The following is a 144,179-nucleotide window of genomic DNA, read 5'->3' as shown; positions in this document are numbered from 1 at the left end:
TGGCGTCGTGTAACGCAGCAATAGCAACGTGCTATAGGCATTTCATTCCTCGTAATAGATTCTCCTGCTTCGCTCACTCGTCTGCCCAAACACTAACGCTCACTCTCTAGCGCCCAACTGCACTGTTAAAACTACAGGTTGCATTCGGCACCTTTCAGGGGTGAAACGCTTGTTCACCAGCGGCACCTAATACGGAGCCGAATTGCACCTCTAACTAGGGTGAAAAACAGGCACCTTTTAAAAAACAGGCAGCCGGGGTGAAAGGAATGAACCTTCGGAGAGAGAAATGGCACCCTTACTGTAGATCCTCCCCCCCCCTCCCCCGTATTGTGTGCGTTTTTGAATACAGTTGTGTATTTTTCTTTTTTTAATAGTTTTGTTTTGATTCATGATAGTCTACGTTTTGCACACTTTTCACATTGCATGAATTCAGTACTGGAAATGATTAAAACTTGTAATTACAGCATTTGACCATATTTCAGAGTTTTCAACATAGTTAAGAAGTGCTCATTGCTTTAATTCATCTGATCGTTCTCTATATCAGTGTTTCTCAACTTCTTTTGACCCACGGGTCGGTAAAAACAAATGAAAAACATTGCGGACCTGTGAAATTTTTATCCTTTTCTTAAAAATAAATAAAATAAATAATAATAATTATAATAACTCTCGGGGCGGTAAAAAACTTGTGAAAGAATTCTGCGTACTGTTGTTTTTTTTTTTTTTTACAAAGTAATATTAAAAATGAATAAAACAATAAATATCTACAGACTTTGTTTGGTATCAAAGAGTTGTCACAAATATATTTAAAGTTAAAGACGAGTAATTATATGAATAATCATAGTTAAGTTAATGATCATTTGTGAGAAATTACCGCACCGAAAGTAAAGTGTAGATGTACTTATGGAATTATTTACATGAACAGCCAAAAATATTTTGGGATATTAAAGTTACGGAAAAACAAAATCGTTTTTCAAACGTTCAAAATTTCAATCAAAATAACAATAAAATAAAATGGGCATAAAATTTTTCGAAAGTGAAAAATTTAAAGAAATTCCTAACATTATCGAATAACCGCTAACAGGAAATGATTCAAACACTTGAACGAAAAAGCAAAAGAAAAAGATAGACGGAGAGAGATTTCTTTTTTATTTTTTGCGCTCGCTACACGAAGCACAAGAATCATTTTTATTTAGGTTTTCACTTGTTGATTATTGAAAATATCATTGCGGTTACTATTTCGGTGATTAAATGTTGCTTATCGAGTACTCAAGAAAATAATGATAGATACATTTAGTAGCGTTTTGAATGATGGAATTTTCACGACAGTAACGGTAACCTGAAAATAAACAACTAACGGTACTACGGTATCGTAACGGACTAACGGTAACTGAAAAGCATTAAACGTACTTTTAACTATGTTTGAAAGCCCTAAAAGCTACAAAGTGATCAAAAGCTGTACTTACTTGTTATTTTAAAGAATTATCCTACAAAAGTTGAGATTTAATCCAATAGTGAACTTCATTCAATGTGAAAGACGTAGAAGCCACGCGTTGTGCAATCTATCATTCGTCCGCCATATTGAAGTGGTTGAATGGTGAATGTATGCCGGAAGCGCATGCGCCAGCAAGTCATTTAGCGATTGCTTGCTGTTTTGGCACCCCTGTCTACGACTGTCTGCTACTTTCGCACCTCTGCTTTACTTCCTGGCCAGTATGGCACCCTTGGTCACCATGCTTTCACCTTAGGGGGAATATATTCACTCGTATGGAACCTCTGGTTATAACAGTGTGGGGATACTAACAACATTACATTTCTCTCGTTCTGCAGCAAGCAACACTCTCAGCAACGACATCTTCAGCAACAAGCACAACTTCAGTCAGAAAGCCTATCTGCGGCTCCCCATCTGGATAGAAATATCGCTTTCTCGCTTCCCCGCTCCATCACTTAAGGGAGAGTAATGTACTGTCTGTGTTTCGCGAGAAAAGCTCCCACCGTTAAGTCTGAGCCCGTCTACGGCCATAGAAACGAACTTCGTTCATTTTCTGCGAGGGTTTTTTGCCGCCATTTCGCTACTCGTTCTCTCGCCTTTGTGCAGTCGTACGGGTTTTTTCAACATAAAACTTCCCTTGGGAAAATGAGACACGCCTCGTTGTTATAGCAACAGACAGGCCAAGACATTTCGGCGGGGGCTTTTCTCGTGACGGTCGTACAGTAGCTTACGCTCAGAGAACACAACTTTGCCCCTGAGCCTCGAGGTCCTTTTGGCTCAGCGGTTTAAGTACCGGGTTACGATTACAAAGGTCCCTGGATCTAACCCCGCCGTGGACACGCTTCGCTGACTTTGCGTCCACACCCATACGATACAATCTTATTCCAGCTAAATTCATTACTTCTTTCGAGTATCTACTGATTTATTATGACGTTTTTAGACAAGTATTTTTAATTTGGTAAGGTAAATAATATTTCCCCCGGATAATGAAATACTCCGCTTAACCAGATGTTTTCTGTTGGAATCAGACGGTATTCGTTTAAGAGGGGCCGACATACTAGTTCATTTGTTTATTCATTCGTTTACGGTTTCATTCCTTATTCATTTGTTCGTTTATTTATTCATGAATTTGATGAAAAATATTTTTATTGATCAAATTAAAAATAGTTCATTAGAAAGATATTTTATTTTCATTTTTACCCCTCATGGGCCATTCCACTGTCACGTGAGGGACAAAAATACGCTTAAATTTCATCAACATTTCGTCATATCTCTTAATATTTTAATGAAACAGGGGTAAGCAATTTCTTTTCATCTTTACATTTGATACAAAGATAATTCTGACACAATTGTATTTTTATTAAACAATTTTGTTATTTAAAATAAAATTTATTTGCATGCGTCACGCGCGGGACATCCAAAGTCAACCTCTGGTAACTTGCTTATGAATAAGCTAACATTTTTGCTCCATTAATACAGTAATGGCGAAACGAAATTGTAAATTTTGAAAGCTATGGTTTCAACGTAAAGGACACATATCTCATTAGTTTAGAAATAATTAAACAATTGAAAAAAAATGTGTTTTTGCCCATTCCATTGAAAATGGTCTTTTGTCCGCATGTAACAGTTCCTATGTTTTATAAAAAAGAAATAATTTTTGAAGAAGGTTTTTGCTCAAGAAGTCACACATGGGTTTGTGATTTCTTAACAACAAAATTTTGTTCATCATCCTTTTAAATTATTATTTTTTATGAAATATATGAAGCGTCACGTGCAAGGACAAAATTACCGTTTTCCGTGAAATGGCCTTCATGCGTACGGCAACGTGAAAATTTTCCAGTTTTTTAATTTACAAATTTACTGCCAAAACTAAAAAATATTTCAATGAAAGTTTAAATAAAAAGTACAATATTCTATGTTTATGTGCTGTACTTTCCAAAAGAAATTTCCAATTGGTTCATTTTGAAAAAAGTAAATTATCATAACTACTTCACTTTCCCCTACATTCCCCTACTTTTCTAAATTAATAAATTATGACCTTTATAATAAAGTTAAAAGTTTAACACTGCAGTTTTTAGATAGAACTTTATTAGTTTGCATGCTGCTGTTTCTTTAAAAACATGCATTACTTTAAGAAAAAAAAAATAATAATAATGAATATGCTTAATCTAATTCTCCTTTTTTTTTTCTCCTAACAGACACATATTAATGCAATGAGGTGAAACTTCAAGTTTTATTAAATTTGTATGGTCTGAAATTTTTTAAGTGTATACAACAAGCAGTAAATGCATAAAAGTTGCTGATTAAGCTATCCGTAGAGAAACAGTTATTTAGACAATTTTTTAGTCTGGTAAAAAAAGCTTTTCGAAGCGAAAAAACAAAACATTATGCTGAACTGTTAAAGAATCTTAATGATTTAATTTTTACATCAAAACAATTTCAAGGAAAAAACTAATCCAGAGTTTGAAATTAAAAAAAAGACTTCGGAACTTAATTTATAAAATTATATTTCGTCCTTTCCTTGAGATGAAAAAAACATCTTAAATGGTTTTTGCGGTGAAATGACAATTCTTTTGACACAAATTTTTGCATTTGAAAACCGTTTCTCTTGTTATTAGTTTGAACTGCCGGAACTCATTGTAAAAATGTCTGGTAATTTCAAATGTCAAAACAACGAATCTACAGGGTGACAAGAAATAACTTAGTCACACATAATACACCATAACTTTAATGCTAATGAAACTATTACTACCAAACTTCAAAATAAATATGAATATATTATTTCGTCTAATATATTTACAAATTTTCAAAGTGGCTACCTTTACTATTAATACAGAGCTTTAAACGTGTCACAAAATTTACGGCTCTGGGCAGCACCTCACTTACTGATATTTTATCCTATGACTTGCATAATTATTTCTTGAGTTTTATGAGGTTTAGCACACACCCTTGTCTCAACCACACTCTAAGCACACATATGATTTTAAACCCTTGTTAACCACTATATTTTCCCCCAAAAGGTGTTATTGACGGCGAATGTAAAGTGGTGTAAGTCACAAAACGCTGCGTTTCATATCTCGGTTAATATTGGTAGCACGGATGTCAAACTTCTTGTATTGGAATTATTTTTCGATGGGGATTATTTCCCTAAATGTAAGAAGGGGACCTAAGGCCTGTATAAAAATTTAAATTTTGTATTTTTCGACTCATTTTTATTTTTGCTGCTAACTTTCAACATCTTAACTCGGCATCTGATTTTGAACATTTTTGTAATTGGAAGTATGCATCTAGGACTAACGGTTGCGAAAATAGAGGTCTTTGCAGGTTAAAACGGAACACTCTGTGTAAAGTAGTTCTGTTAAAAGTTTTTTTATTTTGCTAAAAACATGTACGTGATGGGATGCAATTGAATGGGTCTGACACATTGATATACAGGTAGTTATCAAAATAATGGAAACACTCTGTGACAAGCGTGTTGGGAATCGCTACTCTGCCATAAATGTTCTGTTGATAAAGATGCCTTCGACTCTAATCACTCACACTGGTGAATCCAGATGGTGATTGAGTTCTCTGGTCATCTTTGATGATATTTTTCCCTTTTTAGACATTACAATCCTCTTCAATACCGTCGGTTTCTTTCACTAAGCTTCTCTTTCCGTCCACTATTTTGCTTTGCCGAGCTTGTCTTACCTCCCTGCGTGTATGCTGTCATGACTTTAGAGAAATACCAAAAAAAAAAAAAAATTGAGATGTTTCAGTTACACTTGCTTCATCTAGACGCGCTCCAACAATTTGACCTCTTTTAAAATTTGAGAGGTCCGATATTTCACGTGCTTGAAAAAATCCAAGACGTCTAGAACTTCAGTTAATCCACCATATACTACTAGAATATGTACATTGCTATTTATAAATGAAAACCAGATATCTAGTTTTATTCTTTTTACTTACGAAGCACTCTCAAAAATGTCACTTTATTCACAGGTGTTTCCATTATTTTGATAACTACCTGTATATACCGGTGTCCACGTGGATGAGGTTGTGTTCTCTAACGACTGACTTGTTGCAGGTTGAGCATTTTTGAACTGATGAAGATGCTTCATTGTTGCCTTGAAATTGCTATCAATTGTATTCACTTGATAGTTTATTCAGGGGTTCCCCCTAAAAGCATGGACGCACCCCCTTAATATCGAGATGACACCCCAAAAGCAAGAGCCCTCCCTCAAAAATAAAAAAATACCCCTCAAAAAACCTCCTAAAAATTTTAATGGCGCAGTCTGCGCCATATCCCATTCCCCCAGATGGGCACCCCTGGCTTTAGTTACTTTGGTTTTCTACTTCAATAATATTTTAGCATAAAGCTTAATTGATCGTTTTTCATTTAAGTGTTGAGCTACCTTTTCAATCTTATTCATCTGGAAATTCTTTCCGTGTTGCTTCTTAAATGGCTTAGAGGAAATTAATCAAGTTTCGTGATAATTCTCTGCAGTCGAAGTCGGCTGACATACTTTCTCAATTTTCAAAGTTGTTCACTTAAAGTTTGATCAGCCAAAATTCCGTAACAGATAAGGATATAAAGCAAGTAAACGAATAATTATGTTCAATCTTCACTCTAGTGATGTGAATTAAAACTAAATACTACAAGAGAAAGTGCAGTTGAGCTGGAACTTTAGGATAGGGGAGGGGGTGGGGGCAATGATAAATTTTCTGGGCTTATCACCCTCTTTGCATGTGACGTGACCTTTCCCCTCGCACCGACCTCCCAGTGCTGTAGTTGTGACAGAAAATCAGAGGAGACTTTCCTGGGGGATTTGGGGGGGGGGGGGCACCCCACAAGAAAAAGTCGTTTGAAACCAATTTACATTTTAATTACTTTTAAAATAAACGAGCTGATGTGTGCATCACATGCATTCCTTTTACGCCAATTTAATAATAACGCTTTGGAGTAAACAAGAAAACACTAAATATTTTCACAATGAGTTTTTTTCGAACCGAAGCAAAAAAGCGTTTTACACAGATTTATTTCTCCATTATTGGCAATTTTAATGTGATTCAGTGGTTAACTCTTTAAATATCACCAAAACTGGCTAAATTAAAACTAGATTTAAAAATTTTTAAAAAATAATAAAAAAAATTCGTCAACTTTTTCGCTAAGTTGGCGACAAAACACGACGGATAAAATATTGGCGATATATCGCCAAGTGTTTGACAAATAGACACGTTTAGTGGTGACGTCAGGGGTTGCCAGAAACTCGGGGAAGTTTCCAATCATGCCGTTGCTATGCGCGTTGCTAAGGAAGAAACAGCATAGGATCTTCGTACGAATAGGGTTAGAGCGATGTTTAATTGATGGTTTCTTGCCAATTAAATGCTTACATAATTTTTTTTAGTGGTTTCAAGTTACATATAAGCCACCTGTAGACATCATTTGACGAATATCGATAGTTTTTACATGTGAATCGGGTTAAAATTCGGCAAAACATAGACTTATGTGGAATACAAGTGTGTTTTCTAGAGTTATACACTCTTCTTATTATTTCTTTTTCTTTGGGTGGAGGGAACAGCTCCGCCATTTGAGAGGGTCTGGAAAGACATTGCCCCCCTCCCCCGCTTTCGGAAAATTGCTGTATTTCTATAAATTTTGCGCAATTTTTTGTCTTTCGATGCATAATGCATTTACTGTATATGATTTATCCCCCCCCCCCCTTTGCAGAAAAATTTGAAATGAGAATATTTTTTTTTTTTTTTTTTGAATCCTGTTTAAAGTTTTCTAAGAATTTGATTATAATTATTTTCTTCGGGCGGGATTTTTTTTTAATGGTATAAGTAATTTTTTGTTTGGGGAAGGAGAATTTTTCACTTTTCTCGATTGTGATGCTTGTTTGCATTGAAATTATTTTTTTTTTTTTTTCGAATGGGAGGGGGGATGTTAGGTTACATTGTCATTATTCTAATGCGAGTTTGATTGGGATATTTTAGTTTAAAAGTTTTTCTTCTGCGAGAACACACACGTAATTTAAGTTAAACTCCAATTGAGCTCTATTCCGAATAGGAATAAAAACTAGCTTGAAGAAATTGATAAAATTCCCATTGAACCTAGAAAAAAACTAATATGTATATCCTTGTCCCCCCCCCCCCCCCCAAAGAGCAATTACTTAAAATTACGCGCAGCAAGAAGAAATATCCCCTCTCCCCCGAAGAAAAAAAAAGAATTTAATTGAACTATGCACTGCAAATAGTAGAACAAACTGAAATTTTCAATGTATATTTATGTATATTGATACAAAAAATATGTATAACAAGTAGAGTAAAGTAAAAATCCCCCGCCTCGGAATACAAAAAAAAAAAAAAAAGATTAAAATACTCGTGACAATTTGAAGAAAACACGCAATTCTCCCTTTCCCCCAAAGAGCCCGAAGGAATGGAGTTTCATTAAAATATGCATTATTACTGGAACAAATGCAGAAAAATTCTCCCCCCCCCCCCCTCCAGGTATCGCTGATTAGGCTGACATGGTCTCTCGTCTTCTAAAGAAAAGAATGCATACAATTCAATTAAAACTACTCCTCTTCCTAAAAAAAATAATAATAATTAAATGTCGCTCTAAACTTTAAAAGAAAAATCTCACCCCCCCCCCCCCCCCAAGTCATGATATTTCAAATTTCCTAGAAGGGTACGTGCAAAAAGGAAAAAGTCAATGTACGAGTATGTTGCGTCGAAAAACAGCAAAAATTACGCCAAATTTATAGAAATACAGTTATTTTCCAAAAGACATGAGAGGGGCAATACCTCTCCTGACCCTATCAAATGTCGGACCTGTCCCCCTCTCCCCCAACGAAAAAGAAATAACAATAAGAAGAGTGTATAACTCTAGAAAACACACTTGTATTCCACATAATTCTATGTTTTGCCGAATTTTAACCCGATTCACATGTAAAAATTATCGATACTCGTCAACTGATGTCTACAGGTGGCTTATATGTAACTTGAAACCACTAAAAAAATTATTTAGACCATTTAATTGCCAAAAAACTATCAATTAAACATCGCTCTAACCCTACTCCTACGAAGATCCTATGCTGATTCTCCCTTAGCAACGCGCATAGCAATGGCATGATTGGAAACTTCCCCGTGTTTCTGGCAACCCCTGACGTCACACTAAACGTGTCTATTATAACAGCACTTGAGTAAGAGTATTGAAATTAACAATGATTTCCCCCAAAAAGGTGTAAAAGACCCCCTTAGGAACATCCGAATGCAACCAAAAAGGAAGGTGCACAAAAATATCCCACTAGGAGTCTACGTACCAAATTTCAACTTTCTAGAACATACTGATTTTGACTTATGCAAGATACATACGCACATACACACATACATACGGACGTCATGAGAAAACTCGTTGTAATTAACTCGGGGATAGTCAAAATGGATATTTCGGGTGTCTGTACGTTACTAGGCATATATCCACGTATGGTCGGGTCAAAACAAAACTCAGCATTTGTTCGGGGGTGAGCAAAATGGAAATTAAGGCCGATTTTTGAGTGAAAATATTTTCGCGAATACAATACTTCCTTTTTTGTAAAAGGAATTAAAAACCGAATATTTCGGAAAACGGATATTTTTATTTCTGAAATAGGTGATTATTCAAGATAAAAATTATAAAATCTTTATTTTCATCTTAATTTCGAAGTTTGCTATTCTTTTTTCTGTTTTTGGCAAAAGATAATGAATATATTTTTTTAATAAATGATTAATTAATATTATAATAATTAAATATTATCCAGTTGAAATTAATTTCTTTTGCGAATTGTATTGATACATCTAAATTCAAGCTGCTAGAATAGTTTTCTGTTCTTCATTTGCTCAAAATAATGATGGGGAAAATTTAAAATTTATCAATCACATTTTTTTTAAATAAAAATCCTTTAAAAATCTGGAAAAAAAAATTATACTTTTTCTTTATTATGATCTTATTAAGAGAAAAATAGAGGGAACTCACTTCAACTATGCTACATTCCTCAAAATAGGGGCCAAATATTCATACAAAATTAAACTTAGTAATAAAGACAACAACAATTTTCATATTAAGTTCTATTGTTTGCTATTTCTAATTCTCTAATTTAGTAAAGTATTTACCTAATTTTAGAAATTGGTGCTGAATTTATCTAAGTCAGAAATTTGAAACAACTTCATGTACCTATTCGAGTAACACTAAAATTTAAAAATATGCTCAAAAAATCTCTTTTTGAATGATTCGCCTAAACAAGAAAAACGAGCTGATGTGTGCATTACATGACTTCCTTTTACTCCAATTAAATGTCCTTTTCTCATTATTGGCAGTTTTAATATGATTCAATAGTTTACTCTCTAAATATCACCAACAGTGGTCAAATTGAAACCAGATTTAAAATAAAAATCGCCGAATTTGTCGCCAAGTTGGTGACAAAACTTGGCGACCAAAAGACTGGCGATATATCGCCAAGTGTTCGCCGAATTATAACACCACTTGAGTTTACACCGAAATTAACAATGATTTCCCCCCAAAAAGGGGCAAAGTGGAGCATCCGAATGCAACCAAAAAGGAAGGTGCACAACTAGACCCCACTAGGAGTCCACGTACCAAATTTTAACTTTCTAGGACCTTCCATTCTTGAGTTATGCGACATACATACACACATACGCACATACATTACATGCAGACGTCAGGAGAAAACTCGTTGTAATTAACTCGGGGATCGTCAAAATGGATATTTCGGGTGTCTCTACGTTCCTAGACACATATCCACGTGTGGTCGGGTTGAAAAAAAAACTCAACATTCATTTGGGGTTTAGCAAAATGGAAATTAAGGCCGATTTTTGGGTGAAAATTTTTTTGCGAATACAATACTTGATTTTTTGTAAAAGGAAGTAAAAATTAAATAATTAGATTTTCTCTACTGCTAGATTTTTTAATTATCATTTGCCAAATTCAGTTTTTTTTAATCATAATCTTTATTTATAACTAATGTATTGAAAATCAATGCTATTCTTCTGGATATATGCGTACAGGAGAGTAACTTTTTTTTTTTTTTTTTTTTGCGCTTGGAGAATGACTGAGCCAGGAGAATGACATTTTCTACCCCAGGAGAGTGACATTTTCCTTACAACTTCCCTGTTACGTATTCCCAGGAGTATAATTAGGCAAAGAATTATTTTTCTGTTCTAACCTCTTAATTTAACTACACACTATGAGTAGAAAAAAAATTCTTATACTTAAAATTTAAAAATATATTATACTTAAAAATTCTTATACTTATGTTGTCCAGGAGAATGACAGCAAAAATGTTACGTATTCCATTTTTGAACTTCAAAATTTTAATGAGAACAGCAGAGAAATCAGAAAAACAAAATACACAAGGAATCAAGTAAAATGGTGATAATAAAGTTTTGTAGTACAGCAGAATAAAAATTTCTTTTTTTTAATCTATAATAATTAAACTCATTCCTAGGTCAGGAAAATAACATGAAAATCTGAGGACAAACTTTAAAATGAGGTACCTTGATTATTTAAATTATTAAATTTCTTTCAAGAATGTTATATTACAGTTTAAAGTATAGGGTACTGGGGCACGTTTACGCCGTGACTTTTTTCAAAACGGATTATAATAGGAGAGCCAACAATCATAACAGATTGATGCGGCTTCCTAGCAAATATTCTCGCAAGTTTTTGAGTATCAGTCGAGCTTTGGTCTAGCATGCAGAAAGAATAATCTGTTTTTTACCAAGTTGAGTAACTATTGTGTTGAACGTTTTAAAGCTTATTGTGAAAAAACGACACTTAAAGAACAAATATAAAAATTAGCAGAATTTTATCCTTTTTTGAGAAGTGTATTTGTGTGAACTGACATGTTATTAAATATTTTTGCACGTTAAAAATAATTCCAAAGTTGGCGACGGGGCAAGTTTACGCGTTGACGTCGGAGCACCTTTACGCATATTCTTACTGTATCTTACTTAAACGTGCCCCTAATACTTTTTTCGCTTCAAACTGTCGCAAACCTTTTGAGTATTTTCCGGCTATTTAGTTTTGAAAATTATAATTTAATTTTTAATTAAGTTACAAATTCGTATCTTATAGTACTGCTACTATATACAGTGCTGTCTTCTTGCCCCTTTAGTTTTAACTTTATACACTACTAGCAGTACCCGCACAGCGATGCCAGTGCTAAAAATTTAATGGAGGTCCGTTGAGTTAAAAAAATTGACACACCCTCCCTCTCTGATGTGAAATGATCATTTTTCTTTGTATAAAATGCTTACTCACCTTTTCAAAAGAAAAAAAACCTATTTAAGTTTCTTTGGAATTTAAAACTTTTCGTCAAATGATTAAATTAGATTTACATTTGCTTTAAAACTCTATTTAGCGAGTTAAGCGGTTTTTACTGCAATATAAAATAGTTCGCCAAATGAACAAAAAAAAAGACATCAAATTATATCTTTCAAATGTAAAAATAATTCCATAACTCTATTGTTTATCGCCCAACTTGCCCAGCAACCACTCTATCATAATCCATCCGCCTAACGGAAAAAGAAAAAAACATGCCATGGACCATTCAAAAATCATTGTCAGAAAAAAAAATGTCGTACATTTCATTCGGATAAAAACAGATCAAAAGTTTATTTTATTTCAAAACAAATCGTCAAAACAATGAATTTCATTAACGGTTGTCTTAATACAATAATCCTAAACTGAACTGCTCAGCGCCTAACGCGTCAAGCGACCACGCTACCGGAACCCAGTCCTTTTGCGAGTGAAGCGGATGTTTTTTCTTTGGCAATAATAAATGTTTCGCCAAACAAACAAAAAGGTATATGATCAAATTAACAGTAGCTTTCAAATCTTTATATATTAAGAGCTGCGTTTCCCAGCTTTTCCCGGTCTTCCTTGAGAATAAAAATTGTGTCGAGTGACATATATTCAGCAATCAGGTTTAAATAAAAGAAAAAAAAAACAGCATGCAAAGTAACCCTTCCAAACATTGACGACAGATGTTAAAATACTTTTAAGAAATTAAAATACGAAAGATAGATTTTGAAAGCGTAACCATGGAAACATGAAATAAAATAAGTTTAACATATTAAATGCAAACTGAGGAAATAATGGATTCAAAAAGCGTAACCGTGGAAACGTGAAAATAAAAGTTGACAACCTGAATCAAAATGACAGATTTCGAAATTGATTTAAAAACGCTTGTAACTTTTTTTTCCTTTGAAGATAGAAGTTAATTTTTGCGACCATAGTTCGAGAGAGATCTGGAGTAAAAAATCTCGCTTTTCCAATGCTGTCAAAAAGAAAACTGTGGGACAATTCCTTCACTTTTTATTGATATATTTAATGAAGAAATTAGTGCCTAAATTTCAGATAAGCCTAAAAAAGTTCAAGCTAAAAACCCAAATTACTCCCGTTGTAATGAAGTTAGAGCATCGAAACAAATTGCTTAGAACGCGAAAAATTCTACCCTTTTTAACGATATACAATATTAATATGTGCAAATAATTTTTCACCCCTTTAATAGCCATTAATAAGCAATTTACGTGAAATTTGGGCCTAAATTGGAATAAAAAAAGAACTATTTATTGGATAAGATAAATAAATACCTTTGTGCTGAATAGTAAAGTCAGACCACGTTGTTTGGTCTGACGTATTTATTTTTTTTTTGAATGTTTTTCGAATTATAGCCTATGTTACTCAGTGAGAAGGCATCTTTCATATTATGAAAGAATTTTTCAAATAGGTGCAGTGGTTCCGGAGATTACCTCGAACATATAAACACACAAAAATTCTTCCTCTCTCTTTATAATATTAGTATAGATAGATTTAATCTGTAATAAATTTGCTAATAAATTTTAGCGATAAGACATTATGTTCAAAACAATAGAACCACGTTAGGTGTCAAAATAAATATACGTAAACGACTTGAACACAAAAATAATTTTTTAACGATTAAAAACACAAACTGAGCAACCCCTGAATATACCAATTTTGACTCCATTAACTGCTTTATAAAACCACAATGTCTAAAATTTCCTAAGTTAAAACATAAAAATTGGAAAATTCATTCAAAAAAATCCACGTAAATGTGCCCCGGTCTATCCTACATAATTTAATATTATAAATTGAATTTGTAGAATGCTGATATAAATTTTTTAAATAATTTACGTAAATTTGAGAAACTGAAGGGGACACGCCAGGAGAGCGACTTTCTGATTATTCAAAAATTTTTGTACGAAAATGTAAATGAGTTAATGTTATAATAAGAATGGAGTAATGTAGGAAAAACTATTTCCAGCTGTTAAAAAAAAAATCTAGGTCAAACAAATTTCGTGTCAGGCTCCTGGAACATAATATTGTTAGGATTTTGGAGAATCGCACAGATGTCTACATTCACAATACCGGTTAATTAATAGCAGTAAAACACAAACTCGAAGTGCTGAGAGCAGCAGAAAATGTCGTCCAATTTTTTGTAACGTTGACACACTATGCATGGTCTTACGTGGTGGCATAAGTTTAACTACAACTTAACAATATGGTGTCGATTCATCAATCAATTGATGTGGCAAAAAAGCATTATAAAAAAGAAAACACTCAAAATATAAAAAAAAAACGTAAAGAGTAAAAATTAATCTTCTTCAAGTTGACGTACATAACAGTTTCTCCTTTCCCATGGAAAGAGAATAAAGCAAAAATCGAATCAAAAAATGAGTATGTCAAATGGTTAGTGGCATCTAATCCATCATTCGTTAAAAGAAAACATTATAAAGAGCGCCGGAAAACTTCATTAATCTCTTTTTTTGTTTATTTTAATTTTACTTGAATATATTGTTATGATATGTAACAATAGCAAGCTCCTCCACAAAGAAAGCAAAAAAAAAAAAAAAAAGCGCATAGATTGATTAAAACGCAATATTTCTTAAGGTAAATTAATACTTTTGTACACAAAAGTTAAAATAAGAAGTAACAACGCAAAAAAAGCACAAATTGCAGACTATAGCAGACACGTGTTTTATTGCTATCTAAGACACGCTATTGTCGGATATCTTTTCATCCATGAGCTCCTTACTATTGCATTGAAAAGGGGGTTCCCTGTAACGCCGAAACACGTGTCTGCAGCAATCTGCAATTTGCGCTTTTTGATGTTGTTATTTCTTATTTTGCATAATTCTTTTTCTTTTTTTTAAATTTTATCCATTTTTCTTTTTCTTAGTTGGTGACGTAATCAGAGGTGCTAAGGAAAAATCTGAAGTTTAGTATATGTATGAGATCCAATAAATAGCTGTTGCATTCAGTGCATATGTTATATTTATTTTTTAAGTCTTCAAATTTGATCTGAATTACCCGGACACCCGAATCAACGAAGACCGGATAAACGAAATTCTGCTCTATGTAAAATGAATTGCATCTACTAACAAGTCATGCATAAATAAGTAGAGATGAAAGATATCAACTAAATTATAAATTATGTACACGAGTTTATTTTCTTGCTTTTTTTTTTTACAAACGAAAGAAACTTGATAAAATTGATACTTTAAAACAAAAGTCAATGACATCGTTTTTTAGTAAAGGTCTCTCATCTTTTAATTACAAGGAAAACTTATTAGTGGTATCAAATATTTTTTAAATCGTTGAATACCAAATAATGAATTAAAAGTGAATCCACCTTTATCTACCAGTTTTTTGTCAATCTCAGCTTCAATGAGCTGACATCTGCCTCCAGCTCGGTTATTCACTATTCCTGACTAAAGAGTTCTAATAAGAACGAAACTGCAATCTCTGGATGTGATTTCCGAGCAGTTGGTGTATTGCATATGAATTGTTTATTCATATTTTGCCGATAGAGGTAAAAAAAAAAACTCTTTGAAATGATGCTTTACTTATGAAGTTTTATGAATTATGGAGAAAGTTATAGCGTACCCACCCACAAAAGAAATGTTTTTATGCGGTTGATAGGAACCACATAAAAAAAATCGCATAAAAAAATTGTTCGAAACTTCACGAGTAGGTATAAAATATTGTTTTTGCGAAACAGTAAAAAAAAATTTTTTTAATGCGGTGGATAGGGACCGCATAAAAAAAGTCTCAGAAAATAACCCAAAAAGTTATCTCTTAACGAAATCAAAATAAACTAAGTGATTATAACTCTGCCGACTCCCGAAAAATTTCCCGAATAAGGAAATTTTTGAGAGGTCACAGTGACTTCCCATCGGGATGCCCCTGTCGTCACTTGAAGATACTACCTCGCACTCGTTTTATAAATAATTTCCGCTCGTTTTATAAATGATTTTCATAAGTACCGCACCAAAAAAAAAAAAAACACACACAAAAAAAACCGCACTAAAACAGATTTGGGTGTAGAGTGAAATCCCGTTACAACGAATACTATTAGAACGAAATATCTGTTCTAAAGCAATAAATTTGGCCCTCATTGAATTGCCATTACATTACTAGGATTCCATTACAACGAATAAAATTTGCTGTCCTTTGAAGCTCGTTTTAACGAGATATCATGTATATGATTATTATTAACAGCAAAACGTATTATCAGTGACTTAATTGCGACTAAATTAAGAAAATATCACCTTTCATTTACTAAATTTAGGGGAAATTTTACAGAACTAAGCCCAGAAATAACATGTAGTCTAATTATATTTCGGAAATTCCGAATATTTATCTTGATGATTCAACATTAATAAATATTTAATCCTTTGTCATCCTACTGAAATTGAAATTTATTCGTGATCACGATCAGTTTATCCGTTATGTAATACAGCCCGATATATGGCATTAAGTAGGATTAACTAAAGATTTAAGATATTGGGAACTCTTTAGTTTTCGGCGAATTTAATGTACGGGATGAAAAGATTTTAGAGCGTAGGTTTAAGATTCAATTTTACGTGCATTTTATGATCGTTTCAGTTTGGGCTATGTGTATCATTTTACACAAATTCGAGACATTTATTTGAAGCTGAATAACATATACATGATATGACGATTTAAAATGTATTTTGAATCTTTCGAACAAAATGTAACTATTTGTGTCCATAAATGATATTAATGTCAGGGAAAAGCTATAAAATAAATGGGGAATTTGCAAACACGTCTTGTTCGTTTGTTCCTTTTTACGTTTTTCTTTGGCTGCAGTGGTCTTTAGTTCCTTGTCATTGAAAATTTAAAAACAATAAAAAAGTGTTCGAAACTTATTAGGGCTGGAAAGTTATATTTCTTATTTTTTTCAAACAAATACTTTTTTTTTTTTGGAATCAATGCTTTGTCATCAACAGCCTTTAGTCATCTAGTGAGCAAATTTCCATTCCCGTACAGACAAAACCAATAGATTTTTGGAGCAAAATATCTGGAAATGGCAGCTTGGTTACAAGCCAAATATTAAAATTTTGTCTCATAGGAAGTGTTGTAGCGATTGGAAGAAACAAAAATTAGATGGTACGATTTGTGGCGAGAATATTTCCACTATTATCAGCAGAAAAGGAGGTATCTTGAAAGATGATAATGCAAAACCACACTGCTCAAGGCGAACCCTTAAAAAATTAATGAACTGCGGTGGGCTGCTTTACCCACTCTCATAACATTGCAAAATCTGATTTCCCTTAACTCCGTTCTATATGGAAGAAAATACCATCCAAATATACCCTATACTAATCCAAAGTACCATCTAAAGATATTTTGCTCAAGGACTGCTTAATTTCTATCTATGCGGGATTGAACATTTGTGCATTTTACGGCAAAACGTTGTTGATAACGAGTGTATATTAAATCCTTGATTTGAAATAAAAACTCTCAAAAATTTATTTATTTGAAAAAAATGACATTACTTTCCGGTCCTTCTAATAGTTTTAGGACAAAGAAAAGAAAATGTGTTCGGAAAGAAATAAAATTGCTTATAGCTTTTTGGGGGGCATCAGTTCCTTCTATTCCGCTTATGATTGGTGGACACCGAGTCACATGATCCATTGACATTACGTGAAGAATGATATTCAAATACAAATACAAAAGTGTCGACCAGCAACAGGCTCTGGGCCCAGCTAGACTGGTCCTACTCAATTTACAATCCCCAGTGAAGATCAATGGCCCTCTTAAAACTATCTACTCCCTTGCTCATTACCACCTCTTCCGGTAAACTGTTCCAAGGTTCCTCTACCCTGCTAAAATAATATTTTTTCCTAACATCTATGTTAGCCTGAGATTTAAATAGCTTAAAACAATGACCCCTTGTCCTGTTTTCAGTGCGAAACTTCAGCCCCGTAACATCTTTCATTTTAATAAATTTAAACAACTGAATCATGTCCCCTCGGTCTCTTCTTTGCTCAAGACTGTACATTTTTAGCCTTCTAAGCCTGGAATCATAGTCTAAGTGAGAAAGTCCATTTATTAGCCTTGTAGCTCGCCTTTGAACCCTTTCCAATGCATTAATGTCTTTCTTAAGATAAGGAGACCAAAACTGAACAGCATACTCCAAATGAGGTCTTACCAAAATTTTATATAAGGGCAGAAGAACTTCTTTAGATCTGAAATCAATCGCCCCCTCCTTGAATACTTTCTGGATCTGTCCTTGATGAAAAGAGAGGAAATAACTGTGATTCAAATATTGAATGAAATCGTTTAGTTAGTACACAAGTAAAGAGCGGGGAAGGAGTGGAGTAGAGGGCAATTTCTTCCGAATTGTTTTTTTTTTTTTTTTGTAATTAAAACCATTTTCTTAAAATGGTTTTTCAAAATTCCTTTGTCTTTATTTGAGAAAAAAATTAAATACTTTAATTCATGAATAATATTCAAAATTTTATTCATAATTGCATACTCAAAACAAGTTATGAGATCTTTAAAATAACAATTTATGCAAAATATAATTTCGTTAAAAACTGGTTCAGTAGTTAGTAACCAAAACAAAACTTATGCTTCATTCAAACCACTTTCTCCTCTCATTATTTGCAGCCAATTTCGAAAGCGAGTTCTAAATGAATAATTCCTTTCTAAACGTTTTAGTTTAGAAAGAAGCCACAAATTTCTTCTATCTCCCTTGTTTCGTTTCAAAATACAATTACTTAAAAGATCTATTCAAGGTAGAAACTCTATGCAGAAGTCAAAGAATTTATAGTAAACAGAACGTACAAAAGACGGAAACTAATTTTATTTACTGACTATTATACAGCCTGGAACTTTCTCTTGGGAAAAATAATCCTTTTACATTTTAAAGTCTGAAAGACAACGAAGAGAACAGTAGTAATTTCTACCTAAATCAATGGCGGGAATGGACTCTGACGTAGGTCTGACGCAAACACGTGGGAATCAGTAAAACAAAATGTATATTTCTGTAACAATTCGACTTGTTTCACTGCCATTCTTTTGTTTCTACTTTTGTTTTTGGATTTAGATGTCTTTAGAGATCTGAAGAGTTGGAGCACATTTCTTACTTTGAATATGCTTCTTTTCTTGATTTTTCGAGGCAAAACATCGTTTCACATACTATTTAATGTAATTTTATTTGGGTGAAATGTATTGTAAAATGTTCATAATATCTTTCGGGCAAGCGATATTTTTTAGTACTCTACCTGTAAATTGAACATTTACATTTCCATGTGGGTGTGTGTGTGTACATTTCAAAATTGTAAGCTCAATGTTCAATTGATATTTTTTGATTGATTGCAAAGATTTTTGTTTTCATTAACGGAAACAGTGTTTTTATAAATACAACAAAAGAGTTACAACAGATTCTAGAAGGATAATCGTTGTGTTTAGTACACGAAATCATGGTATTGCAAATAACTAAAATGTTGTGTACGAAACGCAACACTCCCAAGTTCTATATAAATATATATGTTATTATATGTCCCAGAAATTGCCTTTTTTTTGGGGGGGGGGTATCAATCTCCAAACTTGTACATAAATTACCATAATAGGATTGGTAATATGCATTAAAACCAAGCTCTCACGACTCCAACAACATGTCCCCCCCCCCCCTCCTTTAAGGAGATAAAAATTATATTTAGCACTCAAAACCATGTTGTGCACAAATCTGTTTGCAATATTGCACTGAACTAATTACATAATTTAATGATTCTGAAGTAGCTGTATAGAAGTTATTTTTCAAGTTCTTGAATGTATTCTTCGAGAGTTTTAATAACTCATGCAATATTACTAATGGTAGAAATTTCATGGTGTTGAGAAGCAAAAAAGAGGAAGTTTTTAAACATTCAAAAATTTCATTTTTCTGCATTAAAGTTGCACTACTTTTATAAAAATTAGATAATACAGTTATTTTGCACCCCATTTTTGACGTAGCTTTGAGATACCCTTAATGGCGGAGTAACTAAAGGACAGGCTAATAATTCCTAAAAATGGATTTAATAATTATTATTCCTTAATTTTGGACAAATTTACAATAGTTTTGGTGTGTTTTTGCCATTTTATACTGAAAAATATGATAAAGCCATCACAATATGCACAGTTTATATGGCACAGTGTAAAATAGGGAAACTGTGGTTTAAACTACCCCTGAATGTCAGTGCTCACCATGACTGTGGAGTCGGAGTCGTTCAAAGGCATACCGACTCCGAGTATCTTTTTTTGCTTTAACTTTCACTGACTATCCTTGCATTTTTTTTTAAAAAAACTGACTACTAATTAATTTGATTACATGTACAAAGGCTTAAAGAAAATAACTGTCATTTTGACAACCAGCTGGTTTGATTGTTATCGAACTTTCTGTAACAGCTTTTTACCTACGCCTTCTCCCAGTTTGCTTATTTTCTAGCTTTATTGAACAGAAAGCAACTGTCAACAAACAGTTTTGTTGCCTAACATTTTGTAAGAAATCACTTCCAAATAATAGTAATATTTTTTACCTCCATCTCAGTTATGAAATAGTAAAAGGAATGTATGTATCGCTTGAGCAAGTCAGGAAACTTCTGAGGGTGCTTGGTAAATTCAAATAAGTGTTGGCACGAAAATTCAAATCCAAAAGATCCAATAAAATATAAATGTTTTTTGAGCAATCACGATTGCTTATTGTTCTCACTTGACTGTTTTGATGTGCTATCATTTTATTTTCTCGACAGCACCCTCTGCACCACCACCGTTGACCGGCCGGCCGCCTCACGATGCTGCTCCTCTAGCGAAAACCGTCTCCAGGCTGCGTCACTTACTTGCCTACACTTTTACCTACGCACAAACATACACACACGCATACATTCTGACACACAAACACATACACACAACTACCCACACATGCCTACACACACATAAACAAACCGCCCACACACAAACAAACAAACATACACCCCCTCCCCCCCACACACACGCCTACATACACACACTCGTGATTGTGAAAAACATAATTTGAATTCAAAATGTCAAATTTCAAAAAAAGAAATTTTTTAATCTCTAGGAAAGCTTGGTTATCACTGAAAAGTACAAAATAAAATTAGTACGTGATTTATTGGTTACAACACTCCGATAATTGTAGTTAATCCATTAAAATTAAAATTAAAAATTGAGCCAAGAAATGTAGGGATAGTAAAAGCTATTTGTACAAAGCTGCATACCGCCACATGTTGTCTAAAATTTACTACAGACGTACATGTACCCGACCTCTCTCCGCAATATAGTGCAATATTTTTGTTGAAATTTTTAAGATGAAATTTAAGATTTATTGGGGAAAGTTTTCAGAATTAAGTATTTCAATTTTTATAAACACTGAAATTGTTGAGGTGTCATTCATCAGATGGGTGTCACCTGGGGGGGAGGGACAGCCCCCTCTCAAGAAGAGTTTTTTGATTTCGCAAAAAAGTTTTTTTTTTCTCTCAAAACTCTTTTTCTCACTCTTCTCCGTGCTTTCAAAACTTGAAACAAATGGATTTGATCAACATGTATTGATAAACATTACAGGGGAGCTAATTAATCCTTTTAAGTTTTGTTTTAATGGTATTTTTAAGCAATCTCACTTTAAAAATCGCAACTATTGAATAATTTGATTTTCAAACGTTGTATGCATCTTAAGTTTACAATAAAATACAACGCGAAAATTTCATAAAAGGAATTGATATTTCAGTCTCTGTTTTGGGGTTTTTCCCCCTTTCCATTAGACGGGGGGGGGGGATTTGAAAAAAAAATAAAGCCGGAATCGGACGTTTCAAATTCCTGGAGTCGGAATCGACCAATTTTCTTCCGACTCCGCAGCCCCCTGGTGCTAACATCCTCCCCATATATATAATAGCCAAATCATCTCGCGCCATAGCATGCCTGACGCCATTATTTCATTGTTGAAGCAGCAAAAACTCAGTAAGTTATTCATATTTGATAATATTTTTTGTCAATATCTGACATGCAGGGAAATGCTTTATTTTGACAAGGCAAAACTGGATCCGATAACTTATTTGTTTTACTGGCAAGACTCATTTTAGGAGAATGAGGAAACGAAAAAACGTTAATAATTACCGCTATCTACTAGAGTTAGGGGTTAATCCACTGGAGTTAGAGTTAAAATTTCAACCATCAAAATAACACCAAACAGGCAATTACTTCCTTCAAATGTAGAAGTAATTTTCACCCGTTATATCTTGACTGGCGAGTTTCTAGTAGGAAAAATATTTCTTTTTCGTCGACAATGAAGTTATCTATCCACAGAAACCACGACAGATTAAATCTAGTGTAAAAAGAAATGTGTCTGCTGTCGCATCGAAAGTACAATCCCCGATACGTTCTTATCCTACCTTTTATCTCCCAAGAGGATAATGCTTGTCATCATGCATCGTTGGGCATTTCCGGAAGATTTAATTAAGACGCGAAAGTATCTGATGCTTGTTAAAAGATACCAAAAAATTATTTTCTACCCCAAATGTGTCACACTTTGAAGACTAAATTAAGAGATAAGATGATTTAATTCGAAATCACTTCAGTTGAGAAATTTAAAACCTTAATTCGCATTTCCAACAATCCGTTAAACTCTCTCTCTCTCTCTAAATATTTCTTCTGAAGTAAAAAATAATGAACAAGAAGGACCACGGGACTTATGTTTCATCTAAGTTCAAAGTGTGTTTTATAAATTATGGAATACAATCAATTTATCAATTGAAGCAGTGAGAAGCAAAGGGATGTAAGTGGACATTTTCAAGTTTTGAGTAAAACGCGTTTGAAGATAAAGGCCTAGGTAGACTTTCATTGAAAAGTTTTTCTTAATCATGCTGTATAACAAAACCTACCAGGGCTACTTGTACTATCTTTTGCCCCAAGACAGAGGAGAGGTTCACCTACCAGTTGCACTGGTTATCTCCAATTTTCTTATTTTGCCTCCTACATCCCTTTGCTTCTTACTCCCTCAATTATATTCGTCATGTTATTTAGACATCAGAATCTAAATATTAGCAAAAAAAAAAACAATTTATTATTATTTTTAAATGTTTTATACAGGGTGTCTATAAATGATGGACCCGATTTTAAAAAATCATATTTTCAAAAGTTCTCGACGGATTAAAATATTTACTCCGTAAAATTAAGGAGAAAAGTACCAAGTTTTTTTTTTTTTGTTTTTTTTTTTTTTTTTTGTTACCAACAAAACGATGCCAAAACGCTCCCAGAATTGAAATAACCCATTTCTGCAGCATTACAAACCATTAACAGAGACATGTTGGAAAATGTGTGGAATGAACTAGATTATCGAATGGACGTATGCCGTGTGACAAGAGGGTCCCATATCGAACATTTATAAGCTAAAAAAACTTGGTACTTTTCTCTTTAATTTTACGCATTAATTATTTTATTCCGTCGAGAACTTTTGAAAATACGATTTTTTAAAATCGGATCCATCATTTATACACTGTAAAAAAAATTCGGAAACGTTTCTGAGTATATCGTGCAGCTGCGGTTCATGAAATTTTCAAAAACGTTTCTGAGTGTTTCGGAATTCTCTTTCTGTAATATCCGGAAACGTGTCTGAGTATTTCGGAATCCTCTTTCTGTAATGTCCAGCAGAAACGTGTCTGAGTATTTCGGAATCCTCTTTCTATAATTTCCAGAAATGTTTCTGAGTATTTTGGAATCCTCTTTCTGTAATTTTCAGAAACGTTTCTGAGTATTTCGGAATCCTCTTTCCGTAATTTCCAGAAATGTTTCTGAGTATTCTGTGCAGCTGTGGTTCATGAAAGTTTCGAAAACGTTTCCGAGTATTTCGGAATTCTCCAAACAATTTTCAAAAACGTTTCCGAGAATTTCGGAATCTTTTTTCCGTGATTTTTTCTAAAAAAATAATTCTTTACTATAGTATTGCATGCCATATCAGTTTCAATTCTTTCATATCTAAGAGCAATGAAACAAGCAATTTCAGACTCATTCGTGGATTTTTTTTTCTGAATTTCTAATGACAAATAGCATGGTTAACAGCATAACATATGCACAGTTATAAATTTTTAAAAATTTATGAAATAATATAGTAGTTTCATTCATAATCACAAAATCGTCGGGGGAGGGAAGGGGAGTACTTTCTCAAAAGTGGGATTGTTTGTTAAACAATATTAAACTTCAGTTTTTCTCTCAATACTTTCAAGACAAAATTATCAACATATTGTATTTTTAATGCAGAACTTAAAAACATATCTTGTATCAAACATGATAGCTTTTATTTTCGGATAAAATTTAACAGAACTTACCTACACTTTGCGTTCCGAAATTCGTTCACGTCAAGTCAATTTCTTTGACGAACAAAGTGTACCGAAAAGTACCAACAGAGAAATTGATGAATTTAAATATGACAACAAAGTCCCCCTGCTGGAACCATTCGGGTTTATTCTTCTGTTCTTGCCCTTTTCCAGTTTATCACAAATATAGATACTTAATCAAAATAGGTTACTGATTTTATTTTTAGAGTGTGTGCAAAATGCATTATATATTTTATTTATTAAAACATTGAACTCTATTACATGATTATTCCATTTCATATATACGAGAGTCCCCCCCCCCACACCACAAGAGTGATGGTGCACCCATAAAATGATATAAAGCGCCCCCCACCTTAAAAAAAGCAACCCCTTGAAAATGTCAATGGCACAGTCTCTCACCATCATTGAGCTATAACACTAAGAGGAGAGAGAACTTCCCATTCTTCTACACTGAGGCTCACGGTCTGAATTTCGAGCGAGTTTGGCAAAACCAATTGTATTATAAAACATCTTGTTTAATGGCAAAAGACCGCTTCTTTTGCCACAACGATTTGAACATATTAAGGATTTGAAAAATGCACGGCAAAAGGCTTTACATGATAAAACTTGAGTTTAAATGATAAAAGTGCGATTCTTTTGCCATACTCGCTTGGGCAAAAAACGGACCGATTAGTTCGCTCTCCTCTTTTAGTATTAAGCTCAATGCTCACCATATGTGCATTGCATATTAATAACATAGTATTTAATAGTATTTAAAAACTGATCACTTTTAAAACGATGACATGAAATAATATTACTTTTTATTTCAGCATGTAAATGCAGCTGTTCCATTTTTGCCACTGACTCATTCCTCCTGACTGTCCTACGTTAAACTAGTATATCCACGAAGGAAATGTTATTTTCGGAACTAATGTCAAGGAATTTTTTTATTGTTAACCACATTTAACAAAATGAATAAGCAGATGAATTAATTTCATAACTATGTTCTTCCTAATAGATAACATGGTCATTTTCTAATGGTATAAATATTTTTAAATGAATGAATAAATTATAATAAAAAAAGAAATTATACCGGCATTTTTTGTGAAGCATATTACAATACTAGAAAATATTTGCATTACCATATTTCTAATGAATTAAACGATTTTTTTTTCTTTTTGAACCAAAATGTATGTGCATCCAAGTATTTCGAAATAACTTTTCTGTGATTGCTTCTCAAATATAAATCTTACTTCTTTTGCGTAATTAATCAGTTTCAGTTGGTTACAACAAATAGTACACCGCGCGCATAGGTATGTAGGATAACTTTAAATTAATTCGATAAACCCAAAAACAGTTACAATTGGAGCCTCATCAAATGCAAATCAACAAAAATATAAATGTATATAACAACATGTTTTAAAATATTCATTAATACTTACAAGTGAACATGAGCGGAAGAAAATCTAAGTACCTCCATTACAACTGAATAAGTAATCCAAAGGGTTTCGTTTCATTAAGTATAAACACGGGTGTTGAAACTATTCACGCTTGAACACACAATATATATCTAATTATGGTCGCATTGGTAATTGTAAAGAAGCAAATGGTTATTAACTAACTTAATAGCTGCGTACATCGTCTAAAAAATCAAGGGCAGTCCAAAATGCAAAGGCGTAAAATTAGTTTCGACACATTTTACTACTCTCTAGACATGAAATAACAAGCAATCCAATGCTAAACAGTTGCTGACTGCAGCAACCATAGATAAGAAAAAAAGAAGTTCTCGTTATTTCCGACTCATTGGCGCCTGTGTTGGAAGGATGAAATAGGTTTCGAAGCCTTGCGTCATCACTTCCGCTTCTAGATATCTTGAAATAACAAAAAGCTTTCTGAATATTGAGGAGTTCGCTATTGGATGAAGGATTCCTACTATTTCGGAAACGTTTCCTATATATCCAGAAACGTTTCCGAAATTTGTTACAGTGTAGACACCCTGTACTTTTTTAGAAAATCGCAAATGAAATGCATCGATTAAAAGCATCAAACTCATATTGTGGTACTTCTACTTTTATTCAAGACTAGTGGTACCCGCACAGCTTTGCCCGAAGTAGAAACTTAAAAGATCTTTTGTTTCGCCTGCATATATTTACAAATAATGTATGGTGCACTTCTCGCCAATTGGCTTGCCCATGTTACGGTTGCAAGTTATGATAACTTGGTAATTTACTCGTACATCTTATGATATTTTTGCTCGGGAAAATGTTCTTAAAATTGGAATAGAAAAAAAATCGAACTTTCGAGAAATCGCTACGAGGTGCACACCCCCCATGCTAAAAACTAACTTTGTGCCAAATTTCATGAAAATCGGCCGTACGGTCTAGGCGCTATGCACGTCACAGACATCCTGAAAGAGAGACTAAGCTTTATTATTAGTAAAGATTACTTTTTAATTGAAGATCAAATGTAAGTTCTAAATGTTATTAATTATCGAAATATTTCTGAGTTGAATAGTACATTGGAAAGTTGTTGTAGTATTAGAGGTTCGAATCGATAATATTGGTACATCAAACCAAAAACATACATATTTCGATTCATCGATGTTTTTCAAAATTATATTTCTTACGTTTTTGAATATATTTTAGTTTTACATTTAACTTCTAGTAAGTATTTTACTGGATAAGTAAATTCATTTGGCGCTGCCTTTGTGAATTACGTTCTGTAACTAAGATTTCGGAATTGTTAGTGAAAAGAGTGAAAAGAGAATTGTTAGGTGCAACATTGATAATAAAACATTTCGAAACATCGATTATAAAAAGTAACATACCGACATTGTCGATACATCGACACCAAAACATCGATGTTTTAAAACATCAAAGTTCTGAAGCTTCGAACTTTTTAAGTTAACTAAAACAGATGCTTTTATTGGAGAAATGAAATCACATCCGAAATTTACTAATTCATAAGATTTTTGAGCTGGCTAAGCATAGTCAATGTCAGCAAAAAGTTATTTTCTCTATATATTAAAAAAGAGCAACGAAGAAAAAATTTTGCTGGCAGACCTGCGTCCAGGAGACCCCATAGCACCTCCAGACTTGAAGATTTGTACAGAATTACTACAACCCACGGGGGGAGGTGGCACCTGGGGTTTTGTTATTTAAAATTTCAATTTTTTTCTTTTAAGCTAAAATGTCACGTAAATTGCCTATTAAAGAAGTGAAAGATTTCCCGCGCAGTTCAACGTTCTATGTCGTTCGAAAGAGATGATTTTTCTACATCAAATAAAGCTTGTTTCCCATTTTCTCAATTTTTTGAACAGCTGATATTAAAGGTTTCTATTTCGGCGAAAAATCTTAGGATCAACCCAAGTCAAGCCTGGAGCTAAAGAGCAAAATACATTGCTAGAAACCACGAATTTTAAAGCGACTTTTCACTCATACGAAACGGCTATTTTGCAGTGCTCAGGAAGGGTATCTTGGAACAAGGGGAAAAGATGGCTCTTCAAAGCAGTTTTTTTTTATAATCAATATTTCGGTTATGCACATTCCTATTAAGTTATTTTTGTCTTCGGGTGGGAGCAGGATCGTGTTCTAATTTTGAGCACTTTACTTAAATTCTATTTTCTATGAGAGGGAGAGGGGGATTTTCCTTTTGTTCGAAAAGGAATTCGCCACGCTGTGGTTAATCGGATCAATAGACGATTTAAATCTTTGCGAATCAAATAATATTGCGAAGCAATCTTCGAAGTTGGTGAGTGTTGACGAGCAGGGGACGGAGCCCCCTAGTATTAATTAAATAAAACAATGAATTAAGTAACTGATGCATTGATTAATTATTTTTTAAAAATGAAAATTAAAAACATGCAATTTAGCTATTTTTTATCAAATTCGTTTTCCGCAGACACCTTATAGTTTGAACTTCGTTAAGTTTATCGAAAGTGTTTGTTTTCTTTTTTTTATCTTTTTCAAGCAAAAGCTATTAATTTAACAACATTAAAAATCAGAATAAAATAACACTCTTGCTTTTCAATCATAGTATTAACTGTACTTCTGGTTTTGTTTATATTTTTTTCATCACATAATTACAATCGTTTTGAATCTCAAATTTTAAATCTGGCACTCTGTTCTCTGTTTTTAAAGAAGCTAAGATGTTTTTTTTTTCTGAACAATCACGAACTGCTTATTGTTTTCATTTGACTGTTTTGGCGTCCTTTGATTTTATCCCCCCCCCTCGCCTCTGTCTGCAGCACCATCGTACACCGGCTCCTCCTGATGCTGCTCCTCTAGCAAAAACCGTCTCTAGGTGGCGTCCATATCCTACACACACGCATACATACATACATACACACACGCATGCCTACACACTGTCGCATACATACACACACAAACGCCTATACACACGCGCGCGGGCATACACATACACAAACACGCTCGTATGCACACACTCACACAAGGATGCCTACACACGCGCGCGCGTGCATTTACACAAACACAAACGCGCTCGTACGTACACAACACACATACGCCTTCACAAAGGCACACACACCTACACTGACATAAACACGTCTGCACAAAGACACACACGCCTACATACACACACGGTCGTGATTGCGAAAAACATAATTTGAATTTAAAATGGCAAAAATTCAATTTATATATATATATATATATGTATATATATATATATATATATATATATATATATATATATATATATATATATATATATATATATAATTTTTTCTTTGTTTTTGATTGCAACAAAATTGGTCCAAACCTGTGGTCATGAAACTATAGTGGGAAGAAGATGGATATAATCAAATGGGACCAGGGGCGGATCTAGAGGGGGGCCATGACCCCTCCCAAAGTCTTGTGATAGTAGGAATTTTTTTAAGAGGAAAAAAAAGAAAAAAATATTATGAGAAGATAACAGAATTTAGCACATGTATTTTACTGAAAAAGAAGTATAGGCTTTAATTGGGAGATAAATTTTATCCGTATCCTCAAAACAAAACTTTTATTTCCAAAATTTTTCTCCATCTTTTACATCATTTCTTGATTTCAACTACAGACACTTAAACGATCTCTAAATGCTGCGGTTCTCAGAGTATACCTATTGTTCACAAGACCAAAGAGAACCTAAATTTTCGTTTTTATGACTTTAATTTCGAAACTAGGAAGAAAACCCCCTTTTCCCATGCCCTTTCACAAATGCCTTGATATGTAGCAAAAAATTTCATTTTAAGTTAGTTCATTTTTTTATTTGGAAAAAATGTCAACGGAAACTAGCTTATCCAAACCTTATCACTTAACTTGCTTAAAAGCAACTTAAATGAATTTTTAGGGACTTCAATTACAAACGAGTTTTGATAGGACCCCCTCCCTCCCTAGTTTATATCGTGATAATAACTTTAAAAGGAGGTTTTTTGGAGGAGCTCACGAATCGTCCATCCCTTTCTAAAATATGTATAAATATAGTTAAAAACCGAATTTTTAGAGCCTCAAAAACAAAATATTTCCAGGAAGGAAGGATTCTAAGCACCTTCACACTTCCTTTAATACAAGCAAACATTACCTAAAGGTGCATTTTTTGGCTGGATAGCTGAAGAGCTAGAAGATCACCCCTCCTCTTCTAACTTCTCAATGTATAATGACAGAATATTTTGGTTTTTAAGCTTTATTTTCAAAAAGTTTTTTGGGGCCAACGCCCGAAACCTGACCTTTCTCCGTACATCATCAAAAATAGACAAAATGCGTTTTTAGTTTAATAATTTTCAAAAATTACTCGGAAATTGAAATTTTGAAACATTTTCGAGGGAGATTCCTAAATCCACCTCCTCACCTAATGTCTCGATACCCCGAAAATTGAGTTTTTAAAACTTCATTTTAATAAAATTTCTGGGGAGTTATCAGGGCCAAATTTCCCAATAGGCAGAGTAGGCAGCTGTCTAGGGCGGCAAACTTTTCAGGTGCGGCAAATTTGCTAATGTAAAACACATTTTTTGAATTAAATTTTTATTCTTGAAAGTAAAATATTAGCATTCTTTCATTTTCAACAGAGACAATTTTATCTTGTAATTTAATAATGATTACTTTCACACATTTTATGAAAGTCAAATGTTTTTCAATCATGGTATTTGCTGAATCGTCAGCAAAATTTGTCGAATAAAATTTTTTTTGGGAGATCACTGTGATCATTTCATCGGGGCGCCTCAGAATGTGAAACGCCATCTATCTCTTCATAAGTTTGACAGTTTGAATCTGGGGAACATTTTTTTACGTTTTTTTGAGTCAAGGATATTTTGCTTCTTTTAGAGGGGGGGGGGGAGGGGCGGCAGATTTCAAATTTGCCTAGGGGTGGCATGGAGCTAAATTCGACCCTGGGGAGTTTGTTCAAAAATTTCGGATGGCCCCTCCCAAAACAAGCGGCTGGATCCGCCACTGAATAGGACTAAGATTAAAAGCATATCTGCCGTGGGCAGTTAAGTGGCAGTATCTGCAGAAATTAGTCCTGGAGCTATTTGGAAAAAAAAAAACGGTATTTGGATTCAACACTTAAATAGAGAAACGTTGTAACTAGGCGTTTTTTCTTTTTCTTTCCCGAGTTTTTTTTTTTTTTTTTTTTTCTTCAGCCGAAACCAAAAAAAATCAAGCTTGTACAGAAACCTAACGTGCATCAGATGACACAAATGCAAAAAAAAAAAAAAAAAAAAAAGAAAGAAAGAAAGAAAGAAACATTTGCAGTTACAGTTCTTTAAATGCGCACGGCAGATGACATAAGTGCGAAGAATTTTCATTTTTTGTGGACCTGGAAATACATTCCATTTATTTGGTTGAATACATATTTCTCAGTAAGCTATGATAAACATACGATACGCAATGAAAAATAAATAATGAGAATTAAATTAGAAATACAGACATTTATGTCCACCAAATATTGCTGGGCAATGCGTTTTTGTATTTTTTAATTTTTTTATTTATTTTTTTTATTTTATTTTATTTATTTTTTTATTTTACTTATTTACTTTATTTATTTTTAATTTTTGAAAAAGCATTAAAATAAAATATAAAGCACAAAGTGCATTGAAAAATCAAAGGGTTTCGATACATGCTAGAAAATTCAAATTAAAAAAACTAATCTTTTATTAAATTCTAACCCTGCAAAACAAAATTAAAATTTAATTACTCCGATATATTACTTCAACTTCTCAGCAAATAAAAATTTCGCTACATTGAACTTTCTAGTGTTGCCATCTATCGATAGAAAAAGAAACTATCCATCATTTAACTTATTTTTCTCAAAGTGGTCCGCATGATTCCCCAGGGGTCCACGACGGTTACCAAAGGGTCCATGTCAACGAAAGAAAAAAAAATTGGGGGTGCATGAGATATAAATAAGAGTCCGCGATCCTGGATCCTATTTTAGTGAGTTGTCAATATGGGCCAAAGTGCACCAAAAACAGAAATAATGCGGAATTTATTAAGAATAGAAAATTTTAACTGAGAAAAAAGACATCTGCCAAAACAAGCCTCACTGTTTTATTTAAAGGTTGATTCAAACGTTTTTATTTTATTTTATTTATTTATTTAATTATTTTTTCCAGATTAGAAGCCAAATATTAGAGCTATTGTCAAGCATCAAGGATCAAATTCACCGTTGCCAATAAAAACACTTTTTCCTCGTATACATAACTATGTAGTAGTTCCGTAGTAGATTTGAATTTTGTGCTGTTTTCATTTATAAAAATGTTTCAGTACTTTTTTTAAACTCCTATCGATTTTTTTTCTTTTTTTTTTTCCCCACTCCTATCGAACTATCTCTTTACCAGCTATCAAAAATTTGAAGTTGATTCTTTAAAAATGTAATATCAAGAGAAAAAATTTTCAGTGTCACCTTCATTATTTCGGGTAAATTTCTAATTTGTCTCGTGTCAAGTCCCATACATTTTGCATTAATCTGATGATTTAAGCAAGCAGAACTTTACCTTTCTGATTCACTCTGGAACCTTCGAATAAAAATATTACACCCTAGGTAGAGGGTAGATAATGGGTCCCCGAAAACCTTAAAAATCATCCAAGGTATCCTGGATTCTCGGAACAAAACAGTTTCAGAACCTCTGATATGAACTACGATTTGAAAAAATGTAAATTTTTCGTCTATAATCTCCAGAATTTTATAAAATTCCAAGTCTGAAACGGAGATTGGAATAAAATTAAAGGGATTTATTAGATAAATAATTGTTAACTTTGTGTTTTCATTTTAAAGCACAAAAATAACTTGTATTGAATAAAAACACAAAAAAATGTATATGACTGCGAAAGAAAAAGCTGCAAATGAACGGGAGAAAATATCCTAACTAGTTTTCTTTAAAAGAAGCGTTAAAGCAGAATATGCACCATTATTTATATCGACAAAGGAATGTGAGTATAAATTAGCTATAACGCGAGTGAGCGCACAAATGATTTAAAATATCTATTAAGTTATCTCTACACAGTATAAAATGAAGGAAAAAAATCGATGAATAATTCTTTTTTTATTCCAATTTAGACCCAATTTTCACCTAAATTCCTGAATATGGGGGTGAAAAATTTCTTGCACATATTAATATACATTATATATCGTCGAAAAAAGTAGAATTTCCCGCTTTCCACGCAATTAGTTTCGATGCCCTAACTTACTTACGCGGGAGTTTTCTTTTTTAGCTTGAATTTGTTTAGGCTTAGCTGAAATTTAGGCTCTATTTTCTTCATTAAATCTATCAATAAATAGTGAAGAAATTTTCCGACAGTTTTCTTTTTGACACCATTGGAAAAAGCGACATTTTTTACTCCAGATCTATCTCGACCTATGGTCGAAAAACTAAGCTTCCATCTCCAAAGGAAAAAAATTAACAAGCCTTTTTTAATTAAGTTCAAAAAATCGCATTTCCATTCAAATTGTTACCATTTTCTTTCGCATTTCAATTCCTTAAACTTATTTTATTTTGTGTTTCCACGTGGTTACGCTTTTTAAATCCATCTTTCTCGATTTAATTTCTTAAAAGTATTTCAATATCTGTCGTCATTTTTGGAAGGTAAATTTGGCATGATGTTTTTTTCATTTAAGCTTGATTGTTGAATATATGTGACTAGACACAATTTGTATTTACAAGGTGGACCGGGCAAAGACGGGCAACGTATAGTGTTATATAAATGTATTAATTTGTTAATGATAGCTGATTTAAATAGAAATTACGCATGACAACTATTCGTATGTACTTATTCTTCTATTTTATAAAATAATAACATTCAAATTTTTATTATGATCATATGAAAAAAATCTTTCAACATCCTTTACCAGTTATTGTCTTGAAGCTATATATTTTAAGCTATAATTTTAACACACTCAGTTGTAATCAAGTAGATTTAATTTCGGTATTTTTCGTTGTCATGAAAATAGGTTCCAATCGAGTCTTTCAAATTTCGACGCTTAAAAGTTCATGAGGAGTATGGAAAAGGAAAAGAAGCAGAAGAAATGCAACTCATTCTTAAATCTGCAATTTTTATTTTCTGAAGAGTTTATTGCCAATGAGGGAATGATTAATTTCGTTTTTAACTAATAACAGTATCATCCATAATGGTTATCTAGTTAAAAAGTGGCAATGCAGAAATTCGTCTACTCGAAAATGGAAAGGAAATAGTTAAACTGCTGAAATTGTTGATATTAACTTTTAAATACGGCAACTGAAAAAATAATAATAGAACAGTACCCCAAGCTAATCGCGACTGCATTCAGTACTAGAAAAGGGATAAATTACAAGTTCTATTCTGGACTCGAGGAGCAAAATGAAGCTAATTTTCACATAAAGAAACACTGGCGGTATTTAATTTCTAAAAGGTGATGAAAAAAAATGGAGGATAATTTTTGTGATATTTTAAATCCCGAAAAAGCAATGAACTTGCAAAAAGTGGCAGGGGAGAGTGTTGTACCTTTGGACACTGCTAATTTCTAAGAATCTATGTATAGCAGGCATGTTTTTGGTAATCTCTAATAGTAACCTTCACCACTAAATAGTGCCATAGTAAAAATCAGCATCAAATGAGTAAAATTGACGATTTTGTGAGAGAAAGAAAATTTTGTGACTCCGAAGTAAATATTTTGTTCATTTTTATTTCATTTTCTTTCTTTGTATTTGAAAAATTAATCAACTGAATTTTCTTTTGTTATAAAAGAGAAGTACTTTAAATATTTTGGTTATGAGAAAATAATGATAGTGAATCTCGATTGACTAGTTTTGGCTTTTCTTAAACCACGGGGTGATTGTACCTTGAGAGAGTCAAATATATTGTATCTTAGGACACGTTCCAACGTACAAAATATGCATGGTTCTTAATAATTAAGATATGTTTAGGAACATAGAACAATATTCTAATCTTATGTAGTCTTTTAAACACATTTAATGTTAGATAATAATTCAGAATTCATTTTTCATAATTTATTTTTTATGATTTAATTCATTACCATGAAAAAAAAAATTTTTTTTTTTTTTTGGTGCAAAATTGGTTCTAATATATGGCTGTTTCCTGAATCATGAAGACTTTCCCAGGTACCATAGGATATTGTACCTTGAGACAGCTAGGAACTTTTATTTTAAATGCTGACAATATTTTATTTTCAAAATGTCTGAATTAAAAAAATATATATTGCATAGAAATATGTTGGGGTATTTTAAGGTGACTTTTAGATTTTAAATTTGATTCAAATAACTGACGTTAAAAATTAAAATATAAAAAGTATCCCAGGGCCCAACACTCTCCCCTATTGGCGACAGCTGCGGACTGGGTACCCGAAGAGGGCGCCAACTTTGAGTCCCAAAGAGCGCACAGGTTCAAGGATGCAGAAACAAAAACAAAACGAGTTGATGTGTGCATCACATGATTTCCTTTTACGCCAATTTAATGATAATAGCGCCTTGGAGTAAGCAAGGAAACACTAAATATTTTCACCTCTAGTTTCTTGCGAACCGAAGCAAAAAAACGTTTTACACAGATTTATTTCCTCATTATCGGCAATTTTAAAGTGATTCAGTGGTTAACTCTTTAAATATCACCAACATTGGCCGAAGTAAAACCAGACTAAAAAATAAAAATAAAAAAAATCGCCAATTTTTTCGTCAAGTTGGCGACTAAACTTGGCGGCCAAAAGCTTGGCAATATATTACCAAGTGTTTGACAAATTATAACACCACTTGAGTTGGCTTTGAAATTAATAATGATTCCCCCCAAACAGGGACAAAAGACCCCCTTAGGAACATCCGAATGCAACCAAAAGAGAAGGTGCCCAACTAGATCCCACTAGGAGTCTACGTACCGAATTTCACCTTTCTAGGACATACCGCTTTTGGGTTATGCGAAATATATACGCACATACATACATACGCACATCCACACATATGTACATACGGACGTCACGGGAAAACTCGTTGTAATTAACTGGGGGATCGTCAAAATGGATATTTCGGGTGTCTGTACGTGTACGTTCCTAGGCATACATCCACGTGTGGTCGGGTCAAAAAAAAACTCAACATTCATTCGAGGGTGAGCAAAATGGAAATTAAGGCCGATTTTTGAGTGAAAATATTTTTGCGAATACAATACTTCCTTTTTTTGTAAAAGGAAGTAAAAATAAAGGCGCACAGGTTCGAGGGCGCTAAAGGAAAAAGAAGGCGCACAGGTTTGAGGGCGCACCGGCCCTCTGACCGATGAGACCAATCCGCTTCTGATTGGAGAATTATGAAAAATATTCTATGATGAATTAAAGCGCCCTGATGAAAGTTAACTGGTGATACTTGGCACGATTTCTTTTTTCACGTGACGAGTAATGTGTCAACAACACTCAGCGTTATTTTCAGCCCATCTCTCCGCTGACCTTCGTAAGAACTTTCATTTTCTCTTGCGTGCACTCTCAAAACGAACTGAAACATTCGCCATCTTGGATCACATATTTCTTCATCATAAATCTCCGATTCAGAAATTGAACTAGCATATAAGTGAACAGAATAGGAAAACCCACATCAAGTTTTCCCAAATGATAAAAAAAAAAATTTTTGCCGTATTATCTATAAAATGTAAGTAAGTTCTTCAAAACATTAGAAATCCATTTTATTATATTTTATTATAGTTAATGAAAAGTTACCCTTATTTTTTTTGACCTCTCGACGGCTTACACGTTTGTGTCTAGAGCAAGTTATATAAAAACTGTTTATAGTTTTTGTTTTACTTTTGTACATTAGCCCACTCGAAATATCGTAAAACACAAATGTAGTTGTTTCTGTAAATTGTATGAATTTCATGTTCACATAGAATATTAAAACCTTTTGAATTTCATGTTCACATAGAATATTAAAACCTTTTTTTTTTTTTTTGCCTTTGTAGGGGAGTGGGGTGACGCCACAAATTACCACCCGGGTGTCAGTCATGCTAGGTACGCCACTGTTGGAAGGTCACATTGACCTCCCGTGACCTCCCACTCGGGAACCCTTACGTGTTCATAAATATACCAATTTGTCCATTATTGCGTCGCGCACTCTAAAAGCAATTTCAAAAATGACGAAAAAATACTCAAACTTGAACATATTGCAAGTCAAAATGGTTCCGATTACGTGGTATTCAAATTTGAAACATTCAAGTACTCAAATCAACATGTATGCTCATTTTTAAATATGTACTAATTTCAAAATTGAGTACTATGTACTCATTTTTGAGTATGAAATAATTCAGCCCCCTAATTGAAAACAGGGATCTCATATTTGAAACAAAAGATTTCAAGGAAATTTGAAAGCATGAATGCACTCGTTTTTGAAAACTTAATTTTTCTCACTGCGTTAAATACAATATTCTGTGGTTAAAAATGGCACCGGAAAATGTCCTGACGTTTTGTGGGCGAGTTTGACTTTTAGCGTCGCACACTCATTTGAAACTAGTTATCAGATCCGTTGTTTGTGTGCGTCGCTGTTTGTATTTGTGAGAGATAAAAATTAGGGTCATTTTGTCTACACGAGAGAGAGCAACTTATGACATTAAAAAGATGGTGAGGGAGACGTGAAGCTATAATCCAATGGTGAGTGCACTTTTTATGCAATGGTTATAGAAAATGGGGTCGTTTCCAAAATTTTAAAAGTATTTTTTTCTGAAAGAGCATGCTTAAAAACATAGAATCTGACCATTTTTTAAATAATTTCTTTAAGTTTAATATTTTTAAAAAATTCTTAAATCGGTGCTCTTTTATCGTTTAACGCTTCTGTCGATGACATCACAAATGATGAAATGCCATTCAGTGTTGCCAATCACGATCCAAATTATTTAATTCGCATCTTTACTCACGTGCATTGGCAACGATATGGTTGATAGCAAGCGTAGAGCGCAATTGTAATTTGCTTCTTGATTATCAAATCGTGGAAATGCCGTAGAAAGATGCGCCATAGTGCATCATTTGTGACGTCATAAAGACCACGCCTTGTTTGAAGAATCGGACATTTTTAAAAATGAATAAAAAAATAACTGTTGGGAAAATGAAAGTATTTTCTGAGTCCATGTTTTTACTTTCTTCTATATCTAATATATAGAAGAAAGTATTGGATTCGTGCAAATTTTCGAATTTCGAATTTTGACGGATTCGAACGTTTTGAGGTGTGCTGAGTCCATTTCGACCATTTTTGGAAAATGTCTGTCTGTCTGTGTGTGTGTATGTATGTGTGTGTGTGTGTGTGTGTATGTATGTGTGTCACGTCTGTGTGTGACCAGTTTTTTGTGGCCGCTCTACAACAAAAACTACCGCATGAAATCGAACGAAATTTAGTACACATATGTGCCCCTATGTGAACTTGTGCCCATTAGTTTTTGGCGCGAATTCCTCCAAGGGGGGTGGAGCAATGGGACGTTTTTCGAGTTACGCGTGCTTGCTATTCCTCAGGAAGTTACTGGCGGAATCAAACAAAATTTGGTCCATATGTTGGTATTAACAGGAACAGGTGCTGATTCAATTTTGGTGTCAATAACTCAAACGGGGGTTGAGCTATAGAACGTTTTTTGTCGTCAATTGTGACTGCTGTATCTCAAGAAATAATGAACGGAATGAAAGAAAAATTTATCGGCAAGTAGCCCTTAGTGGGTATAAGAACTGATTTTATTTTTGTGTCAACAGCTAAAAAGGAGGTAGCGCAATCATCCGTTCTTTTTTTCCATTTTGAGTGCCCTATCTCAAGAAGTAATGCTACGTTCTGGTTGAAATTTGGAATATATGTGAATCCATATGTAAACAGGCTTTGGTTCTATTTTGACGCCGATCGCTCCAAGAGGTGTTGATTTTTTTTTTTTTTTTTTTTTTTTTTTTTTTTTTTTTTTTTTTTTGCGAATAAAAATATTTTTATTAATGCAACAATAAGAAAGATAAATCGTAATAGATTGTCGTCTGCGTATTTCTCGTGATTTTAATTGTATGGAAATGATCGGAAATATTATCTCAATGATTTAAAATTTTTAACTGTTGCCATCTTATGTTTGTTAACAAATAAAATATTTGTAATTCATTCAAGCAAGGCTTTTAAAATAACTTTCAATTTTCGCTCTTTGCTTTGCTTTTGCAATAATTCAGACATTGGGATAGTCGTCAAGTTTTTGCATGTGTCATTTTGTTTTTGTTGGGAATATTGCTTCCTCGTCAAGCATGGGGAGGGATCAGAAAAAAAAAAAAAAAGAAAAATATAGAAGAAAGTTTCGTGATGGCCACAACATACTAGTTTTTTTTTTTTTTTTTTTTTGCTTATTCTATCAATTTAAGTGACAAAAAGTACTACTTTTGACTGAAGGAAACAACTCCATTATACTGCAATTTTGCACGCATTAAAAATGAAGGATTTTTTTACATAACATGTCCTAGTCGATAAAAATGCGGAAAAAATAAATAAGAGTTCCTCAGATACAAATATATCGTACCCTAATTAAAATGTTACCTTTCTAAACAATTTTAAATATCTTGATGATGTAGTTCATTTAAATTTTCACAAGAATTTAACAAATTATCGCAGTCAGCTTAAATAAGAAATTCTTTGCTTGTATATACGACTCTTTTTTAAAACCAAGTAAAGCTTGACTACGAAAAGAAGGCGGATAACCTTGAAGCGAAACATCATTTGTATCATTTGTAACAGGTAGAACCTGCCACAAAGCACCGAATAGTAAGAGGCATGGTTTCGCTAACCCTATCTGTTCCAAAATAATAACAAACAACCTATTACAAATGATACAAATGATGTTTTTGCTTCAAGGACATCCGCCTTCTTTTCGTGGTCAAGCTATAACTGTTATTTCTATTACTTGGAATAGTTATTTATCCCACGAAGTTTTGCACTTATTTTGACATAGAAATGTTTTAGAAAGAAATTGTTCGTGCATAATTAAGATCATACACTCATTTTATAAGGAAATAAAACATTTTTTTTTACACAGTTTCGAGGAAACAACGGCATTTTTTGTTTGATAGTGCACATCAATTTTTGTACAATTAGTTTTTAACGTTTCTACATCCTTGCCATGACTTCTTGAAAGTTGGGAAATTTTCAGCACATTTCCCGTATTGACGAAATATTAGTTTCGAAAATGCCCAATAACGTTAAATAGGATGCAGTTTATATTAGGAGAATTAGGAGGTTTGAATTTCTTAACAGTCCAATATCTTCCCAATTATTAAAAAAATATATTATTTTCTGCAAATTTGGCGCAATCCGAAACTTTGCCGTAGTAACCCTAGCAGTGCAACAATGAAAAATCCGATCCAAAATGGCTAAACTTTTGCTGATGCGTCGGCCTATCTATATAGTGGCTCTACACTGATCGAGTAAAGCTCCTGACGTCACCAACAATGAAACTCTCGCCATGGTCATGATAATTTGATAATATTTTTTTCTAATGTTTGACATGCAGTGAAATGCTTTACTTTGATGAAGCTGAACTGGAACCTGTAACTTAATTGTTTTACTAGTAAGACTGTCATTTTAGGAGAATGGAGTAACGAAAAAGTGGTTAACAATGAAAGCTATCTGATGGAGTTAAGGGTTAACCCACTGGAGTTAAGGTTAAAATTTCAACAATTAAAATATCAGAAACACAGGTAATTGCTTCGTTCAAATGTTGAAGCAATTTTTCACCCGTCATACCTTGACGGGCAATTTTCTAGTATATGTTATTTTTCTTTTTTTTTTTTTTTTAATTTCCTTTAATACTCCAAACTTTATAAGTAAAGCTAGAGCATGTTTTTACAGACTTGTTTCACCTCTATAGACAAACAAACAAGTCGTATTTCAACTGTTTTTTGAAAAATCATGCTTAAAAACCGGATCTCAGAATTCAAACTGCCGAGAGCCACGGGAGCAAACATTTCACTCGGGTCAGCTAGTTCTGCTTAGTATTACCCGTAAAGCATAATCGTATGCGCGATCCGAAAAAAACTGACTCAGAGTGAAACTTTTTCGACTGAGAATAGTTAATCTAGTTTCTCGCAATGACAATAGTACAGATACGCTGATTGTTTGGAGCTCATATCTATTCGAAATCTTAGAAGATAATGGTTGGATCAGTCAGACTTAACGCGTTTGCACGTTCTTTTGCAGTTCCAGAGGCCGAAATGGCAAAATCATCAACAAACACTTCGTTCTTTAATTGCAGATGAAATCGACATGAATTCCTCAGGTAAGAAAACATTTTATTTTCCAGGGATGCTCACCTAGGGGGTTGGGGGTCATGGCAGCTGTATGCGTCATTGAAATTTTTAGGCGGGTGTTTTGAGGGGTATATTCTCATTCGGGTGGGGGGTGTTTTGGGGGGGGAGGGTTTTCGCGATGCTTAAGGGGGTGCGCCCTTGCTCTTAGGGGGGTGGGCACTCCTGTATTTTCTACGTATTTAGTTTGTGCTAATGACGACGCATGTACGAAAATCAACAATGCCCATGGATTAGATTTATTTTATGACAGTTATTGATGGAATGAAATTTAATTTCAAAGACTATAAATATTACGAAAAGAATTCCTAAGACTTGTAAAAAAAGATTTTTCTGATCAATTTCTACAAATAAAAAATTTCCACTGAGGGGTTTTTTTTTTTTGGGGGGGGGGGGGGGTTCTTACGTTAGGTATCAACATTTTCAGAAGCAATTTTTTTCGTAACTTTAAACTATAAAAATGAAAAAAACATTTTTGAAAAGAAAATATAACCAACTTCAGAACAGCAGCCGGAAATTGCTCTAAAAAGTAATAATTAATTTCTTGCTTTGAACAACATCGATACTACTTTTACGCACAATTTTATTTTTGAAGTCGACGCGGCGTCAAAACAAAATGTAAAATAATGTGTTACCATATTCGATTACATTTTTCAGAAAACCCACTCAAAATTAGGACCCGAACATTTATACCCTTATACTGCCGTGGGCAGTAACTGCAATTTTTTTTTTTTTTTTTTTTTTTTTTTTTTTTTTAATCATCTATTGTACGAGCTTTATTGGACACGCTTGCTTATTTGGTTTCTGCTGAAAAAAAGGTGTGAAAAAAACATCTAATTGCAACACTTTCCTATTGTTAGCATTGAATCCAACACACATTTCTTCAAATATCTCGAACCCTCAATTCTGAAGATACTGCCGTTTACCTGCTCACGGTAGTATACAGATAGTTATCGATATAATGTATGCGAAAAATTAAATTAAATCTATATTTTTCATTGAATTATGATATAGTTTTACTAATTGTTTTTGAGTCGACTTCAAAATTATGTTTCAAAATATTTTTGATGTGCCGTAAAGTGGCTTGGATGGATTTTTTTTTTCTCTGATATTACTTAATACCTGCTTTTCCTAGCTACTAAATACTACAGGATGCCCAGGCTTGTTTTGTGAACGATCTTTTAATTTTTTTAAGAGTTGATATACTAAAGTCAAAATGGGCTGATGCCACTCTCTAAGACATTTCTCCGGAATTATTTGAATCTGGACACAATTGTAATTTTTCCTCTTAATAATCCGCATTATTTCCTACTTCAAGGGGTTCTCTTTTACTTTCGGACCCTTTTTATCCCCAGATCTGCAAAAAGTGGGCATAAATAGTAACTAACCTCTTTATTTTAAAAGATTACAAGCCTTATTTAACATAATTTAGTGATGAAATGTGGTTTGGGGCTGTTTGAACGCTGGGTTCAAGTAGCCCCATTTTAAGACATCCAGTGCACTTTTACTAGCTTATATTAGTTACTTTGTTAATTACATAGCTATAACCTTAAAACACTGTTATTTTAATAAGAAATAGAATGTAAACATAAAACTATCTTTACCTTGATGATATCAGATGTTTCCATGAACTTACAGGTGAAAGTTTGCAAACACAAAAAACAGCAGTTTAGATAACTTGCAGTCATAACCTCAATTAGAAAAAGGCGACATTAGCAGAAATTTTGCTTCATGCTCCAGCGTCTACCTAGTACTGCTACCGGTCATGGAGAAATTTTTTTCAGCATATACATTGAGTTATATAGGACCAGGACGGATTTTAAACACTTTTTTCCTCATGGGTTCAAGCAGCCCCGGGAGGCTCAAATATCCCCACTTTACTGTAGTTCAAAAAATAAAATCATTTTTTACCTTTTTAGAGTAATTTCTAGCTGCAGTTTTGAAGTCGGTTCTATTTTTTTTTTCAAAAATATTTTTATTTCATGCGTTTTAGCGTAAATGTATTGTATAGACAGTATGATCATATCATGATAGTGAAGGCAATATAATATATAAGCGTATTTTATAAACATCACGAAACTTCAACTTGTTTTTGCATATAAATACTCCATATAAAAAAAACATTCCACGCATCTAAAATTTTAATAACATTAAGGGAAAGAGAGTGAGTGAATTTTGTATTTGCTTTAGAAAACGTAAGAGTTGCCGTCATTCAAAACTCTCATCTTCATACATATAATAAGAAATGAACGAGTAACGCTCCTGACGACATCGACAATGAAACTCGCGCCACGACATGATAATTTGATGGTCTTGTTATGTTTAACATGTAGAGAAAGCCTTTGCTGTGACAAGGCTGAACTCGATCCGGTCACTTTCCTATTTTACTGGTAAGACTGTCCTTTCAGGAGAAAGAAGAAATGAAAAACTGGTCTAAAGTGAACGCTACCTACTGGACTTTAGGGGTTAATCCACTGGAGTTAAGGTTACAATTTCCAAGTATCAAAATATCAACAAACAGGAAACTACTTCGTTCAAATATAGAAGCAATTTTCACCCGTCCTATCTTGACGGACGATTTTCTAGTTATAATTATTATTATTCACACTGGTAAAAAGCAAACAATTATTTCAAATATGGGTTTCATATTTAATCATTTTATAGGGAAGTCACATAAAATAATGTTTATTTCCCATAACATTTTTGAAGAACAAATATGGTCAAACAAAAGAGGGGGAACACATACCTATTCATCAAAAAAAAAAAAAAATCATCAAAATCGGTTCACTACGTGAGAAGTTATTAGGTGACGAAAAAAAAAAGCTTTCGGTATGAACTAAAACCGCATCCTTTTCCTAGAGGACGGGAGTAATGCACTACAAGTAGCGACGCTACTGTAGTAGCTACATATTTTTAGTAATTTGTAGTGCAATACAGTACTTAAAAAATAAATAAATAAATAAAAGTAGAGTAGTGATCAGCGCGATACAAATAAAATAGCAGTTCGTAGCGATTTCTGGAAACTACTTTTAAATTAAGTTTTTAAAAAAAGAAAGAAAGATACAAGGTTGAAACAAATCTGACTGATGCAAATAACGCGAATACATCAGCAGATGCAGTGAGAAATAAGACTCATGAAAATACGAGCTGACTTCAGAGCTATCATTTTGACGCCGCACGTTCTGTTTGACGCCATTAGTTTGTTTGGCATAGTGATTTTCATGTTTCGCCGATATTCGCATTGAACAGAGCGTGGCTTAGAAAAAAAAATGAGTGATATTGCCAATTTAGTTGCCCGTTTGTGTTTGCTGGCAGCCGAGAATGTTGGGTAAATATTTCAGGTTTCAATTCACCAAATATGGAAGCTACTGAAAATGTTATAGAAGATGATATTTAACTGCCCTGGCTGGCTGATAATTAAAAAAAACAGTGCCCTATAAAAGTATGAAAACAAACATTTTTCTGTTTCATACAAACTTTGCCCGTTAAGAAAAAAGTTTTTGCTGTCAATGTCATCCGCATATAATTTAAAATTGCACATTTAAGTATGTCAAGCATTCTTAGTTTTGTTTTATATTTGGAATAGCTTATTTATGACTATTTAAAAATAAATACTAGTACTGATTGGGATAGTTTTTTATTTTTGCTTTTTTAGTGATTGAGTGTTTATGTACTGACATAAAAAAAGTCTTTTTTTTTTTTAATTTTTTGACATTATTTGGCAAGATTGAAAAAACGTTTTTATTTAATTTTATCAGTGGTCTAAGAAAAATGGTGTCCGGGATCAGATCCCTACCTTGAAATTCAAATTAATTAATTTTAGTTCCCTACAAAATATAAGTTCTTATAAAATGAATTCCTGTGATGAAAATTAGAGTTTTCCTCTTCTGTTGAATGTTGTTCATCATCGAAACAATTTTATGCTTATGTATGTCTGTGTAAAATTTCAGTCGAATTATTACTGTTGCTATTTACGTCTCCAAGAAGCCGAGTTGTTGTATTGAATTAAATATTCGCTGGTAATAAAAGAAAATAAAAATTAGAAGGCTCAATTATTTCAACTATTTAATCTTTTCTTGCAGGGAATCTTCGTAAAAATAGTAAAAATAAGGTTTTAAGTGAAAAATTGGGTGTCAAGAAAGAATTGATAATTAGTGATAAGTTATGTTCAAATAAGCTAATTCATTTCTAAACCACTTTACAAATGTTTTCTTTCAATCCTCAAGCGGTGTCTGTGCATGGCTTTTTATTATTTTTCAAAGTAGCGACTACATTTCAAAAGTAGTTTGCAGTCGTTAAGTTAAAAAAGAAAAAAAGTAGTTGTAGTTCATTACAGTTGTAATGAAGTAATTGTAGTTCGCTACCAAAAAAAATGTAATTTTTCCGACAGTGGTTAAATCGTAGTTACATGCAACAAATTTTGCAGTACTTTCCAAGATTATTTAATCCTGTATATTTATTTTTTAATTTTTAATTTATTTATTTTATTTTATTTTTTTTTATTTATTTGGATTAAACCAAATTTGGAAAAGAATTTCTTTTGATGAAAAGTAGTTCATCAAAAATGTCTAATGAAGTTTATGAATTTTAAGTCTAACATTTTTAATGTTTATTTTGTTGTAATTCATCAAATGGATCAAAATCTAGAAAGTACTCTTTCACAAAAATACGTATTACGAAATGGCAATGTTTAGGCTTGGAAAGCATGCAAAAGAAAAGAAGATGCATCAATACAGTGGACTCTCTCTATCCGAACACTCCCTAATGTGAACACCCCGCTATTCTGAACACCTTTTGATGGTCCCGGTTTGAAGCTCCTTCGACTTAACATAGGCTGACTTCTCTGTACTCTGAACACCCTATAATTTGAACACCCCAGTATTTTTAACCCCGTTCAATTATTACCACTCTTTATACTGAACATGTTCATAGTCGGTAGGGGCTGAGCAATATGAGCATAAACTTTATTTATATTTCAAGAGTCCAACCATTGTATCAAGTAGTATACAAGATTTTTAAAGTAAAGGGTGTTTTTTTAGAGGTATAGAACTTTAAGTCGGGAACACTGCTTGACCTGTGGGCCATTTTGATAGTTGTCACTTGTTTTGTATTTAGTTTGGTTCGCCATTTCATCATGAATGGACAACAAGACGGTGCAACATGCCACACAGCGCGTGTCACAATTGATTTATTGAAAGAAACTTTCGGTGAACGAATAATTTCGTTTAATGGATCCATGAATCGTTCTGCAAGATCATGCGATTTAACTGCGCTGGACTTTTTTTGTGGGGCTGTGTGAAGTCTCAGGTATACACCGATAAGCCACAGATGATTGACGCCTTGGACGAGAACATTCGCCACATATCACTCACATACGACCCCCACTGCTGCAAAAAGTGATAGAAAATTGAACTTCCCGATTAGACTTTCTCCAAGCCAGCCGAAGTAGCCATATACCAGAAATCACATTTAAATAAAAATGGCAAAGAATCATATTTCGAATAAAGCCAAATTCAAGGCAATTTACATCATTTAACGGTGTTTTATTTGAACCTAAAGTTCTATACCTCTAAAAAAACACCCATTAATATACAAGATTTTTAAAGTACGATTAACTTCAAGCAAATGCGGCACCCGGATCCATTTTCACTTGGATGATAACTCGTACCTTACATAAGAATATACAATGAAAAAACAGATTACAATTGCTCTTTTTTTTTCAGGTATTTTACCGATAGATGTACTGTAGTATTTTATGGTTGAATGTTATGTAAAAAAAAAAGGAAATAAATGCTACTGTGAGTTGAATCAGACATTGCACTAGCCAAGCCACCAATCCAAAATTTATCACCTCGTATCTCAGTAACTGGTACAGCTCACTTGGGAAAGTACTGAACATAGTCCACTAACGCAATAGAATATATATAGTACTTACGTTATATAGTCTCCCTCTATAATGAACACCCCCATAATCTGAACACTTTTGTTTGGTCCCATGAGTGTTCAGAATAGAGAGCGTCCACTGTATTATTATGTAACCTTGCCTAGTTCATTTGACCAAATGATTGTCCACTTCTGATATTTATTGATTAATCATGAAGATCAATACTGCCGCGGGTAAGTAAACTGCAGTATCTGCAAAAATAAGTTTTCAAGATATTTAAAGAAACGCGTTTTGTATTCAATTCAATGTTGACAACACGGAAATGTTTGGATAAGACGGTTTTTTTTCAGCGGAATCCAACTAATCAAGCTTGTACAATGCAGCTGATGAACAATAAATGAAAAAATTGCAAACAAAAGATGACAAACGAAAAATTCGTAGTTACTGCCCTTTCCTGTCCAAATCAGAATAAATCTGCCTTAGGCAGGTAAAATGCAGTAACTTTTTTTTTTTTTGAGCAATCACGATTGCTTATTGCTTTCATTTGACTGTTTTGGCGTCCTATGATTTTATTTTCCCACCAGCACCCTCTGCACCATCACCGTCGACCGGCCTCACGATGCTGCTCCTATAGCGAAAACCGTCTCCAGTTTGCGCCCATATCCTACACTCACACGCATGCATACACACAGCTGCAAACACACACACACTCATGCCTGCACACACACAACACACATGCATACATACACCTACACACATGCACACACACTCATGCCTGCATATAGACACAAACACACACGCATACATACAAATTCCCATACACACACATACACACTCATGCCTGGGCACAAACACACACCCCTACATACACACACACACTCGCGATTGAGAAAAACATAATTTGAATTCAAAAAGCAAAAATTCAAATTATTTTTTTTTTTTCCTTTTTTTCATTTTTGTCATCTATTGTACGTTAGCTTTGAGGTCAACTTTGCTTTTTTGGTTTCCGCTGAAAAAAAGGCGCGAAAAAAACGTCTAATTCCAACATTTCCATATTGTTAGTATTGAATCCAGCACACATTTCTTCAAATATCTTGAAAACTTATTTCTGCAGATACTGCCGTTTACCCGACCACGGCAGAAATGAGTGCGAGTGATGTTTCCTTTAGTGAATTTCAAAAATTGTAGAACATTTTCTAAATTAATTCACAAACTCTTGGTACAGTACATAGGATAGAAATTTTTCCAATTTGCATAAACTGATATTTACGCAACTAATATCATCTTAAAACTTAATTGGACCGTTAATTGCATTTATTCTTGTATCTCAATGATTTTGTTTTCTTTTTAAATACAAATTTTTTACCACTTTTAACCTCTTGCTCCGGCCAGTGTTAACTCATTAACTGAAGACTTTTTTATTTATGTTGAGTATTGTTGCGCTGATAAAGTGGCTCTATTGTAAACTCAAAGTAGCTATTTGCAGCATTTTTTTGAAAATTTGTGCTGAACTTACGTTATTTTTCTTTTTTAATTACAATCAATAAAATTTAGAGAGTTTGTAATTTTCAAAATATTTGTAAAATTTCTGTTTTTTCCTAGGAATTCCTACCTAACAGGCCTACTTATCTTTATCACCATTATTTGTTGTTCCTTAGTGTCAAATAAGACATTATGAATGAAGAGAAAACGGAACGTCGTAAATCATGTCGTAAGTATATCTCATAACTCACAAAGTTCAAGCGTATAAAAAATCAATTGAAAAAATAGTTTGTTTCAGTTTTGAAACTTGAAAAAATATCATCAGTTCCGGCATTTTACATTTGTTTCTAGTTAAAGTATTTTTTATAGTCAAGAACTTTTTTTGTAGTTACCTTTTGATTCTACATACATTCCCTGCCTATTTTTGCACGATTCCATTCGTGGGCAATAAAACAGGACACCCTGTTGTTCTTGTTTTTTTTTTCTTTAGTTTGTGCCAGAACTTCACAACTTGTTTTGAACTTTACAACCATCTGACAATCGAAAACCATAATCTGCAAACCATCATAAGGCACAGCTTTTCAACCAACATAATTTCATGATTTTTATTTCTCCGAAAACTGCCCAACTTGATTGGCAAAATCTGTGGAATACCTTTCTATGCTTCCACCTCATATTTCCTTTCCAAGAAACGATTACCTTCCCTCATCCTCCAATTTAGTTTAACAAAAAGTTTTCTATTGAAATGTATCAAACTAAATAGTCCCAATCGTTAAAAAGCAAAAATCTCACATACTGTGAATTCATGAAAATTCATCTTTTCGCTCACAATCAATAAGACCAATCCAAGCAATATCCATTTGATAAATCAAGATAAAAGATACGATGATAGCATCTATTACTACCAACATTCCCTTGCCAACAAAATTCACGTACAGTCGACCATCGTATAACACTGTTAATTCGTTGCGTGTAGTATCGAAATCGTGTTATACGAGAATTTTCTTAAAAATAACTTATATCTTACACTAATTAGTCATAATTACATAGTAAAAATCATGTCAATATGTATCGTATTGTACCGAAACCGTGTTTCGTGTTATATCGAAACCGTGTCATACGAAACTTAGAAATAATATGAATCAAGGGATGTTATATCGAAACCTAGTTTCACAAAAACAAAGTAAAAACTTATTGGTGTTATTATCAAACATTAACAGAATGTACGAGGGCAAATCAAAGTCTTTGAGCCTATTTTTTATTTGCCAAAAACAGGTACATACAGGTATTTACAAATATTAGTAGTGTACTACGTACCTTACATTATTCGCAGTTACTGCCCCTTACCTACCCTCGACCGTATGAATATAGATAACACAAAATTTGTTGGAATTGTTCCTACTTTCATTTGTTAGATGTTGTGGACTGCACTACAAATGAGGTAGTGAGAAGCAAAGGGATGCAAGTGGTAAAATAAAAAATTTGGAGATAACCAGTACAAATTGTAGGATAACCTCTCCTCTGGCTTGGGGCAAGAAATAGTACTAGTACCCCTGGTAGGTGCTGCTGTATAGCATGATTTAGGGGAAAAAATCGATGAAAGTCTACCTAGGACGTAATCTTTATGCGCGTTTTACTCGAAACTTGAAAATGTCCACTTTCATCCCTTTGCTTCTCACTGCCTCAAATATAATTTTGGAAATACGTGTTCCCCAACCTCACGAACTTTCGTAACACTTGTTAAAAGCAGGAGCAAACGAGACGATTTAGCAGTACCTGCTTAAAATGAACTTATTGTAAAGTAGTCTTTTTTTCTTGATTTTTTTTTTCAAATGGGGCTGAGTCAGGCTGTTTAGCCTTTAGCAGACCTAGTGCGATCCCCGATACGGCATGCAATCTTTAATGTGCCAGCATTAAGGCGCTGGTGCCGATGGCACGGATAATTTTGACGCCCAGTTTCCACCAGATGGAGGCACCTGGGCTCTCTGATGCGAACCTGCACTCGGGATTTAATTTTGCCGAAGGAATTCAAAGCCAGACGAACACCCAAGGGATCTTTTACATGTCGCATGATTATGCGACATGAGCGCTGACGATTTTCTACATATTTTTTTTTAATTTGAACTGATTTCTTCTTTCCCACAAATGCCCCTTTCTTTTCAGAGTTCTCTGGTGTGCGTTACCTGTTTTCCCTTCTTGGCTTCTTGGGTTTTTGCACTCTGTATGCCATCAGAGTTAATTTGAATGTCGCCATAGTAGCTATGGTTAACCGCACAGCAGTCTATGGAGAAGCAGACGATAATAGTAATTCTTCGAATGAATGTCACGAAGAGCTTCCCGCCATACTCATCAATGAAACCATTCCAGATCTACCAAGCAAGGTATGTAAAGTACATTTTCTTTTCAGTTTCAGTTTTTTTCTTCCGTCGGAAATAATCGCATGTTTTCGAAAGACTACGACTCCGACTCCTTTACCCCAAAATTAGTCCGACTCCGACTCCACAGCCCTGGATTTAAGAAATGTTCATGCTCCAGAGTAGTACAAGTTTACTTCATCAAAATAATTTTGAGGGGTATAAATGTATCGTGTTTAAAAATGAAAATTTCTTGGTTGATGCTTTATTTATCGAAATATCACTATTAAAAATAAAACGAAAAATATATATTTTTTTAATTTCTATATTGAACTACATACCACCGTCGTCGCAACAATAATGAAAAAATATTTATTAGCAAAAAAATGAAGAAATACTTCTTCATTTGTCACAGATTTTCTACATCGAAATTCCTAATCAGGCCAAAAATATCAGCGAAATGAGCTCACCAACTAGTGGGTCAATAGCTTTGTTTATCCCCAAAACATTCCTTCCAAGATAAAAATTTATAGTAGCCAATATGTTGATAACATTTTTTCTTTTTTTTCAGACACCAACCCTTTTTTACTATGAGGATACAATAATAATAAAAATAATAATAATAAGGGTAAAGTAAAAGAGTTATAAGAATAATTCTAGAAAAATCTGTTAAAGTGCAGAAAAAGATCAATCTCAAAATTATCTGCCTTGACATTAGATAACTTTGTCTAAAGATAACAAATCATTTGCTTAAAGTGAATAAAAGCCTATTTCAAGGTGGAGCGTAAAAGTTGACAGAATTGCTACTAGCAGTATTTTCTACAGCAGTATTGAATTCAACATATTGTATTTGTATTCAAATGCTAGTAGAATTTGAATGCAAATTTTGCTGTAAAACAACTGAAATTGATAGATTTTTTATTATTATTTTTATTTATTTATTTTTTTAAATAGGGATTTTAATCTGTATAAGGGGGAGACTGATAGTCATGTTCATTAGAACTCTTGCTGTAACCCTTAAAAGACGTTTTGCAATCTTCTCGTACACTCGCTTGTCAGGTTAGTTGGGCAGTTGTTACGATTTTTCCCGTCAATCACTCAGGGAATCCTTCTGAACCTCAACTAGCATAATGTAAAAGAAGCAGTCGAAAACTTGGTACAAAGTTTTAAAAAGAGTAGTGTATGTGAGTAAAAGTATGACAAAGTGTATACATGTACAAATAATAGCAATTAAAAAGAGTTTTAAAAAAACTCTGCAAACAGCTGTTTCGAGGTTATAAAACCAAACCCCTTCATCAGTGTGGGAACCATTTTATTATGAAAGAACGAGGAAACAATAAGTCCGACGACGGACAAGTCAACTAGCATTGTTTTCCTAACTTAATTCTGTTTCAATTCCAATCAAATTGTTCAAAGCATCGAAGTCCTTTATCCCCACAATCCATTCCGCAAAAGTAATTTACAGAAAAAATATTTATCACCATGTCCTTTCCGGTCTATGCTGACGCTGCGTAAATTTCTTTCGAAAACTTTTTGCAATTAATTTACTTTTCTAAGCAATAGGGTAACGGCACCAGTAACAGACAGTCATAAGTTTGGATTTAAATAATAAGAATTTTAGGAGGGTCAAGCTGATGTTGCTGTTACCCATGAATACGGTGCAGCCATCTATTTTTATCAGAGTGAATTTTATGAGCCAGTTTACAAGGCAGTGGTGCAAGGTTTGAACAGACACCACGAGCTCAGCTGGAGGTCATGTTCATTTGAATTAAATAAGGCTTCAGTTATAAAGAACTTTTGCACATTTTGTAGAGAAAAAGGCCATTTTGGGCTATTACTCATCCTTTCCTCATCTTATCTGCTACTGGGTATCATCAAATTTTTCGGTGTCTGTTACTGGGGGGGGGGCAGACCTTTTTACGAAATTGAGTAAACTAAAATAGAGTTTAACTAATTTCATAGGATCCAGAAGCATCCAAACGTTAGACGAGATTTAGTTGCATGAGAGAAAAATAGTTTAAAAATTCGAAATATATTAAAAGGCTCAGAAAATGGAGTTAACCTGAGAGCGATGTCTTAAGCATATCTCTTACTGGTGCTGGTACCCTATACTCACATTTGTCAAGCATTCAGTCAAAAATATATTCTCGGATTCTCATGCAAGAATCTGAATGTCATTAAGCAGCCTTATAGGAGCTAAAGAGCTAATGTTTATCGAGTTGGGTACAAACTTAATACCAATGTTTATCAAGTTTGTACCTAACTCGATAAACATTGTGTTTCCAAACTGGGTGTCGCAGAAAGAGGCGTGGGGTGCTGCGAAGTGTCCATATTATCAGTATACCAATATGTCACAGATAGACAAGGGTGCCATCAGAAAACCCTAATGTTGCCTCGAATCAAAAAATTTTAGTACTCCTGCTATGGATTCCTATAAAGATTCTAGATGATCGAGGCGGGGCAAATGCAACTCAATAATTCTCATTCCGCTGAACTAGAGCATTAATTTATGTTCATAAAATATGGGTTCGAAATTACTAGAGTTAATATAAACATTAGATTTCGTGTTCGTTTACCCGTAAAGTAGAAACAGACTATCCTTCGTGAGGACACTGAATGGTAAAACAAGAAGGTGTTCAATGTTTACCATCTTTCCCGCTACATTACGGTTAAGTTACATTGACAATTTAATTAGTATATTAATTCATTAGTATTTAATTTAGTTTGCGCTCTAGGCCGAAAGTTAGATTGTTCCGCACGTCGAATGATAGTGTTAAAATCACAAATGCATAATCACCTGAGTAATTCCATAAACTTCACAACTGCTAAAAAGATTCTAAAACAATTCACAAAAACTCGCACTCCCTATAGATTCGAGAATCGTTCCAGAAATCTTGCATATAATATGTATATAATGACTAAGGTAACGGCACCAGTAACAGACAGTCACAAGTTTGGATTTAAATAATAAACTTTTTTGGTGGGAAAAACCGATGTTGCTGTGGCCCATGAATACGGTGAAGCCATCTAGTGCTATCAGAATGAATTTGATGAGTCAGTATTTACACGTCAGTAGTGGAAGGTTATGAACAGCTTCCACGAGATCAGCTGGAGTTTCATGTTCATTTGAATTTAATAATGCTGTAGTTATTAAAAAAAAAGAATTTTTGCAAAGTTTGAAGTGAAAAGGGGTATTTTGTTTATTACACATTCTTTCATGATCCTGTCTGTTTCTGATCTCCATTGATTTTTCGGTGTCTGTTACTGGGGGCAGGGGGGGGGGGTAGGGGAGTCGGACCTTTTTCTTTCGAAATTGAGCATATAAAATAAGAATGAACTAATTCAGATGATCCAGAAGCAGCCAAACGTTAGGTGAGATGTAGTTGCATGAGAGAAAAATAGTTTAAACTTTTTAAGTACATTAAAAGGCTCAGAAAGTTGAGTTAACCTGAAAGAGATGTCTTAAGCATGTCTGTGACTGGTGCCGCTACCCTAAATCTTGCATTAACAGCAAAGGAACTCTAGTCATACTGATGTGTAACGTAGCTAGGGGATTCGATCCCGATAATCTTTTTCTAATCCTGGTATTTGGGAATTATCAACACATGATCCGTGTATCCCGTTATAGACAAGTAATGAAAAATCAGATCGTTATTAAAAAAAACAGCTTTTTATTAATCTTTTTATTGAAAAAATAATTAAATGTTTACAAAATACCCAGTCAAAAAGTTCAAAGAGTTACTTCAACAAAAGTCAACTTAAATCGCTTTAACATCACATACAATCAAATACTAAGCGTATGTACCTATCTACCCAAGTCCAAATTACTTCCCCCGAACGCCAGTAAACTGACCATCGAACCAGGTATGGATGGATTCGTAATTTTCTCGTCTTTATATTTGGCTATTTAACATAATCCTCCCATAATAATTAGTGGAGATATAAATTAAAAGCTATTAATCACATGATACTTTGATGGCGACATAAAATCCCTATTTTTCGAAGACTTTCCTCCATTCAAATTATTAGTCAGTGCTTCATCTCAACTTTCCGCAACAATGCTTTTATTAAAATTTGTAGCGTGAAGAAAATCATTAAGAGAGATGTGTTGCCATTTTTTTTCTCGATTATAAAGAAATAAAGTTATGGCTTTTGTTTTGAGGTTTTTCCTGTTATCGGGGGATTTAAAATGTTTTCTTTTTGGTTATTTTTTCCCAATCTGCCACAGAATGATACTGATTGTTTTTTTTTTTTTTTCCTTTAAAGCCTGTTTGTTAAACACGCGTCACTTGACCTAACTTTTATTTTCGAGGTAGACCGCGCAAAGTCGGACGACGCAAATAGTAACAATTTAAAATCTCAAAGCAAACGTCAATTTAATTCCGTAAGTAAACGTTTATAAGTGCGTTTTCAATTCTATACCCGTGTGGAAATTACTTCAAAGAGACTCTTTTCTTGTTAAGCAATTTTACTTAAATCACTTTCTTTAAATGCGACTGGCGGTGATAATGTTTTCGTGCTATTTTCTATTCGGGGCAGCAGGTTTTCTTAAAATGTTATATCATCTCTTGTAGACGTAGAGGCATTGTAGTTTAACTTGCATATCTTCCTCTTCATTATCGTCTTTTTCATTCAACCTATCAGCTAACGAAATAATCGAGTTTGGAATTGAAAACAAATCCCTTATATCATCTCTCAAATTATCACTCTCATTATGAAGATTTTGAAGATAACTAAAAATACCACTTAACTCATTTCCGTTGAAAATGATTTGTGCGGTCTAATAAATGTGCCTTCAATCTAGACTTAAAAATTGAATCATTGTCACTGCTGAAAAAAGACTGACAAGAAAAAAGTCTAAGTCTAATGGTACTAACATAACCGTCCCAGAACTGAAAATTAAATATCCGTTCATAAATGCTTTCTGCTAACCAACTGCAAAAATAAAAATAAAAACTACTGACACGACATGGACCGCGACTTTTTGTTCAGTTTTCAAGTTATGAATCACAACATTATTAGACTGATCGTTGCAAAAAAGTTAATTAAATAACAAAATCAGCCAAAAAAGGGAGGGCTGACAAAATAACAGGTAATTCGAATGCGATTCAATTTATCTTAAATGTTTCCTAACATTTTTTTTTTTTTTTCCAATTTTGTTCATCCCGAAAAATCTCGGGATTTGTCAGATTTAACTCGAAAGTTTTCGGGACTGAAATACCGGGAGCAGAGCCTTTGAAAGTAAACCAATATTCAATACCGATGGCAATTTTCCATCTATGAATATGAGTACTGACAGACTATTTTAGTTATTGCAACAAGCAATGTATCATGCGAATTTGATTTTTCGAATGTGACATACACACAACTAAAATAAATAGAAATAATTAGGCGTTACTGAAAAAGGAAATGCAGCAGAAATGCAATTTGCTATGCAGTAAACTCCCGATTATCCGCGGATTGGGTGGCACAGTAACCGCGGATAAGCGAAAACCGTGGAATAATCCGAATAATAGATTTTTTTTAAAAAAACGATACTGGCGTACGTACAATAGTTAAAAAATACGAACAACACTCCCACATACATTTAAATTATAGCTAAAAACATTGCTTCATCGCACCTACTAACATTGAACGTAAAAAATGTATGCAAAAACTAAAAACGAACAATAACACAATGAGGAGTTTAAAAAACATTTAGCGGCCGTTTAAAAATTTGAAAAGACCCGCGCGCGGATAATCCGACCGCCGATAATCGGCAGTTTACTTTAGTTCTAAGGTTCCAAAGAAAAACAAATCATCGTTGGTTTGACATCATCATTGGTTTCATCACAATGAAACTCTATTCCCTCTTAGTAACGGTATTACCTATCTATTTTTTCGATATGAAACGGTTCTGACATACTGTTTTTCAAATATAATAATGATACTGCCGTATCAATTTTTAAATAGACAAATAGCACTGGCGTACGACTTTTTAAATTAGGTACTGAAGATATTGACGCGCTACTAGTATTTAGTTATAATAGTACTGACATATCAGTTTTTAAAAACTATAATGGTACACCTCTTATGCCGTGAACCAGCTCCAATGTGCAACACATGTGGTGTCAATATGACAGTGTTGCATATTTTATGTAACTGCTCAAATTTTAACCAAATACGCTTTAAATATTTTAATAATTTTAATCCATCTTTGAAGGAGATGCTGGGGGACCCACCCCACCACAATTTGTACTCCTTCCTCCAGCAGATAGGTTTTACATGTTTTTAGTAACTAATACTTGAAGTTTTATACTTTTTATTTCAAAATACGTTTACTTTTACCATTTCCTGACTTTGTACTGAAATAAAATAATAAATAGCATATAATAAAGAATCGTTTGGAGCAGTATAGCCCTCAAGGACTCTTGCGCCATTAAAATCAGATAAACCAAAACCAATAATGGTACCGATGTATCACGTTGCAAGTACACAATTGGCACTTTCGTACAATATTTTTGAGATCGAACGGTAGCAAAATATCAATTTCCCAGTGTACTACAGAAGTAAAAAAAATTACATACATTACCGACATTGACTGAGCAATTTCTCAGTAACTGAGCTCCGGAGGCCAGTTGCTTACTATTCCAGGCTGATGAGTGCTAAAAAGCACGAAACTGTAGTCCTCGGATGGAATAACTGAGCTGGCGGTGTATTTCAAGAATTATTGTTTTCTTTATTTGATACTTAGTAGTTCTTATCGTCTGCAGCTGAGCCTAGAACTTTAATTTAATTATTATAATTTTCATTGCTCGCGTGAGTGGCAACGTTAAAATTTAAGTTTCTTGATGGAACAAAAAGATTACTGAGTTGCGATAAGTCAAGCAGCGTTGCTGCATCACATTCTTTTCATTCTGAAATATCTGGATTATTCTAAGTCATATTAATTTCTAAATTTATGTTAAATGTTACGTTCGTGTGATGTAATAAATGTTTCAGTATAGTTATTGCAAGTATATTTTATTGCGAATTCACAACGAAGAGTAAGCGGCTCTACGAATCAAAAAAGTCACGTAGCCCGCCAAGCTCAACCATTTTTGGAGCCACCAGTGAGGATTTTGTTGTTTCGTTTATGATTCATGGAATCCTTTTCATAAGGTACGATATTTTAAAATCTCTTGTAATGAAAAATGCAAATGTAGGATATTGCATAAAACGTAAATAACGGACATTTAATTCATATTCGAATGCAAATTCCCATGAACATTATTATTCTAATTCATTTGTGCTATAAATGAAACTGAGTCTTTTATTCATTGAAATGGTTTATATTCTATTCTGAATGAAGTGTATAAGAAACGTTTATCAGAAAAATCATTCTTGAATGTTGATATATTTTGTTGTAATTCTCGGAAAAGGTTCTTAACCCTGGTTTACAACCAAAGATACATTCTATTCTATTAAACTTTATTGCATGATATAGATACATTCTATTCTATTTATTCTCATTCTATCTTTCATTTTGTGATAAACCATGACTTCTAAAGCTGCATCTGCGTATGAAAAAGCAAAAAAGAAACGAGCTACTATTCGCGCGGTAACAACTAAGCTACTGAATAAAATTTCTGAGCAGTTGAATAATGAAGACGTTACTGTGGAAGATTTAAGCACATTCAAGCTGCAATTAAATAGTAAGCTAAATCAAATTCAAGTCGCTGATGCAGAAGTTGAAAACTTAATCGAAGATATGGATGAATTCGAAAATGAAATAGAAGCTAGCCAAGAATATTCAGATAAAATTCTAAATCTTCAGTTCGATATTGAAAGCAGAATTGAAAAAATTAAGCTTGACTTTGAGAAAGATAATCGGTCTACATTACCATCGCGAAGTGGACCTTTTCAAACAAGTACGAGCATAAATTTGCCTAAATTCGATCTTCCAGCATTTAACGGAAATATAAGTAATTGGATTAGCTTTAAACAAATTTTCATTTCAACTATTCATGATAATTCTAATTTAAGTCAACTGCAAAAATTGCAATACTTGCATGCATCAGTTACAGAAGAAGCTGCTCGACTAATAAAGGGCTTTCCTATCACAGAAAATAATTATTCTCAAGCTTGGGAAACGTTAATTAGTCGTTATGACAACAAAAGAGAGTTATCATATGCTTTAGTTTCGAAAATATTTAGCATTAAACCAGTCAAATTGATGACCTCTAAATCTCTTCGGGATATTTTGGATTCTTGCAATGAAGCAATTCGTAATCTAAAAACGTTGGGATTTGAGTTAGACAAACTTTCAGAATTAATCATTATTCAATTTCTCGAAAAACGCTTAGATGATAATATCCGAAAACAGTGGGAGCTCACATTAGAAGATGAAGAAATTCCGTCGTATAAGAAATTTATTGAATTTTTAGAAAAGCATGCCAGAAGCATGAAAACCTGCAAAGAAATCTATCCCAAGGAGGAACTTTTGAAATCCAAGAAGTCAGTTAGCTATAATTCCGTAACAAACGTAAATCGTAGAAGTTGTGTATTGTGCAATTTAGATCATGCATTGTTCAAATGTTCAGAATTCAAAGATTTGAGCACTCAAGAACGGTGGAATCTAGCGAAGAAGAATAAACTTTGCTTTAACTGCTTGAGAGCTAATCACGATACTTCGAAATGTAAAGTTACTTTTCACTGCAAAGATTGTTCTAAAAGACACCAAACTCTCTTACATGATTCTTCATACAAATCGAACCTTTCAGTCGATAATTCTGCACAGTCAAGTGATTCTGTTCAAGTTAATAATTCTCAGTCCAGCAGTCTAGCTTTAACTGGTCTGAATAATTCGTGCAATATTCTGCTATCTACAGCTTTAGTCAAAGTCAAGGATTCTCAAGGACATTGGCAACTGTGTAGAACTTTACTCGATTGTGGTTCTCAAACCTCATTGATGACTGAAGAATGCTGTAATAGACTTAATCTAAAAACATTTTCAACTAATCACTTAGTCATAGGAACTGGTAATCAAGTTGCTGGAAAGTCCAATTACTTAGTAAATTTAAACTTTACTCCACGGTTTAATTCAGAAATCTATTCTACTAAAGCACTAATAGTTAAAGAACTTACTACGAAATTACCAAATTTCCTTATTTCTAGTCATAAATGGTCACACATTGAAAGTTTGCAGTTAGCAGATACTGATTTCTTCATCTCCAGAAACATAGACATAATATTAGGTGCAAATGTATTTTTTGACATAATTCAAGGTCGCAAGATAAGTGGTGGAAAAGACACACCTACAGCTATTCAATCAAAGTTAGGTTGGATTCTCTCAGGAAGGGTATCGTCCAAATTATATGAAGGTACAGAAAATACCAAATTGAGTCACCATTCCAGTGTAAAAATTGATGAAGTTCTTCAGAAATTCTGGGAATTGGAATCTATTCCTCAGAAAGAAAAGTTAAGCATTCAAGACGCAAACTGTGAAAAGTTTTACTCAGAAACTACAACTAGAGATGACACTGGAAGATATGAAGTCAAACTGCCATTCAAGGAAGAACCAAGTCTTGGAAATTCGAGAGATCAAGCGGTTGCACGATTTCTGTCGTTGGAAAGGAAACTAATCCAAAATCCTAGCATGTATGATCAATACAAGAATTTCATGAGGGAATATTTATCCTTAAACCACATGGAATTAGTGCAAACAGAAGAGATCATAGTAGAAGATCGCAAGTGTTTTTATATGCCACACCACGGAGTAATTAGAGAACAAAGCAGCACCACAAAATTAAGAGTTGTGTTCGACGCATCAGCTAAATTATCCGCAAACATCTCGCTAAATGATGTTTTGCATGCTGGACCCAAACTCCAAACTGATCTATTTTATATTCTATCAAATTTCAGAATACACTCCATAGCTCTTGCGGCTGATATCGAAAAAAAGTTCCGACAAATTCTTGTCTCACATTCAGATTCTGATTTTCAGAGAATTATATGGCGAGAAAATCCCGACCAAAAGATTGAAGACTATAGATTGAAGACAGTGACTTACGGAACTGCTTGCGCACCGTATTTAGCCATAAGAACTATTAAAAAACTTGCTGAAGATGAAGAGATGAATTTTCCTAAAGCCTCAAAAGTTATCGACAAGGACTTTTACGTAGATGATCTAGTAACAGGAGCCGATTCAATTCAGGAAGCTGAAAATCTCATGAGTGATTTAATTAATCTAATGAGAAGAGGTGGATTCACTCTTCGAAAATGGATATCAAATGAACATAGTATTCTTTCAAAATTACCTCCTGAACTAAAAGGAACAGAACAGTCTATAAATATTGCTGAAGTCAGTGAAACTTCTCGGCATTCAGTGGGATCCAAATCAAGACACATTTGCAATTCATTTAAATCCAGCTCAAGAAGTCACCACAAAACGGCAATTGTTGTCAAGCATTGCTAGAATTTATGATCCCCTCGGTTTCATTTCACCCTCTACAGTTTTAGCTAAAATTATGATGCAGAAATTATGGTTATGCAAGTCAAAATGGGATGATCCACTCCCAGACAGTATCCTTAAAGAATGGACAAGTTTTGCTTCACAGCTTCCGATACTTGAAAATATTCAAATGCCACGACATTTCTTCATCCAAAATTCTGCAGTAAAATGTATTCAAATTCATGGCTTTTGCGATGCTTCCCAAAAGGCTTTTGCTGCTGTCCTTTACATGAGATCAGAATTTGAAGATGAGAAAGTCAAGATTAGTTTAATCGCCGCGAAAACCAGAGTCGCACCACTAAAAACAATAACGCTTCCTCGTTTGGAGCTGTGTGCAGCTGTAATGTTAAGCCAACTCTACAAGAATGTAGTTGAAAATCTTGCCATTCAAGTAGATGAGTCATTCTTTTGGACGGATTCCCAAATAGTGCTTGATTGGATAAATTCCGAACCTCATAAATGGAAATCCTTCATTTCTAATAGGATATCGCAAATTCATACTAATACTGAAGTCGATGCCTGGCATCACGTTGTAAGCAAAGAGAACCCTTGTGATTGTGCCTCAAGAGGACTCATGCCTTCAAAACTTCTTAATCATTCATTATGGTGGAAAGGTCCTTCTTGGCTTTCAGATTCGCCAATAGTTATCCCTCCACAAAACCATTCAGCTCCGGAAAAAGAAAAAATCTCAGAAGTGTCAGAGAAAACGGCAAGTTATTCTAATCAAGTAGAAGGCGAGTTAAACTTCATTCATAACTATTCTTCGCTGAGTAAACTTACTAGAGTAGTTGCGTATAGCGTACGATTTATTCAAAATGCAAAATGTGACAAAAATAATCGGAAAGTAGGTCCTCTTAAGACATCAGAATTACTTGACGCCACAACTCGCATTGTAAAGTTGGTCCAAGATTCAGAATTCAAATCGGAAATTCATGCTATTCAAACTAAAGGGAGTTTGCCAGCTAAAAGTTCCTTAATATCATTGAATCCTTTTCTTGACAAAAACGGTATTTTAAGAGTTGGCGGCAGACTTAAACACTCTAATATGTCAAATGATCAAAAACATCCAATGCTACTTCCTAAAAATCATCACCTTTCGGATTTAATTATAGATTATTATCACAAACTCTCTCTTCATGGAGGAACACAAGTTGTACTCTCACTCATTAGACAGCGGTTTTGGCTGATATCAGGAAGAGATAAAGTCAGAAGAAATATTCAGCGTTGTCTGACATGCTTCAAGATGAAGAAGAAAATCATGTGCCAAATTATGGGAGATTTACTTAAAGATCGCGTTCTTCCTTCCAGACCATTTCTCAAAACGGGAATAGATTTTGCAGGGCCGATAATAACGAAGCCAAATCTCAAGAGAACAAGGGTTACCACAAAGTCATACATTGCTTTATTCATTTGCTTCACGACAAAAGCAGTTCATCTTGAAGTTGTGTCCGAACTAAGTACAGATTCATTCTCAGCGTGCCTCAGAAGATTTATATCGAGAAGAGGGAAACCTTCAGACATATATACTGATAACGGCTCTAACTTTAAAGGTGCAAGAAACTATTTATACAGTCAAATGGAAATTCTTAAATCAGCATCAGTTCAGGACTTTGCTTCAGAATTGTTTATTAACTGGCATTTCATCCCACCCAGTGCACCTCATTTTGGAGGTATCTGGGAGTCTAACATCAAATCAATGAAGCAACATCTTTTCAAAGTATGTAAATCAGCAGTGCTTAATTATGAAGAATTATCAACTTTAATTATTCAGATTGAAGCATGTATGAATTCAAGACCACTAACTCCTCTTAGTAGTGATCCAAACGACCTTGATCCCTTAACACCGGGTCACTTTCTGATTGGAGCACCGCTTCTAGCAATGCCTGAGTCTTATCATGCAAAAAATTCGCTATCATACACTTCAAGATTTAAGTTGATTCAAGCTCTTCGCGAAGGATTCTGGAGGCGATGGAGTGCTGAGTATCTCACACAGTTACAGCAGAGAAGTAAATGGAAGTCATCTAACCCAAATATAAAACCTGGACAACTGGTGTTAAAAGAAGATCTCAAACATCCCATGAAATGGAGTTTAGGAAGAGTTATGGAAACTTTTCCTGGAGATGATGGAGCTGTAAGAGTTGTTCAGGTGAAAACTACATCAGGAACATTTAAAAGACCAATAACTAAGATTGCTCCCCTACCAACTTAGACTTAGTTTTGGACATTTGTCCAATGGGGGGGAGTATGGTAGTTCTTATCGTCTGCAGCTGAGCCTAGAACTTTAATTTAATTATTATAATTTTCATTGCTCGCGTGAGTGGCAACGTTAAAATTTAAGTTTCTTGATGGAACAAAAAGATTACTGAGTTGCGATAAGTCAAGCAGCGTTGCTGCATCACATTCTTTTCATTCTGAAATATCTGAATTATTCTAAGTCATATTAATTTCTAAATTTATGTTAAATGTTACGTTCGTGTGATGTAATAAATGTTTCAGTATAGTTATTGCAAGTATATTTTATTGCGAATTCACAACGAAGAGTAAGCGGCTCTACGAATCAAAAAAGTCACGTAGCCCGCCAAGCTCAACCAATATTTGTTCAATTAATATGAAGTAAGGCTTGCCCCCCCCCCCTAAGAGCAAGGGTGTACCCCCGCCCCTAAATATAGCGAAGACTCCCCCCCCCAATGAGAAAAATACCCCTCAATACAACCCCCACCCCTAAAACTTTCAATAGCGCATTCTGCGCCGTGACCCCCCCCCCCCCCTAGGTGAGCACCCCTGGTTTATGGTTTCTAGAAACCTAGTTCTGAAAATTTGGCTCCGATTTTGTGACATTGTGACTAATCGTAATTTTCGATTTATAAAACTGAATTAAGCAATGAGCCATATAGATCAGCTTCGAGGGCCGCGTGTGACCCACGGACCAAAGATTGGGCACCATTTCTGCCGAAAGTAGAACTAACTTCTCATCAATTCTTGAGGCATTGGCGTACTACATTTTAAATAAATCAACGGTACTGGCGTACGAACCTCTCAGTATATTATCGGCACTGCGTACCAACTTTATATTCACGGTACTGAAGTGACAAATAATAGCAGTTTGCAATCATTAAACTATTACATGGACACATGAAAAGTAACATCATATGCAACTTCTTTTTCAAAATTTATCTTCTCTACTTCTTCACGCTCCATCCCCATATGAGATTCAATCACAGCCCACGCAAGGGGTGTGCAAGGAAGTATCTCAGTAATAGAGCTCGAATTCAGAAGGGGCCAGGAATGGGAGAAAAATACGATTAAAATAAATTTTGTACACCTGCTGACAGAAATGGTAGAGGCATGTTGTGCGATTTGACAAAGGGATCCCGTAATAAATGCAGTGGTCATGGATCCAATACTTCATTTTACAATTTTTTATAACATCCATTTTATTTGAAACTAATTTAAAACCATGGCAATAATACGTACGAAAAGACAAGAGAAAAAATTACAAAAATATTCACATACCTCAAGAACAAGCGTTCTGCTTTCTTCTCAAGCAAATAGCATTAATTAGTAGGCAATAAGATATTGGGATACACGGTGCCACAAAAGGATGATCCTTATAGTTATTTAGAAGCCTGTGTATTAAACGGATGAATAGTGTCAATAAGCAAAATAAAGCTACTTTTACGGATATTTTGAAATCAGAACATTACCAGCTTTCTTCGAGCAACACAATTGAAGTTCATTTTTTTTTTATTTATTTATTGACAACATACATTTCGAGTTCGTGTACTTGGTCACACAGGACCCGTTTATGAACTCACGTCCAATTTGACAGATAGCACAATACAGGGACATAGTGTAGGACAGAATTAACAGCACAGAGAGGGAAATTACAACCAGGGCAACGGGCGGGAATCGAACCCAGCACCTCGGGATTACTACGAAGTTCATTAATTCAAAACACGAAGACACAAAATAAACAGTCTGAAACACAACACTGAAACAGCAAGACACTCTCAGCCTCGCCATGCCCGAAGACATCTCACTCAGCAGCTTATTGGATCTGTGTTGCCAATGATTTATTTTAAAACTTGCTTGCAAACTTGCACAGGAAGATAAAAAAGATCCACATACGGCATAAAACGTTCGTAACTTTTCTTAGACAAAAAATTGCAGATTCTCACAATTGAGTACTGTAAAAGCAATTTCTATTTTCACCAGGCTTTAATTTTCACGATTTTCATGAGTCCGTCTGAATCGCGAAAATATGAGCTTCGAAAAATTTTGTCTCTTTCATACGAACTGAACCTCTATCAGCTCTGTTCGTATGATGAAAGTCGGGAAATTTTCAGCTCGCAAAATCACCGTTATGCTCATTTTCGCGAAAATTACGGCTCGCGAAAATAAGTGCCAAAATCATATGAAAAGGAGATAAAATCTCGCCACATTATTTCAGCATAGCATAATGTTTCTTTTAACGATGAACATATTGTTTTGTTGCTTTTTCGCGAGATTCTGATTTCTGATCTCTGTTTTCCTTGTGACTAAATTTCAAACAGCATTTTATTTTCATGATACAAACTGCAGTCCAAATGATTTAATGAGAACCCGGATTTAGCGAGGAAATCAGAAATACTTGGTTTTGGTGCAATGTTAAGTCTATGGTAGCAGAACTCGCTTTTAGCAAGCAAACCCCGCTTAAAGCGAGCAATAATTTTGTGATTCAAAAAACTTCTGTTGACTTTCAGCTCAGCTTATCAGATTAGCTTTGGGAAAATTTACTTTTACGTTACAAAGTCATAAGTCAACCGAAAGTTAGTGTATAAATTATAATCCTGACAAAAAGCGAGGACAATACTTTTTTCAATTTGTGAGGTCAACAAGCATTTTAAAATCTTACAACTATTATATATGCGAAAGTTTGTCTGTATGGATGTATGGATGTTTGGATGTATGGATGTTTGTTACCCTTTCACGCAAAAACTACTGAACGGATTTTGATGAAACTTTACAATAATATAGCTTATGCATCAGAATAACACATAGGGTAGTTTTCGTCCCGTTATGGGGGGCAAAACCCCCCTTAGGGGAGCAATAAAATACAATTTTCGTATAAATTCTCTGATATAGGGATGAAAAAATACTTGCACATATTTTCATTATGTGTCCATCGAAAGCTCTGATTTTTCTGCTGAAGATGGCACGTATAGCATATATAATAATAAGTTCAGCATTTAAGCATAAATCAAACTAGCATAAACCCAACTCTAAACCATTTATTAATAACTCGCATTCCATCAATATTCCATGTTGCCACTCACATTGTAACAATACTACATCCCTTCTTTTCTTTCTTTTTTTTTTAACTCAAAACAAACAAAATTTTGAAACAAATAAAATTACACTTATGTACAGTTCTTACGTGAAAATATAGTCCTGGTGCCACTTAGGTTTTTGTCTACGTCGTATCGGTCGTGGTAAGTTTGTAGACATTGTTGATGTTGAGGCGTTTGGATCTACCATTAATGTAGATCGATCTTCCTGTTCATCTGTTGTTTCATCTTCATTTACGTCTTCAATACCAGCTGCAGTTTTCGGATTTTTTTCATTTGTATGACTGACATATTTCTTAATATGAGTTATATTTCTTCGGTAGCAAACTCCGTTTGGATCTTTTATAGTAACTGCATTTCCTTTTCTTCCAACAACAGTCATCGGTATTGGTTTGAACGTAGTTGTCAATTTATTTTCCTTCTGTTGCTTCGTAATTACTATGTCTCCTACATTAATGTTATTCTCTTTGGCTTTGCGTTCTTGATCTGCATATTGTCTTCCTTTATCCTTAAGAAATTTATCTTTATCTCTGATTTCTTCATCTGTGAATTTTACAGTATTTTCTCTTATATCAGGTAGCTTACTTCTGATTTTTTCTTCCAAACATTAGTTCTCCAGGAGGAACACCGGTGGTAGAATGTGGTGTGACACGATACGCAAAAAGAAATTCTTGAAGTTCATGCCTCCAGTTTTTTCCTGTTGCATGTGCAATTCTCAGTCTTTTCAAAATCGTTCGGTTTTGCCTTTCAACTTGGCCATTTGCTTGTGGCCATAATGGAGTTGTATGATGATGCTTAATACCCCTTTCTAGTAAAAACTTCTTGAAATTTTTATCAATAAATGTCCTACCGTTATCAGTCATAACATGTTTTGGAAAACCATACCTAGTAAATATCTCTGTCACTTGATTAATTAAAACTTGTGCATGTAAGGACCTTGTAATTAAAACTTCAAAATATCTACTATAATAATCCACAACAACAAGCAAATATTCTCCTGTTGGTAGGGGGCCTAAATAATCCATCGAGATGTACTCCCATGCCTCTGATGGTAATTCAGTTCGTGTCATTGGCTCTGGTGGATCTGGAATAGTAACCAGTTGACATCCATGACAAGATCTCACGAATTTGTCTACGGCTTTGTCCATGTTGTACCACCATACTTTGCTTCTTAGTAACCTTTTCATTGCTGTCATTCCCATATGACCTTCATGTGCTAATTCTAAACACTTTCCTTGAAGATCTGCTGGGCATACAATTCTTGTACCTCTTAACAGAATTCCATCAATTTCACAAAATTCATCTTTTATTATTTCATAATGTCTCTGATCTTTAGCCCAATTGTTTGTTCGTAAACTGTTCTTTAATTCCTGAAGATGGTGATCTTTATTTATAGCAATTTTTATGTCTTCTAATTTAAGAGCTATGGGCACATTAACTTCAACAATATTACGTATGTAATTCTGCTCTTCGTTAGATCTTGCTTCATCTTCTACCGATTCAGAAATATCCAATAATCTTGATAATGGATCGGCAATATTTGTTTTTCCAGGCTTGTAGATGATTTCGTACGAATAGCTCATCAGCCTTAACACCCATCTTTCAATTCTTGCACATGATCTATGACGAATGCCAAATATTGTCTGCAAAGGCTTATGATCTGTGACCAGTTCAAACGTTTTTCCAAATGTATAAATGTGAAATGTTTCACAGGCCCATACTAAAGCAAGTGCTTCCTTTTCTGTTTGAGAATATCTTTTCTCCACACTACTAAGTGCTTTACTTGCATAGCGAATAACTCTGGGTCCTTCCTTCTGAAACTGGACCAACACTGCTCCGAGTCCTACTGGGCTAGCATCACAGTAAATTCTTGTATGTGAATCTGGATTATAAAATCCTAAAGTTGGCGAGTTGGCGATTATTTTCTTCAATTTATCAAAAGCTTCATTTTGTTTCGATCCCCAGTTAAAAGTTTCATCTTTTTTCGTTAGTTTTCTTAAAGGCTCCGCAATTGTTGCAAGATTCGGAATAAATTTTGCAGAAAAATTGACTAATCCTAAAAAAGTTCTAACTTCACTAACTGTTTTGGGGCATCGAAAATTTTCAACTTCATTTTTATTTTTCGCTGTTGGTTGAATACCTTCTTTGCTAATGTGGTGATTTAAGAACGTTATTTCTTTTAATCCAAATTTACATTTATCTTTATTTAATGTAAGTCCTTTTTCTCTTACAACATTTAAGACATTTTCTAAATTTTCATCATGTTGACTTTTATTCTTTCCATAAACAATTAAATCGTCCATATAAATGCAAATTCCTCGGCAGTTCTGAAATGTTTGAGTCATTACTCGCTGATACATTTCTGGTCCACAATTTACTCCAAACATTAGGCGTTTATAACGAAATAAACCTAAATGTGTACAAAAAGTAGTAATGTTCCTCGATTTTTCTTCGAGTTCAATTTGATGATATGCCCATTTTATATCCAGTTTACTAAACACTGTGCTACCATTTAGTTCATGCAAAACTTCATCAATTAGAGGAATAGGAAATCTTTCTCTTTCTATATCTTGATTTGCAATTCTCATGTCTACACATAGTCTCCACTTTCCTTCTTTCTTAGGCGTAACGACAATAGGTGATACCCATGGAGTTGGACCATCAACTTTTTCAATTATGTCATGTTTCAACAAATCATTTATCAACTCTTTCACGTGTGATCTTAAATTGTATGGTAACCTTCTTACTGGTTGTGCAACCCCTTTTGCATCATCTTTAATTGGAATTTTTAATTGAAAGTTCTTTAATTTACCAATGCCTTGAAACACATCTTGAAACTTTCCAACAACATCTTCACAACTTGAAACCTTCAGAAGAAATATTTAATTCATTTACATTGTATCCTAACCTCAGTACATTAAGTTTAATAGCAGTCTCTTTACCCAATAATGAGCTTCCTTCACCTTCAAATACAAAAAATTCAACATCTTCCAACTGTTTACCATGCATTACTTTTATGCTTGCTCTAAAAGCACCCAATACTTTTAATGGCTTCTTATCTCCATAGGAATATATCTTCTTATCAACTAAATAATTTTTGCATTTGATTTTAGATGATTTTAATCTTTCCCATTCTTTTTTTCCAATTACATTACAGCTAGCACCCGAATCAATAATCATAGGTATCTTAACATTTCCCACAATGCATGTAATATACTCACTTTTGTTATTATATGGAAGTGAAAACACAAATTCATTTTTATCTTCATTAATAGAAGAATTAAGATTTCTTACAATCTTTTCTTTCTCTTTAAATTTTTTCGGCGCTTTACAAACCCTTGAAAAATGTCCGAAAAATCCACAGTTCAGACACTTCTTCCCCTTGGCTGGACAATTTAGTGATTTTGAAATATGGCCTTCTTTCCCACATTTCCAACAAATTAAATTATTCTTTTCACGAAAATTTATTTTCTTCTTTTGCATTGAACTCGTTTTCAATCTATTAAGGTGTTCTTCTGGCGATGAAATATTTTCTATGGCTGCTGACTCCAAACGAGACTGTTCATAGGAACGACATAAAGCTTCAGCTCTTTCTAAAGATAACGCATCTCGTTCATCAATTAATTTAATTCTCAGTTCTTTATATGGGCATTTCACAATGATTTGATCTCGAATATGTCGATCAATTTCACTCTTTACAAATCCGCATAAAACTGCTTGTTGGCGAAGTCGAATTATAAATGAATCCATACTTTCATTTTCCTTTGGCGACATATCTCTAAATTTTAAACTTTCAAACGCTTCATTTCCAGAAACCGCAAATTTTCGTGTTAGCGTAGAAACGGCAGTCATATATTCATCAGCCGGTTCAGTTCTATCCTCTTCAAGTTCTGTCAATGTTTCAAAAATATCTTGAACATCTGTTCCAGCATAATGCAATAAACAAGCTTTCTTACGATGTACATTAGTAATACCTTTGGCTTCAATAAACAATTGAAAAGATCGCAACCATTTTGTCCATCTGATAGCTCTTGTACCTTTGTCGCCAAATGGATGAAATTTCGGAATATCTTCAGATAATCTATCCATCTCTTTCAAAATAAACCCTTTTTCACTGCTTTTCGCAATTATTTAACTCTCGTCGCCAAAATATAGCATATATAATAATAAGTTCAGCATTTAAGCATAAATCAAACTAGCATAAACCCAACTCTAAACCATTTATTAATAACTCGCATTCCATCAATATTCCATGTTGCCACTCACATTGTAACAATACTACAACACGTATTCGAAATTTCTAAGTAGAATAAAAAACGAGTTATGAGCTTTTTAGTTCCATGTTCGAAGGCTTTCCTAAACTCAATACAGTATTTAGTGTATCATCTCAACTCCCTGTCGATAGCGACTATTGTTGTATTGTTGACTATCTTTGCTTTTCGTGACTGTTCAAGGCTTTTCTCAAGTCAAATCTTGAAGTAAGATTTTTGCACAAGATTGGCAAATAATACATGATTTGGCTGATCATTTTCCATTTAAACGGAACTTTAATGTAATTAATTGTTTTTATTATTATTTATGCTGATTGAACACTTACTCATTATCCAATCAACCAGCAGATCGCCAAAATTTTTGCAGAAATATTTCCGTAGCTGATGCATTTGGCAGTTTTTTTCAATGTCGCTGTTTTTGAAGCCGAAGACTACGTTATAATGTTTCTCAGTTTTCACCATGTAAACAAAATATCGCCAATCAAAGAATCTTTAAAAAAATTTTTTTACTGTGTTAAATAATCCAGCAACTAAATTAAGCAAATCCATAAACAGTACAAAAACTTCCATTATTTTTTCCTTTTTGCACAATTTCAAACAATCGCCAAATTTTACTACTTATTTTGGAAACATTTCGAATGAAACTCTTTAGCGCCATTTTATGGTGACCAAAAGTATCTCAGCACCTGGCGATAATATCTTTGTAACGAAAATTAATCTATCGTTTTTACAAAGTAAGGAAAGAAGGAGGGAGCATCATCGAAGGTATCCCAAAACGATTCCCGCAAATTCGGTAAAATCGCACCAAGAGCCCACAATGATTGAAATTTCCTAAAATAACTAAAGCAAGTATAAGGGGATAACGAGCAACGTCAATAGCAATACAGAGAAGGTTTTAGACTCCATGTTAAAAAAAAAGTATCAACAGATTAATCTTTTTAAACATGAGAAGAATAATTTCATGTTTTGGAAATTTGTATATGCTTAAATATAGTGCTTTCGTTTCTAAATCAATACTATTTTGTTCTTTATACTTATTGCTATTTTACTTTTATGGGTAAGGAAGAAACTCTACTTTTAATCGTGTCAAAAAGATGTGTTTTAAATTCTTTCACTTAAAACAGAAAAAAAAAAGCAAGTAACGATTTTTTTCTCATAATTATTACTGACCCAGGTAACGCCGGGTATTTTTGCTAGTTATATATATGGGTATATGTGTATTCCTCAAAAACAATGACACAAAAAAACATTCAGACAGTTCAAAGCAAAATATCCAACTTCTTGAGTACTACACAGAGACTAAAAAGAAGAAAAAAAGCAACTGTGATTATGATTTTTTCCACGAACTCGTTTTTTCCGAGCACTCTATATATATCTAATATCGCAGTCCCTTTGCGCTCGTTATAAGACAGTTCGACTGCACTTGATTCGAATATTTATTTATTTTATTTTTTTAATTTATTTATTTTATTTTTTTTTACATTCTTCGCTCGAAAAAAAATATATTGTTACAAATTCTGTAAATAGTAATTATTTTTATGATTGATTTGTTGGAATCTAGCTAAATTGGGCGTTTATTCCATTATCTTTCATCTAAAATTTTTGTTGTAACGTAACCTGTAAATAGTTTCTTATGATGTACATACAACCCCCTAATATTCGACTGAAATATACGTTCCTCCTATTTTTCATTGATAAGATTCGTGAATGAATAAAAAAAAAAGAAAATCGAGAAGCATTTCGAATTTTGCGGAAACTTCTCTTTCGAGATTTATAAATAGCTACGGCCAACGGCGGGAGTCAGTCTCGAGTTTGTTTTTGCTTGTGAATCGTGTCAGCGGTACGCTGGAGAGCATGTATTAGCTCTGTTTGTGAAGTCTTTTGAGCTGTATTTTTGCGTATTTGGATGTAAATAAGTGTGTAACCGTTGAGTTTACGGTGTTAATTGATGTTTGCTTAATTGCTGATGATTGATTTAGCAGTTGTAACTACGCTTCCTGTACATAGCTGTAAATAAATCTCCTGTGTTTTCGCAAGAACTGTGTCGTCATTGAAAGAAAGTTTGAAGTTGCACCGAACTCTTAACAATATTATGCACTCCTAGCTCATTTCCTTCTTTTTGAATCTCAGCTATTTACGGGAAATTTCCTCTGATTTCATCTATTGTTCTATTATGAACTCAAATATTAAAAGGACAGCAGGAACCCGAAGAAGGAGGCTGTTCATTATGGAACACATTCTCCTCCAGCAGAAATGCTCATTATATTAATCAGTGTAGTTTAATTATAAATATGGAATCAAAATTATGAGAAAAACTTTTTAATTTAAATTTTTAGTTCCATCAATTAGTTTTACTAATACATTTGAGGTTTAAATCCTCATAAATATAACGCCGAAATCACTGATCGAGTAACGCTCTGACATTACCAACAATGAAACTCGCGCAATAACATGCGTGACGGCATAATTCCATTTTTGAAGCACCAAAATTTCAGTAAGTAATTTACAATTTGATAATTTGTTTTGCACTGTTTGATTGCCTATCTATGGTTCAGTCTAGATACCTAATCTGCACTCTAAAGAAAGAATGGCGAATCTCACTTTTTCCTGAAACATTTCTATTTTAATAAGAAAGCTTTAAACACATCAGACTTAGTTAAACAGAATGAATAATAGAAATATCAATTGTCAGAGCTAAATACATAAGAAATAAAAACGGGGTGAAATAAAAATGTAGAAGGTTACTTGTGTTGGCAGATGTTAGTTTTGTATGTGAGGTAAACTTTTCCTACTTCGAAGGTCAGTACTGTAAGTTAATCTATTTTATTAAAACTGTCTGTGTTTAAACAACTCATGATGTACACAGAAGTGTCCACAAGGGGGGGGGGGGGTTATGGCGCAAGTTGCGCCATAAAGATTTGGGGGGGGGGGTTAAATTTTGTTATTCATTTATTTAAATTTATTTAGTGATTTATTTTTAATTTAAACTATTTATTGTATTCTTATATTATTTTGCTTCGATTTAATTTTATTTATTTAATTATTTTGTGTGGATATGTGTGTATGTTATTGGTGTAGCACAGAACTTTTCTAAAAGAATAATTACTATTATTACTAAAAAAAAAAATAAATAAATAAATAGTATTTCTTAAAAAATGAATAAAGTAAAAAGTGGGCTTAAAATAAAAAAGAAAAAATAGTTGAGAAAAAAAATTGAGGTGGGGGCGGATTTGCGCTATTGAACTGGGGGGGGGGAATCTCTGTATGTACACGCATGTATCTGTATATTGCTATATGTATAATATTATATGCTATAATGTTAAAGTATTTTCCTCAGGACGGCGAATTTGTCTGGTCTCCTAATCTGCAAGCGGTAGTTTTGGGAGCCTTTTATTATGGTTACTGCATCTCGCAAATTCCAGGAGGTCGTCTAGCGGAGATATTCGGCCCCAAGTGGGTGTTCGGCTTTGGTACTCTCATCCCATCATTGCTGACTCTACTGACGCCGATTGCAGCGCAGTGGCATGTAGGATTCCTGGTCACTGTGAGAGCCCTGGAAGGACTGGCACAGGTACAGTTAATTGCTTTAGAATCAACAGGATAAACCATCTACACTGTTTTAAAAAATTCTGAAATTTTACGGTAAAAGTTAGTGTTATCCATGTTGCCAGTATTTTTAACATAAAATCCCATGATACAGTAAAATTTCACGGTAGAATAAACGAGAGTTTTAAAACGCAAAACGCAAGCAGCAGGTTCGAACAAGGGATCTTCGTATTGGCAGGCGGCTCTACTGACCAATATACAAGTCGGTTCACGTTGAATGAAGGCAAATACGGTGTTATCTGCTTTGCTCTGTAAGTTACGTGGTTTATCAATTGGTACTGAAATCGTATTTTTTTTTTACGGTACAATTTACTGTACTTTTTTTTCTGCACTGTGAACACTCTATTTTACAGAATTATTTACCACACAAGTTTCCTGAATTTTTTACAGTGTACAGTTAGTTGCTTTAGAATCAACAGGATAAATCATCTAATAAATATCTGGCGCTTATACTGCCGTGGGCAGGTATAAAGGGCATTTTTTTTTCATCTATTGTAAGTTAGCTTTATTGTACAAGCTTGCTTATTTGGTTTCCGCTGAAGAAAAGCACAAAAAAAAATGTATCATTTTAATATTTGTGAGTATTGAATCCAAAACACGCGTAACATCAAATGTTTCGAAAAAAACGCCTTTCTGCAGATACTGTCGTTTACCTGCACACTCCAGAGGAGTTTTCAGGACATTCCAAAGGAATATTTGCAACTCTGCCGGCAAACAAATGATGAAGTGAAAGAGATAATAGTTCTTGGAATGTCTTCACATGTGTGATATGCTGCTAACCACGCTATTAAGATTGTAATTAACACCACAGTGATGTGTTATTTTATGCCCATCGCGTACGCGTAGGACACCGAGGTAGCACTCGAATTTCACCCACACTTGGCCAGTTTGTCGTGCACTTTTGCAATCTTAGCGATCAAGCAAACACGCAGTTCACGCTAGCAATCTTTGCCATCAAGCAAACATGCAGTTCACGTTAGCCTCTGATAGAGAATACCGTTCGTATGTGTGAGGAACAGAATTAGAATCTTTTGTTTTTCTTACTTGTTTATTAAAACAATGAATTGAGAGGTTTGGTGCAGAAATGTGACAAGCTACAAGGAAGGAGTGACTTTTTGATCAAAACTTTTGTTTCTTAAACTAAAATTGAAATAAACATCACAATAAATTATATCATTTGGAGAAAAACATATCGGGTATTAGTAATGCAGAATATAGAATGTATAATACAGTATAATATGAAATATAATGAATATGAACAGTATATGTATGTACAGTATAATATGAAATATAATGTATATGTTACCGTTAAAGTATGAAATTCGCTATTTTATAGAATACTTAGTTATTTCATGGAATAACTGATAAGTTATTTCATGGAATAACTGATAGTGTTCGTTAAAGTGTAAAACTGTCCTGTATTTCATGGTTTAACTAGTTATTTCATAAAATAACGATCTGCAGCCTGTTCAAGTGTAAAATAATCTATATCATATATAGACGACATATGATATACAGTGAAGCACCGTTTATACGTTTTTGAAGGGACCGTATGAAAAAAGCGTATAAATGAAAAAACGTATAATAGGTGTACGTTAATTTGTATTAGACTCTGCAGGGACCAGTTTAAAAAACCTGTAATTGATAAAAACGTATAAAAGAGAAACGTATAAACGATGCTTCACTGTAGATGACAAATGCATTTACCTTCCACCCCTGCAGTGGCGGCAGTGGCGGATACAGCCGGCGGGCAACCGGGCATTAGCCCGGCGGGCCGGTCATGCTTAGGGCCGATCAATTAACAGCAAAGTCTTTCGGGCCTGTCTACTAACAGCAAAATGTAAATTTTGCGCGCATGTGTTTAGAATAACGCAAATTCGCAAAACACAGCCTCAGCTCCTCTTTACACATGTACTAAAACTTGTGGGTGGAGTGAGGTAGGGCCGTCACCACAAGAGGGGGGAGGGGGAAATTCTGAAATGGGGCTGCCCAGGGCCTAAATACCACACAGGCTGACTAGGCCTAGGCCTGGGGCTCCAAGTTCCTAAGAGGGCCCACTTTTTTTAAAGAATTATGCATAGCATTGCAACAATATGAAAAGTACATGTATTTTTTAAAAAATAAAAAATTAAGACTTATTAATTGCAAAAAACTTTTTTAAAGGGGAATTTTTAATCATTCTGCCAGTAACGAATTTACTTGGTCACGATTATGAGGGGGCCCAAAGGGGATTCATAAATGCACTTAAATGATTTATACATAGTTGTGTGATTAGACAAAGAGGCCTCCCAAAGTGCATTAGTGCTTTAAAAATGTAAATCAAATACTGCATAGTCTTCAGGGGGCCTCCAAATTAATGTGGGCCTAGGGCCTCACTTTTAGTTAGTCGGACTCTGGGGCTGCCAATGGTGTAATAAAAAAATTTAAAAAAAAAAAACAGGAAAACCTTAGCGGTCGTAAAAAGTTAAAATACTTTTGGTCTCTTTGGCGCTTTTATTTATAAATGCCAATTTACAATTGCTATAAAATGCCACTTACAACAAGGGCCGACGTGAGGTCATGTCAGCTTAGTTAGAGAATTGGGTCCCGGCTCGGAATTGAACTCGTGCAGAGGGTACAATATCCTAATGGTGAAAGGTGTAGAAGGAGGCTTGTGAAAAAATTGACTATTGTCATTTTTTTCTCGGATCCGCTTTTGCTCTAGGTGACCCTGTTTATGACAATTAGAATAAAAGTGACAAAATATTTTTTTCCGTAAAATTATTTCAAAATATGCAATCTTAAAATACTATTGAGGAGCACCCAGTTTCGAAAATTTGCTGGAGGAAAGTACTCGAACCTCTCCTATTTTTTTAACTTTCCCAAAGATGGTCTAAAACTGTGTTTTTAAATTAACAGTATCAAAAATTTTTTTGGAAAGTGCCCCGTCCCCTCCTCTCTCAGCATCATGAATGAAGAACGTTTTAAATCTCGTTCTTAGTGCTTCAATTTCGAAAATTTTCTGGTGTGAGCCTCCTGAAAACTCCTTTTCCTAACATCACTGAAGGTCAGCAAAAATTTCGTTTTTGGAACTTAATTTTCGAGTAACTGCCGGTGTCCTAGTCTTTACCAAAAAAGGCTGTTAAGTCTTCAAACTGAAAATTTTCTCGTGGGTGGCCTTGGAGTCTATCTCGACTAAAAATCACCAAAGATATTCTAAAATTGCGTTTTCAGAGCTAATATATTTTTAAAATTTTTAGAGAGAGCCCCCGGAACCGCTCTTCACACCATATACTCGAAGATAATTTAAAATTCTGAAAAATTGCAGCAGGAGAAACCCTGAATCTACGCTCCCCTAACATCACCACATATTGTTTAAAATTGAGTTTTTAAGACTACAATTTCAAAAAATTTCCGGAGGAGAGGCCCCCTGGACCCCCCCCCCCCTCCCTATTTCAAACTCAATGTTAATCTCTCCATTAAGTTTATATTGCAAATACTTTGATGACTTCCAGAAGCCAGAAAGCTAAGTCCTCTCTCTCTCTCTCTCTCTCTCTCTCTTTGTATTGATACATGCGTTTGAAAAAATATTAAGAGGCTGCCAAACTCGTACCCGACCCCTCCCACCAGGTTTTTGACCTCGCATCGAGTCTGGGGGTCGTCAGGATATGGCAGTATAAAAAAGGGAATGTTTATGACAGGCCCAGTAATGTATGTTTGTGTCAAGGGATCCATCACGTTCTAAGACGGCCCTAGTCTTTCACCCATGAACATCGCTAGATCAGTTTCATATAACAGGGCTATTAAGTTACTTGTTTTGACTGCAGAAAAGGACATTCTAGCCAAGCAGTGTTACCATTAAGGAAATATTCAAAATGTTCCGGGCATTATAAAAATACTTAAATGGACAATTACAATCACAATTTTCCTCCAAAATAAAGTTTAGCTAATACTGTATCAATTTGCTCACCATTAAAGCGCAGAAGTGTTCATACCTGTTAAATTTTGTTTAAATAAAACATATTTAGTTGTTAAGAATAATTTCCTCATATTTAAGTGATATCCCAATTGTTAGGTAAAATTTAGTATCTATAAAAGCTATGGGGCCGCTACACCTTCTAATGCCAGGGCCGATTTTTTCAACCAATCCGCCACTGCACCCCTGTGTTATCCAAAAAATGTTCGTGTAAAACCCAGTGTGTCAACAAAAAATGTTTTTGTTTTAGAAATTATGTTCTTTAATTCCAAGTGTCATTTTAGTAATCCTTGTTGTAACAAATGATTTTATGGTACGTTTCCATAAATACCATTTATACGCTGCATAAATTAGATAAATTGCTTCTTTTTCATATTGATTGTCTATCATTAGTTTATTTATAGAATACCTAGCTATTTCATTTTAGATAAATTGTGTTTATTTTACACTTTAACTGTCTCTCATTAGTTAATTTATAGTATACCTAGTTATTTCATAGAATAACTAGGTATTCTATAAAATAACTGCATTATATACTTTAACGGTAATATATATATGAAAAATAGTATAATGTATAATATGAAAAATTCTACAAATATTTTTTTTATAAGTTGGAAATTGGCCTACTGAAAAATTCACACCATGTGACATATCACACTCTTGTCTTGTGCCCTTCAATTGTTGTATCATGCCTCCAGTTTGTCTATATACTTAGTGCTATTCTTTAAGACACTTTTAAAATCACGATTTTATTTTAAGGGTGTCACCATGCCCGCTATGCATTCCATGATGGGTCGCTGGCTTCCAGAATCAGAAAAAAGCTTGCTATCCACTGCAGTTTACGTTGGCATCAACATAGGAACTGTCGTCACAATGCCCTTGGCGGCATTTCTCTGCGACCAGGGACCATTCGGGGGTTGGCCTTCGGCATTCTACATCGTTGGTAAGAATCTGTCTAAGAAATAAAATTTAAAATGCATAGATTTTGCTATTTACAAATATAACATATTTTCGGCTTTGAATTTCGCATTCTTAATCTAAGAGTTGGAATTATGCTTGATGTAACGCACAAATACGAATTTAATACAGTTAGTAGTCGTTTTAAAGTTCGTTGCAGCCTTCGACAACTAAAATCAAAGAATTATTTTAATGCAATGTGTTAATACCAGCAATTTTTTACAGAGCCGTATTTCTTAAGATCTTATACGGCTTTTTGAAGAGAGTGATTTTTTAATCTGTTCAAGTTCGTAAGTTATTTCAGGGAAAGCATGAAAAAAAGCTGATCACGATCAACCAGTTGGTTTGAGAAAAGATCGCTAGTTTATATTTTTAAGATATCCTATTACAGTGGACGCTGGTTAATTGAATAAGTGGTTGATTGAACCAACCGCTTTGATGAATCAAATCGTCCAAAACAGAACTAAGTCCAGCTTTATTGAATTTGACGCTTTATTGAATCAGCCGCTTTATGGAATCAGAACAGTTTCGAACAAACGTGATTCATATATAAACAGCGGCCACTGTACTGCCTTAATTCATTGTAACTTCTTAACACTTTTTTAATGTAAATCACAGATTTTAATCGCTCTCTATCTAAGGTAATTTCGCACATTAAAGACATTCTATGATAAGCGTTGTCGCCATTTACATCTTAAAAACATCAAATTCTTTCTCTATATTGCCTTTAGGTCTTTTTGGATGCTTGTGGTTCGTGTTTTGGAGCATTTTCGTCACAGATTCACCCCAGGAACATCCCTATATCACGAAGAGTGAACTAAAGTACATTGTATCCGACCAGAAAATAGAACATAATATACTGGTAACTTTTTAATAAGGTTTTTTACATCTCAAAAACTTGAAACTCAACCAGGAAGTATAGATTTTTTGTTTTACTTGCAAAGTTTCATGGAACCCGCACAGAGGTCTCGCTACTTTACAACTTATTTTTTAACTTGACTCTTTCTGTTCCCCCCCCCCCCCTGTGAAGTAAAACATTTTTAATATTTTCTCCCAGTGACTAAATGCAAACATGCACTTCTTCTTCATTAACTAAATAGCCCTTTGTGGGCCAAGGCAGAATGGCCCTATATTCTTTCCTCCTTATTGCCAGGGTCTGCCAGTTGATTACTCTCAGTCAGGGGCGTCCTGATGGGAGATAGCTGTCACTGTGACCTCCCAGAAATTTCCTTAAACTCGGAATAATTTTGTCTGACGATTCGGAAAAATTATCATTTGACAAATTTTGGAGCTCCATTCGGCAAAATTTGAAGTGCCATTCGGAAAATTTTGGAGTTCCAATCGGCGAATTGAGAATTTCTGCCCTCCCAAAAACTTAAGTTCGGGGGAGCCCCTGCCCTCAGTACTTTAAAATACTCAATAATGCAATCACGATCTAAAGCTTAATCTGGACCTGCATCTAATGCGAGTTCGCATTGCGTTTGAAATGAAACATTCGAAATGTTGGGGAGAAAAGGTTCCCTCTGCAGACATTCCCCAATGTTTTTGCGGTTTACTTTTAGATGGTTGATAACATCTGTCTCGCAAAAAACTTGCACAGCTCATAATTATACCGTTAATTCCAAATACCATTGATGTTTATGGAACCCAGAATCGTTCTCAAAACGTTTCTTTCGAGGATGGCTAGCCAATCTTCATGGGAATTCGTCATAGCCCAGGTTTCTGAACTATAAATGAACACAGGGTTGTTTTTTATTAGCATAGCAAATATAAAATTGATAGGACAGTTATTAATGATTAAATAAAGAAGTAATATAAAATATTTAGTCATTTTCTAATTAGGTAAGTAAAGAAGGTGTGACTTTTACATATGTCATAGCTGCCAATGATCCATTACACAGGACCGTATACAAGGGAGGATTCCTAGGGATCAACTCTCCCCCCCCCCCCATTTGGTTTGACATTTAAATGTTCGTTTATATTTAAAAATTTCCAAATTATTCCTCAAAGCTCCGCATGAAAGTTTTTAAACCCTCCCCGAAAATAATTTCTGCTTACGGCCCTGCTATTACAACCTTCCATCAGTACATTAGTGCCTTACCGTTCCGAAGTTGAATTGTTAGAAGGCTTCAATAGTACATGAGATGCCTCTCAGGCACGTGAAGAGCTATTAAGAGAGCAATTAGAAATGATGGAAATATATGCAATATACGTTATCGACTTGCTCAGGGCTGCCATGTTTGACTGATATTAAGCATGTTGGCTAACTTCAATCATACACTTGACTAGAAAAAAACTAAAATTTATTCATTGAATTGAATTAATGAATCAATATTTGAAAAAAAAAAAAAAATTGTATTAACATCAAGTTCTATCCACTACAAGTTTTAAATATGTATTTTAGCTTGAGTGGATGAATAAAAAGTACCATTTCATTAACAATTGACAATTTGAACAAGTTGTAGAAATATACATTGGGAAAGTGTGAACTAATACAGTGGTGGACAAAATTATAGACTCAAATTTTTTTTTTATTTTGTTTCAATTACAACATGACTCAGTTTAAATTATTTTCATTGAAGTAAAGATGAATAGTTGAAGAAATAGTTCTAAAATTAATACATCTTATCAATTAAATTAAAAAATTCATAAAATTAGGAAATTTGCAAATTTAATATTTTATCATTACGTGAAACCTGGACAAAAGTATAAACTCAAAGGTAAAAAATCCAGGATTACGAGAAAGTTTCGTTCGAAAATGTTAATTTAACACCATAGAATGAATAAATGTTGCCATCAGTGATTGCTAAAAGTTTCGTTTTTGGGAATTTATGAGAAACATATAAATGCACCGCTGGACAAAATTATAAACTCATTTTTCTTTCTCATTTTTTCAATCATAATTTAACTCGGTTAAAAAAAAATTGTTCCAGTAAAGATAAATAACTCTCTCAGCAAGGTAAAGCAGGATTGTCATTTCTTAATTGAAGATAGAACGCTGAAGATTACCAACTAATAATGGAAGATCATCTCTTACATTTTGCTCATCTGATTCCTGGAGGTAACTGGTTATTTTAGCAAAATAACGCGAGTGTACACACAGCGAAAAGTACAAAAGAATGGTTCAAGCGTGGGGTATCAAAGTTATCAAATGGCCAGCTCGTAGTCCGGATCTTAATCCGATTGAAAATCTTTGGGGGACCACGGTTCGCAAAGTTTATTATGATCGGCACCAGTACCAAACCACAGAGGAATTAAAAAAGGGCAATACGTTCAGCATGGAACCATCCAACAGTTGGTTGGATGCAGTGGCTGTTGGAAGTGTTTCCAACAGCCACTGCAGCTGTTGGAAACTCTTGTGAAATCTACATGCCCAGCCGCATATTCGAGGTAATTCAGAAAACTGAGGGCCCAACTCGTTTTTAAAAGTTTGTAGTTTACACAAATGGCTAGATTTAATGCAGTGTTAATTTTTAAAACATTTCAAATTTTGATTTTTTTTTTCAATTTATCATGTTAATAGCAAAATTACATTTTCCTAAATCTATGCTTTTGTTTTACTGAAGTAATTGCAAATGTAACTTAACTAAACTCAAAAAATAAATAAATAAATAAATAAAATTTTGTCAGCTTATAATTGTTTACACAGTATTGCAAGTTTGTAATTTAGCATTGGTTCATTTTTGGATATTAAATGATTTAGTATTTGAATAAAATTCTACCAAACTTCAGAGATTCTTACTTTTGAGTTGATACTTTTGTTCAGGTTTCATGTATTATAAAGATATTAAAGTTGAGATTTTTTAATTAAATTATTTATTTTATAAAGTTTATGAGTTATACTGAATTTAGGACTATTTAGTCAGTTATTTATCTTTACTGGAACAAAACGTTTTTTAACTGAGTTAAATTATGATTGGAAAAATGAAAAAAAAATGAGTTTATAATTTTGTCCAGCGGTGCATTTATATGTTTCTCATTAATTTCCAAAAACAAAACTTTTAGCAATTACTGATGGCAACATTTATTCATTCTATGGCGTTAAATTAACATTTTGGAACGAAACTTTCTCGTAATCCTGGATTTTTTACCTCTGAGTTTATACTTTTGTCCAGGTTTCACGTAATAATAAAATATTAAATTTGCAAATTTTCTAACTTTATAAATTTTTTAATTTAATTGATAAGATGTGCTAATTTTAGAACTATTTCTTCAACTATTCATCTTTACTTCAATGAAAATAATTTAAACTGAGTCATGTTGTAATTGAAACAAAAGAAAAAAAAATTGAGTCTATAATTTTGTCCACCACTGTAGTAGAAAGTGCAAAAAATCTAACATGTGCATAAGATAATATTGCATTAGAAATCGCATAAATAACAAAGTCAATTACAAATACGGTTTTAATCAATTGATAGTTTGGTTAAGAAATAAAATACGTATCTCTTTTTACTTTGTATTGTGCAAGTACTAAAGATTATTTTTTCATTACCTTTAAGCATTTCCTTTATTTTTATGTGTGCCTACTATTATCAAAAAATAAAACGTTCATCACACAAATTCAACTTCAAAAAGTTTCACTTTATAATGCATTTTATAACTTAAGTTTATCAAAAATTGCTTCATTGCCTTATAGATAATAAAATACACGAATTTCATTGAGTAATGTGTTCTTGTTTACTCAGCTGCCCCCTATTCCATGGACCAAAGTGTTAACATCTGTGCCTTTCCTGGCCCTGATCGTGACACAGATTGGACAGGATTGGTGTTTTTATACAATCGTCAATGATTTACCAACGTTCTTCGCAACCATCTTGCATTTTAAAGTCCAGAAAGTAAGTTCACCAAACTACTCATTAACTCTGTTTAAAGTGAGTAATTTAGTCCATTTTAACAAGTTGAGCAGGGGTTTCAGTGACTGATTGATGTCAGCGGTTGCTTGACATACTTGAGGCGATGGGCTAGTCTCTCGCCGTCACTCTGGACGAGTTGGTGTGAAATCTTTCATATTTTGTTTGTATGAGACTATACTTGTATCAGATTTTAAAAAAATGTATCACATATGGGCTGGAGGAGAACAATGAAAATGTAGTTCGCAACAAATGATCCTGAGCAACAAGCTCCTAAAAGAACGAAGAAGAACACGTTAACTACCAGAACTATTTCCATCTTTTGAGTTTAGGGAGCAATTCAATAATAGGTCACTAATTTTTCAAACTAATTTTTCAACTTATTTTTCGACTAATTAATAACTAAGTTGTTTCAATTAATTTTTAAACTTAATAATAAGTCACTGCATTTTTCAAAAGTGGCTTTTTCATATAAAATAAAAAGATGTCTAAAAGGTACAATTAAAAACAAAAAAAGTAAAGTATAACTTCATAACTTAAAAATGTGATATGAAATAAGAAAAGACTAAGTTTTATCCTGTAGGACAGCTTTGGTTGCTTATTTCTTTCCTATGAGCCAAATGTTTCTATTTATGCCTAAAGAAATGCTCGAGTCAGTAAAAAAACGGAAAATCCAACAATAATTCGTAGACCACCCCATCGGCTAAAATCACAAATTACGAACTATCTCGTAATTTTAGGGTCAATAAGATACGAGGTGGTTCGTATCAGCATGTAAAGAAGGAAATCTTATTTGTTTACCAGTAAGCGTTTAATTCAAATGTAACGATGGCTAAGCAAGCCGTTATCCCAGAATATATAAACAATAGTTTACAAATAAAATTTCAAGCAAAGTTCTTGAATTCCATCACTTCAGAAGGCAGTAATTTTAATACTAACTGTGACTGATGTACTCGTTGGCAGCTGAATTTTGCTAGTCGTAATTGAAATCAAATGAGAAAAAGGTCTCTTTTGCCTAATTCGCTTTTTAAGTAACAACGGAAAATAAATTTGTAATATCTCTTCAAGACAAGAACTTTGAAAATAACGAAGCGAGACGCACAATTGATTAAATGTAATGACGGCAGAATGACTTACTTTTGATTGAAACATATTTAAAAAATAAAATGTAGAAAATTTCGACAAAAACTCTGTCCGTAAGTTTAGGTTAGAAAATGTTCGTGTTGATCTAAGTCTCATCCTGAAAGTGTTTATTTCTTCAGTAAAAAGAGAAATTGTTAAGGGGCTAAATTGAGTTGGTTTACTGTCACAATTCCTTTGCGAAAATAAGTCAACCTAATTCAACTGTAGCAACTATCCGTTTTCACTGAGCTGTAAAAAGAAATAAACACTCGTAAGGTCAGAGTTTAACTTAACGGAGTAGTATTATTAGAAGTCGGAACTAGCTCAAACAACTATCCGCTTTCACTGAGCTCCAACAACAAATAAGCACTCTCAAGATCAGAGTTTAACTTACCAGAGTCGTGCTATAAAAACTCAGGCATGGAGGTCGAGGAGATGGCCCAATAGATTTGGTGCCAAGAGAATGGTAGAAAGGGTCACTGGTTCAATACCGCTCTGTCCAAGACTTTCGGATAATGTTAAATGGCGCACGTTAAATCTGTCGTAATTACAAAGTCTTCTACGTTCCCATTACAAATCAATGACTCTTGGAAGCACTGGATCACAAGTTACTTGACTTCCGGTCAGGATCAGAAAGATTGAGTGGTCTTCGAGACCCCGTTCAACCAGTGTACCACCACTACAAGATCCGAGTGAATCTCATGACACTTCAGCATCATCGTAGCTTAATGTGCGCATCCAACGTAAATCATCAAAAAAAATTCGTTTTTTTTATTTCATTTAAATTCATACTTAAACCAGTCTCGTTAACTTAAGGGGGTCCGGGACACATTTTGAAAAACATTTTATTAAACAGCCTAGTTTTTAAATTTTTTGCACTGATTCACCATCTATCCAATAAGCAAAATCATAACACAAGTATTTAAAAAGAATTTTTAAGTTCAATTTAACAAGTTTAAAAAAATAAATGGGGTTGCTTTAAATCGCTGTAATTCCAAATAGTCTTGGCCAATTTTTAAATATTTTTCATAAAAATATGCAAAAATATCTGTTTTAATCTTTATTCGACGATTAAAAAAATATTGATTCAATAAAAAATCGAAAGTAATTGAAGAAAAATTTCAAAAAATTCAAAGATACTTTTTTTTAATTGTATTTTTTTATAGTAAACTATTTTTTTTTTCAAATTCATCGAATAAAAATGAAAATAAACTGTTTGAAAAAGATATGCTCCAAATTTCATTACTTTATCTTTATCAGTTCTTGACTTATAAGAGTTTGAATGGAAAAAGTCGGTAAAAATTGCACCATGGAGAAAAACGAGTTTAAAGTTTTAAAGTTAAATATAATATAAGTTAAATGCATGCAACAAAAATAATTATATCTTTCGTTCTTAAGATTAAAACACAGGTACAGTAACGCTTCATCATGAATAGATTACAAAAAAAAATGTTTGGCGACCTTGTAATAACGTTTTTGCTAGAATGACTTACAAATATTATTTATGTGGAAAAAAAATTGCAAGAAAAACGAGGTGCTATACTTGAGATGAAACTACTAATTTCAACGTATTTCCGATCTGACTAAACTACCGATTGCCTATATAAGCTGCAATACGTCCAGAAAGTCCCCGTAGCAAGCAATAAAAAAATTAAAATGATATTAAAATACTAGTACAAAATTCAATTATCTTTTTGTTTTTCAGAATGGTTTTCTGTCTTCCTTTCCACACCTTTTGCAGACGATAGTAGGTATCCTAGTGGGGTTCATATCAGATGCTTGCGTTCGACGGAAGCTAGTGACCGTCGGATTTGCCCGGAAATTTTGTAACACTGTTGGTATGTACAGATTTCACGACAAACGACTAAGAGCTTTATTCAACTCCACTACCAATAGCATAGTTGGAGTGATCCAGAAATACATGTAAAAAAAGTTTCTCCTAGATAACAGGACACCCCTTAATATTTTTAGACTTGTGGATAGTAATATACAGGAAGAATTTTAACTTCTTATTTCAACTGAAATAGGGTGCTCAACGCCCTCCCTAAACATGAGTATGGGGAGGGGTGTTAAAAAATACATTGAACTGAAAAACAATGTTAGATATAATAATAAACACGAGTAATATGCATATGCATTGCAAAAAAGTAATATTTACAAAAAAGAAGCTGAGGAAATTAAATGTTTCTAAATTTGTGACATTTTCTATGCTACGGCTAATGTTAAAATGGGGGGTAATTGAGCACCTTCTTAAAATTGGAGTAAGAAGCTAAAACTTTTACAGCATAATAATATTAGTAAGTCTAAAAAAAATAGGGGGTGTCCCCCTGATCTGAAAAAAAAGTTTTTTTGAACCACCCTTAGCGTAGTTCTTCCTTATTTTAGTAGTTGTCTATCTTAATTGTATCTGCATCCTTCCATTCTCTGAAAATAACATGGAGACGTCAGTTCAATTCATTATTTTAGTAGATATTTAAGTGAGAGAACCTTTGGGACATCCTAAGTTTTCGCTCAGATTTAATGTGTTACTTGCCGTTTACCTTTTGAGGTCTATGGCTTCATTTGAAGTCCGCCTAGTTGAGAGGGGATTGTGTTTTTTTTCTCCAGCCAATTCAATAGCTACCTTCCTGTATTACTTATATGTATTCAATAGTGATGTTCCGGATGTCCGTATCCATATCCGCGGATATCCGAGGGGAAATAAAGATTGGTATCCGAGGGGAAATAAAGATTGGTATCCGTATCCGTTACTTTTTTGACGGATCATAAACGGATCATTTCTATTCTAAATTTTTTTAAATATTTGAATAAAAGACTCTTAAATTCCGCTTAAATTAGGTTTTATTCTCTATTTAAATTATAAGGTGTCATATCAGAAGCCAGTTTGTATCCCCCCCCCCTTGCAAAAAGGAAGGGGAAATAAGTTTTATAAGTGTGTATCAGTGTGTCTTTTTGTGGCATCGTAGCTCCTAAACAGATGAACCGATTTTGATAGTTCATTTTTCGTTCAAAAGGTGACTTGATCGAAAATATCTTAGCTTGGCCTTGTTTTTGTAGAACTTTAATTACCGGAGATAGTAAATTTACCCGTAAGTTTAAAATGTTGGCCCTAATTGAAAGAACTAAGTTTTCTGCGTTTGATATTTATTTGAAACTTCCAACTTATATACAGTAGGAGCTATAATCTTGTCAAGTAAATTTTAAATGCAATTCCAAGCCTTTATACGCGTGATTAGTTGCGATTTCATAGTCGGAAGATAAGGAGAAAAAGCTCAATGATTTAAAACTTTTACCTGCTGTCAGTTCATATTTGTTAACAAATGTGTGTTCTGACCCGCGAAATTCATCTTAATATGAGGTCGGCTCTCTGGGACATGTTTTGTTTTTTTTAATTTTTAATTTAATATTAGTTTGATTTTTATTTATTGATTTGGGGTTTCTGTTATTCTTCATTTTTGTTTTTCTCTGCATCCTTTAAAAAAAGTGAGACTAAATTCTCTATTTACTGCTTGTAAATGTGTTCCCAGCTCTGTATTTCGTCGGTCGGAGAAGTTCGGTGGAATGGGTCAGCGCTGCATTTATGCTGAAACAAAATGCGAAAAATTATTTCTAGCCTGCCCAGTAGCAGCTTTACACGCTTGCTCCTGTATCCTACATCTACCGAGTAAGCTAAAAATAATTTTTCACATTCCATCTAAGCATTAATGCAGCGCTGACCCATTCCTTCCAACTCTCCCTCAATTTTAACAGAGATTTCTTTAAAGAGTAAATCATAGTCTTGATAATATTTCAGCCGCAGTTGACATTTTTTGAAGAAACTGCCATTATTCTGACGGGAATACCTTCTGTAACAAATTTTACACTTGGATAGTTGAATTGGGTAAAAAAAAAAATTTTGATATCCGTATCCGCGGATCTTGCCACTAATGATCCGGATCCGTATCCGTGGATCTACTTTTTTAACGATCCGGCACATCACTAGTATTCAAGTTACATGAACAAATATAATTAAGATTAAAAATGAAATGAAATGAAATATGCCTATGTAGTATATATCATTAATGGATATTTGTAATTCTGGAGAAGCACTGGCCCTTTTTATTAACCATTTCTTGGAAAAGTGATAAACAATAAGAGGAGGGGGTTGCATCACCAAAAAAATCGCATTAATGAAATGTTATGAGCATAAAAAATTACAAGTTTAATTTTAACTGCATCTGTGAAAGTAACTTGAATAAATAAAAATAATACTGAGAGATTATTTACAGAATATTTAAATGGGGCTCGTATGCAACATGCGATGCGTCCAACAAAAGAAATTATTCTTTTACTAGTATGTGAAAATTTTGTTCGGACGTGGGACTCATAGGAGTGAGACCTACTCTTGTTTACACAAAAAAAAAATAATAAGTGAAAAAATTGTGAAAAAAAAAAGATCGTTTTTGATTATTGTTGAATATTTATGGATAAACAAATGTTCATGCTTTTGAACTTTTCCCCTCTCTACCCTGTCTGAAGAATGTTAATGGTTCATACAATGCACGCTTCCCCTCTAAACAAAAATAATGGCTGTAAAACTGCAGAAAACTGAAAAAAAAAATTGGACCGGGAAAAACAGTGGTCACATCTGAAATCAGCTCTAAAATCTGATTTATGTGTAAACATTTTGATCCAATGTAAATTTTTATTTTGAATGCTAAACTGTGAAACCTTTTTCAGCGTGCCTCGGTACGGCAGCGGGACTCATCGGCGTCTGCTTAGCAGGATGTGACGTCACTCTCCACATCATCTTTTTCACATGCTCACTGGCCATTGGAGGATTTTGTTATTCTGGTTACATGCTCTCACATCTGGACTTATCACCAGAATATGCAGGTGCGTTCCAATCAAAGAAAGACATAGGCCTCCTTCACACGAGGCTAGATAGCTGGCTCACGAGAAGCTAGATATCTGACGTCATTAGAGTTGGGAGTCGCATTTCATTGGTCTCCACTAGATAAGCGCACTCTCTTTATTATGTGAGAGTACAGACATGTGCTTTACTCGCGTTCGCAATATATGAATGCTTCTCCCTTTGATGAAATCAGAAGATACCTGACGCATGCGCAAATTCGAGTAAGGTTTCGCGTTAAAATACCGAACAGTACGTCTGTCCGCTTAACGTGGCAAACGTGATGTGCGGACGATGTTCAAATTACGCTTTAGCTGAATCAATTTTCGAACGAGCAGTTATTAGGAAGTGGAACCAGGTAGAAAAGTGAAGGAATCGCCTGTCATCCTTCACACGGCAATCAACTGCACCTGGTGTGCCCGGCCATGGCTACCTGCGATCTTCCTGCCCTGCGCAGCCAATCACAGGTAACCATGACCCGCACCAGACACAAGAGCCGCTACCAATTCTCATCACGATGAGAGTAATCAACTTTTCAGTTGATTCAACTCATCGAGACATTGCCGAGCGTCCGCTCTACACACGAGTCAACTGGTTGAGAGTCAACTCGGTACAGTTTTAACAGCGTCGTGGAGCAGCTGCTCGAATAAATTCGGCTTATTGGAAGAAAAGTGGATTCAACTGAATTGCCTCGTGTGAAGACAACGGTTATTTAACGCAAGTCAACCAGCTGAAAGGACATTTTTTCGAAAAGTTGATTCCACCAACCGCCTCGTGTGTAGGAGGCCGCAATCAAGTGACCCTAATTGATTAATTTCTGCTTTCTGAATAGCGATGGTCTGGGCCTCAAGTTGGGGAATGATTGGCAAATTGCTGGTCATTGAATGCTTCATTTATAAGGTTTCACTGTAACAAAATTATACCTAATAATGTGCGGGACAACTCTTAGATTTACTTTGATAGTCGCTACCAATTCGCATCCCGATGAGAGTAATCAACTTTTCAGTTGATTCAACTCATCGGGACATTGCCGAGCGTTCGCTCTACACACGAGTCAACTGGTTGAGAGTCAACTCGGTACAGTTTTAACAGCGTCGTGGAGCAGCTGCTCGAATAACTAGCGTACCCCTTTGATATATTCTCTAGCTGGCGTTGTATTACCAAAGTGTAATATGCTCCAAGTTAAAGAATGATTAACGATAGTTGGTTTTTTTAATGCAGTATTTTTGCTCTTATACAGGGTGTCCGAAAATTCCTTGACACATTTTAAAAATTCATAGAAAAACAACAAATTGTCGTATGAATATGCGGTTTGCGGAATAATATTTTGCAGGCTGAAGAATTTTTTTATGACATCCAAAGAAAATGAATAATAAAAAAATGCCTAATTATAAGTAACTTACTTTAACGGCTGTATCATCACAGTAAAACAAACGTAGTGTGAGACGTTTAATCATTATTAAACAAAAAGCGATACTAGAGTTTAATGAGTTGCACAGTTCGCGGACATGAGATGAACTTGAGTACCGTTTTGATGTGGTTCGAGATGCGTACGGTGTACACATTTAACTCAGGTAATGAACGGTATTTGTTTCCGTTACCAAATGAGAAACAGGGAAAAACATCCTCATTTATTTAAGAGCAAAAAGACTACAAGTTATAATCTGCCTATAAAAAATATATGATGGAAGTCTGCTGGACTTGTTTGAAAGTCTACTGGACGAGGATTTTGTTTAGCTTAACTGTTTATTTGTAAATTATTTGAAACTATGTAAAAGGCTGTGAAATATAATGCATTGTGAAATTCATCTTACGTTTCAGGGACCCTGATGGGCATAGCCAACACCATTTCGAATCTCACCGGCTTTTTGGCGCCATTAGTCGTAGGAAGTCTGACTGAACATTATGTAAGTAGTATGATTTCTGCATTACTTTCTTTAGTTGGTTACGGTGACATACATGGATGTCTGGTACTAAAAGAGGGAACTTTCATTCAAGACGCAAATGTGAAAGTATCTGTTCGCTGAATGAATAAATACATTTGGACAACGTAGAAACAATGAAGCAACGACGAACAAATATTGCAAGAAGTTGGAGACGTATGCTTCAGGGTTTAAGGTACCCCTTTTTCACTCCAGAAAACTGTGGACTATTGGATGTAAATCACGCGACAAAGTGAGATTATAAGTGACTTTACATCCGAAAACATGTTTTTCTGCATTGAAAAATGAATTTCTTGAACATTTCCAAAACAAGTCTTCACAACGTCTTGCAATATTTGAGGCGTTCAAACCTAAAGTAGATGAACTCCATGAACGACTTGTTTCACTTTGGCTCTGAACGCATCGTGTAATACGAGTCCAAAATGTTTCGTGTTAAATTATGCATTAAGAGCTAAAATGGATCAAGTCGTCATTGGCCTTGATACACTTCAGCTCTGAACGCATCATTTATATTTTAATTACGTTGTTGTTTTATAGTTAATCTGTTCACGGGTTACCTGAAAACATGCTTTAAAAAACTCAGATCTTAACAAAGCAAGCAAAAAACAACCAAATGGAATTTCTGTCGAGATTTAGAAAGTTGTAAAAGACAACGAGAAATACAACAACTAAGTTTATATTACGTAATAAATAATTATTGAAAATATTATCCTTTTAAAGGATGAACTTCATGACTTTACAACAATACGATGAAGGTTCACATCCAAATTAGTTGCTATCGATCACAAGATGTGAAGGCAACTTTTGCCACCCATGCCCAAATGCCAATCTCTACAGTCACTCTGCTTTATACGTGTAAGAAAATGCGTATGAGTCATTCCATTTCAAATCAGGCAGGCAGGTATGAAAAGTGTCATGACCATCACCGATTTTTTTGAAAAAAATACAGTAGTTACAACTAAGGTACATATGAACTATCCCAAAAGGATTTTGCAAGAAAAATTTTTTTTCTTCAGTTACAGCCTATTAAAATTCTGCACAAAATCCGCCATTTTGGAAAAAACCGGGAAAACACTCCATTTGAAATGGACACTATTTCAAAAGTATTTAACCTATTCGAATAATTCTTTTTTCTAAAAATAAATAAGGACCCATATATCCTCTAGACATCGTTTTTGAAAGTTTAGTTAGGTTTTTTGATAAAGAAAAAAAATCATTTTTGCCGCCAAAAAACTGCATTTTTACCAATTTTATGATTTTTTTTCTCCATGAAAAAAAAGTTTTTTTTTACTAAACGGAGATGGCAGTCTAAAGCCCTTATATGATAGTTTCATAACATATTTTATTAGAATCCTTGAGTGCATACAGCCTCGTAAATAAAATTTGAAATTTTGAAAATTTTCAAAAATTAGCGATTTTTGAAGTGATTTTACTCAAAAAACCCATTTTTTAAAAATCTAAAAATTTGCTCATTTGTACCCCATAGGATAGACACCGCATCCGGTATTTTTTCCCATAAAATGTTTTATGATTTTTTGAAAGTGACCTTATCGCCCATGGCATGCATGTAAAATAAAAATGTCTAATAATTTCAGTCACTGAAAATCTGATTATATTAATGCCTAATAGCTACAAAAACGGTGCACTTTATCAGGAACAACTAAAATCTTACTGACTTTTAATAATATATCAGTAACAAACTGCTTTTGATGATCCAGTCAATTCGTCTTTTCGTAAGACTCTGTGTGTAGTTTATAGGTAGAAGAGCCTTTGGTGATTATATTAATGACTAGCTATGATAATGATGTACTTTATTAGTAACAGTTAAAATCTTTCCTTTTTTTTAAATAAATATTAGTTTATTTCGTCTCCAAAGCTATGCATTCACCGTTACTTTCATATGCAGCAACAAATCATATTTTTTCTCTTTCAATAGTCATTCTCTTCAACTCAATTACACGACAGGGGAAATCATCAAAGGGAAGAACAATACAATGCATTTAAAACGATTAATTTTAATTTCGTGCTTTGGTTGTCATTGGCGAATGTTGTCACATAATTTTTGGATCCTACCTCGTATGATTACTTTTATACGTAAGAATATTTATACTAAATTCAAACCGTAAAACTCACTTGTAGTTTAAGAATTTAAAAAGCCCACCTGTTTTATGAGAGAAGTAATCAATTGAACATGGTTGTAAGTTGAGGTAATCAAACAGATCTCACTAAAGGTGACTATTATAGCCAGGGATCCAATTTCTAACAAAAGAAGTGCAGGATCCCTATAGTCTTCAGAACTTGTTTTAATGCTTAAGTGGCCTGAATTCGGTCAAAAATACAAAAATTCGAGTAAAACAAATAAGGAAGTATGGGAGCTCAGCTCCCATAACAATTAGGCGCTGATCAACAGAAAAATACATTTATATAACGAAATACAAAAAGGCGAATTGACTGGGTAATCAGATATTTTGAAAAAAATTGCTGGGTTTTATTCAGAATGGCATAGGAATGATGTGAAAAAAAATTGGACTTCATATTCGAATTCAGTTTTGCGTTATTTTGGTTTTACTACAAAATTTCAAGGTGTACGAACGCTTTTGGGAGCCACTGAATTAGTCATTAATATAATCACCAAAGGCTCTTCTATCTAAAGGCTAAACACAGAGTCTTTCAAAAAGACGAATTGACTGGGTCATCAAAAGCGGTTTGATATTGCTATATTATTAAAAGTCAGTAAAATTTTATTTGTTGCTGATAAAGTGCACCATCATTGTAGCTATTAGGCATTAATCCATTAATATGATCAGATTTTCAGTGACTGAAATTATTAGAATTTTTTATTTTACATGCATGCCATGGGCGATAAGGTCACTTTCAAAAAATCATAAAACATTTTATGGGAAAAAATACTGGATGCGGGGTCTATCCACTTGTTAAGCATTATATGGGGTTCAAGTGAGTCAATTTTTAGATTTTTAAAAAATGGGTTTTTTGAGTAAAATCACTTCAAAAATCGCTAATTTTTGAAAATTTTCAAAATTTCAAATTTTATTTCCGAGGCTGTATGCATCCAAGGATTCTAATAAAATATATTATGAAACTATCATATAACGGCTTTAGACTGCTATCTCCGTTTAGTAAAAAAAAAAAAACATTTTTTTCATGGAGGAAAAAAAATCATGAAATCGGTAAAAATGCAGTTTTTTCGCGGCAAAAATGAATTTTTTTCTTTATTAAAAAATCTAACTAAACTTTCAAAAATGATGTCTAGAGGATATATGGGTCCTTATTTATTTTTAGAAAAAAGAATTATTCGAATAGGTTAAATACTTTTGAAATAGTGTCCATTTAAAATGGAGTGTTTCGCCGGTTTTTTCCAAAATGGCGGATTTTGTGCAGAATTTTAATAGGCTGTAACTGAAGAAAAAAAATTTTTCTTGCAAAATCCTTGCAAAAAGTTTATAGAGCCATTCCATTTCAGATCCTGCCTGATCTGAAATGGAATGGCTCTATAAACTAGTTTAGAAAAAAATAACAATTAACGAAAGAAATTATGAATTTAATGTAAATATAAACTGTAACGTGCTGAGCTACGCACTTTTTTTATTATTTCGTGTCAGTATAAAATGAAGTGTATATGCATTTAAATACTGAAAAATAAGACGAATTTCTAAAAGATGTCAAACTATAAAAAATTACATCAAAATGATTTCTTTGTCATCCGAACAGTTATTCGCACATATCTTCGTGTATATAATAGCGAATTCACTGATCGAGTAATGCTCCAGACGTCACCAACACTGAAACTCGCGCCACAGCATGAGAATTTGAAAATATTTTTTTGGTAATATTTGAACATGCAAGGAAATGCTTTATTTTAACGAGGCTGAACTGGATCCGATAATTTAACTGTTTTACTGGTAAGACTAACTTTAGGAGAATGAAGAAACAAAAAAGTGGTCAACAATGAACGTTACCTACTGGAGTTTAGGGTTAATCAAATAGAGTTAGGGTTAAAATGTCAACTATCAAAATATCACCCAACAGGCAATTACTTCGTTCAAATGTAGGAGCAATTTTTATTCGTCATACCTTGACGGGTGATTTTCTAGTATTTTGATAATGCTTTTTGTTAATGTTTGACATGCTTTATTTTGTCAAGTCTGAACTTGATCAAGTACCTTAACTGTTTTAATGGTAACATTGTCATTTTAGGTGAATGAAGAAACGAAGTAGTCAACAACTAACGCTATCTACTGAAGTTTAGGGTTCATCCACTGGAGTAAGGGATAAAATTTCAACTATCAAAATATCACGAAACAGGCAATGGCTTCGTTCAAATGTAGAAGCAGTTTTTACTCGTCATATTTTTACTGGCGATTTTCTAGTTCTTTAAATAAATGTGGGTCAACAAAATAAAATGTAGGGAATATATAAAGATAATAATTGAGTTATCTGCAAATAAAAATACAAATCGGATAAAAGAATTGCAGCGGAATTATTTGACTGCGGTCTGACAATAATTCTCCTGTATTGAGCAAAACGTTTTACTTTTAAAACAGAAAAAGGCAAAAAATAAAAAAGTAAAATACGTGATAAAAAATTAAGTTGAAAACATATTTCGGAAAAAATAAATTTATTGTATTTGAAAGAAAACTAGTGACTTTTTAATTTTCAAATGGATAACATTTAGCGTTTTTCAAAATGTGAAAAGCTTAAACTTAACCCAAACCATGCATTTCTTGCAGCAAACACTTCATCAATGGCACATCGTGTTCTACATCACAGTTGGCGTTCTTCTGGCAACTGGGCTCGTCTTTCTGATATTCTCGTCTGCGGAGAAGCAGCCATGGTCTGCCCCAACTACAACCTACACTCTTCTGCACTCTTCCTCGGAGCATAAAACCCTGCACATACAGACTTCGTATGGAACTGTGTAAATTGTGACATTTTTACTGTGTTATTTATTAAGAATAAATTAATTTATTATGTGTTAAGTGTGTTTCATTTTGTATGTATAAAATTGAAAGCCTGAAATTGAATTGTATCTTCGGAGACTTGCATCTTTGGACATTGATAATTTTTAAGAAACTAATGGCAGCATTAGTTTCGCATTGATTTTATTTGACGCACACACGCACACACACACACACACACATTGTTTTTGTTTCACGTTGTTTTTACTTTAAAGGAAGTTGGTACCCTAAAACCTTTAAAAATAACTTTTCAGTTTTTATATAGTCAAAATATTCAAGCCAAAAGCTTTCAAGCGACATAGAATTCATGTTTCTATGTTGATTAAAAGTACTTCAAATCCAGTATCGATGGGGCATAAATGCGTTAAAATGTACGTACGTCGTACAATTTTACTTTCAAACGCGATTTACTCAAACCGTCCATTTCAAAAACTCATGATCCTTTTCCGAGAAAACTACTTTACATATTACGTACTTCGAAAGTTTCACCATACTTTATTTGTAATTTCATAATTACACTGAAATGAAACTTTTGCTTTACAACTCACACTTTTTCCTCAAAATCTGCTTTTATGGTCAAAAACGATCTTCATTCAAAAAGTGACCATTAGTTAAAATTTAACTAATTACGAAACATACAGAATTGCCATAAAGTTTTCACTTCGGTAGAGTCTTTGATATAATCTTGAAAACACTTAAAATTGTAAGTTTCTGTCATTAAAACTTCTTGAGAAAAAAGGGACATAAAAATTAAGTTTAGGATTAAAGTTTTTTACCCTAAAGTTTCATTTAAATTCTACTTTACAACGTAACTACATCCGGTATTTGAGCATTTCTCAAGGCGTGGTACAAGTTTTTCGATGCCTTCCTCAAAACGAATTCCAACCCACGCCCGACAGTCATTCTTGGTTCGCAGCTAATGGTGTAACATCGATGTTTAAAATTAAAATATCTATGGTATCGATATTTCTACCCAAAAACATCGATGTTTTGAAACATCCACGTTCAGAAACTTCGAACTTTCAAATTTATATGTATCTGCAAAATCAGGGGTGCCCCCCCCCCGCCTAAATTTCGCCCAGACCCCAAAGCAAGAGCTCCCCCCCCAAAAAAAGGAGGAAAATACCCTTCAAAACAACCCCCCTAAAATTTTCAACGGCGCAATGACCCCCCACCTCCAGGGGGCACTCTTGGCATAGTAAACTCTATAAATTGTTTCAATTCCAGAACTAAATTTACGCTAATCAATTAAGATTTTTGAATGGTCAAGGAAAAACTTATAATAAGAAGAACAATAACAAATTATTAATATTCTAAATTAAGTAATGCAAAGGGATAAATAACTTTTACATTTGAAATACAAAAATTTGAAACATCAATACAAATTAATTGGAATAATTTCGCTACGTCTTAAAAATTTCTACTTGAATAATACAAAATGTAAGTTATTTAGTAATTAATGCAAATCAATTAGAGAAATTTGTAAAAGTTTTCAAAGTTGATAACATGCACACAAAAAATAAATAAATAAATAAAGGGAAGAAGAGAAAAGGAAATGTAGTACATTTATTTATTTAAGCCCCGCCTATCATCACTGTACCAACCCTGGTGAGTAAAATGCAATACATAATAAATGACTGTTCTATAGTTGGGGGGTGCCCAACCAATTAAATGTACTATAACAGTATATCCAGGTTTTTTCGATTAAAGTGCGAATTCATGTCCATATTTGGCGTGGAAAGCGATCGAAGTATAATTGTTTTATTTTTCGCTAAAAATGACCATTTTTTGATGCACAATATCTCCTAAACTATTCGTCGAACAGAGAGCTACTTTAAAACAGATATTCACATTCAGCATCAAAAGTTGGATAGTTTAGAAGTTAAACAGGAAAAACTAAAAAAATGCCGAAAATTTCGCAGTTGAAAACTGCAAACTCAGCATTACACTACCCTAACTGACCCAGACAACATATTAAAAATTCAGAACTACATCGTGCTTTGCGATTTCAGCCCCTTTTTTGTATAATATGACTGGACTACTACGTAAAGTAACATTTATTAATCTTTTATAAAAACACAATTTAGGGAAGGAATCTAAATTTCAAAATCAATCCAGAGACAAAAAGACTTGTTTGAATGTAGTGACATTTCACCATGTTAGCTGGAGAGCACACTCATAGCATCTTTTTAATCCTGTGCCTCCAAAAATTTCGGAATAAAAATTAAATGACACACCCTTATGTGCATCGGCCGCTATGTATTTTTCTTCCATGTGCCATGAAGCCATCATATTTTTTTTATGTCTTCATTTTTCAAGGCTTGCCATGGCAGTTTTTACAATCGACTGAATACTTTTCATTGTTGTTAAAAAAAATGTTGAAACGTGTAGATCAGTCGCAGTTAGTTAGATAATCTTATGATACAAATTATTGGATGTCGCGAAATAATGTTTTTGATTGGATTTTCTTTTAAACTTTTGTAAAGAAATACCTTTTGACACTTCTACGCTATTTGTTCCTTCATTATTACTATTTAAATATTTTTAAGACTTTGTAAGTTTCTTCTTTTTTACCCTGTTACTTTCCCAACACATTTTTTAAAACATTTTTTACTTTACCCTATTAGAGTGCTGGCCAAATTATTAGACTAAAAAGTTTTTTTTTGTTTGTTTTTGTTTTTTGTACACTATTTGTCGTAAAATACTATTTATTTTACTGTTAAAGTACAGTACATACTGTACACTGATTATTACGTTATTTTAGCATAATTTAATGCTTGCAGGTCGCAGCACTGTCTGCTTTGTTTATCGACCTACCAGGAACATAACCTCAATCAGCTTAAACAGTTCACTATTTCTTTTTATTAGTGTGTTCATTTACATTTAAAGTTAGTTTTAGGTAATTAGTGAGTATGTGTATGTGAGTATATATAATAGTGAGTGTAAACAATTTTTTACCTCCTTTTTTAAAAAGTTAAGAAATGGTGTAAACCTTGTGAAAAGTATGCCAAAAAGTCTTAAAATGCTCATCAACAACAAGGTAATGCATACTAAATATTAGATGATTATTTCACTGTTCGTTAATGTGTCTATAGTTATGTAATCAATAAAAAAAAATTCGCTTTTAAAACAGTCTTAGTCTAATAATTTGACCAGCACTGTACTTTGGGTCTTCATGCAATTTAATTAATACCCTATTCAGATAAAAGCCATCAAAGGAGAAAAACAACGTTATTTAGACATTATCGGACGAATCGGATGTATCCACTTACATCATCTGTGCTATAAAGGAATAACGTTTAAGAGAAAGACCAATATTTGAGGTCCACTCTCGTTTGGGTAATTTACGCGCTATGGGTAAACACCATCAAACGCTTATCGTCTTAATGAGCCAAGCTGCTTGGAAACATATGGTGCTCTCGCAAAAGTAGTTATAGGATATCAGCAAAGCTTAAGATGCACGGTAATTTCGAACTTGATTTGAGAAGATTGAAATATAATTTTTCAGATATTTTTCTTAAACGTTACTGAGTTATCCTTTTTAATTATTTTCCGCGTTTAAAAATGCGCATGTGTTTCAATTTCATTGTATCTACTGCTATTTTGCTTCTATGGATTGTAAAAAGAATCACATCTGTGGAATCACTTAACCAATCACGTGAGTATATTCAGTCGAGTCCTGCTAATATATGTTTTGTAAGTGCATCCAGTAGTTTCGCTTCCTAAAGATTTAGATTTTGCTACAATTCCTACTATTAAATGATATTACCAAGCCTTATAAAGCTAATAAAATCTAGAGTAACAATAATTACGCTTCTCATCCATGATTTTTCACAGACTTCAAAAATTATAATTACCGAATAATTTCTTGTAAAATTTTCAGTGCAATTTGCTGAACTTTTTCTTCTCAATTCTTCTTCAAGTAAGGTCAACTTTCCAGAACTTCCTCTCTAATTTTTTCCAGAAATCTCTGATAAATTAACTTTTTCTACCGGCAATGATACAAATAAAGAGCAAATATATCAAAATGAGTTATTGTCTTCAAATTTACTCTGAGTTATAAATTTTCTAACTTGAAAATAAATAATATATTGATTAAAATTTAGACCTTAAATGCTGTTATGCAATGTGTTTGCAATGTGAATCTCAAACTGTTTTTAGACTTATAATTTTGGAAAACTTTCAGGGGAGAGCCCCGCTTCCCCCGAATGTCGACAAAAATTACTGAAAATTGCATTTTTAGAGCTCTAATTTCGATCATTTCTGGCGGAAATTTTCCGGCTTTTTTTCCAATTTGCTCAAATCTTCACCCGTAACTGTAACTTGGGCAAACATAGAATAAAATAGTATTTTGGCGCTTCAATTTCAATCTTCTTCTGGTGAGGAATTTTTTTTTCCCTATCTATTTTATCGTCGTTTAAGTAAGATTTAAAATATGTTTTTAGGACGGACAAGAGCTTTCGAATCTCCAACTCCTTCCCCTCACATTACCATAAAAAGTTTTTAATATTGCTTTTCTAGGCTTAATGTCGAAAATTTGTAGGGAAAGTCCCCAAACACTCTCCGTTCTCTTAAAATAACTTTAAAAAAGTGCATTTTTAGGACTTCAAGCTTGAAACGTTTCCTTGGAAGACGACGCATTCCATCAAAATATAACCTAAAATTCTGTTTTCAGAGCTTCAATATCAAAAAATTTCGGAAAACAGCCCCGAACCCTAAAGCCTATTCTAGCATTGTCCAAGCCAGCCTAAAATGCGTTTTAAGGACTTCGAAATCGAAAAAATTTTGCAAAAGATCTTCAAACCTTAACTCTTTTCCTAACATTACTATAAAATAGTATAAACTGTTTTCTTAAGATTTCAATTTTCAAACTTAGCCGAAGAAAGTGCCTGAATTCTCCCCTGCACTCTTGTTTAAACGGAGCTGAAAATTGCGTTTTTATGACTTCAACCTTGATAAATTTTCGGGGGAGTCCCCGGACTACACTTAGTTTGAAAACTTAGTTGTATTTTCATATAGAGAGCTTCCAAACCTTACCATTTCCCCCTCTCCCCATTTTTAGGCGTCACCAAACACAGCCTAAAATTGTGTCTCTCAAACTTGACTAACGAAACCTTTCCGGGAAGACCCTTCTTTATTTCCTAAACATCACAAGTTACAGGATAAATTTGCATGTTCGATGTCGAAAAATTTAAGGAGGAGAACCGCCTAGTAACGTAACTTCACCAGAAATTGCGTAAAATTCCTTCTTAAAAGCTTAAATTTAAAAAAACTCCTAAAGTAAATCCCCAAAACCTTTTTCTCAATTTTCCTAAAGATAGCCTATAATTGTGTTTTCACGAGTTCCACAACTAACAATTTCCAGAAAGAGCCAGCCCCTGGACCTTTTCCATCACCTTAACGTTATCCCAGATAGCACCAAATTTCGTTTTTAAGCTTTTATTTGTGCAAATTTCTGGAAGGAGCATTCGATAACTAAATATCGCTAAAGGTATTGAAATTGACTATAGTTCAAACGACTGAAGAAGGAACCCCAACCACCTGTCTGAGTTGCTATAGGCTGACGCGTTTGATTCAAATGGATGAAATGTTCCGCGGATGAATTTACAACTTCACTGGCAAAATTGAAAATATTTAACGATTAACAGAAATTATGAGAAAGAAAGGTTACGCATGCGTAGATTTAACTATCTAATCCGATTTCTAAAATGAAGAGCGTAATTTAACCCGAATATCGGGCAAGGTGCTAGGAACTATTTCCCTCGCTTAGCCCCTGGTCATTTCTCCATTGTCAAGTTAAGTTTGCAGTCGAGAATATTGTCGCCTCAGAGCAACAGTAGGATATCTTAAATATTTCTTGTGCGTTTCATTTTGTGTTTACGTAACTAAAGCTACTGTAGATGCAGTTGTACGTTCCATTATGTGTTTGTATACCTTAAGTTATTACATGTGCAACTTTGCACCTTTCTATCCTGTGTTTAAATAACTGTATTTACTATAGATTCAGTTTCAGAAGAAGGTGTCTTTGAAAATCCTCCGTACATTATCAACCTTGATGGTGTAAACTGGGCTGTTGCGAATTTTATTTGCACATTTTTGTATGGAAGACAACTTTTAGCCCCAAAGAATGCAGAAGAAATTCATTTTTTGGCAAAAGAGTTACCAAATATACTAGGTAAGACCATAAGTATATTAATAAATTTATCCATCCGTAAAGAACCTTTGGTGAGTGTAGCAAGCCATCCTCCACTCTAGTTATCTAGATCTACTCAGTTAGTCAGAAGATGACGCTTCTTAAATTATATATATATATATATATATATATATATATATAAGGATTGAACAAGAAAAAAAAATTTAAAGAACGAAAAATTGAAAAAAAATCCCAAAATATCCTGGGGCCTAATCAGTGGGTACTCCCCAAGGGCAGGGAAAAACTCATGAGGTATTTCGTGAGTGCTGCTGACGAAATTGCCTAAAAAAGCAGCACTAGTCCCCGACATCTCACAAAATAAGCTAATGGGGGTACTGAAAGTCCACAATATCATCATGACAAGAAGTAAGAACAATGAACATTTACAAACCAAAAATACAAGCTTTATATAAAGATAAATAGAACAATATTTAAACTACAAGAGAACAAAATTCACAATTGAACTCAATATCAAAAGAAAAAACGTATAACAATCAAATTCAAGGAACAGAAAAAATGACCTACCACTAATCCTCCACAAGCTTGCAAATGAAATGTTTCGTACACTGTTAAAAATTTTCCGGAAAATTTACGGTAATTGTTACTGGCATCCATGTTGCCAGTAACTATTACCGTAAAAATCAAATGTTACTGTAAAATTTTACGGTTTCTTCGGTAGGCCACAGCAACCAGTTGGCGCTGGGATCGCTTATTTCTCCGGTATAAATTACCGTAAAAATCAGCGATGCGTCAGCGATGCAATTTTACAGTAACAATTACCAGAAAATCTTCCTGATTTTTTAACAGTGTAAGATGCTCCGGATATTGGTTCTCAGTTAGGGTTGTAGTTAAAATTTGAATCGCTGTTTTCAGATTTGTTTTATTATTGCAGATTTTTTTATATCTAATAATTTGTGAAATAATTATATTTTTGAACACTTTTCCACTGACACAACTGTGAAAATGAATTAAAGAATACACTTTAAAATCAAAATCCTGACGCTTATCATACAAAGCTATACTGGGAACTTTATTATTTAGTTGAATATTGAGATCAAGGAAATTAACTGACTCATCCTTATTTGTTTGTTTCAGCAGTAGTTCATTTGGGAAAATTTCTTTATATAAATTGTGAAAATCATTTTTGTTAAAAATGATGATGTCATCAATATATCTAAATGCTTCTATACTGCTGTTTATTAAAAAAAAAGATTCATAATAATGCAAAAATAGATTGGTAAATGCACTAGAAAAAGATGTGCCCATTGATATCCCATTATCTGTCTGTAGAAATTTGAACCATTTCAAATGGTTCAAATAACATCAATGGTTCAAATGACAATTTGTATGATAAACGTCAGGATTTTGATTTTAAAGTGTATTCTTTAATTCATTTTCACAGTTGTGTAAGTGAAATAGTGTTCAAAAATATAAATATTTCACAAATTATTAGATACAAAAAAATCTGCAATAATAAAACAAATCTGAAAACCGCGATTCAAATTTTAACTGCATCCATAACTGAGAACCAATATCCGGAGCATCTTACGAAACATTTCATTTGCAAGCTTGTGGAGGATTAGCGGTAGGTCAATTCTTCTGTTTCTTGAATTTGATTGTTATACGTTCTTTTTTTTTTCTTTTGATATTGAGTTCAATTGTAAATTTTGTACTCTTGTAGTTTAAATATTGTTCTATTTTTCTTTATATAAAGCTTGTATTTTTGGTTTGTAAATGTTCATTGTTCTTACTTCTTGTCATGCTGATATTCTGGACATTCAGTACCCCCAGTAGCTTGTTTTGTGAGATGTCGGGGACTAGTGCTGCTTTTTTAGGCAATTTCGCCAGCAGCACTCACGAAACATATCATGGTTTTTACCTACCCTTGCGGCGTACCCCCTGATGAGGCCCCTGGGTATTTTGGGATTTTTTTCAATTTTTCGTTCTTTAAAAAAAAATTTGTTCTTTCTTGTTCAATCCTTATATTGCTATCAAATTTGCTGTCTACCAGTATCATAGAGCTGTCTATGGCGCCTATTGATCTGTGTAGTGAAGTTCATTTTGGTTGACTTGTCCAGGTTGCAAATAGAGTATATGATAGTGTTTCTTATATATATATATTATATATATACAGACATGCCACACGTCCCGATTTTACCGGGACAGTCCCGGTTTTCAGACAAAATCCCGGTGTCCTGGCCGGTTTACTCCTTGTCCCGGGAAAAGATAAATTTGAATACAGATGACAAAAAAAGTGTTTCTTTGTACTAAAATAAGTTGTAAATATTAAAATACAAGAAGGCATTTTATTTTAATTTATGTGCTTGTGTTCTTTCTTATAACCCTAGTTTTAGGTTCATAACTAGTAAACAGTTAATTATAACATTGAGAATGAACGACCCTGTAAAATATTCTAAAAACCAGCTAAAGGTGTTAACTTGTTTGAATGCTCGTGACATTAAGGGGAGGGTGAAGGGTTATTCCGGTGACCAGGTTGAACATTTCAGAAATCTTGCAAGCCTATATATATATATATATATATATATATATATATATATATATATATATATATATATATATATTTATTTATTTATTTATTTATTTATTTTAATTTATTTATTTATTTATTTTAATAGGCTTGCAAGGGGTCCTTAGGGTGGTCCTTATTTTTGAAGTTGCAGATATTTTACGCGACGCCCCCTCAATTTGTTCCATTGTACAAAAAAATGAACCATGCAAAATTTAAAGTCAATCCATGAATATTAACACGTGCCCCTAGGGCCCCCTTCTTTGAGTTTCGAAGAAAAAATTGCGGATTTTCTCATTTTTATGTAAAAATATTTTAACGTTTTATATTTAGAGTAATTTTGAACCTCAATAGGTGCTGCTACTTCCAGACCGACCATTCTCTCAGTTTCATTCTGTAAAATTTAACATGTTACAGAGAATAAAATGTTCACCTATGGTTTGGGTTAAGCGTACCTCTCTTCTGCGCTTGTTCCAATCAAGCGGCAGGGGAATATTTCTTCCCATCAAGATGGACACAAAGGATTCTATAGGCCATTAATGAATGGCCTAGGCCATTAATGAACGACTTTGGCAACAAAAAATTGCCTCCTCCAGGCTTTGGGGGTGTCGATTTACAAAATTCCCTGTGTATGTAATAGGTGTGGCAAGTAGAGTCGCAAGGTTTCAATGCTAGAAATATAAGTAATTGCAATTATATTTTAATTCGCTGTTCTTTAGTTATAAACATACCTAAATGCTTATGCAATTTTTAATTTTTAAAATATAATTTCGAAAAATCCTCGATTAATCCTAGCATAAAAATATACTGTATTTTCCATAGCTAAAATATAAATTTAAAAAATATCCAGATCGGAACAATGTAGAAATCTATACTTTAAATTAATTTTCTGCTATTTCAGTACATAGTCTTTTATTATCATCAAATTCTTGCGAATCACAAGATTTAGAAACCGAAATGGGTATCTATCCTAACCTGTTGAACTTTTGTTTTCTACAGCTGGTGTACCACAATGCAAAAAAGCTTGACAACTATTGATATCTGCTCGCCTTTCAATCAGTTAGACAAATGTCATATTACTGATAAAGATGTTGTTCATTTATTTGCAGCCTATGTAGATGCAGTAAATTTAAATCCAAATGACCAAGTGATCAATCGTACATTCCTTAAGAGAGCAAAAGAAAATATTCGAGAGGTAAAATTAAATTTCATGAATTTAAATTTAGATTTTGCAGTTATTCACTGGGATACAAAGTTACATTCAGATGTTACTGGAAAAAGAACGCCGGCAGGATTACCGCGATAGCTTCAGGTCCTAATATTGAACAGCTACTCGGAATGCCTTAGATATTTCTTCAGTTGTATATGATATTTTAGATGAGAGTTCTTTATTGCTAACTGTTCAACGACTTGCACTACCAACCGCATAAATTGTGCATGCAATTTTTCAGAGCAAAAACTGAACGGTGATACATTACATTTGGATTGCCATCATCACGCACTTGAAATCGTACTGCAGAGTGTGTCCTTAAAGAAGTTCTTGCCTTTCTTAGTTCTAAATCAGATATTCAATTATTTAAGCGTTTAAAAATTTTGTGGAAAGATCTCCATCATTCAGAACCTATAACATTTCAATCAAGTACACATACCACTTAAATTCCAAAAGACGAAGTTGATGACATGTTATTGTTCGTAAAAATCGGAATTGAGAAAGATTACAGAGAATTCTCATAACTTGTAATAATATTTCGTGGTGAATTTCCTCCTACAGGGATATGTTTTTGGCAACCTGGAGCTTATCTTTGAGCCACATGAGTGGCAAAAGGAATTTTTGTTTGAATTTTTTTATATTTAGGAAACAATTTAAATTGACCTTACATGAAAAGAAAGCCCTTCAATGCTGTTTTACAATTGAATGCTGTATGAAGATATGGTTTTTGCAGCAACCCAATCGAGGCTTCTTTGAATAATATAATATGTCTGAAAAACTAGCAGCGTACAAAATGACGACAAACATGCAGCAGAAGCAGTAATTGGGAAATTTATAAATCACCTATGGTATTTAGGGGATAAACTAGTAGCTTTATTCGTATTGGATGAAGGAATTATTTTTGAAGATAGGAAAAGACTAGTCCAAAAAATGCTTGTGATAAGGAAGGCGCGTCTAATGACTGTTTGACAAATTTCAGATAACAGTAGATGATTTAGAATACTTTCTTAGTAAAGAACTTCCTCTTTATAGAATCAATTAGGAGTCAATAAAATTGTAATAAATTAAGTTACAAATACTAAAAGATTTTTTCCTATTTGATCCTGATTCACGGCAAAATGGAGGAAGCTATTTAAAGGGAAGAGAGATTGTTAAAATACTGAAAATTGTGAATGATACATCCGAAAGAGGAGCACAATATTAATTAATCGAAGAATTTCACAACTAATTTATGAAATATGAGTCACAAAGCAATTTATTTTACAGATCGTCCAAGACTATCGGGAAAAAATACACACTATCGAGATACATTGAGAAAAGCGTACGATTAAAGAAAGTTTCTAAAGCATTCTTTCATTCTTATTCAACGTAAAGACTTTAGATGATATAAAGTAATTAAAAGGATTAATTTCAATGCTACCTCATTGTAAAATTATTTTTCAAACCTAGGAGAAACGATGTACTACTGGGTATGAAGTAAAAACACGAAGATTTGTGAGAAAATTATCAAAAGTGTTAAAGTTCAACGGCCCAGGGGCACGTCTTATTATTGACCGATCGCGTTCAAATTTTGCACACGTTACTTTTTATTATAGTGTCACAAAACTAGGGGGCGTCACTTGTTGAATTCCAAAAAAAAAATTCCCATATAAATAAGGACCACCCTAATATATATATATATATATATATATATATATATATATATATATATATATATATATATATATATATATATATATATATATATATATATATATATATCGTTATACATAAAGGGCTGATCTCTGTCCGGATGTCCGGGGTAAACTTCAAAACTACTGGAGGGATTTTAACCATTTTTTCTTCATAGATAGCTACATAATCGGGGAACAACTTAGGCTATAATTTATTGCTAAAAAAACTCAGTTTAAGAACGTCGTGATCGAAAGCAGTACATGTGATGTCATTTCCACACCAAATGATAAAAGATTAAACCCATTGTTTCGAAAATTCGTTGCCTAACAGCAGCAACATTAAAAGTAATCATAATGTAAATTTTGAATCAAGGCTTCTCCGGAGCAAACATGAGTCTAAAATCATTTAAACATTTGGAAACTCACTTTTTGCACTCTTAAGTAAACATAGTAGAGAGGTTTTTTTTTTTTTTTTTTTTTTTTTTTTGTGTACTATTTAAGTAAATGAAGCGAACAGTTTTTTTTAGTGATCTTTGTTTTTGTTAGATATATTTTGGAAATTCTTCAAATTTTTATATGCTTCACTTTGCGCTTTCGTTTCTAAATGAATACTCTTCCTTTCTTTATACTTATTGCTGTTTTACTTTTATGGGTAAGGATGAAGCTCAATTTTTAATGACGTCAAAGCGGTGTGTTTTGAGTTCTTTCAGTTAAAACAGAAAACAAAAGAAAGTAGCGATTGTTTCTCACAATCATGGGCGGATTTGTGGGGGGGCAGAGGGGGGCAATGCCCCCCCAACTTTGGGAGGACTTTATGTAGTAACAACACATCTTCCAAATATTTAAAAAAAAATTATTTTTTTTTTTTCTTTTTTGAATAGTTGAGAAAGGCATGGGTGGATTTAGAGGGGGGCATAGGGGCATTGCCCCCCCAGTTTTGGGAGGACTTTATATAGTAACAACACATCTTCCAAAATCTTAAAACAAAAAAATCATAACTTTTTCTTTTTTGAATACAAAATGTTTAATGAAAATGAAGAGAAAAGCGAATGTCCTGTTCTGTTGAGAGAAAAGAAAAAAAGGGGAGGGGGGGGGACGAACATTAAATAAAAATAGTACAGCTGTCACTGGGGTGTTGAAAATGTGTCAAAATTCACTATTTTGGACTGAAAAACCTTTTAGGCAAGTATATGAATGAACATATAGGCTAAACGAGCTATACATTAAGCTGCAACACTTATAATAATTGATGATTATTTTAACAAATTAGAACCTAGCAAAGGGGGAAAAACTCCCCCCCCCCCCCATTAGCGCTAACAGAACGATCTACTCGTTATTATTTGTGTCCACATTTCAAGTATATTTATGCATAATATTTATGTTCTTAGTAGATTAATTGGCCTTTTGAGAAATTCTAAAAAACAAAAAACATAGTTTTTTTTCCTTCTCTTAAAAAGAGAGAGAGAGAGAGAGAGAGAAAATAAACACTACCGCAAACTGAATAAATTTCAGTTATCTGAGTGATCTGATTAAGTGAATCTTTTTACTTAGAGGGAGAGTATAATTTTACTGAGTACAATTTTACTTACTTTATAAATATTGTTTAAAAAGTAAGGTAAGTCATAATCATCTAAGTCTAATTGAGTCAGATCTTGTCATTATTGAAATCCAAATACTTGAGTCATCAAAAGTTTTCGAAAAATTTACTGAAATTTTATAAAAGTCTATAAAAACCTAACAAAGATTGGTAAAATCGTAAAAATCCTTTAACCGTAAAAACTGACGAATTTTCGTAAAAATTACAAACAAATCAAGCAAAAATTTGCAGGTAAGAGTGAATTACAAACCGGGCCGAATTTGCCTATAAGGTAAACAAGCTATTGCTTAGGGCCCCTGCTTTGAAGTGGGTCTCTAACTCCCCCCCCCCCCCCAAAAATCATGATTCGTTCCTTAAAAAATGAAAATTGTTTGAAGAAACTAATTTCATTTTCAAGTGCTTGAAAACCTTGAATATTTGAAAAAGTGTGGCTACAAACCTTAAATTTTAAAATTTCGAACAAATGGTAGAGGGGGAGGAACGCCAAAATATGTCAAATTCAGCTCCTTGCCACATCCTGTATCAAAAATGTAAAAATCATGGTTCTCACGTTTGTAACATATTATTTGAAATAAATTTTTGTGACTCACATGTTTCATACCTTGCTATTTATTCAATCCCAAATGCAAAATTTTGGAAATTCTTTTGGTGTTGCTTGCTTTTATCTTTCTTCTGCATATTGTCAATCTGTTTAGCCCAAAAATAAAATTACACTCTACTTCTATTCCTCTTTGTTTTCTGTCCCACTTGCAACTGAATAGAAGTTGTTGTAATGAGAAATCTATAGTTTTTTTTTTCTTTTAAATTTAAAATAGCTATTTCTCACAAAGTTAGAACAGGACTAAAACTTTACACTCAAGTATTAAAATAGCAGAGACTGGAAAGTAGAAATGAAGTGCGTTAAATAATTTTATTTATTCTAGAGTCCTTGAAAATAATTAGATAAGTCTTTGAAAATCCTAAGCAAAGTGGGCTCCAATTACTTCTACTGCATATTATTAATCTGTTTAGTCAGGAAAAAAAAATATACACTACCTCTATTCCTTTTCGTTTTCTGCACTGCTTATATTTAAAAAAAAGTTGCTGTAATGAGAAATCTATAGTTTATTTTTTCTTTCACACTTAAAATGACTGTTTCTTACAAAATTTGAACCATACTGTATAATCTGGTTATCAATTTCTATGTCTACACAATTAACCTTTATAAGGCTTGAAAATGCAGAATTTTATATCCATTTTACAAAATTTTCTCCGGGGGAGAAATCCCCGGCCCCCTAAAATTGGAGCCCTGCATCACTCTCTTGATACCAGCTCCCTCTCTTTAGGTCAATTCAAAAAGGACTGCATGAAAACACGCATTAATGAAAACGACACACAAAAAAGTAAAGCATGGACTTATGCATAACAGGAAACAGACAAAAACATGAGAGTGGGGGGGAGGGGGGGGGCAATAAAATTGTTGCTAAAAAAAATCCTGCCCCCCCCAGGAACTCAGTCCTAAATCCGCCTATGCTCACAATTATTACTGACCCAGGCAACGCCGGGTATTTTTGCTAGTATGTATATATATATATATATATATATATATGTAACATTCAACAAGACAACGGTCATCAACACTGAACAATAACTTCAATTACCGGTTAAACGGCCCAGCATCTTCCTTAGTGGTGATGCCAACCTTCCTAACAAAATATCCCTTCTATCGAAAACTTAATTGTACGCTACGAGTCCAACCATGACATTGTTATGTGACGGTCACAAATGTACTTGTGCCCAAGACCGACCCTCCATTTTGGAGAGTCAGGAGAGGGCAACATCAGGAAAGGGCCCTATCTTTCAAAATGAATGAATACACACGTAACTGGGCGTGTTTTTTGTTTGTTTTTCAACATAATATACATGGAATATGTAACTTTTGACCCCATCTGGAAAATCTTGAAATGACAGGCACACTATAATGCCTTTTCGGTACACTATGCGGAGTTTTATGGGGAATCCCCTTTTATTTGTACTTTGTTCGAAGCAAGAGGGAGCAAATGGGGAGGGAGTAGTTGCTTCTTGGAATAATTCGCATTGAATACAAAAAGTATCAGAAAACAACAAAAACCACGTCCACTGATATTAAATGCATTAATTTCTCAAAGCCAGGTGTGTTAGAAGGACTTAAGGACCCTCCAAATGACGATCCTGCTTTAATACGAAATCATCTGATATATGAAGCAGTGAGAAGAAATGGGATGTTAAGTGCCAAAGCTAAAAATTTCCTGATAACGAGTGCAAATGTTAGGAGAACCTCTTCTGTGTTGTGGGACAAGAAATGGTACTGTCCGCTGTTCACGAGAAGGCACTTGACTCCGCCTTCGTCAAGTGGTACCCGATGATTCTATTTCGCTGATTTCGGTCGAAGTTATATTCGGATCATAGCATTTTGTCGCAAAAGCAGCAGTTTGTAAAATGAAGGAATAACGAAAGTAGCTACAGAGAAGTGAAGCAATTGATGTAAAAGACACTAAGACTTTTTTGCACATTAAGATGCGCCCTAAGTTAACGTTGTCTCGCTGTCTCATTTAGAAGCACGCGGATTGGTTCACCGATCACCCCCGAGTAAAATTGAACTCTGCATTTGAGAAGGCGGGGCGAAGTGCCTTCTCGTGAAAAACGGACAATACTTGTAGCTCTGGTAGGTGCTGCTATACAGCAAAATTGGGGGGGGGATCAATGAAAGCCTAACTAGGATCTAAACTTTTCCTTCAGTTCAGATACCTACTATGATATTATCATCAAAACGAAGAGCCTAACTATAACAAAGGTGGACTTCTATCAATACTTTCCACCATAAAATCATCCAAGAATCTGTGATGACTCAAAACTTTTGGAAAATTTCAATCTACCAACATATCGTCGCTTCAAAGCAACAGTAGGATATTTTATAAGTATTTCTGGGATTAGACATTTTACTGCTGCTGTGAGGCGACGATATACCAGTTTTGAGGAAGTATCTCAATTTGTTCTACAATTATGTGAAGAATTTATCTTATCCACATATCCGCCATTTAAAACGCTTACGTACCATAGATGTTGTATAACTATAGTTGGGGTCAACTTAACCTGACAGCATTGGGAAGGCTACATAGATCCTAATCACAGAATTACCACGCTGCCAGGTTTCATGGGCGGATTTATTGGGAGGGCAGAGGGGGGCAATGCCCTCCCAGTTTTGGGAGAACTTTATGTAGTAACAACACATCTTCAAAAAAAAATCTTTTTTTTTTCTTTTTTGAATAGTTCAGAAGAGCATAGGTGGTTTTATAGTGGGAGGGGGGCATAGGGGCAATACTCCCTAGTTTTGAGAGGACTTTATATAGTAACAACACATCTTCCAAAATCTTAAAACAAAAAAAAACATTCCTTTTTTCTTTTTTGAATTTTTCAATGAAAATAAAGAGAATAGCGAATGTCCTTTTCTGATGGGAGAAAAGAAAAGAAAAAAAAGAACATTAAATACAAATAGCGCAGCTGTTACTGGGGTGCTGAAAATATGTCTAAATTCAGTATTTTGAACTGAAAACCATTTGAGCAAGTGTATGAAAATGTAGGCTAAACAAGCTGTCCTTTTAAGCTGCAACACTTATAAAAATTGACGATTATTTTAACAAATTAGAACCTAAAACAAAGGGAGGAAAACTCCCCCCCCCCCCCCATTTGCGCTAACAGAACGATCTACTCGTTATGATTTGTGTCCACATTTAAAATATATTTGTGCATAATATTTATGTTCTTAGTAGATTGACTTTTTGAAAGATTCTAAAAAAGAGGGGTTTTTTTTCCTTTTTTTTTTTTTTCTTTTTTTGAGCGAGAGAGGAATTTAATTCTATCCCAAACTGAATAAATTTCTGTTATCTGAGTGTTTTGATTAATTGAATCTTTTTACTTTGAGGGAAAGTACAATTTTACTTACTTTATAAATACTGTTTAAAAAGTAAGGTAAGTCATAATCATCTAAGTGAGTCAGTCCTTGTCATTATTGAAATCTAAATAATTGTGTCATCAAAAGTTTTGGAAAAATTTACTAAAATTTTATAAAAATCTATAAAAACCTAACAAAGATTGGTAAAATCGTAAAAATCCTTTAATCGTAAAAACTAACGAATTTTGTAAAAACTAAAATAAAATCAAGCAAAAATCTGCAGGTAAGAGTGAATTACAAACAGGGTTGAATTTGCCTATAAGATAAACTAGCTATTGCTAAGGGCCCATGCTTTGAAGTGGGTCCCTAATCCCCCCCCCCCACCCAAAAAAAAAAAAATTGCATGATTCGTTCCTTAAAAAATGGAAGTTGGTTGAAAAAACTAATTTCATTTTCAAGTGTTTGAATATTTGGAAACGTATGGCTACAAACCTTAAATTTTAAAATTTCTAACAAATGGTAGAGGGAGAGGAATGCCAAAATTTGTCAAATTCGGCTCCTTGCCACATCCTGCATTAAAAATAAAAATCATGGTTCTCACGTTTGTAACATATTATTCGAAATATTTATGACTCACATGTTTCATATCTTGCTGTATATTCAATCTCGAATGCAGTATTTTGGAAATTCTTTTGTATTGGTTGCTTTTATCTTACTTCTATTGCATATTGTTAATCTGTTTTGCCCGAAAAAAAAATGATACACTACTTCTATTCCTTTTCGTTTTCTGCACTACTTATAATTAAAAAAAGGTTGTTGTAATGAGAAATCTATACTTTTTCTTTCAAACTTAAAATGGCTATTTCTTAGAAAGTTTGAACAATACTGTACAACTGTATAATCTAGTTATCAATTTATATGTCTGTCCCATTAACCTTTATAAGGCTTCAAAATGCAGAATTTTATGTCCATTTTACAAAATTTCCTCCGGGGGAGAAATCCCCGGGACCCCTAAAATCGAGATATTCAATTTCCCACTTAAAAGGGAACCCTGTGTCACTCTCTTAATACCAGCTCCCTCTCTTAAGGTCAATACAAAAAGGGTAGCATTAAACACACATTGATGAAAACACACAAAAAAGTAAAGCATGGACATGCATCACAAACAACAGACAAAACTATAAGGGTGGGGGTTGTAAAAATGTTGCTCAAAAAAAAAAAATCCTGCCCCCCCCCCCCCCCCCCCCCAGGAACTCAGTCCTAAATCCGCCTATGCCAGGTTTAATCAACGCCTTCTTTATTCTAAATCACTGTCCCTTTCTCGATTTTATCGTAAAGCATAATGATCCCAACAAGAAAATTTCGGTACAACTACTACTGCCATCTATCGAAGGTATTAGAAACTAATAGCGGAGAATTTAACTATGAACAAACAGAAAAATTACACAAGAGATTTAATTTGAGCAAGCGTCTATCAGCAACTCCAATAAACTATAGGGGGCGTTGCAGCTACTGTCCAATAGCGGATGAAAAAGGTAAAACAAACAAATGCCGTAACTTATAACTTGCTTTGAAGCTTAATGAATGACTAATTTTTTATCGTGTTTGCTTTCTTATCTTTTCTTCTAAAATCACATTACACCACAAACTGTCTAAAACCTGTAATTTACCCTAAAGAAAACACGTAGAGTGGAATGGAATGTTTTACCTTTTTCGACAGTATTGTTAATCACCGCAAGGTAGCGTATTCGAGCTCAGGAGTTGCGAATAAGCAAAAAGCAAAAGATAAAAACATCTTTAAATATCAGACGATATTTATGAAGCAAATGTTTGAATTGTTTCGATTCCTCATCATAGCAACGCCATCCTTGTATTGCCGCCAGGTCGCGCTGCTAGTTTTACCGCGGAGGATCACTTTTTGAGGCAAATGTGACAGGCATTTAGTATTAAGAAGGTGTTGATTAGATTTGCTCCTACTATAGATACACAACTACACTGGTTGCCATTGAATGTGCGAATCTTCAATTTAAACGGCCAAAAGCGTTGCTTACAAGAATCAGTGACGAGAATAGCCATGGAAAAAGTTATTTAAGCGAATGCGCTTTTCCAATGCTTGCCCATCTCCATAATGGTCCCGGGTGCCCATGAAACCGGTTTCACGTTGTGTATCTAGTTAATACTACATCTATGTTACGTACGGCAGTTATGACTGAAGCTGGATGGATACTCTGTAACGTGATATCTTATCTAGACTGGAGGTAAATAATGGAGTTGGAGAACTGATTTCTTTAATTCAAACTCTTTCTTTACAGTCACTTTGACGTCCTAAAATATCATGGTTTACTCGTACGCTCATTTTTAGGCAACACATCTCGGCGGTTCTGGACAAAACTAAACGCCTGCACATATTTAAGAGGACATATTCCACACAACAAAAAATGGATTATAGAGTTTATTCATCCCGACGATATGGAAGAGCAACAGAAACCGGGCAACGAGAAATGCGGTTATTTTGCATTAGACATCGGAGGATCATCACCGTTATTATACGACACGGCTCGTGACACTATAACTCCGTTCATTTGCGAGCTCAGAAAAGACTCTGCCTCCGAAACAACCAAGTAAGTTCTCCTAGTTTTACGAACAAAAAAGAAATCTTTGTTAATTTATGCTTTAAAAAATATATTGATCATTTGTGTTGCGATTATGATTCAGTTTTTATTTACGTTTTATTTATTCGGTTACTCTCTCTATTCCAAATCGGTCCCAATCTAAGCTAAAAATGTTGTCCCGGATTAGTTGCTACATTTGCATACTTTCGAGCTAAGTACTAAAAAATAATGATTTTAAAATTTTATTAGCTGAGTTGCCCGGCTTCGGACGAAAGTGAAAAATGTGTCAAGTGACGCGCGCTCAACAATCAGGCTTAAGTAAATCAGACGTGCCCCCCCCCCCCAGGAGCAAGGGCGCACCCCCACAAAGCAAGAGCGGCCCGCCCGAAAAAATAAAAATACTCTTCAAAACACACACACACACCCCCCCTAAAAATTTCAATGGCGCAGTCTGCGCCATGACCCCCTTCCCCCCAGGTGGGCACCCCTGAGTAAAAGGAAAAAAATAGTGTAAAGTTCCCCGTCAGCATTATAAAAGAGCGATTTTTTGATTAAAAATTTAAATTTAGACCTATTTGCGCCATTCCATGTGAGGAAACGAAACATTTGGAGTAGTTTTGTCAGTATATTTTGCTTTATAAATACAAATAAAACAAGCTAGTAATTTTATTTTTGATAGCAGCAGTAAGCAATTATCATAAGAATTACATAGAACATTAAAATTTATTGTTTTCACATAAAATGATTGAATAATACGCGATAAAATACCTGTAACAGAACGAGACTCGTATGTGTCCTGTTCTGTTACAGGCATTTTATATATATATTGCATGTTAATCTATTATTTTCTTCAGACTTACCAACTTTTGATGTTCTACATAGTCCTTACGACAAATCTTGACTGTTGCTATCAAAAATAAAATTTCTAGCTTGTATTATTTGTATTTATGACACAAAATTTAGTGAAAAAACTACTCCAAATGTCCCGTTCCGTTCACATGGAATGCCCCCTTTGGATTTTTTTAAAATTCTAAAAAATCAATTATTGTTATTATTTATTAATAGACGTAAATATTTCGCTTTGTGCATTTTCTGGCTGCACCCACTCCCTCCCCCTCCCTACGGGAATTCCTGAGCATCAAAGAACCTCTACTAAATTTGGCAAAGGACCGCGTGGATTTCTATACGGAGCATAACACACACACCCGTATGACATACTCACACATACATTTATATACACATACCCATATATAAAATGGATTTATAGATTTTTTAGAGCTTTCACGGTGCTATGTTATCAATCAACAGCATTTATTTACCAAGCATTCCGTTCTTAAATTAGTATGCAATTAGTTCCAAAAATCCAGGTTTCGCACACTTTTCATTCACGTCCCATTTTGCAAGCACATTTCCACCACTAATCGCATAAGACTAACTTCTAAGTTAATGAATCATTGATTCATTTGAAAGCTGATCTTTCTGATGTACTGACGGAGAGGGGGGGGGGAACTATTGTTCGTTTTCTACGAGAAGGCACTTGACTCCTCCCTCGTCACATGGTTTCCAATGATTGTATTTCGCTGTTTTCGGCAGAAGGTATTTTCGGATCAGAGCATTTTGTTGTAAAAGCAGCAGTTCTTAAAATGTAAGAATATCTAAAATGACAACAGACAAGTGAAGCAAGTGATGCAAAAGACACTAAGACTTTTTTGTACATTAAAATGCACGCCAAAGTTAAGGTTGTGTGATTTTGTCTCCTTTAGAAGCGCGTGGAATGCTTACCGATCACCCCCGCGTAAAGTGGAACTCTACGTTCGAGGAGGCGTGGTGAAGTGCCTTCTCCTGAAAAACGGACAATACTTGAAAGATATGGCGTTGCTTAACAGTGTGTGAAATCTGGATTTCTGAAACTAATTTGTAACTGATTTAAGGACGGAATGCTTGGTAAATAAATGTTGTTGATTGATAGCATAGCACTCTGAATCCCTAAAAAATAAACAAACAGAATCATAATTATCAACAATCAGTACTTAAGTACATTCAGTATCCCGTCAGTCTAGTTATCACATCCAGAAAGTGCAGTTTCTTGCTTGTTGTGGACTCGCCAGTCTAGAACAGTGAATAACCGAGCAGGAGGTCGGTGTCATCTCATTGAAGCAGTGACGAAACTGCAGTCCCTGGATGTGATAACAAGGCAATAATTGCATGTAGTTCTCTTACAACCGTGGCTGAGGGGCTTTAACTCGTTGTTACTTCCTTTTACAAAAAAGGAAGTATTGTATTCGAGAAAAAATTTTTACTCAAAAATCGACCTTAATTTCCATTTTACTCACCCCTGAATGAATATTGAATTTTTTTTTTCGACTCGACCACACGTGGATAAGTGCCTAAGAACGTATAGACACGTGAAATATCCATAATGATGATTCTCGATAACTTAATTATAACGAATTTTCAGGTGACGTCTGCATGTACGTATGTATGTATGTGCGGATGTATGTCACATAACTGAAGAACGGTAAGTCCTAGAAAGTTGCAATTTGGTACGTAGACTCCTGGTGGGGTCTAGTTGTGCACCTCCCTTTTGGTTGCATTCCGGTGTTTCTAAATGGGCCTTTTGCCACTTTTTGGGGGGAAATCATTGTTAATTTGGATGTAAACTCAAGTGGTGTTATAATTTGGCGGACTCTTGGATTTTTTTTTTAATTTGTTTCAATTTGGCCACTGTTGGTGATATTTAGAGAGTAAACTATTGAATCACATTAAAATTGCCAGTAATGGGGAAATGACATTAAATTGGAGTAAAAGGAAGTCATGTGATGCACAGATCAGCTCGTTTAATATTCAAATGGAGCAACTAATTTGAGACAGAGGGAGTATTTAATACTTGGTAAGCGTGTAAAATTTCTCTCACAAACTATTTTGGATACGAAGTACAGACATTTAGGGTAGTTTTGAGCTATGTTAGGGGTGCCCTCCTGGGGGGGGGGGTCATGGTGCAGACTGAGTCATATAAATTTTTAAAGGGACTTTGAGGCGCATTTTTCATTTTTCTGGGAGGTCTTCGCGATATTTAGGGGGGTGGGCACCACCGACTATGTGGCTATGTGGTTCAAGTTCGCCTCATTTCATACTTTTTAGTTTATATGACGTCAAAAGAAATTGTAGAAAATCCAATGCTGCATTCAACTGGCAAAATCATAATATCAGTGTTCTACTTTTGAAGTAGAGCTTTTTATGCAAGGGCTTTGAAACTCTGACCCTCAACCTTTTTGCTTGACGTTATTTTTTTTTAAATTGTCGCTAAAAACAATGAAAAATATTAGTAATTATAAAGTTAGTTTTGTTCATAAATTTAACAATTTAATTTTAAGCCAGAACCCAAGCAAGTATACATTTGTGAGTTTTTTTCATTTTGTACTTTTCATACAATGTAGGTTTTCGAAGATTTCTTTGATTCAAATCAAGTGGTCTGTTTAGCAAAAATAACACCTCACATTGATTAAGTTCAACCTTGAAATTAGCTTGTTAACTTTAATTAACAAAATAAACTTTATAATTACAATTATTTTTTCGCAACAATTGAAAAGCGGATTTCGAGTATTGTTTAGTTTTCTCGTTGTTTATTATCTATTTTCTCCCTTAAAATATGCAATTTTGTTGTGATGCAGAAAGAACAAGAGCATGGCGTGAGCGAAAACGTGCGGTTGAAGTGAAAGTTCAGAATACAAAAAAAAAAAAAAAATTCTTACTTCTCTCGCACACAATTTTTCATTTTACTCCCCGCACACGACTAATTGTATATGCATGTTCCAGTCATTCTAAAGATGCTGGTTGCAAGTCACTTTTGGATGTTGATTTCAAGTTCTTGAAATGTTTCGTTCTACAGTGTAATGTTCTGTATTATCTAAAAAATTGTAACACACTTGTGATGCTGTGAAATAAAAATGCGGAGTAAGCAGTAACTTATCGCCCGTGTGCAGGGGCGTGCACAGAAGGAGAGAAGAAATACCTGTTGGCCCGGACCTGAAAGGGGCCCGAGATTTGTAAAATGAGGGGTAAAATATATGTAGGGACGTAAGGGTAAACAGTATAAAAGGAGGCAGTGACGGGCCTCAACATTTCTGTGCACGCCCCCGCCCTTAGGCCAGGGCTAAGACAGAACTTCATGCAATATGGCGACAGCCCAGTTTTCTCATCCAGAGGCTACAGTTCCGTCCTTGTTATGAATTCATCAGTCTGAAACAGTCAATAACCGAGAGGGAGGCAGATTGTCTCTCATCAAAACTGAGAAAACCTGAGCTTTATTTTCGAGTTGTTCCGCCCCATTGATTGCGTTCTCTCACTGGTGTGCTAAATTAATTTCAGCTATCATTTTGCTGGTAATCTCAGCTTCAATGAGATAACAACAGCCTTCAGCTCCGTTATTGACTATTCCAGACTGATGTGCTCATAAAAAGGACGAAACTGCAGCTTTTGGATGTCATAACTCGGCTGTCGGTAATTTGCATGGTAAAATGGAGGTAGAAGTGTTAGTTTTCCAGTTCAAAGTTACACTATTTTTATTAAAAAAATTAAATCTATTCATAATTCATTTTAAAAGGTTTTATAAATGAACAGTAAATTTCAAAAGCAGACTACCTCGCAAGCTTTCAAAGTTGACATTTTCTTTTTTTTTTTCATCTACACATGTAGGGGAGACCGGGGCAAGATGACTATGCTAACAATTTTTGTTGTTTATTAATTTATTTTTAAGGATAGTAAAATTAATTTTACATGAGCTGTTAGAGTAGTCCTTTGCAGTATTAAATATATTACCATTTGATTTTTCAAATAAAAATAACGAGGGATATTTTTATTTTTTCATAACCCTAACAAATCGTCATCTTGCCCCAGAACTGGGGCAAGATGACTTTGGCCTTGGGGCAAGATAACGACGTTGAAAAAGGTTGAAGATATCTTATGTTTTGCATATGTTACCTAGCTTTACAAATGATTACTGTGTTTTACATCTTACAAAACATCAAATTAAGCGTAATGCATTGTAGCGTACTGTTGAAGCGTTAAGTTGTGCAGCTAACAAATAAAAATACCATTTTCATAATTGGAACATTCCTCATGCCACCACTTTTGGCTTTTAGAGCACTGAATCCATTCTTCTGTTTCAGTGTCACACTATTCCTCTTTACAAGCAGGGCATCTTATAACACCATTATTTGAAGTTGTTTCAACTGGATTGCTTGGCATGAGTTGTATAGACTTGGGCCTACTGGAACTTAGATTGAGTTTTTTTACTCCATTTTTAGCTTCACGAGCTTAAAATTTCTCTTTTTTTTAAATAATTAATTTTTTCCTTCCTCTTTGCTCCTTGTTCTGACATTTCTTTGATGGGTGTGCGTGTAAGAATGTGTGAGCTTACTTTTCGCTTTTCCTTTTTGTTTTCACACATTGTGTTGCTTTGGGCAATGCAATGAAATAAGAAACACTAACAGGCTTCTTTGGTGCATCGGTATCAGCATTTGCCATAAATTCTGCTTCGTCTAGAGGATTTATATGTTGGTTTTCTCCTCCCGAGGTCTGAAGATTAGCACTATTATTCTCAGTTTCATCGCCAACAACATCATAGTCCGCTAAAAACAAGAGAATGAGTCTCATGCCTCATTCTTTAAATCCTGTAGCGGCATTTTCCAAATGTAGCTGCTTTGAAGTGGGCGTTGCTTAAAAGCTCACCCATATTTTTGTCTGTGATAGTTTGTCTTCGATGAATGACCATAAAGTTCTCACATGTTTGGCTGTATTAGGTTTTTAATGGGCAGAAAGATGACGCATCAGTAGCTAGAGACGATGCGATGTGTGGGGTGGAAACCCAGCCATGATAATGTTTTTCACTACAATATAGCAAAGCCTGCAAAGTTATGTGAGATTTATGATTGTCAATAACCAACAGAGCAGGAGATTCTTTGCTTGGTTTAATTCAGGCAACTAGTCATTAGATTAACTAGTTATAGAAGCTAAAGGTCGCGTGGACAAATACACAGACAAATAAGCGTTTACAGGATTTAATAAAATGGACAATATAGTTATTTTAATAAATTCCGAAACACGGGGCAAGATGACAAGCTCGTCATCTTGGTCCACGTTGCTGCCCGTCGTCTTACCCCAGACTGCCTGCTTGAAGGTATTTTTCTCCATTGCCATAAAAGAAGGCGACTAACTGATATTTATTCAAGGTAATAGGTAGTATTGAAACTAAGTTACTCATAAATACTAAAGAAATACGACATATCTTCTCTGTATCTGTAGCTGAGCTTATTTACACATGCATAAAAGTTAGACCGTGGCAACGGTAAACAATCAGCGCTTCAAAACTAACACGAATATCGCGATTTCAGCGTCTCTGTACTATTGTCGAACGAACAGCGGATAGGAGAGCCAGTAGCATGCATTTGATGCAGTTACATAGTGGAGAATAGAAAAATTAAGGCATTCGTCATCTTGCCCCGGTCTCCCTTAGATCCATATTTTTTGAGTGACAGTCTGCTTTCTGGTTTCAATCCTGGAGAGAGAAAAAAACATGTGAAATTCTGCTAAAAAAATTCTAAAAGGTTCAAACTCACCGAGATAAGACCCTTTTGAAGACTTCTGAAGACTTAACGAAGTCTTCTATGAACACACTCTGCAGTGACTGACAGATTCAGTATCACAAATGGATGTCAAAGAAGATTTTGAATGAAAACAGTATGGGGGATGTTTTAGTATTTTTGTGTTATAATGTAAACACAATGCATAACAATATAGTTGTGAAATGTAAAAGGAAACTTGTATTTTTGTTCTTTTATAAAATAAGCGTTGTAAAATAACAACGTCTTGCTACTAAAATCACCTTAATTCTCATCTGAATTTCGAGGTCTCATCTCAGAAAACTGACAGTCATTTTTTTCTCTCAAACTTCCCCTTCAAGGATGCCATTTTACTCTGTTAAAACCAGTACTGCACATAAACTTCGGTGCACTCCCCCCCCCCCACCCCGTCCGCAAGATTTATAACACTTTTTTTTTTCTTAAACTTGAACTTAGTGGTATTTTTTCAGAGCGTGCATCTTCATAAATTTTGCCCCCCCCCCCTCCGTGTCGCAGGGATTGCGGGAGTTACAGAGCACCTATTGGTTGTAACGTATATTGTTTTCGATAATTTTTAAAAAAACTGCTTCAATCAATCTAATAGTTCAACAGAAAATCAGTTTTTTGTGTCTCCTGCCAAAATTTTAGCATTTTGAGAGTTAGTTTTTGTTTTTTTTTTTTTTTTTTTTTTTAATATTCTGAAATTTTTATGTTATTTCTCACTAAATTGTCTTTTAAATAATTAACCATTTACTTATTTTTATCAACTAAATAATTTAATCTAGAGCACTTGGCATGGCTTCAACTAAACATTCAAGTGAAGAAGAAACAGGCACACATTCAACAAGCAAGTGGACATGGACGTCTACAGGTATACCTGCTTCAATTATTGCATCGACTGCCAGCCCTGAAACACTTGAAGCTAATGCAACGCTTACAAATTACAATGACAGTTTTAATAACTATTCAATCTCCGTCTCCACCACTTTCAAAAGTATCATCATTCCTGTAACAAATTTTGAGACAAAAAATGATTCCTCAATAACCATTTTCGCACATACAAACACTGTTTTCTCTGAAACTTCAAAAATACCCCATGATCCATTTCAGTACAAAAGTAAACGCCCTATGCTTACTTTTACTTCTGTTATTCAAACAGATAAATGCAATACATGCAGTTGGTCGCCTACAACTCCAAAAAACAGTGAAATTCCTCCAAAAATAAACTTAATTTCTCCAAAAACCAGCACGACTCCTCCAAAAACCAACATAACTTCCCCAAAAACCAACATAACTTCCCTAAAAATCAACATAACGTCTCCTAAAACCAGAATCACTCCTCCCAAACCAACCATCACTCCTAAAAAACCCACCATCACTCCTAACAAACCCATCACTCCTAACAAACCCATCACTCCTAACAAACCCATCACTTCTAAAAAACCCGCCATCACTCCTCCAAAACCAAGCATCATTCCTCCGACACCCAGCATCACTCCTCCGACACCCAGCATCACTCCTCCGACACCCAACATCACTCCTCCGACACTCAACATCACTCCTCCGACACCCAGCATCACTCCTCCGACACCCAGCATCACTCCTCCGACACCCAGCATCACTCCTCCGACACCCAGCATCACTACTCCGACACCCAGCATCACTACTCCAAAACCCAGCATCACTCCTCCAAAACCCAGCATCACTCCTCCAAAACCCAGCATCACTCCTCCAAAACCCACCATCACTCCTCCAAAACCCACCATCACTCCTCCAAAACCCACCATCACTCCTCCAAAACCCACCATCACTCCTCCAAAACCCACCATCACTCCTCCAAAACCCACCATCACTCCTCCAAAACCCACCATCACTCCTCCAAAACCCACCATCACTCCTCCAAAACCCACCATCACTCCTCCAAAACCCACCATTACTCCTCCTAAATCCAGCATCACTCCTCAAAAACCCAGCATCACGTCACAGAGAACCAGCATCACTACTCCAAAACCCAGCATCACTACTCCAAAACCCAGCATCACTACTCCAAAACCCAGCATCACTACTCCAAAACCCAGCATCACTACTCCAAAACCCAGCATCACTACTCCGAAACCCAGCATCACTACTCCAAAACCCAGCATCACTACTCCAAAACCCAGCATCACTACTCCAAAACCCAGCATCACTACTCCAAAACCCAGCATCACTACTCCAAAACCCACCATCACTACTCCAAAACCCAGCATCACTACTCCAAAACCCAGCATCACTACTCCAAAACCCACCATCACTACTCCAAAACCCACCATCACTACTCCAAAACCCACCATCACTACTCCAAAACCCACCATCACTACTCCAAAACCCACCATCACTACTCCAAAACCCACCATCACTACTCCAAAACCCACCATCACTACTCCAAAACCCACCATCACTACTCCAAAACCCACCATCACTACTCCAAAACCCACCATCACTCCTCCAAAACCCACCATCACTCCTTCAAAACCCACCATCACTTCACCAAGAACCAGCATCACTCCCCCAAAAACCAGCATCACTCCACCAACCACCAGCATCGCTCCCGCAAACAGCAACATCACTTTACCAAGAATCAGCATCACTTCACCAAGAACCAACATCACTCCACTAAAAACCAGCATCACTCCACCAAAAACCAGCATCACTTCACCAAGAACTAACATCACTCCACCAAAAATCAGCATATCTTCCTCGCCTAAAACTTCTTCTCAAACATCTTCTATAACTTATTCAAAAGCATCTACTCAAATCGCTTCTACAACTTATACTGTAACAAAAAATACCTCTACAACTACGTCGGAAACTGAAAACATAACTTCAACAGACACGCAAAATAGTTCACACAAAACTAATACGATAACTAAAACAACTTTTTCAATGAGTACTTACACTTTTTCAAACATGACTGAAACTACTACTTCTGTGCATACTACTGCAAGTACAAAAGCAACTTCAAAATTTAAGACGTACTCCACTTATGCTAAAACTATATTTCCAGTCACCAGCAGTTCTCCAACGACTTACACACAAAGTACACTGCCCACCGAAAAAGAATATTCTACAGCTGCAACGACAACCAAGGACAATTACATATCTTATAATAGTGGATGCAAAGACCCTGGTGAAGCAGATGATGGAAATTCGCCAGAAACTTGGAACTCAAATCCGACAGAGCATCCAACGTACTGCAATTCGATAATAAAATTTGGAATTTGGTGGCCAGCTCAGCTTTTTAACAATGAGGTAATAGGTGTCTGCTGCAAAGGTACAGTAGGTAAGTCTTTTACAATAATTTATTTACATTTTGTAATTCGACTCAGGCGAGCCTCAAAGGTTAATTTTATTCAGGTCGGATTTCATTTGATGAAAAAAACTCCAAATTTTGCCGAATGATAAAATAGCGTTATGTACAGGGGAGAGTGTTGTACCTTGGGACATTTCTAAGAATCTATTTCGAGCAGCCATGTCTTTGTAATCTCTAACAGTAAGCTTCACCATTAAGTGGCGCCATAGTAACTATCAGCATCAGGTGGGTAAAATTGACGATTTTGTGACAGAAAGAAAATTTCATGAGGGACTCCAAAGTAAATATTTTTATAATTTTTATTTTATTTTCTGTCTTCGTATTTGTGAAACTAATCAACAGAATTTTATTTTGTTATAAAAAGGAAGTATTATTAATATTTTGGTTATGAGAAAATAATGATAGTGCATCTAAGACAACAGTTTTGGCTTTTCTTAAACCACGGGGTGATTGTACCTCGGGACAGCCAAACATATTGTACCTTAGAATGCGTTCCAACATACAAAATATGCATGGTTCTTAATAATTAAGGTATGTTTAGGAGCATAGAACATAGTATGTTGTACCTTAGGACAGCTTGGAACTCTTACTTTAAATGGCTGACAATATTTTATTTTCAAACTGTATGAATTAAAAACAATATATTGCATAGAAATATGATGGGGTATTTTAATTTTGGTTTTTCTTAAATCACTTGGTGATTGTACCTTAGGGCAACCAAACAAATTGTACCTTAGGACACGTTCCAAGGTATAACATACGCATGTTTGTTAATAATTAAGATATGTTTACGAACATGGAACAATGCTCAAATCATATGTTGCCTTTTAAACATATTTAATGTTAGATAATGATTCATACTTCATTATTCATCTTACTACTATTATACATGCGAAAGTTTGTGTGTATGGATGTATGGATGTTTGTTACTCTTTCACGCAAAAACTACTGAACGGATTTTGATGAAACTTTACAATAATATAGCTTATGCATCAGAATAACACATAGGGTAGTTTTCGTCCCGTTATGGGGGGCAAAACCCCCTTAGGGGAGCAATAAAATACAATTTTCGTATAAATTCTCTAATATAGGGATGAAAAAATACTTGCACATATTTACATTATATGTCCATCGAAAGCTCTGATTTTTCTGCTGAAGATGGCACTTATTCGAAATTTCTAAGTAGAATAAAAAACGAGTTATGAGCTTTTTAGTTCCATGTTCGAAGGCTTTCCTAAACTCAATACAGTATTTAGTGTATCATCTCAACTCCCTGTCGATAGCGACAATTATTGTATTGTTGACTATCTTTGCTTTTCGTGACTGTTCAAGGCTTTTCTCAAGTCAAATCTTGAAGTAAGATTCTAGATTGGCAAATAATATATGATTTGGCTGATCATTTTCCATTTAAACGGAAACTTTAATGTAATTAATGGTTTTTATTATTATTTATGCTGATTGAACACTTACTCATTATCCAATCAATCAGCAGATCGCCAAAATTTTGCAGAAAGATTTCCGTAACTGATGCATTTGGCAGTTTTTTTCAACGTCGCTGTTTTTGAAGCCGAAGACTACGTCATAAATGTTTCTCAGCTTTCACCCTGTAAACAAAATATCGCCAATCAAAGAGACTTTAAAAAACTATTTTTTATTGCGTTAAATAATCCTGCAACTAAATTAAAAGCAAATCCATAAACAGCACAAAAACTTCCATTAATTTTTCCTTTTTGCACAATTTTAAACAATCGCCAAATTTTACTACTTATTTTGGAAACATTTCGAATGAAACTCTTTAGCGCCATTTTATGGTGACCAAAAGTATCTCAGCACCTAGCGATAATATCTTTGTAACGAAAATTAATATATCGTTTTACTAAGTAAGGAAAGAAGGAGGGAGCATCATCGAAGGTATCCCAAAACGATTCCCGCAAATTCGATAAAATCGCACCAAGAGCCCACAATGATTGAAATTTCCCAAAATAACTAAAGCAAGTGTAAGGGGATTACGAGCAACGTCAATAGCAATACAGAGAAGGTTTTAGACTCCATGTTAAAAAAAAAAAGTATCAACAGATTAATCTTTTTAAACATGAGAAGAATAATTTCATGTTTGGAAATTTGTATATGCTTAAATATAGTGCTTTCGTTTCTAAATCAATACTACTTTGTTCTTTATACTTATTGCTATTTTACTTTTATGGGTAAGGAAGAAACTCGATTTTTAATCATGTCAAAAAGATGTGTTTTAAATTCTTTCACTTAAATCAGAAAACAAAAGCAAGTAACGATTTTTTCTCATAATTATTACTGACCCAGGCAACGCCGGGTATTTTTGTTAGGAGTTCATAATTCATGATTTTATTCATTACCAAGGAAAAAAATATATTTTTTGTTTTTTGGTGGAAAATTGGTTTAAGTATATGGCTGTTTACTGAATCATGAAGACTTTCCCATAATAGAACATGATGTGTTCCAAGGTACAATAGGATGTTGTACTTTGGGACAGCTTCGAACTTTTACTTTAATTGGCTGGCAATATTTTATTTTCAAACTGTCTGAATTTTAAAAAAATATGTGGCATAGAAATAGGTTGGGGTATTTTAATGTGACTTTTAGATTTTAAATTTGGTTATAACAATTGGCGTTAAAAATTAAAATATGAAAAGTGTCCCAAGATACAACACTCTCCCCTACATAAGAACATCTAAGGAAAAGGGACATTCTTAAAATCTGCAATACAACAACTATGTCCCTAAATTTCTGAGTACGGACATTTTTGGGAGGTCACAGCGCCCTCCTGTGACCTTCCATCGGGCGCCCTTGGTTCTACTCGCCCCTTCTTAACGACCAAATGAATTATGCAATAATCGAATGAGTTAGTATCCCCTGTGCTGTTATTAAATCACTCGTGATGTTACCTAATATCTGATTACATAGAGATGAGTAGAAGAGCATATCTTTGCCATTTTCAAAACCAGAAGTTGCAGAATTAAGAAAATTTTGCCTTAGTACCTTGTGTAAACTTTAAGGTTATTAATTTATTTTTTGAGGTGATGATCTTGTGGCGATTGACAAATAATTTCTCAATCACCATCTTAGTTTTTTTCATTTAATCGCCCTGTGACCGGTAGCGACAGCTAATCGTGCTCCTCAGTTAATCCTCATATATGTAATAGCCAAAATCACTGATCGAGTAACACACTGATGTTACTAACAATGAAACACGCGTCATAGCATGCGCATTATATAATTGTTGAAGCATCAAAAATTTAGTAAGTTATTAAAATTTGATATTTTTTGGCATGCAGAGATATGCTTTAATTTGACAAGGCTGAACTGGATCCTTTAACTTAGCTGCTTTACTAGTAAGACTCAGTTTAGGACGTAGAGTAAAGAAATTACATAGAGAGTTCCCGCTATATTAAGAAATTGAAGCCGGAAGTTGCACCGCTGTATCCCAAGTTCCTTAGCTTCTTGAGATACATCTTGATTCAAAACACTCCATTACTGAATCTCCATTGGTTGTTAATTTAAACTTAGATATCGTTGCAGGTTTATGAAGAACGTTTTCGAAATTGCATTAAAACATGAATTAAAATGCAAACCAATCCGCCCGGTCCCTTTGCGAGTTTGTAAAAACTATTCTCGCGAAGCGATCATGTTATCATACCCCCGCTCATCATTGCACCGCTGTATCCCATAATTCCGGCTTCAATTTCATCTCCTTTTTACCACAGGCGGGGTCTCTCTATGTATATTTCTTTACTCTATGTTTTAAGACAGTGAAGAAACGAGAAACTGGTCAACAATGAACGCTACCTACTGGAGTTTAGGGTTAATCCGCTGGAGTGAGGGTTAAAATTTCAACTATCAAAATATCACCAAACAGGCAATAGCTTCGTTCAAATGGAGAAGAAATTTTCACTCGTCATACCTTGTTCTAAAATAGTGTGTAAAACCTATTTCCATTCTCTCCCTCTCCCTTACGAAATCCACAGTCCACCAACCATTTTCATAAGGGTCAGTGAGAAATAACGAGCTGCAGATTTGTAGCGAGTGCATATTAGTTTGTTAAATTTATGGATCACAAATGTTTGCTCTGTTTTTAGGCTTCCCTGTTTGGTACTGCAGTGGAAAGTCAGCTCGTTTCGAAGGAATTCCAAGAGGTTCTTGCAAACCGATTGATTGTTCGGATCCACTGGTAAGCAATTTTTGTATTTTGTTCATTACACTCAGGGACGCCCAGAATTTAAATTTTTGGGCGGAGGTAAATTGTGAACATCCCGAATGAAGTACCAAATTTTACCGAACGATAAAATGTGGGCACGCAAACATACCTTCCTACCTACATGAAAAGAAAAGTAACATTCGAAATCCTTTTTTTTTTTAAATGTTCAGTGAGACATTGCGATTTTATGTCCAAAATTGCCGAATCGTCGGATAAAATTACCCGCATAAGGAGTTTTTTTTTTTTTTTTTTCTTTTTTTTGGATACCACAGTGACCTGCCATTGGATCGTGTGTATTTACACTTTCTCAAATGAAAACCAGTTGTCTCAGATTTGTAATTAATTATAAATTTTACAATTCTATGCAAATTTTTGGTTTTGACCACTGCTTTGCGATTGAAATGAGGAGCGCTAACCTCGTAAAGCTATTACTGCAGTGCTAAGCGCAAAAGTCGTATCTGCATCTGAGCTCGAAATGAGAAATTGCCGTTTAAAGTTGTGTGCCTCATGTATTTGACACTAATGTAGCTTTTCCAGAATTGTTTAAAAAGTATTACCCGTTCACAAATGACCATAAAATATTGTATTTAGGCAACATATGTGAAAAAGAATCACTTGGTGACCGTAACTCAATATTGATATTAAAAAAAGTGCAGATACGACTTTTGTGCTTAACACAGCAGTATAACACTTTATTTCCCGCGGTTGCTCAAAGGTAGCAGTGTTTCAGTTGCTCTTACTCTTAAGTAAGATCTGGATGATTCTACAAAAATGGAGAAGCGTGTGTTCCGTACTGATATTTTTAGTTTGCTTCATTTCTTAAAGAAACCTTCTTTTAGATAATTTTATACTTTTCAAACAGTTTAGGGATCTCAACTTCATTTTATTACAGTTAAATCGATTAGGGAAGACACACAATCTTTCTCTTTATGTTCAATTTCAACAATATTGCGTTGCAGTAAAGAGATACAAAATATACCAGTAAAGAAATACGCATTTGCGGTGGCGTCAACCACGTGTTTGGCGTGGACAATAGAAAATCAACGACAAGTAAATGGCAAAAATTGGTATACTTTTTTTTTTATTGCGGAGAAAATCCGCAAAAGTGGCAAACCTTCTGGCGACCCATTCGTTTACTTTCAACCTATCTTTTCGTTGAACAGAGTATAGGCATCTTTAATTCCATTATGACAAACTAAATGAACTTTTTCCAAGGAACAAAGGGAGTTTTTACATTCTTATTATGGTTTTTGCAAGTCAATCGCTGTTCAATGTTAAACTTCGCTAAAAACAAAATATTTTACTCGTTGCTGTTAATTTGTTACTCGAGCGATTCTACTGTCCACTTCTGGCAAGTTGAGCTCCGCTGCCCGACCGATTAAACGATTCCATTTGTTGAAATAGGGGTGAGGAAAAACGGCTACAGAACTTCCTGAGTTTGCAGTGTCATTGCCCATGTGGCGAACAATATACATAATTCAGGTATGAAGTAGCAAGACGTACAGGATCTATTAATTTCTGTATCTTTCCAAGTCTGGAAAGTTCCAGCACTTTCTCAAATTGTATATAAGGAGATGTAACGTTCATTCGTAGTTCTGAATAAAGATCTCGAGTTGAGACTAACGAGTATTCGCTTCATTTGGCTTTCACGTTGTCTTCGCTAACTTCATTTACGCGACAATATGAAACTCATTGTTATAAAAGTTTGGTGCCATGTAGCAGTAACATTAAGAGTAATTGTAATGATAATTTTGAATAAAGGCTTTTCTAAAGCAATACAGTGATATAGAGCCGAACTTCTTACTAGGTAACTTCTTACTTTTACTGAAATATCTACATTTACACTAAAAAGAATGAAATAAAAAAATTTTGAAAAAAAAATAGAACCGACTTCAAAATTGCTCTAAAAAGTGAAAAATAATTTTATTCTTTAAACACCATCGATAATACTTTTAAACATAATTTTTGAAGTTGGCGCAAAAACAAAAAGTAAAATCCATTGTAACCATGCTTTGTTCATATTTTTATCAAAAAATCATCCAAAGTTAGGAACGAAACATTTATATCGCTACTTAAATATGCTGTCATCAATGCGTAATGCATGTGGTAGTGAAGAAACTGGACCTGGTAAAATTTATTCTTGTAGTTGAGTTATGGCTGTGAATGATTTTATCGATCGTTTTTGCGCCAACTTCAAAAATTATGTTTAAAAGTATTATCGATGGTGTTTAAAGAATAAAATTATTTTTCACTTTTTAGAGCAATTTTGAAGTCGGTTCTATTTTTTTTTTTTTTTTTTTTTTTTTTTTTTTCTCAAAATTTTTTTATTTAGAAATGGAAGTTAAAATATTATTATATATTTGATTAAAAAAACTTATATGTTTGAAATGATTTTCCATGATGTTAGGAGGCGGAGGTTTGGGAATTTATAAAAGGGTAGGTATCTGAAATCAATCACCCCCTCCTTGAACACTTTCTGGACCCGTCCTTGAACAGAGAGCTAAGAACTCGCAATATTATTTTTGTCACCAGCCGGAGAAGTCGGAAGACCTTGCCTACAAAGTGTATATGATGGAATACGCGGTGAAGTGTTTGGACACTTCAGCGCTGGAGAAAGTGGAATCCGTGATGGACGAAATACGGCAAATGAGGGAGGAAGTGGACGCAGAAAACGGGACTGAATCGGCTGCTTCGAACAAAAGACGAGAGAACGTGGCGAATGTCGCTCTCCGGGCTTACGACAGAATGCTGGACAACAAGTCTCCCATTTGGGAAACAGACCAGGTAATAAATATTCTCTTCCGTTGATATGATTTCAGTTATTCTTAAATGTCGATGGCCCGTTCGCGGAACAGGAACTGCTTATCGTCCTGGCATAGTTTTGAGTAATTGAGGGTCTGACATGAGGAGGACAGTAAGTCAAAAATTTCGAGTTTCTCCCGAGTAAGCCGATCAGCAAAATTGTTTAAAATCTACGAGCGACGGAAGATAGCACTTGCATGTGCTGTGTGCAGTTGTGCATGTGTCCACGATACTAACATGGCGTTTTTTGCATCCCCTGTAAAATTTACTTTTTGTGAGTGACATACTGTCTTCCCCATGTCAGCCCCTCAATTAAAGGTTTGTAAAAAGGTTTGGCATCAGTTTCGCTGAGTGAACAATTTTCGTGTGCTTCTGGTGAACAATATACAGGGTGTTTGAAAAAGAACTCCCCTACTTTGAAATGACATAACAGCAAAACCGTGTGAGATAGGAAGGTGAAACAAAATGCATGTTGCACCAGCGCTCTGTTTTTTTTTTTTTTTTTTTTTTTTTTTTTTTTTTTTTTTTTTTGCATCGTTTTTCAAAAATAGTTTAAAAATTCAGAGAGCACTGTAGTCGATTTTTTTTAATTGGTCTATGAGAAAGAATTCCCCTACTTTAAAATGACTTAGTAGCAAAACCAAGTGAGATAGGAAAGTGAAACAAGTTTTTGTTGCACCAGCAGGTTTTTTATACACCGGTTTTCAAAAATAGTTCGAAAATTGGACATCAGAGAGCGCTGTAGTCAAATGTCATTTAATTAGTGTATGAAAGTGCGCTTATTGAACAGAGGTCAAGTCTCGTTGCCCTTATGAAACCCATTGAGTCGATATGGCAACCTTCTACTGCTGTAACATTATGAAATCGAATAGTCATCTTATTGCTGCCGAAAGTGGTCATATCGAACCCTTGGCAATGATGTTTGACCTCTGTACAATAAGCACTTTTATACACAAATTTTAAAAGTTTGACTGCAGCACTCTCTGAATTTTTCAACTATTTTTGAAAAACGGTGCAGAAAAAAATTCCAGTAAAATATCCGAATCAAGTATACTTTTTTTGTGCGAATGTTATATTTAATGTAGGAACTAAAGAGGAGCTCGAATTCATGCTTAGCTCAATTTAAAACTCTTGACTCATTCCACTACAATTCTAATCCGCCCGTATTTCATCGTTTAAATGTCAACTAATATCAACTGCAAAAACTTTAGTATTCAGGCTCTCTTGAAGGAACTACTTAATCTCTACTTGTTTTGTTTTTTTCCCTAAAACAAATGAATTACGCATTTTAAGCAACATACCATTTTCTTTCTAAAGATGCCTTAATATTTTTAAACAGGTGGAATTTATATACTCAGCAACGGTACACGTCCCTACAACTGCAGCGAACAGCATCTTTCTGCGATTAAAAAAAAAAATATGTGGAATATTTTTAAGAGTGAATTTTGCATATCAATATGAAAGTTCCTTCAAATTAATACTGCGTCAAAATATAATATTTTTGTAGACCTTTTGTTTTTCTTTTCTTTTTTCATGTTAGATTTAAAAAAAGAAAAAAAAAACTAAATACAATGCTTTCAAACATGTAAAGTATGATTTTATTTTTGAACTGGTTCATAGTGTGCTATAAAAAATAAAATGGTGCCGTCAAAGGCGCAGCCAGAATTTACCATCTGGGCACGGGGCAGTCATAACACTTTTCACGATTAAATAATATAAGCAGAAATATCAAAAAACCGTTTTGACGTTATTAGGCAGATTTGTCTTAATTTCATTGTGCAGCAACAACGAAATTATGCAAGAGAAAAGTGTACATATATTTAGTTTTAGTGTTAATTACAAATGAGTGATAAAGGTAGGGGGTGCATTAGAAATTTTAGAGGTTAATAACTGGGGATATCAGGAAAGAGAAATTGGATAGCGTGTGACCGTTCAAACGCAAAAAACTATTTCTATCTTATTCAGTAAATTACCGTCCATTAGCCAGGGCTAAAGCAGAAATACATAATGAAATACACCGCCAGCTCAGTCATTTCCAGCCGAGGACTGCAGTATCGTGCTTATTAGCACTCATCAGTCCGGCATAGGAAAGTGACTGAGCCGGAGATGGAAAACCTCTTAAGGAAAATGCCTTGCCTTCAATCTTCGAGTTGAATCGAACCATTGCTTCGGTCACTCGTCTGGTCTGTGCTAATTCTATATTAGTTACCATTTTGTTTGGGACTCTTGGCTTCCTTAAGAGGTTTTCATCTCCAGCTCAGTCACTTTCCTGTGCCGGGCTGATGAGTGCTAATAAACACGAAACTGCAGTCCTTGGCTGGAAATGACTGAGCTGGAGGTGTATTTCATGTATTTCTAGCTTGTCCAGTAAATACAGTAGCTTTAGACTCTTGCTGCTAAATCCGCAGTAGAACTAGCTTATAACGAGTGCAAAGGGACTGCAATATTTGCTCGTAATAATCGAGTGCTCGTAAAAGGCGAGTTCCTGAAAAAAAATCTTAAAAATTCATCTTAGTTGCTTTTTTTCTTCTTTTCAATCACTGTACAATGAAACCTATGTCAGTTGACCACTCGCGGCGCACTACTTTAGTGATCAACTTAAACAGGTGGTCAACTTACACAGGTTGATTTATATGATAAGGGCTAATTCCGTGCCTGAAAAAAGCGGTCAACTTAGACAGATGGTCTAGGTGGTCAACTTACAAGGGTGTTCAACTTCACAGGTTTTACTGTACAACCAAATAAGTAGGTTACTTTGCTTTGAACTGTCTGAATGTCTCTTTATTATGTCATGCTTTTTAAGGAATACACATATACTCGCAGATATAACTTTTAAATGTTTCTTTATTCAGAAATTCAAAAAAAAAGTTCTGTAATCGCTTGTTCTCAGGATTTCTGATTTGTTAGCAATTTTGGTTGACTTTGGAATGTTAAAGAAAATTTACCAAAAAAGGATAATTCGAGCTGAAAGTCAATAGAAATATTACGAATCACAAAAAATATTGCTTACTTTAAGTGAGGTTTGCTCGTTAAAAGCGAGTTATGCTCCCATAGACTTAACATTGTACCAACCAAGTATTTCTGATTTCCTCGCTAAGTCCGGGTTATCGTTAAATCAGGGCTCGTTATAAGCAAGTTCGATAGTATTAGAAAAGTTAGAAATAATTTTTCACATTTCATTTGGGCATAAATGAGGCTATCCGAAATACCACAATCCCCGCCGATCCATTTCCCCTAACTCTTTTGTATTGAAATACAGTTTTTTTTTCTTAATTTTTTCCCCCACTAGGATTATACCTTATAGTTAAAGTGCAAGGGTTTGGTAGCTATAAACATTTTCCACTTTTCGCATGTGCCTTTTATTGCACCCAAACTGGAATTGTTGTGGTTTGATCATTCACATTTTATATTAACAGGAAAAGAGAATGGAAATGTCCAAAAATATCATTTTTGAAGCAGAGAAAACTGCTTGGCTAATGCGATGTTCCAAACGGCCTCGACAAATGAAACAAGATAATATAGGTAAGATTTAATATCTCCGGCATTAAAGAAACTTCCTACATCCCTTGAAAGTTAATGGATATATCCTATCCTAATACTAAAATATCTTATATAATTAAAAAACTGAGCGTTTGTATCTATATATGTATCTATGTAGTCATCTATGTCCAAGTTACTTCTCCCGAATGACAATGAACTGACCATCGAACCAGGTATCGATGGATTCGTAATCTTCCCGTCTTTATGTTTGTCTATTTAACATAATTCTCCGATAATAATTAGCGGAGATATCAATTGAAAACTACAGTGGCTCCCAAAAGTGTTCGTACACCTACGACTTTCAGCGAAATTGGCGCCTATCCATTGGTTAGAATTAATATTTCGGAATAGGTATTTAATTATAAGATTTATGATCAATTTTTAACAAAACTACATGAAAAGTGTTTAAAAAATATTAAAAGTTAATTTTTTAAAAATAAAAAACCAAAAAGTGCCGGAACTTTCATTTTACAAAAGTCTTCGTACACTTTAAAAAATGTCTATGTTATTGAATAATATAATTTTTTTATTAAGTTATTATTTAGTAGAATATCATGCAGTATCAACAACACCTTTTAAATGTCTGGGAATAGATTTCATTCTTTTTTTCTTTCCTTTTTTTGCGTAATTTCTGAGCAAGTTTCAACCACACTTTGAGTCTTACTGTTTCTAGCTCTATTTTCCTTTCAAAGCCATATTTTCGTAATCTAGCCACCAGATATCTCTAAATATGTTGCATTAAGTTCAAATCTGGAGATTGAGGGCTATTTTCTAAATTTTAGGACAATTTTCGAGGCACTAGACGCAAACGTTGAAAACCGTGTGCTTTTTGATCGTTATCTTGATAAAAAAACAAAGTTGTTTCCAATAACCAAATTTTTGGCTAAGAGTTCAAAATTGGGTTTTAAAATATTTAAAGGAACGCCATGATTCATTATTTCATCAAAAAATTTCAAAACTACCAAGTCCTGATGCTGATATGCACCCTCACACTATAACACCTTCACCGTCCTGATTAACTAATCCAACGAAGTTCTTAAGATGAAGTTCCAAATTTTTTCTTCTACTTACAATTATACAACAATTTAACCAAAAATGTTAAATTCAAGTTTTTATCTGTAAGTTAGATGTAATTGGTAAACCTTTTGAGCTTATTTATCATTGATTTTGCGACGAAAAGAGTAAGCTTTCTGTTTTTCGCACGACCAAGAAAATTTCTGCGGGAAGAGGTCCCATTTAATCCAGCTAATCAGAGAGCTTGGTGAACAATTTTAGGTGAAAATTAAATGTAAAATTTTTCATTTAACTCTGCAGAAACATTTACAGCACTCAAATGTGTATTTTTCATATTTCTTTTAACTATAAATCTCCGATCACGCTTTTTAAGTTTGCCAGTTGACCTTTTCTTACCTTGTTTTCGGTCCGATTCTTTTCTTTAAAACATTTTATTTAGCACTTTACTATGGAATGGAATAAACTATCTAATTTTGAGACATTTTAAGCCAATTTACCGCTACCGTGAGGAAAAAAATCAAATTTCGAATGATGTTTGTTGTTTTTTACGAATAACAGCTATTTTAAAGTAATAAGCACAATATTATGGAATGAATAAACAAAAAATTAAAGCAAAATGACTTTTAAGGGTCAACACAATGCAAAAATATTAAATAAAAGGTATATGATGATTTTAATCATGAATTTATTTGAAAATATTTGAGTGTACCATCACTTTTGTGGCGTGTTATTTCTCTGTCTCTTCGTATTTTGACCCATTTCAAAAAGAAGATCCGTCAATATTTCGAAAAAACTACTGAGTTGTATTTAGAATGACATAGTAATGATGTGGAAAAATATTGGACTTCATATTCGAATTCAGTTTCGCGTTATTTTGGTTTTACTAAAAAATTTTAAAATGTACGAACACTTTTGGGAGCCACTGTATATTCATTATGACGCTTAGATTTCGACATAAAATCCCTATCTTTCGAAGGCTTTCCTCCATTCAAATTATTATTCAGTGCTTCATCTCCACTTTCCGCAACAATGCTTTTATTAAAATATATAGCGTGAGGAAAATCACTGAGACGAAAGATCTGTTGCCATTTTTGTTTCTCGAATATGCACAAGTAAAATTCTTGCTTTTGTTTTAAAGGCTTTTCCTACAATCTGGGTATTTAAAATGTTTCTTTTTGGTTATTTTTCCGCAATCTTCCGAAAAATTTTACTGATTTTTTTTTTTTTTTTTTGGTTCAAGCCTTAGTGTTGAACACGCGTCACTTGACATAACTTTTATTTTCGAGGTAGACCGTGCAAAGCCGGACGACGCAGCTAGTATCCTAATATAAAATGTTACGGGGTGATTCCATAAAACATGGAAACTTGGTGTTAAAAAAAAAATCTTGAAAAAATGCCTCTTTTTTTTTTTTTTTTTTTTTTGTATGTTCTCTGCATTAACTGAAGTTTACAAGTTCGAATCGGGTAACTCCATGTGAACTATTTTTTTCCGTAAGAGGGTTTGTTTTATGAGCTTAATTCAAGTGAATTCTCTCTCCGCTACAAGCAATTTTAAACGGGCATGTTTTTATTTTTTTAGCCTGTTTCTGCCAACTATTTACCTTTTTCCGAGAAATTCATTCCGTAAGGAACCAATTATTGTAGTAAGTTTTAAAATTTCTCCTAAAAATATTTGAAAGAAATGGATTGTAAAATCATTGAATTATATGTAACATGAGTCGCAAAATATTGATTTTTTTAACATTTATAAATTTTAAGCTTGTAAATTTAAACACTCTTATTGTTGCTTCTACTCATTTATGTAACTAAAAAGAGATCATAAACCAATTTAATTTTTTTTTAACATTATATTTTGAAAATAAGCATATTCATCTTGTAATGTGAGTCGCGTGTAATGTGCGTCGCAGCCAATACATTATAACGTGAATTTCCTAATGATATATTACGTACCCTAATGTTTTTTTGGGGGCTAATGGGAGATTAGATTTTACATACAAGCCTAGATATATGATCAATAATACTACTGACATTACTTAAATAGCATAATTTTATTCTGTCTTTTGTATAATAATGTTTTAATTATTGCAAGAGTCAATATTTTTGTCATCAGATTGCTAATCTGTTTATATTACGTGTTCCGCATGAGGATTTTTGTCTTCTGGGCTATTCTCGAAAAAATGTCCCGTGCATAACGCTAAGTTTTTTATTTTATTCAACAAACTATTAATTAAATATGGGATTAACTGTTATGCTTTGATAACATATTAAAGCATGTATTATTCCCCAACAGCATTATTTTGTGAAGGCTTTGGTTAGCTGGAAAAAAAATGAAAAACTTAGCGTTAAGCACGGAACATCTTTTAGAAGTACAGAAGGGCGATTCTCGAAAAGTCTTTTCTTACCAATAAAAAAGAAGTTCTTAAACAAAGGCTTCAGCAGCAGATTGTCAGCAATAGTGCCGAAAAAATTGTAATGCATATAAACAGAAACATCGTCTCGAGAGGAAGAAGTATAGGAAGATGAAAGTTGAAAACTAAAGAAGTTGCCTCAAGCAATTCAAGATAAACTCAAATATAAAGAAAGAAAACTTCAAGTGAAAATGTGGCTAAATTCAGACTTCTTTAAAACTGCCCCAACAAGTGTACAAGGAGAGGCACAATCCAAAACAAGTAAAAATTTGTTCAACTTTTATCGCTTCAAAGTTGTAATCGCGAGAAAGTTATTCATCGGTAAATTAAATATATATTTGAGAAGAAGGTTTCAGTGTTCAGAGAACTCATCCAAAAAAAAAAATTCATTACCCCAAGAAAATCGAAGGTAAAGTTAAGAATTTTATGAAACGTATGGACTAACCAGATTAGCTTGAGGTAGATAAGATTTGGATGCAATGTGGGAAAACTTTGAAAAGCAAGCTCGACATCTCGTTTATTCTTATTTGAGCTGTTTAAAATCTACTATTCATCAGTCGTAGTTGATAAAAGTAATTTCTTTGAGACTACTAACAGCCAACAATTACTACAACCATTACGCAATATTAAATGTAATTGGCATTAGCTGGAATGTGAATGTGTATTGCAATCTGTAAAAGTTCCCAGTTGTATCAAGATCAAGATAGAATTTGAAATTACTACGATGCAAACAAGACGAAAATACTGGAAGGGGCATGAAAACAAAGAAAGAATATCTAAGTTGACTAATACACTAAAAATTCAAATTTTTATTAATTCAAGATGATATTTTACACTCTTTTACTACTGTTCTTTCCATAGCACAACTGTAATTTTTTTCAAAAGTGATCTTTATTAAAAGCTTTAACCTACGTTAATGTTTATAAATTTTTAATTCAAAATCTTTCTTTTTTTTTTTTTTTTTGAATTTATTGACTCATTAAAATAGGCAATTAACCATTAGTTACATTAAAATCAAGTGAAATCGCAAAAAGTAATACCAAAAAAGATGTTTTGAAATCAGTAATATCTTCATGTCAAAGACTAAAGTGGGAAATGTAACGTGAGTCACGAAACAGTGTAACGTGAGTCACGCTCAAAATATTGATTAACATAATCAACAACTGTGGAATGAATGAAATTTTTGTGTACATCATAACTTAGAAATGCATTTTATTCCATGAAATAGTTTTTTCAGATATTATTATTCTGAAATAGCAGAAATGATAAGTTTTTAGTAATCCACAAAACTTGAGTTCCTTTTTCTTGTAACGTGAGTCACGGTACTAAATTCAGGTTTAAATACCATCCGTTTGCATTGAAATTTAAAATAATGATATCCCTAACTTCATATTGTATCCCAGGTGACCGTAAATAACTTTATTTAAGTCAGGTATGGTATCTCTATAAAATATATAGCATTCACTTTTATAAAACTTCGTCAAACGATAACGTGAGTCACGTGGAATCGCCCTACGTAAGTTTACCAAATTCTGAAAGAGTAATTTTAGATTATTATTTCTGATAGCGACATGAATCTTAATTCCTTTCAGCTATGCAGATATTTCCACTCGATGACCAGGAAAGTACTGTGGATTTCAGCAGTCTAGAAAACAGCGTTGGTGTTCTCACACTGCCTAATAACTTGTCAACAGAGTCAAAAGCAGGATGCCATTCCCCTGTCAAAAATGCGATTGCTGCTGTCTACCACAATATCCAACAGTTTCTTCTTCCCAAGGACTGGTAAAAATCTTGCTTTTCATTGATATTTAGACTTAATTTAACCAAAGAACATCAGAATGTCTAATCTCATGGTTCAGAGACAGTGCAGTTAGGAATCACACATTGTATTGCAACCACTCTGCAGGGGAGAGTGTTGTACCTTGGGATTCATATTTTAAGTTTTAACGTCAATTAGTTGAATCAAATTTAAATCTAAAAGTCACATTAAAATATCCCAACATACTTCTATGCAATATATTTTTTTTAATTCAGACAGTTTGAAAATAAAATGTTGCCAGCCATTTTTAAAATAAAAGTTCCATGCTGTCGCAAGGTACAACATCCTATTGTACCTTGGGACACATCCTGTTGTACTGTGGGAAATTCTTCGTGATTCAGGAAACAGCCATTTACTTGAACTAATTTTACACCAAAAACCGAAAAAAAAATATTTTTTTTCATGGTAGTGAATAAAATCATGAATAATTAATATGAATAATGAATTATAAGTTATTATCTAGCATAAAATGTGTTTGAAAGTCTACATAAGATTAGAACATTGTTCCATGTTCCTGAACATATCTTAATTATTAAGAACGATGCATATGTTGTACCTTGGAACGGGTCCTAAGGCACAAAATGTTAGGCTGTCCCAAGGTACAATCACCAAGTGGTTTAAGAAACACCAAAATGATGGTCAATCTAGATGCACTATCATTATTTTTTCATAAGTAAAACATTTAACGTACTTCTCTTTTATAACAAAATAAAGGTACAACACTCTGCCCTACTTTTAGAAATCATACATTGTATTGCAATCACTCTGTACCATTTTCGCCACTAATTTTAACTTTGTCCGAAATCCAGTTTTCGAGCTTTTTTTTAAAAAAAAAAACGTTATCCTGTTGTTTTCTTTACAAGGTTTTCAGTTTCTTTTTAATTCTTAAAACAAATGACATTATAAGAAATGATTAGGGGAGAGTGTTGTACCCTGGGACACAGCTAGTTTCTAAGAATCTATTTTTAGCCGCCATGTTTTTTGTAACCTCTAAAACTAATCAACTGAATTTTATTTTGAAATAAAAGAGAACTACTTTAAAGGTTTTGGTTATGAGAAAATAATTACAGTACATCTAGATTTACCACTATTTTGGTTTTTCTTAAACCACGTATTGATTGTACCTTGGGACAGCCAAGCATATTGTACCTTAGGACACGTCCCAAAGTACAACATATGCATAGTTATTAATAATTAAGATATGTTTAGAAACATGGAAAAATGTTCTAATCTGATGTAGTCTTTTAAACACATTCAATGTTAGATAATAATTCATTAATTCATTATTCATTATTCTGGATTTAATTCATTACCATGAAAAAAATATTGTGTTTGTTTTTTGGAGCAAAATTGGTTCAAGTAGATGGCTGTTTCCTGAAGAGTTTCTTTCCCATGGTCCAACAGGATGTGTCTAAAAATAAAATAGGATGTTGTACCTTGGGGGACAGTTTGGAACTATTACTTTAAATGGCTGGCAATATTTTATTTTCAAACTGTCTGAATTTAAAAAAATATATTGCAGAGCAGTATGTTGGGATATTTTAATGTGACTTTTAGATTTTAAATTTGATTTAAATAATTGACGTTAAAAATTAAAATATGAAAAGTGTTCTAAGGTACAACACTCTCCCCTACACTAAAACTACTAGTTTCCGTCGTTTTTC

The 144,179-nt window shown here is 34.1% G+C and overlaps 1 protein-coding gene across 2 annotated transcripts; it reads left to right on the top strand.

Moving 5' to 3' along the window:
• The first annotated feature begins 37,143 nt into the window (after positions 1-37,143).
• On the top strand, positions 37,144-97,024 carry LOC129225985 (putative inorganic phosphate cotransporter). 2 transcript variants are annotated; one of them, XM_054860557.1, is made up of 12 exons: positions 37,144-37,264; positions 40,812-40,890; positions 48,405-48,513; positions 50,448-50,665; positions 74,045-74,278; positions 79,028-79,211; positions 79,957-80,087; positions 83,911-84,060; positions 86,903-87,035; positions 89,917-90,072; positions 91,910-91,995; positions 96,780-97,024. In XM_054860557.1, the coding sequence occupies exons 3-12, from the start codon at positions 48,477-48,479 to the stop codon at positions 96,969-96,971; spliced, it is 1,521 nt and encodes a 506-aa protein (XP_054716532.1). In that variant the 5' UTR covers positions 37,144-37,264; positions 40,812-40,890; positions 48,405-48,476; the 3' UTR covers positions 96,972-97,024. The 2 variants fall into 2 exon arrangements, with proteins under 2 accessions (XP_054716532.1, XP_054716533.1); XM_054860558.1 differs by lacking the exon at positions 40,812-40,890 and having other exon boundaries at positions 37,154-37,264.
• The last annotated feature ends 47,155 nt before the right edge of the window (positions 97,025-144,179 follow it).

Source organism: Uloborus diversus, chromosome 7 (assembly GCF_026930045.1).
Source record: "Uloborus diversus isolate 005 chromosome 7, Udiv.v.3.1, whole genome shotgun sequence".
Taxonomy (NCBI): Eukaryota; Metazoa; Arthropoda; class Arachnida; order Araneae; family Uloboridae; genus Uloborus; species Uloborus diversus.
Note: the sequence above shows the minus strand (reverse complement) of the source record. Positions and strands in the feature narration are given on the sequence as shown.

Bases quoted from the DNA above. Each gene is read 5' to 3' on its own strand.
- LOC129225985 (XM_054860557.1), top strand. From the start codon at position 48,477: ATGAATGAAGAGAAAACGGAACGTCGTAAATCATGTC. The intron at 50,666-74,044 runs GTATGTAAAGTA...TATTTTCCTCAG, and splicing joins TTCCAGATCTACCAAGCAAG to GACGGCGAATTTGTCTGGTC. The intron at 74,279-79,027 runs GTACAGTTAATT...TTTTATTTTAAG, and splicing joins CCCTGGAAGGACTGGCACAG to GGTGTCACCATGCCCGCTAT.